General features: G+C 38.6%; 2 protein-coding genes across 13 annotated transcripts; one reads left to right on the top strand and one right to left on the bottom strand.

Annotated features, from left to right (window-relative positions):
• Nucleotides 1-67,309: 67,309 nt before the first annotated feature.
• GPR151 (G protein-coupled receptor 151) lies at nucleotides 67,310-68,581 on the top strand. The gene has a single exon (XM_059063016.1). It carries the CDS (start codon nucleotides 67,310-67,312, stop codon nucleotides 68,579-68,581), a length of 1,272 nt encoding a protein of 423 aa, XP_058918999.1.
• Nucleotides 68,582-71,904: 3,323 nt separating this feature from the next.
• Nucleotides 71,905-131,463, bottom strand: TCERG1 (transcription elongation regulator 1). Of its 12 annotated transcripts, XR_009335572.2 has the most exons (25): nucleotides 131,358-131,460; nucleotides 125,174-125,399; nucleotides 122,813-122,965; nucleotides 121,390-121,765; nucleotides 120,960-121,079; nucleotides 116,819-117,061; nucleotides 112,527-112,589; nucleotides 110,810-111,010; nucleotides 109,979-110,091; nucleotides 108,772-108,860; nucleotides 98,085-98,245; nucleotides 96,979-97,035; nucleotides 96,769-96,835; nucleotides 95,644-95,694; nucleotides 94,143-94,278; nucleotides 93,236-93,325; nucleotides 87,670-87,788; nucleotides 83,560-83,710; nucleotides 79,276-79,440; nucleotides 78,830-79,012; nucleotides 76,640-76,819; nucleotides 75,622-75,705; nucleotides 74,200-74,300; nucleotides 73,272-73,365; nucleotides 71,905-72,976 (listed from the first exon to the last, which is right to left on the bottom strand). XR_009335572.2 is itself a non-coding variant. In XM_059062995.2 (24 exons), exons 1-24 carry the CDS (start codon nucleotides 131,414-131,416, stop codon nucleotides 72,775-72,777), a joined length of 3,390 nt encoding a protein of 1,129 aa, XP_058918978.1. In that variant the 5' UTR covers nucleotides 131,417-131,460; the 3' UTR covers nucleotides 71,905-72,774. The 12 variants fall into 12 exon arrangements, 8 of the variants coding, with proteins under 8 accessions (XP_058918978.1, XP_058918980.1, XP_058918983.1 ...); XR_010840269.1 differs by lacking the exon at nucleotides 95,644-95,694; XM_059062995.2 differs by lacking the exon at nucleotides 73,272-73,365.
• Nucleotides 131,464-144,179: the final 12,716 nt, after the last annotated feature.

The following is a 144,179-nucleotide window of genomic DNA, read 5'->3' as shown; positions in this document are numbered from 1 at the left end:
TTGTCTTTGCCCCTACTCCTCCCCCTAGCCCTTCTTCTAGTTCCTTGGACTCTGGTCCTCACCAACACTGCAGCTACCCCCAACCTAGTAATTCACAAGTCTCATCCTGAAGAGATGGGTTCTCTACTAGTGGGACAGATCTGGTGAAGTTCAGTTCAGAACTGCCAGGATTGTGGATTTCCAGAAGCCTGACCTGACGGACATAAGGAATTCAAGATGAAGGCCAAACAACATTCAGCATGACAGGTAAGCTTGGTTCCTTACAGGACCTCTTTTCCATCCTGGTTATCTTACTGCTATCTCTATTTTGCCTTCATCTTCATCTTAGCAATCCTCTTCAGATGCCAGAGACACCTTTAAGAAGCTCCTTTCTTCTGTTCTTTTCCTCTCCTGCCTGATCAGCCAGTCTGCATGATTCTCTACATTTGTAATTGGCTTCTCCATGAAACTTGGTCTGCGGCCACAGAGCAAATAGCAAGACCAGTGACAGAGAAGGTAGAGAAGAGTGAGGAGTAGAAAGCATCTTATCGGATCTCTAGGCAGGTAATTTCTACTGATCTACCTTGGGTTAAAGTGAGCCCAAGAATGAGCGATCCATGAAAACTCATACACGGGGCACAAGGTCCCTACCCAAGGATATTTGATCTGGTTCCTCCAAGACTCCAATTTTTTCTGTATCCTAGGATTCTAGAACCTTGCCAGGGACTTTCTGCCCTTGAGAAGAGGGAGGGGCCCTCCACTGTGTTCTCATCAAAGATCTAAAGGTTGAGCATCTTTCTCAGTTGGCTGCTTATACCCCAGAATGTGGAAGGTAGCAGACTCTGGAAGACAAGGACAGGTCCAGATCCTACCAAGATGATAGCATCAGATGAACAGATGATATTTTTAAGTGCTTTCCTCAAACTGATATATAGATTCAGTGTAATCTCAATCAAAATCCTAACAGGTATTTTGGGGGAACTTGACAAGTAATTTATATGGAAAGGCAAAGAGCCAATAATAGACAAGACTCTCTTAAGAACAGGTAGGAACAATTTACCTACCAGATATCAGGACTTAAAACAAAAATTATAGTAACTAAGATACTGTAGTACTGGTGCAAGCACAGACAAATAAACAGATGGCATAGAATAGAACCCAGAAACAGATTCGCAGATATGTGGATACTTGATTTTTTTTTTTTTTTTTTTTTTTTTTTGTGGTACGCGGGCCTCTCACTGTTGTGGCCTCTCCCGTTGCGGAGCACAGGCTCTGGACGCGCAGGCTCAGCGGCCACGGCTCACAGGCCCAGCCGCTCCGCGGCATGTGGGATCTTCCCGGAACAGGACACGAACCCGTGTCCCCTGCATCGGCAGGCGGATTCTCAACCACTGTGCCACAGGGGAAGCCCCAGGGGAAGCCCCTGGATACTTGATTTAAGATAAAAGTTTCATAGGAATAGGACTATCTTTTCAAAAAATTCGTTCTGGGTCAATTGGATACTCATACGGAAAAAAAATTAAGCTAGATTACTACCTCACACTACACTCAAAAATCCATTTCAGGTAGAACATAGATCTAAATGTAAAAAAGTAAAAACAATAAATCTTTTAGAACTGCTCTAGTCGTGCTTGGCTATTGAGCACTTGAGTTGTGCTGTTAAGTATAAAATTCACACTAGATTTTAAACACTTAGTATGAAAAAACAATAAAAATCTCAATTTCTATACTGAAATTCAGAAATGAAAATAATCCAAATATATTGGTTAAACATTTTTTTAATTTTAAAAAAAGTACAAATTCAGACCTTTCAACCTCCACCATTCCACTAGATTGTCCAGACATCTATTTACGAAACAGTTATCAACAGCTACTTGGCAGAAATAAAATATTTTTCAAAATCACTCTGGGGCTTCCCTGGTGGTGCAGCGGTTAGGAGTCTGCCTGCCAATGCAGGGGACACGGGTTCAAGCCCTGGTCCGGGAAGATCCCACATGCCACGGAGCAACTAAGCCCGTGCACCACAACTACTGAGCCTGCGCTCTAGAGCCTGAGACCCACAACTACTGAAGCCCACCTGCCACAACTATTGAAGACTGCGCGCCTAGAGCCCGTGCTCCGCAACAAGAGAAGCCACCACAATGAGAAGCCCACGCACCGCGACGAAGAGTAGCCCACGCTCGCCGCAACTAGAGAAAGCCCACGTGAAGCAACAAAGATGCAACAAGCCAAAAATAAAAAATAAATAAATTTATTAAAAAGAAAAATCACTCTGAAATCCACAGCAGACTTGTATTCTCCAAGCTTGAAACAGAAGCAAGGTTTACCTGTGGTTAAAAGGATTTACCAACCATGGAATGTTTTAATCCATCTCACACAATTCACTTATAGAGCCCTGAAGCTCCTCTCAACAGCGATCCCCTAATTTGTCGGTTGTTCCCTTGCCCATGCCACTTTACAGGTCATGTGACCTGGAGCAAATTACTTCACCTGAGACTCACGACCCTCATCTGTCTTGGCTGTAATAATGGAATCTAAATCCTGCAGCTGTTGTGAGGATTAAGTGAGATTGTATACATGAAGAACTTAGAACGTGATAAGAAGTCAATAATTCATAGTTATTGGGCTTCCCTGGTGGCGCAGTGGTTGCGAGTCCGCCTGCCGATGCAGGGGACACGGGTTCGTGCCCCGGTCCGGGAAGATAAAAAAATAATAATAATAATAATAATTCATAGTTATTAATGTGGCTGGTCTCTTTGTAGTCTCCCAATGTGGTGTGTTCTTTCCTAAATCTAAGTCTTCAGTCAAATTGTTCTCTTCTAAAAATTGTGTTCCAATCCCTCATTATTTCATCCATTCTACAAATCCCAGTGCAAACAGGGATCACAATTGTAGACAGGGAAGGTAATGTAACCCTAGTAGATTACTTGATTCTGCCAAAACCTAAAATCTACATTCTCTATGACCCATAAATTTTACTTTTATGATTACATTTCATAAAGATATAGTCATATGCATACATAAAGAAATACATGCTCGAGGATACTTATAGCAGCACTGTTTTCAGTAGCTGGAAACTAGAAACAACCCAAATGTCCATAAAGAGGTAACTGGACAATCATTTATGATACTTGCATGCAGTGACTGTTCTGTGGATGTTAAATTGAGTGGGCTAACTCTTCCTCTATGGAAATGTAACCAGCAGTCAAACATTAACTGGGAAAAAAATAGATGAAGAATAGCAAATGTAGTATAGTAACATTTGTGTTTCAAAAAGAAAAGGAAGAAGAAATCGTTCACATATATGCTTGTGTTAACATAGAATACCTCTGGAAGGGCATATAAAAAACTAGCTACCTCTGGGAAAGAAAATTGGGGTACTGGGGTCCAAGAAAGGAGAGAAATTTATTTTTCACTGAGTATCTGTTTGTAGTATTTAAATTTTTACCATGTGCAAGTACTAAATTTTTTTAATTGTTGAAGGTCATTAAAATTAATTGTTCAGATCAAGTCTCTCCTCCCGGATGAAGCAGTCCCAGTTTGCAGCCCCTGGTGGTCTCTCCTCCGAGCTTTCAGAGCTCTGGATTCTCCCCGGTCTCCTCTCCTGCTGCCTTGACGGACTACCTGTGGATCTCCCAGTCACTCTCACTAGGAGTGACTATGAGACTAGTACAGCTCACAAAAGCATAGCCCAAAACTACAATGTCATATGGAAAAATACTATAACAGAGGCCTGTGAATTGTGAAATGTGGTTTCTGGAAAAATGAGTAGACTTTGGATTTAAATTGTTGAACCCCCAAGCTCAAATATTTGACAGATGCTCTAAGACTTTACAAAGCACAAAATACATGGTGCTTCTCAAGATATCCAGTTCCTCTACCTTCCTTTATGAGCCACTAACCACAAGGGCACTGGGGTGACCCCCTCTCCTGCTTTACCTATTGACTCAGAATACATCCCTGAAATGAGAAGAGAGTTACTAGTTTTACAATAGTAAGATGCACAAGAGTTCAAGCCTGAAATCTGGAAAAGAAAAAACATCCCCCCTTGACAAGGTCTCGGAGGTAATCAGAATGAACAAGAATCCTTTTCCTGGATTATCAACCTCTTTCCCGCTGCCACCATATGACAGACAACCTCCAAAGGGAGCTTTCCTGGACCATGAGAAAGTGACACCCAACCTGACAGATATTTTTTCTACCTAAAGAGCCTATTTATCTCTCAAATTATTCTGAGTTTCTTTTTCTTTTTCTTTTTCTTTTTTTTGGCCATGCAGCTTGCAAGATCTTAGTTCCCCAACCAGGAATCAAACCCAGGGTCCCAGCAGTGAAAGCACCAAGTCCTAACCACCAGACTGCCAGGGAATTCCCTCCTTTATTTTTAAAGGAGAAATTTTCATTATTCAATTTTCATAGCTTTTTACCTTAGTTTTCAGCTCCATCCAAACTTTCTCTCACTACCCAGCCACACACTCTCTGGCTGATTCAGATGACCAAATTCTCCAGGCCCAGGTGTGGGGAGTACAGGAAAGTACAGGATGAAGCCCATTTCATTTAGGTCCTCTTGACTGACATCTACCAATGAACCTACGTGGGCAGATGGTTCCTTCTCCTCTGTAAAAATCCCTGGGGTCCTATGGGTTTTTGTTTTTTGTTTTTTGTTTTTCCTAAAAAGCCCTTGCTGTTTAGAGCATGATGAGAATCTTCATGTCTCAGGTAAGTTGAGGGACTCCAGGTGCTGCTGTGGGGAGAGGGGGATGCAGAGACTGTGGGGAAGGGGCAGTGGGATGAGGAGGAAGGATCCTGTCTAATTGTCTCTCAGCTCAGGTCAGAAGAGGCCTCACAGTTGCTGTGATCTCTGCTTCTGGGAATTGAAACTGAGTCCCCCTAAAAGTGAGTTACCCTGATGAGTTTATGATTAACCTCTCTAAAATTTTATTCCCTGTCTTGTCCCACCCCTGTTTCCCTCAGGATTCAGGAATATCTAAGGAAAGGAGGGGGGAATTGAAACCAAGCAGCACCCTGTGAGGCCGCCCCAGCAGCAAGACCACTCTTTCTTGCAGGGAAAAAGGCTTTAGTCTCCTAGGCCTTTCCTGAGTTCCAAAGAGCAGACTCAAGCATTTACTAATTAGAGGAGTGATGGAAACCAGAAGTGATGGTCTTAAGCAAGATAGCTTGAACAATAGTAGAGTGATAATTAGAGTCCTAGTTCCTCTTCAAGGGATATATATAACAATCTGATACATATTTTTGAGTTGTTCTGCAGAACTTGGGAGGACCCCCAACCCAGATGAAAGATGGTGACAATCCGCTGACCACAAGCACATAGACCCCAGACTGGTTGAAAACAGAAGGTTGATGATTAAGATTACCCAAACACCACCCTGTTACCTCATCACCAGCCCTCAGAAGCAAGTCCAGGAGCTGCAACCCTCACCTCAAATGTTGCCTTTAAAAATCCTCCTGTGAAAGCCTTTGAGGAGTTGAGGTCTTCTGAGCACAAGCTGCCCGTTTGTTATCCTTTCTTGGCACCCCCAAGTAAATGCTGCACTTTCCTTCCACAACCAGCTCTCAGTAGATTGGCTTTGCTGCACGGTGGGTGAGCAGACCCAAGTTTGGTCCAGTAACAGAACTGTCTCAAGAAACCAAGCCTCAGTTTCAAATGTGGGCTCCTAGCTAAAGTAGGATTTCCCAAGGATGTTCCAAAGAACACACATTCTACAGGATGTTAATAAACCTTATAGACAAAAGATTCTCTAGTTAAGGTCAGTGGAAATGGCTATAATAAAAAGAGACTGGCAGAATTCTTTATTATGGGACTCATCAGAGACTTTATTGGGCAAACAGTCTGTACAACTACAAGAAGGAGATCCAATATGCAATATTTCTTGGTTATTGGATGAAGAAGTCTTTGAGCAAATCATTGCATGGTTACTATTCCTCAAAACACCCTCAGAAATGTGCAGCAACAAGAAATCCCTTTAAGGGTCTTCTTTTCAGATGTTTCTGTCCAGGTACATCAAGGGATTGGCAGAAATGTTCCCTAAAGTCCTCCCCATCCCTCTGATTCCACGATGAGCTGAAGACAGCAAAATAGCAGGATCCACCGTTTTGTGTTTCATTTTAACTGAGGCAGGATTTCTTTGTTCAATTCAATACAAACAATAGGAAGAACAAAAGCAGCAACAACCAGCTATTTACTATTGTTCTGAGCGGTATCTGCCAGGTCCCCTACAATGTTTCCTAAAATCTTCCTAAGTGCCCTAGAAAGTGGGTTTCCCATTTCACAGATATGGAAAGTAGACCTTGCAGAAGTTAAGCAGCTTGCTCCAGGTCACACAACCAAAGGGTGGCAGAGCCAAGAGCTCCTGAATGGCACATTATGCAGAGCCATTACTTGATCCGTGGAAGACGAGTCCCTCAAAAAAGTCCTGGGGGCAAAGGGGAGGGGATGCTCTTCATAGAAGTGGCACAAGAGATATTAGCATAATATTGTCTTCCAGAAGTCTGTCCATATTCCATGCAGTGACTAGCACAGGTCTGGGCACTCAGCAGTCTAGCAATAAAAAGCTCTGAATAGAGGATTGGTTCAAGATGGCAGAGTAGAAGGACGTGCTCTCACTCCCTTCTTACAAGAGCACCGGAATCACAACTAACTACTGAACAATCATCGACAGGAAGACACTGGATCTCACCAAAATGATACCCCACATACAAAGGAGAAGCCACAATGAGATGGTAGGAGGGGTGCAATCACAATAAAATCAAATCCCATAACTGCTGGGTGGGTGGCTCACAAACTAGAGAACACTTATACCACACAAGTCCACCCACTGGAGTGAAGGCACTGAGCCCCATGTCAGGCTTCCCAACCTGGGGGTCCGGCAAGGAGAGGAGGAATTCCTAGAGAATCAGACTAAAGGGATTTGATTGCAGGACTTTGACAGGACTGGGGAAAACAGAGACTCCACTCTTGGAGGGCACACACAAAGTAGTGTGTGAATTGGGACCCAGGGGAAAGAGCAATGACCCCATAGGAGACTGAACCAGACCTAACTGCCAGTATTGGAGGGTCTCCTGCAGAGGCGAGGGGTGGCTGTGGCTCATCATGAGGACAAGGACACAGGCAGCAGAAGTTCTGGGAAATACTCCTTGGTGTGAGCACTCCCAGAGTCGGCCATTAGCCCCACCAAAGAGCCCAGGTAGTCTCCAGTGTTGGGTTGCCTCAGGCCAAACAACCAACAGGGAGGGAACCAAGCCCCACCCATCATCAGACAAGCGGATTAAAGTTTTACCGAGCTCTGCCCACCAGAGCAACATCCAGTTCTACACACCACCAGTCCCTCCCATCAGGAAACTTGCACAAGCCTCTTGGATAGCTTCATCCACCAGAGGGCAGACAGCAGAAGCAAGAAGAACTACAGTCCTTCAGCCTGTGGAACAAAAACCACATTCACAGAAAGATAGACAAGATGAAAAGGCAGAGGGCTATGTACCAGATGAAGGAACAAGGTAAAACCCCAGAAAAACAACTAAATGAAGTGGAGATAGGCAAACTTCCAGAAAAAGAATTCAGAATAATGATAGTGAAGATGATCCAGGACCTCGGAAAAAGTATGGAGGCAAAGATCGAGAAGAGGCAAGAAATATTAAATACAGACCTAGAAGAATTAAAGAACAAACAAACAGAGATGAATGGTACAATAACTGAAATGAAAAATACACTGGAAGGAATCAATAGCAGAATAACTGAGGTAGAAGAACGGATAAGTGACCTGGAATACAGAATGGTAGAATTCACTGCTGTGGAAGAGAATAAAGAAAAAGGAATGAAAAGAAATTAAGACAGACTAAGAGACCCCCCTGGGACAACATTAAACGCAACAACATTCACATTATAGGGTTCCCAGAAGGAGAAGAGAGAGAGAAACGACCTGAGAAAATATCTGAAGAGATTAAAGTCAAAAAGTTCCCTAACATGGGTAAGGAAGAGCCACCCAAGTCCAGGAAGCACAGAGAGTCCCATACAGGATAAACCCAAGGAGAAACACTCCGAGACACCTAGTAATCAAATTGGCAAAACTTAAAGACAAAGAAAAATTATTGAAAGCAGCAAGGGAAAAATGACAAATAACATACAAGGGAAATCCCATAATGTTAACAGCTGATTTCTCAGCAGAAACTCTACAAGCCAGAAGGGAGTGGCATGACATATTTAAAGTGATGAAAGGGAAGAACCTACAACCAAGATTACTCTACCCAGCAAGGATCTCATTCAGATTCGATGGAGTAATCAAAAGCTTACAGACAAGCAAAAGCTGAGAATTCAGCACCACCAAACCAGCTCTACAACATAATGCTAAAGGAACTTCTCTAAGTAGGAAACACAAGAGAAGAAAAGGACCTACAAAAACAAACCCAAAACAATTAAGAAAATGGTCATAGGAACATACATATCGAAAATTACCTTAAACAGGAATGGATTAAATGCTCCAACCAAAAGACATAGACTGGCTGAATGGACACAAAAACAAGATCCATATATATGCTATCTACAAGAGACCCACTTCAGAACTAGGGACACATACAGACTGAACGTGAGGAGATGGAAAAAGATATTCCATGCAAATGGAAATCAAAAGAAAGCTGGAGTAGCAATACTCATATCAGATAAAATAGACTGTAAAATAAAGAATGTTACAAGAGACAGGAAGGACACTACATAATGTAGTGATCAAGGGACCAATCCAAGAAGAAGATAAAACAATTATAAATATATATACACCCAACATAGGAGCACCTCAAAACATAAGGCAACTGCTAACAGCTATAAAAGAGGAAATCAACAGAAACACAATAATAGTGGGGGACTTTAACACCTCACTTACGTCAATGGACAGATCATCCAAACAGAAAATTAATGAGGAAACACAAGCTTTAAATGACACAATATACCAGATTGATTTAATTGATATTTGTAGGACATTCCATCCAAAAACAGCAGATTACACTTTCTTCTCAAGTGCACATGGAACATTCTCCAGGATAGATCACATCTTGGGTCAAAAATCAAGCCTCAGTAAATTTAAGAAAATTGAAATTATATCAAGCATGTTTCTGACCACAACGTTATGAGATTAGAAATCAATTACGGGGAAAAAACGTAAAAAACACAAACACATGGAGGCTAAACAATACCTTACTAAATAACCAAGAGATCACTGAAGAAATCAAAGAGGAAATCAAAACATACCTAGTGACAAATGACACTGAAAACACAATGATCCAAACCTATGGGATGCAGCAAAAGCAGTTCTAAGAGGGAAGTTTATAGCAATACAATCCTACTTCAAGAAACAACAAACATCTCAAATAAATGACCTAACCTTACACCTAAAGGAACTAGAGAAAGAAGACCCAACAAAAGCCAAAGTTAGTAGAAGGAAGGAAATCATAAAGATCAGAGCAGAAGTAAATGAAACAGAAACAAAGAAGGCAATAGCAAAAATCAATAAAACTAAAAGCTGGTTCTCTGAGAATATAAACAAAATTGATAAAACATTAGCCAGACTCATCAAGAAAAAGAGGGAGAAGACTCAAATCAATAAAATTAGAAATGAAAAAGGAGAAGTTACAACAGACACCGCAGAAATACAAACCATCCTAAGAGACTACTACAAGCAACTCTATGCCAATAAAATGGACAACCTGGAAGAAATGCACAAATTCTTAGAAAGGTAGAACCTTCCAAGACTGAACCAGGAAGAAAGAGAAAATATGAACAGAACAATCACAAGTAATGAAATTGAAACTGTGATTAAAAATCTTCCAACAGGGCTTCCCTGATGGCGCAGTGGTTGAGAGCCCGCTTGTCGATGCAGGGGACACAGGTTCATGCCCCGGTCCGGGAAGATCCCACATGCCACAGAGTGGCTGGGCCCGTGAGCCATGGCCACTGAGCCTGTGCATCTGGAGCCTGTGCTCCGCAAAGGGAGAGGCCACAACAGTGCGAGGCCTGTGCACCGCAAAAAAAAAAAAAAAAAAAATCTTCCAACAAACAAAAGTCCAGGACCAGATGGCTTCTCAGATGAATTCTATCAAACATTTAGAGAAGAGCTAACACCCATCCTTCTCAAACTCTTCCAAAAAACTGCAGAGGAAGGAACACTCCCAAACTCATTCTATGAGGCCACCATCACCCTGATACCAAAACCAGATAAAGATACTACAAAAATAGAAGATTACAGACCAATATCACTGATGAATATAGATGCAAAAATCCTCAACAAAATACTAGCAAACAGAATCCAACAACACATTAAAAGGATCATACACCATGATCAAGTGAGATTTATCCCAGGGATGCAAGGATTCTTCAATATATGCAAATCAATCAATGTGATACACCATATTAACAAATTGAAGAAGAAAAACCATATGATCATCTCGATAGATACAAAAAAAGCTTTTGACAAAATTCAACACACATTTATGATAAAAACTCTCCAGAAAGTGGGCATAGAGGGAACCTACCTCAAAATAATAAAGGCCATATGTGACAAACCTACAGCAAACGTAGTTCTCAATGGTGAAAAACAGAAAGCATTTCCTCTAAGATCAGGAACAAGACAGGGATGTCCACTCTCACCACTATTATTCAACATAGTTTTGGAAGTCCTAGCCATGGCAATAAGAGAAGAAAAAGAAATAAAAGGAATACAAATTGGAAAAGAAGAATTAAAACTGTCACTGTTTGCAGATGACGTGATACTATACACAGAGAATCCTAAAGATGCCACCAGAAAACTACTAGAGCTAATCAATGAATTTGGTAAAGTTGCAGGATACAAAATTAATGCACAGAAATCTCTTGCATTCCTATACACTAATAATGAAAAATCTGAAAGATAAATTAAGGAAACACTCCCATTTACCACTACAGCAAAAAGAATAAAATGCCTAGGAATAAACCCACCTAGGGAGACAAAAGACCTGTATGCAGAAAACTATAAGACAGCCGCATGGCACAGGGAGATCAGCTAGGTGGTTTGTGACCACCTAGAGTGGTGGGATAGGGAGGGTGGGAGGGAGGGAGACGCAAGAGGGAAGAGATATGGGAACATATGTATATGTATAACTGATTTACTTTGTTGTAAAGCAGAAACTAACACACCATTGTAAAGCAATTATACTCCAATAAAGATGTTAAAAAAAAAGAAAACTATAAGACACTGATAAAAGAAATTAAGGATGATATTAACAGATGGAGAGATATACCATGTTCTTGGATTGGAAGAATCAATACTGTGAAAATGACTATACTACCCAAAGCAAGCTACAGATTCAATGCAATCCTTATCAAATTACCAATGGCATTTTTTTACAGAGCTAGAAGAAAAAATCTTAAAATTTGTATGGAGACACAAAAGACCCCGAATAGCCAAAGCAGTCTTGAGGGAAAAAAATGGAGCTGGAGGAATCAGACTCCCTGACTTCAGACTATACTAGAAACTACAGTAATCAAGACAATATGGTACTGGCACAAAAACAGAAATACAGATCAATGGAACAGGATAGAAAGCCCAGAGATAAACCCATGCACCTATGGTCAACTAATCTATGACAAAGGAGGCAAGGATATACAATGGAGAAAAGACAGTCTCTTCAAAAAGTGGTGCTGGGAAAACTGGACAGCTACATGTAAAAGAATGAAATTAGAACACTCCCTAACACCATACACAAAAATAAACTCAAAATGGTTTAGAGACCTAAATGTAAGACTGGACACTATAAAACTCTTAGAGGAAAACATGGGAAGAACACTCTTTGACATAAATCACAGCAAGATCTTCTTTGATCCACCTCCTAGAGTAATGGAGATAAAAACAAAAATAAACAAATGGGATCTAATGAAACTTAAAAGCTTTTGCAAAGCAAAGGAAACTACAAACACGACAAAAAGACAACCCTCAGAATGGGAGGAAATATTTGCAAATGAATCAACGGACAAAGGATTAATCTCCAAAATATGTAAACAGCTCATGAAGCTCAATATTAAAAAAACAAACAACCCAATCCAAAAATGGGCAGAAGACCTAAATAGACATTTCTCCAAAGAAGACATACAAATGGCCAAGAAGCACATGAAAAGCTGCTCGACATCACAGATTATTAGAGAAATGCAAATCAAAACTACAGTGAGTTATCACCTCACACCAGTTAGAATGGGCATCATCAGAGATTCTACAAACAACAAATGCTGGAGAGGGTGTGGAGAAAAGGGAACCCTCTGGCACTGTTGGTGGGAATGTAAGTTGATACAGCCACTATGGAGAACAATATGGAGGTTCCTTAAAAAACTAAAAATAGAACTACCATATGACCCAGCAATCCCATTACTGGGCATATACCCATAGAAAACCATAATTCAAAAAGACACATGCACCCCAATGTTCACTGCAACACTATTTACAATAGCCAGGTCATGGAAGCAACCTAAATGCCCATCGACAGATGAATGGATAAACAAGATGTAGTACATATATACAATGGAATATTACTCAGCCATAAAAAGGAACGAAACTGAGTCATTTGTAGAGACCCTCATACAGAATGAAGTAAGTCAGAAAGAGGAAAACAAATATCATATATTAACGCATACATGTGGAACCTAGAAAAATGGTACAGATGAACCAGTTTGCAGGGCAGAATTTGAGACACAGATGTAGAGAACAAACGTATGGACACCAAAGGGGGAAAGTGGCAGGGTGGTGGTCATGGTGTGTTGAATTGGAAGATTGGGATTGACATGTATACACTAATATGGATAACTAATAAGAACCTGCTGTTTAAAAAAATAAATTAAATAAAATTAAAAAAAAAAAAAAAAAAAAGCTCTGAATAATGTCACCCTCTGCTTAAAAATATTCAGTCCTCAGAACAGAGCACACACAGAAGAGGAGAAAGCCATGGAAAACAGACAGAGGGGAGAGGAGACCAGAGCCCATGGAGATGCACAGCCAGTAAGAAAATTCCCAGGGCAGGGAAAAACTGATACACTTCGTGAGCCACATTTGCCCTCTTTTTCTACACTTGGGAGTAGCCAAAGCTTACAAAATACCTAGGAGCCATCCTTTCTTTCCCTCCCTCCACCCTCGCCCACATCCAATCCATTGCTAGATTCTCTCAGTACACAGGAATTAGCACCAAATTCCAAAGCTTACAGAACAGCTCCTGAGCCCTGCCATTTATTTACATCTTTCCACTGATACTACCCTAGTCCAAGTCACCATCAGCTTGGACTTGACAACCGCAGAACCTCTAACTGCTCTTCTCACTCCCATCCCTCCCTCCACCACCTATTCTATCCAAGACAGCTAAAGCGACCTCCCCACATGAACCACGAATCAAAATGTGTCATGCATCTGCTGAAAGTCGTCCAGTTGTACAAGAATACAATCCAGATTCCTTATTATGGCGTCTCAAGTTCTGCCTATCCCTCTGATCATATCAGACCACACTTTCCTGTCATGTTGTTCTCCTTTCTGCTACTAAAATGATCTCATCTCCGCCCATATCAGACTCAAACTTGCAGCTCGCTTTGCCTGGAACACTCTTTCCTGAGGTCTTCAGATAACTGGCCCCCTTCTACCCTTCAGGTGATGGCTTCATTGTCATCTCCTGATAATGCTTTCCCTGACCTCACACTCTGCATCGCATGACCCAGTATTATCACCTTCAAAGCACCTGTTACCACCTGAATTGTCTGGTGCACCTGCTGTGGACTCATTTTTGGTCATTCAGACTGGAGTATAGGTTCCTAGAGAGGGGAACCTTTCATCTTGTTAAAAACTGCTGCTCCATAGCACACAGTAGGAGCTCAAGAAGCAGTTACCATATGAATGGATAGATAGATGGTCCCTGTATTGGTGTTTCTTTGACGGAATGAAATGAGTCACATTTAGCTGTGAAAAGGAGTCTGGAGAGGGAGAATAGTGTCTGCAGGACCAGCCGTCCAAGAGAAGATATCACAGCACTGAAGACACCTAAGCTTCACCATGGGAACCTTCAGAGACTCTGAAGAACAACTTGGTGGCCCCCCCACAAAGAGTGGTATAAACTTATAGCAGCTCCATAAGGTTGCGGGACTCAGAATTATGTGATTTAGGTTACCTAATTTAATCCTCACAACCACCCACTGGAATTGGCAGGATCCCTAAACTCACAGGATGAGGAAATGCAGGTTTAGAAAGGTTGAGTCATTGCCTGGTGGCAGAGTTCTTACACTCCCACTCTCTCTGTGTCAACAACTCTGTATGCTGGGTTGAGTTATATTTACATTGTAGCATTTTCCATCTTCTCAGACACTCATTTTTGGTATCATCTAGCCCTGCAGAAAATGCTTCCTTGAGTCAACTGAGAGAAAATTGCAGTTTTTAGACAGCCAACTGGAGGTGATGTCAGAATTCAAAGGCAACTTAGGAGCTTTGTGTTTACAGATTTATCAGCTCTTTTTCACTTCTGGATAGGTTGATTCTCTGCTCGGTGGAAGGCAAGACAGGAGAGAAGACATTTCTAAAAGAAAGTCTGAGGCTCCTGCATTCCAACGAGACCACAAAGGAGCTGGCGCTGAATTCCAGAGCTGCCAGTAACTATGCCGGGGTTAGAATTTATAACCTCTAGTTTTCCTGGCTCCTCTTCATGTGATTTTTTTCCCTGCAATGATATCTCTGAGTGATGAATAATTGACATACTATTCAACACGTATGAAGATCAATATGATCCCAAGGCTATCAATCCACCCATATTAATGCAATGCTCCTTTTGCCCACATCCCTGATGGGCCCAGAGATGAATTGGGGGGGGTGGGGGGTCCTGCAGAGCCTGAGGGTGAAGGTGATAGAACAGCCTCAAATTATAGTGTCCCTGGGATTCTGTGGGCGTGGGGAGAAGAATTTGGACTCAGCAGTACCTTGTTAAGACTCCCTGGGGAGCTACTAGTCAGACTGAGAGGCAGACCCCAGTGATGAATAATCTTCTCATGCCTTTATTTCTCAGTGTCTTTTCTCTTCTCACTCATAAGATGACTAGGAAAGAATATAGATGCAGAAACATGCACATACACAGATACATACATAGAGAGATACACTGATAGATACATACACACATACACACTGGATACATGTACACAGAAATACACACACACACACACACACGCACAACCTGAGTTTGGCAAAAGCCTGCTTAGTTTTCAGATGGCCAGCTAGGATGCTCCCTGCTTAGGTTTAAAAAAAATAAGTAAATAATTGACTGCAGGGTGAGTTTTGTCTTTGGAATTAAAAAAGATAGGGAGAGTTTCCCAAATTTGGGAAACCCGGTATTTTCTTTTTTTTTTTTTTTTTTTTTTTGCGGTACACGGGCCTCTCACTGCTGTGGCCTCTCCCGCTGCGGAGCACAGGCTCCGGACGCGCAGGCTCAGCGGCCACGGCTCACGGGCCCAGCCGCTCCGCGGCATGTGGGATCTTCCCGGACCGGGGCACGAACCCGCGTCCCCTGCATCGGCAGGCGGACTCTCAACCACTGCGCCACCAGGGAAGCCCAAACCTGGTATTTTCAATAAACCTTCTGTGAATATGAATAAATTCCTTCAAACTAGGTTTTGAGAAATATTTGTAAGCCTCCTTTTAATTCTCAAGAATCATAGGACCAATTCAAGGACAAACATATGTTGTAATTTTAAGAAGTTTCTCAGCTTGCTTTTGTGAATGGGATCCCATTTAACCTACTTGTTTAACAGTGATGATAATAAAAGTCTTCCTAGCAGTGAGAAGACCAATATGTATGAATATAAGATGTTGAAGTTACTGTTAAAATAATTATTCTGTTCCATAAACTTTATTTAACATTTCTAGCATCCCTATAAAACCCATTTCTCCAAGTATCCAAAAGTACTCCAACCATATGTTTTAACTACAATTTTGCCACTTGGCAATCCATGGTTTTGAACTTCTCAACTAGTCTCAAGGTGATTACATAACTTAAAATAATGATGAAGATGATATAGATCCATCTGATACAATTCCAAAATATTAAGAATCTCAAACATCAGGGAAGAATGGACAGATATTATTAACTGAATTCTTATTCATGCCAGACACTACAGTAAGTTCCCTACATACGAACGAGTTCCTTTCTGAGAGTGTGTTCATAAGTCCAACAAAGTTAGCCTAGGTACCCAACTAACATCATCTGCTATATAGTATTGTAATACGTTTATAATACTTTTTACACAATAATAAAAAGTAAATAAACACAAAAAATAAAACATTTGTATTCTACAGTACAGTACCTTGAAAAGTACAGTAGTGCATACAGTACAACAGCTGGCATACAGGGGCTGGCATCAAGTGAACAGGCAAGAGGAGTTACTGACTGGAGGAGGGTGAGGAGGTGGGAGATGGTAGAGCTGAAGGATCATCAGCAATAGGAGACGGAGGGCAAGCTGCAATTTCACTCACGCCTGACGCTGACGGCACAGGTTCTGGTTCCTTGCTGGAACCAGATGCACGTTCGCATCTTTGAAAGTTCGCAGCTTGAAGGTTTGCATATAGGGGACTTACTGTATACATGTAGCTTTTCATTCATTATCTCATGTACTCCTCACACCATGCCATACAATTCACTGTTAACCCTACTTTACAGATGATAAAAAGTGAGGCTAAGAAAGATTCAACTGTCCTGTGCTAGGTAAGTGGCAGAACAAAGTTTGGATCTTGCTCCCCGTCCTCAAGATCTGACTTATATAAAGCCCACACTCTTAACAACTACATTATTGTACGTATACTATTTCTAAGTGGCCAAATTCAAACACATTATTTTGGGGGGAAATGGTGGAAGGAAATCATTTGGAAGCTTACACATGGGCCCCTCAAAAAGTTGCAATCATCTTTTTTATTTACTACAGTCCCTGAAATCATAAAAATGATAGGTTCCATGCTAATAATCCCAAGAGACCATCAACCAACAGAACACAAACTACATTTGTTTGTGTACCTATTCCCCAGGCAGATCAGAACTGACTTTTGCTTGAAGGTATTTGCCACCAATGTCTTCAGGTAATCTGTGAACCCCCTAAAGTTAAAGTTAAATTTATCTGTATCTACATGGATTTTTCTGGGATGAAATGTCACAGCTTTGACCAGTTTTTCAAAGGGCTACAGGTCCACTACACTAGAGGCAGACAGTATTTAGATACCCCACGAAGAGAAAAATTCCTAGAAATTTCATCTTCCTCGAAATGATGGAGGTGCCCACCAACAAAATACCAACATTTCAAGGAATTAAAAAATAAATTCTATTAAAGATACACGATTTTTAACTGTACTAATAACTGTATACCCTTACACATATAACAACATAACTCTTTCTTCCTGAGTCCTCTCAAGCAGTATCTGAGACAGCCTTCAGAAAGCAAAGATTCTTCTGAATTGCTTTTGGCCTTGGGCAGTCTTGTTGGCATTGTAGCAATGCTTAGCTTTCCCTAACTCACATTTGTGATCTTGACCTTTATGACACTAATTCAGGAGTAGGAGTAAAATATAGAAGTAAATCAAAGCATATTGTTAAATGAAAAAAGCTGAGTATTGAACAGCATGCTTTGTATGCATCTCTTTGTTTTGTTTGTTTTGCTTTGGGAGTTTTTTGTTTAACTTGGTTTTTTTAAAAAGAGGAAGAGGATGAGGTAGCAACAAGAGAAGATAATAATATTTGCTTATTTTCATATAAATTTCACACAAGAAACTAACACTGCCTGCTTCCAGGGAGGAGAACAGGGTAAGAGGGAGACACTTAGCTGTTTACTTTTATAACACTTGAATTTGCAATCATGTAAAGTTATAATTTTTAAAGTGCTTTCAAGACAACTCAATGTATAACAAGTCTTCACCTTCATTTCCTGTTTGGTTAAACTCATAATTTCTGTTTTCCTTAACTGAAATATGTGCAACTAGAAGTTAAATAGCTTCTTTAAAAAGTCAATCATAGCAAGTTCAAGCACATGAATTGTCATACCAGCCTCTTAGAGCTTAGAAAACTCTATCAACTATTCTAAGACATTTAGAAAACATTACTGCATTTAGTTGCAACTGTGGCAATGTATATTTACAATAATTTTGTTTCTATGTTGCATGACAGTATGATCTTTTTGAAGACACTTTAACCAGCAATGAGATATCCACATTTGATTTTAGATTTACTTTGAAAGGTGCTACCAAAAAAGTCTCTCAGGCAAGGTGATAATCAGTGGACAGAATCCTTCTATGAACTCTAAGTTTGAATTTGAACAGTCAAAGACAACCTCTGACCTGTCACTACTTATTCCTCTGCCTGGTAAATTTCTTTTGATATTAACTCAAAAAACATCTTAACTTCAAAAGTGTTAAAAAAATTTTTTTAATGTTAAAATGAAGAGCAGGGAGGAGAAGAGCACATCCACTAGCATGGTTAAACTTTAAAAGACAATACTAAGTGTGGACAAGGATACAGAGCACTTGGAATAGTCACATACTTCTGATAGAAATGAAAAAGGTACAATCACTTTCAAAAACAGTTTGGCACTTTTCTACCATATGACCCATACATTTCACTCCTATATTCCTAAGAGAAGTGAGTGCATATGTCCACAAAAATGCATCTACATCAATGTCCATAGCATCATTATTTATACTAGCATAAGACAGAAATGACCTAAATGTTCATTATCAGGAGAATGGATGAACTGTGGTATATCCATACCATTAAATATTTCTCAGCAGTTAGAATGGACCACTACAAGCAACAACTTGGATGAATGTCCAAAACATTATGCTGAATGAAAGAAATCAGTCACCAAAAAAAAGAATGAACATCAAATGATTCCATTTACATGAAATTAAAAACTAGCCCCAGTAACCTCCAGTGGTAGAAATTGTAATAGTGATTGCCTCTGGTGGCAAGGAAGGGTTGACTGCAACAGGGAGCAAAGGAAGATTCAGAGGTGGTGGAAAACTTCTGTATCTTAATCTGGGTGATGGCTACACACATGTATGTGTCTGTCAAAACTCATCAAGTTGCATGTTTAAAATCTGTGCATTTTACTCTATGTAAACTATTCCTTAATAAAGTATTGATAGCATTAAAAATGTGAAAAATCTACCTTACAATTGAGGGTATGTATTATACAGTTTTGTTTGTGAATACCTAATTCCCCAAAATGAGACTGAAACAGAAATCTCTGCAATCCTAAAAGCAATGAATAGGAACTCAGTAAATGCAAATCCCATCTCAGTACTGAATTTACTGCCTTCACCCTGGCAATTTGCTCTCTTTTCTGTCTTGTGAAGCAGCTGGACTAGATTAGTGGCTTTGTCTTTAGATTTTAATCTTTGAGAATCTGATTCAAGCAATGAACCAAAACTCCAGAAAAATGACTATAAATACACCATTTTGCATAGGATTCCATGGGGATGAAAATGATCTGCAGACCATCCACAGAAGCCAGGGTAGGTAGCCCTGGAGAGAAGTTTTCTGAGACTCTCTGTTCAAAGCTCAGAGGTTTTTTATTTTCTAAACCAAACCAAAGGCCTGTAAAATGCAAATTGGTCCACTGAAGTATGGAAATATTTATTGTTTTAATCAAAAAATATATACTTTACTAATATTTAACCTATGTTGAATCAATAACAGACATAATTTATAAATAAATATATATATAAGCTAAGATTTCCTGCTCAAAATTTTGTATAAAAAGGGATATATAACCTAAAAAATGTAGAGCCCCCTCTCCTGTTTTAGACCTTCAAATTTCATGAAATTTACCCACCTACCCCCAAAATGGAGACAGACGTTTTGCGGGTTTTGGTTTTTTGCCTTTTTGCCTTAAAAAAAGAAAGGATTCTTCCCTACCTTTACTATAGTATATGAAAGAAATATAAAAGGTAGGAAGAACATAGTCTCAGGATTTTTTTTAATCCTTTAAAACAATAAATTCAGCTTTATGAATAACTCAAGATAGTATCTTGATTTTTTTCAAACATTACTAGAAAAGGAAAAACGTTGCAAAGCAGTTCTAGTGCATGGTCTTAAATTCTGGTCTCCTTGAAATCTCAACCCTATTTTACTTTGCCTCCGCCAAGCTCACATATGAAGAAGAGAAAGAGCGCAGACATTTTTTTTAATGTAAAAGACTGATGGCCCCTTGCAGAAAAAGAAGAGGAGAAGGAGGATAGGATACAGTTCCATTCTCACCTGCATTCCTGGCAGCACCCAGCCTCACAGCATTACAATGAGGGCTCTATGTCAATGCCCATGCATTGGGATGACAGAAGAATTTATAGCCAGGAAAAGGAAGCCCACAGGGAAATAAATACAAAGAATGTATAGCCCTCAGAGGCAAAATAAGTTAAAAAATAAGAAGAAGAGCAATATCAACAACCATCGATTGTCAAACATGTCCTACACTAACTATGTCATATATTGGTGCGATCTTTTGTCTTTTGATAACTAACTAAAACTCCATGTAACAAACAGAGAAATGGACGCTTAGAGAGGATATTTGTCAGATGTCATAAAGGTAGTTAGAGACAGAGGCTTGAAACCAGGTCGGCCCAATAACAACGCCCATCCTTTGACTATTGGAGATCTTCTACCTCAGAAACAGGTCCTGTGAGATAAACCAACTGCCAAGGTCATAAGATAGAGCTCTGGAGTAAAAATTGTGTTCAAGTCCTACTTATTCCTCCCTATGTGACCTTCAGCAATTGACCTTTCTAAATCCCCAATTTCTTCCCCTTTTAAATAGGGTTAATACTGCCTGTACCCCAAAGTTATCTTGAGGATTAAATGATGAAAATAAATAAACAATTAAAGCTCCTAGTATAGTAATTGACACATCTCAGGAGCTTGACAAGTGCTGGTCTGAGGTTCCCCTGCCTTGGCTGGCTCAGCGTGGTTGTGTTTTCCTGGAAGTCTCCACTCAATCCCAGCCCCTTCACGACTACAGCTCTGCAGAATTCATCCCAAAGGTAAATGCACACGCCCAGCTGCTCTTGTGGGACTGGCAGCAGGCACTAAACACTGCAAGTCTCATCCTTCACTGGCTCCTGGTAATGAATTGTGCTTTTAACCAGCCTGATGTAGCCAGGCCTCCTGTTCCCAAGCAGAAGCCCATTAGCATACACAGCCCCATTTACTGATAAATGCATGTAATTTGTTTCCAGCTGTCACTGTTTTATGGCTGCTTCCTGTCTTGGGGCTCAAGTGATAAAGTTTTATGCAGTTGTGGGTTTTTTGTTTTTCTTTTAATTGGAGCTTTAGATTTCAGGAAACAAAAAAATAGTGTTTAATTTAAAATCACTCATGGGTTTGCAATCCTTTGGTGCATTAAAAGGGGGAAAAGAGGGGTGAACAACTTGGTTGGGGGGGGGGGAATTGAAGAGATCAACCGGGTAACGAAAATCAAGGTGGCTCTTATCTTGTTAAAGGGAGGAAATACCCAATCATGTGTCTTTTCTGAAGAATAGGCCATTCTGTTGTTTTTCTCAGATGCTGCAACCCCATCTAACAGACCAGGCAAGCAGAGGTAAGGGTCCCTTTAATCGGTCAATGGAAGGAACGATTCTAGTATCTGATGTCTGTGAGATTGAGTCCCAGCCCTGCAACATTCTCACACACGACCTTGGTCAAGTTATTTAGCTTGTATGAGTTTCAGTCTCCTCTCCCGTAAAGTGGGAAGAATAATAGCACTCGATTCGTAGATGTGACACGGTACTTGGTTGCAAGCAAGAAGAATGTATTAGAATCCACAGAAGTAAAGATGTGCACACGTGCAGGAGCAGCAGCCCTGAACGCTCTGGTCACCGGGCAGGGCATCGTCTAGAACGCTGCTACAGCAGCAGATTCTGCCGTCCTGTCTCTGCCCTCGCGCCTCTTGGCTCAGGCTCACATTCAAAGAATCCAGGGCTTCCCTGATGGCGCAGTGGTTGAGAATCCGCCTGCCGATGGAGGGGACGCGGGTTCATGTCCCTGTCCGGGAAGATCCCACATTGCCGCGGAGCGGCTGGGCCCGTGAGCCATGGCCGCTGAGCCGGCGTGTCTGGAGCCTGGGCTCCGCGGCGGGAGAGGCCACAACAGTGAGAGGCCCGCGTACCGCATTAAAAAAAAAAAAAAAAAGAATCCAACATGAGTGTCTGCTGGCTGACCTGTTGGCTGGCAGCAGGGAGAGGGAAGATGAGGAGGCATCCATGGAGGTAGAGCCCTGCCTGGATTCCCCCACACAAGGGAGAGTCACATAAAGACATGCAGAAGGGCAGCTCTCCCCCAGAAGAAATGCCTATGACAATAGGATGGCTGTGGAGAATAAACAAGATAATGCACGGAAAGCCCTTAACAACTTACTAGAACCTACCAGATGGCCAATAAATGGCAGCTATTATTATTAGTGCTATAATTAGCATTATTATTAGCATTATTTTCAGCAACTACTGCTCTGGCCACTGGGGGTGATCCAGGCAGGTGATAGAAATAGACTCATTTTAGATGAATTCATGATGAGAGTCATGGGGAAAGGGTAGAACTATAGACATTCAACATATAGATAGGCCAGTGCCTCTGACACCTGAGAACATCAAGGCCACTTGTGTACCACCCTTGACATCACTGTCAGCCTGGCCACCCAGGGACCATCGTCTGCTCTGCAGCTAAACTGGCGCTGTGATGCCAGGGCCTCCCTTGCATTTTCCAGATTCCACCATGCCACAGGCGGGCTCCTCAGCTCGGCACATGAGGGTTCTTCCATTTTAATGACTTGCCTCAAGTCCCATGTGTAGGAAAGAGAAATCTGAGGTCCTCGTGGGGCTCACAAGTAGGCTCCAACCTTGCCATTTAAAAAGGACACGGGTATGCTTGCACACTTGGCTGAAGTCTAAAGATTAGCCCAGTGTAACTACACAGAAAATGAAGCCTGATGTGGCAATTAATTCCTTGCATCCCTCTGCTGTCTACAATGGGCATTTTCTTTTTTCTAAGGGCAGAGTTCTCACCAGAGATTCAAGTCCTATTTGTCAGTGGCTTAGAGCTAACATTCAAAGTGAAATGCTACCTTGGAAACCATGGTCCTGAAGTCATTCTGATATTGCAGAAGAAGAGAACTGTTCTCTTAAATATGTGTGGTTTGAGTTGCCTCACAATCTTAAGCTGACCCTGTATTGCTTGGTCCTTCCTCACAGCCAAGGTATATGACGGTATGTACATGATGAATGTGAGGCCTTGAAAGGCTCAGAGGGCCATCACAGTTTTTAAAAAGAAGAAAAAAGAATATGTATATGTATAACTGATTCACTTTGCTGTATACCTGAAACTAACACAACATTGTAAATCAACTATACTTCAATAAGAATTTTTTTAAAAAAGGAAGAGAGGGCTTCCCTGGTGGCGCAGTGGTTGAGAATCCGCCTGCCGATGCAGGGGTCACGGGTTCGTGCCCTGGTCCGGGAAGATCCCACATGCCGCGGAGCAACTAAGCCCGTGAGCCATGGCCGCTAGGCCTGCGCGTCCGGAGCCTGTGCTCCGCAACGGGAGAGGCCACAGCAGTGAGAGGCCCGCATACCGCAAAAAAAAAAAAAAAAAAAAAAAAAAAAGGAAGAGAAAAGAAAAAAAGCAAGAAACCATGTTCAGTACTGGGTAAAACTTAGTGAAGTTAAAAGAAAATTTAGTATTGGGTGTAAGGTTACTGTAATCTAGAGCATGTAATTATTTAGAGAAACCATACTCCACCTCCCCACCATGCCAAATCTTTCACCCGTCCTAATATATTAAAGTTGTAATTCAAGTTGTGATAGTGATAATGCTAAATGATGGTAATTAATCAAAATTCAATTAAAAGTTAATGTACTGGGTAGTCATTCCTTCATCCAAACAATCTCGACACAACATCTGCTATCTTCCAGGAATCATACAGAGTTTGGGGCCACAATGAAGAGCAAGGTAGTCAGGGACCTCAGGGAGTGCCCAGGCTAGTGGACGAAAAAGCTAGTGATTGTATAAAGATGCAGATGTAGAGAATGGACTTGAGGACACGGGCAAGGGGAAGGGTAAGCTGGGACGAAGTGAGAGTGGCATGGACGTATATACACTACCAAATGTAAAATAGATAGCTAGTGGGAAGCAGCCACATAGCACAGGGAGATCAGCTGGGTGCTTTGTGTCCACCTAGAGGGGTGGGATAGGGAGGGTAGGAGGGAGACGCAAGAGGGAGGAGATATGGGGATATGTGTATATGTATAGCTGACTCACTTTGTTATACAGCAGAAACTAACACACAACTGTAAAGCAATTATAATATCCAATAAAGATGTTTTTTTAAAAAAGCTAGTGATTATATAAAGAAACACAAAGTAGTAAAAGTTGCCAGTACTATCAGAGGGATAAGCTACCCAGATAAGATAAGGACTTCTCTGAGGGAGTGTGGCCAGTAAGTTGATACCAAGGTAAAGAGTGGATGGGGGTAGGTGGAGAGGAGGATATTTGGTCAGGCAGTCATCCAGCTTGCCTTATCTTCACCCCTCCCTCGGAAATTCAAAGGTCCCTGAACATCATCATTTACTGGCTGGAAAGTATATGCCCCTAGACCCAGCCGTGGAATGCCAACAACCTAAAGGACAAAATGATCAAATCAAACACTATTGTTTAAGTCTCTATGAACAGGTCAATGAAGATTACACAAATGAGAATAAGGTCTGGTTCATCCCTGCCCTCCATAGTACCCATTCTAGTTTAGAAGCCAATAGAAATTCATAAATAGTTAAGAAAAAACGTGTAGGTTGTTCAATGCAACAACAGAAGGTGTAGTCTTTTATTCATTCAGTAAGTATTTATTCAGCAACCATTATGGACTCAACATTGTGTAGAAAACAAAAATGACTGAGACTCATTATCTGGGTCAAGAAAGATAGGGTTCACCACATACCTATCAAAATAGCCAAAATCCAGAACACTGACAATACCAAATGCTGATGAGGATGTGGAGCAACAGGAACTCTCGTACATTGTTGGAGAGAATGCAAAATGGTACAGCTACTGTGGAAGACAATTTCCAAAGAAAACAGTTTCTTACAAAACTAAACATACTCTTACTATATGACCCAGTTATCATGCACCTTGGTATTTACCCAAAGAAGTTGAAAACTTACATCCACACAAAATCTGCACATGGATATTTACAGCAGCTTTATTCATAATTGTCAACACTTGGAAGCAACCAAGATATCCTTCAGTAGGTAAATGGATAAATAAACTGTGGGTTATCCAGACAATGAAATATTATTTGGCACTAAAAGGAATGAGTCACCAGGCCATGAAAAGATGTGGAGAAATCTTAAATGCCTACTGCTAAATGAAAGAAGCCAATCTGAAAAGGGTACTTCTTTGAAAATCAGACTACATAATTCTAACTACATAAAAAAGGCAAAGCTCTGAAAAAAAAAGCAAAACTATGGAGACAATAAAAATAACAGTGGTTGTGGGGAAGGCGGGGTGTGTAAGTAGGCAGAGCACAGAGGATTTTTAGTGCAGTGAAAATACTCTATATGATATAATGACAGACACATGGCATTATACATTTGTAAACCTAAAACAGCTCTAAAAAACAGTCTTTATGGAAGAAAGAAAATAGGGTTTTCACTGCATCTTCAAAGAGAGGACAAATTGGATTGGTGGGAAAATGAAGAAATATAGCCCAGGGAGAACCCCCTTGCACTGTTGGTGGGAATGTAAATCGATAGAGCCACTATGGAGAACAGTATGGAGGTTCCTCAAAAAACTAAAAATAGAACTACCATATGACCCAGCAATCCCAATACTGGCCATATACCCTGAGAAAACCATAATTCAAAAAGAGTCATGTACCACAATGTTCATTGCAGCTCTATTTACAATAGCCAGGACATGGAAGCAACCTAAGTGTCCATCGACAGATGAATGGATAAAGAAGATGTGGTACATATATACAATGGAATATTACTCAGCCATAAAAAGAAACGAAACTGAGTTATTTTTAGTGAGGTGGATGGACCTAGAGTCTGTCATACAGAGTGAAGTATGTCAGAAAGAGAAAAACAAATACCGTATGCTAACACATATATATGGAATCTTAAAAAAAAGGTTCTGAAGAACCTAGGGGCAGGACAGGAATAAAGATGCAGACACAGAGAATGGACTTAAGGACATGGGGAGGGAGAAGGGTAAGCTGGGATGAAGTGAGAGAGTGGCATGGACATATATACACTACCAAATGTAAAATAGATAGCTAGTGGAAAAAAAATAAATAAATAGATAGCTAGTGGGAAGCAGCCGCATAGCACAGGGAGATCAGCTCTGTGCTTTGTGACCACCTAGAGGGGTGGGATAGGGAGGGTGGGAGGGAGGGAGATGCAAGAGGGAAGAGATATGGGAACATATGTATATGTATAACTGATTCACTTTCTTGTAAAGCAGAAACTAACACACCATTGTAAAGCAATTATACTCCAATAAAGATGTTAAAAAGAAAGAAAGAAAGAAAGAAAGAAATATAGCCCAGGGAGATGTAATGGAGGAAATAAAGTCAGAGAAAAGGGACAAAATGCCCAGTTTAGTTGTAGCTGAGTAGTTGATCAAGTTGCCCAACTCTGCCCACTCTGTACCCAAGGGAGAAAATAATAACTGATGTCCATTCCGTTCATCTTAGATTTCAGGAATCTTTCTTTCCAGGCAGCCACTCCTTATCCAGCAAAATTGTGGCACCATTAACAGAAACAGGGGAGAGAGGAAAGAGAGCTGACCTTGGAGGGAAATGCAAAGGGCTAATTTAATTTGTTGGTAAGGTTGTGTCTAGGAGCAAAGTAGTAAAATTCAGCAAGACCTATTAACCTGGGAATCAGCCTCAGAAAGATGCTTCTTGATCAATATTCACTCTCTTGAGCTCTCTTTGCTAGAGAAAACCACAGTCAGGCTACTTTGGATAGGTATGAATAAGCTCTTCATTTAAGAGGCTACATAATCATGCAAACCATGTAGCGAAATGAGTGAATGCAGAAGTCTGCTAATGGACTGGATCAGGGTTTTTCAAACTTCATTCATTCATATCATTCCTGTTAGTGAGTGTAAAAGAGGTGGTAATAGACATACTAGCAACTAACCAAGAAGTTGTCCTAGAAAGATGAAAGAAGAATTGAAATAGAGGGACTTCCCTGGTGGTCCAGTGGTTGAGATGTTGCCTTCCAATGCAGGGGGTGCGGGTGCAATCCCTGGTCGGGGAGCTAAGATCCCACATGTCCCAAGGCCAAAAAGCCAAAACATAAAACAGGAGCAGTATTGTGACAAATTCAAAAAAGACTTTAAAAATGGTCCACATCAAAAAAGTCTTTAAAAAAGAATTGAAAGAACGTATACCTGTGTGAGTTAAACGTTACCCATGTTAGGTCTGTGTGCCCCCCAAAACCCATCTATCAGACCATGTAAGTCTCAAATCTTTGAAACATTGGACAATGCATAATTGGCTAAATTTTACTGAACCTGGACCAGTCACCATATTAAAAGCTTTATATTCCAAACAACTCCTGTTTATATATGAGGGAAAAAAATGGGATGTGAGGTTAAGAAATTTCCCTGGGTCCTACTACCAGGAAATGGTTGAACTAGGATTCACACCCAGTCAGCCTAGCTCCAGAGGCCATCCTCTAACTAGAATACTATGCTGGCTGGCCAGAGACTGAAGCATCTCTGTAGAGTGATGTGGGAAGGTTGACCTCACAGGTTGCTGAAGGTGTCAGGGACAGAGTGGAGGGTCTCTGGAAATGCAGAGTTTTGATGGATTGCATATACCCTACAATTGTAAGAACACAGAGAAGAGCATTTAACTAATAGAGACAGTTAAGGTAGGGCCTCCATGGGTAAGAACACCATACAAATAGACATTTTCAAAGAACATAATTTAATATAGTGTATTAAATACAAATTCAAGATTGTGTGATTGACTATATATATATCACACATACATACATACACACGGGGTGGGGAAGGAGGGAGAACGTCTAAGGTAATATTTATTTACTGGTCGGAGTTTAGTGCAGGAAGCAAAAACCACTCTAGATATCTTGAGAAGAATGAGATTTAATCAGGGATTAGATGCTTGCAAAATCGGTGGAAGAGTTAGCTGAATGGAATTCAAAAGTTTGCCTCTAGGTTCCTGTAGGAGTATAAGAACTGTTCACCAAGTCTTCCCAGCTTTCCACCTTCTGGGAACACTTCCTAGCCCCTTTGTGGTTAGGTGGAACTTGTGACTAGTTATGACCATTGGATTTTGAGAGTAAGTGACATGTACTGCTTCTAGGTCAGAGCATTTAATTGCCAGCACAATATCCATACACCTTACCACCCACCCCTCTGTCATGGTACCTAGCAAAGATGGAGCTGATGACTGCTGCATCAGTGTGGATCTTAGCATGAGGAGACACGAAGCACAGCCCCTCAGCAATCCACAGCCAGTACATAGCAGCAACAAGAAATAAAGTTTGATTGTAAGAAAAAAAAAAAAAAGCTTAAGATTTCAAGGTTGTTTGTTACCACAGCAGCACTGCACCTACACTGACTAAAATGGGTTCTGACTTCAAAATTATAACTCCCATAGCCATGATCCAGAGGGCAGGGACTATTACTGCCAGTAAGGTGTCAGGCTATTGCTGTTTCCACAGCTATCACCATGCTGAAGCCACAGCTTCTCCAGACGGTGAAGCTAAGTAAACAGTGACTGTGAAGTCCAGCTACTGCCAACATTCACATATATCAGCAGCACAAAATCTCAAGGGGCAGGAAAAAAGAAAGAAAAGGATGGTCTTTGCCTATCTTCTACCTTCAAGATCTCAAGGGCATCTCCTTACCAAAATCTAAACTGCATCCAGAATCCTAGTGGCCAAAGAGTCAGGAGAATGTGTTTCTTAGCCTTCTAGCCCCTCTGATGAGGGTTATGGGGACACAGAAGGTGATGGAAACAGACGCTGAGTGCCAAGACACAATATCTAGCACAAAATCTCAAAGTGTTCTCCAGGGAGCCTCTGCCTCAGAACTGTTGGGGGTGCCTACCACCAGATGCCAAACAAATACAGTCAGAATCTCTGGGCATTTGCATTTTGACAAGGGCCTCAAGAATCCTTCAACACACACTAAAGATTGAGATCCTCTGGATTATAGCAAAAGGAATTTACCTATAAAAGTGATGGGAGAGGTGGGAAGAAAAAGATTCAAAGCAAAATGGCTCCTATGTGAAAACTGTATTAATATTTTAATGCCCCCTATAAGGCTCGTGTTTCTTGTATAGTTTTAAATCACATTAAAGTTGCAAATCATAAAAGTTAGATTTAGACTTCACAGAAAATAAAACCCAACACCATCATTTTAAAAACTAGGAAAATGGGGGCTTCGCTGGTGGCGCAGTGGTTGGGAATCCTCCTGCAGATGCAGGGGACACGGGTTCATGCCCCGGTCCAGGAAGATCCCACATGCCGCGGAGCGGCTGGGCCTGTGAGCCATGGCCGCTGAGCCTGCGCGTCTGGAGCCTGTGCTCCGCAACGGGAGAGGCCACAACAGTGAGAGGCCCACGTACTGCAAAAAAAAACAAAAAAAAAAAAAAAAAATTGAGGGCTTCCCTGGTGGCGCAGTGGTTGAGAGTCCGCCTGCCGATGCAGGGGCATGGGTTCGTGCCCTGGTCCGAGAAGATCCCACATGCCACGGAGCGGCTGGGCCCGTGAGCCATGGCCGCTGAGCCTGTGCGTCTGGAGCCTGTGCTCCGCAACGGAAGAGGCCACACAGTGAGAGGCCTGCGTACCGCAAAAAAAAAAAAAAAAAAAAAAAAAAACTAGGCAAATGAAGCACAGACAGGTTAAGAATTTTCCTTAAAATACTTTTAGTGAGAGAGGATTTTGTGGACCAAAGAAATGATTGAAAACCAAATAAATTAGATTTAACCTCAGAAGGCAAGTCTATTCACCAGCCACCTGAGTATTACCCACAGATCCCAAGAAACCCTTAATGCAGAAGTTACAAATGGGTAGCCCTCAAGCCACAGCTGTATTCTTTTATTGATATTATACACTATGTATTCTTTTAACATTTGAGCTAATATCTAAAATTTGGGATATTTCATGTAAAAATCTATATATCTGGTTTCTTTTGAAAAAGTAGAAGAACTAACCATTTGGGGACCACATCCCCAACTGACAGCTGGCTCCTCTGGGAAGCAGATGCCAACCCCTCTACTTTACTACAATCTCCACCCTTCCTTACTGTCTCCTGGAATTTCAGGCTGAGGGTCAATGGCCCTTATCACCATGCTTGAAACAGTCTTTCTTACCATAAAGAAAGATTTCTTGAGCAGAAACAGACTCACAGACATAGAGAACAGACTTGTGGTTGCCAAAGCGGGAGGAGGCTAGGCGAGGGATGGACTGGGAGTTTGGGCTTAGCAGATGCAAACTATCACATAGAGAATGGATGGACAACAAGGTCCTGCTGTATAGCACAGGGAACTATATTCAGTGTCCTGGGATAAACCATAATGGAAAAGAATATGAAGAAGAATAGAAAGATAGAGAAGAAAAAAGAAAGTTTTCTAGTAACTCTACGTTGATCAAAAGCACAGAAACAAATATAGACCAGTGAGGCTGTGTGAGGTCTTAGACCTTCCCATTTCATCATTTTTATGGCCAACCTTCCCACCGCCCCTCCCCACCCCCCAACAATTTGCTTCTCTGGCCTTAGAGCAGGTGGTAGCATTTAGGCCCTGAGGACAGCACTGCGGCATAAGGTCTGAACTCCAATTGAGGAGAGCCCTCACCTGGCCACCTGAAAAACAACACCCTGGAGAGCTCGCTATTTTTATATTCCGGCACGCAGAGCAGTTCTAGAGCACTCTCCATACAGGATACCACAGCGCTGTGTGTTTGAGGTAATTAGCTCGGCTCTAAAATTAGCAGTTAAATAAAAGTTAATGAACAGCTGTTCCCAATAAACAGGATAAATTGAAATTAATAATTGCTGTATTCATTTAACAAATGAATTACCCACTTTTTAAATACAACGACATCACATGTGTGATCTCCCGCCAAGCCAGCCTAGGAAAATTTATTTAGTGGTGAAATGGGACAGACTGGGAGCTGAGAAGGGCAGATGCTGTGCAGCGCAGTCTGACAATACCAAGAAAACATGTGACTGCTTTGCTTGCTTTGACTTTAAAAGGTAAAAATACCTGACAGACTTAATTGCTTATGGATCTTTAAAGAACCCAACTGTGTTATGTCCAAGGGGAAGAAAAAAAAACTGCTAGCAACATTGAGTTCTTTGGCAGTGAGAAGGGCATGAGCTTTGGAGGGACAGATCTAGATCATGTAAGTCAAGTAGTTAGCACAATGTGTGCCACATACTATTTGCTTATTACATATTCATTTCCCTCTACATGGTAAAGGAAAAGGCAGATTCCAAAAAGGAACCAACTTACAGGTAAACTAAACATTGATCTGCTGGAGCCCCAGCTTTCGTCGTTCATGAAATGGCCATCTATAGTGCCAGATGCTGTTCCAGGCGGGGATGCAGTGTGACAAGGTCTCTGCCTGGTGGAGGTCCCACCCTGGCTCCTCGTGAGGCACGAGAACCTCCCAGGGAGTGCCCTTAGAGACTAGAGGACAGTGGTGGAGGGACTGGGTGGCTCCCACCGGGACCACAGAGCAAGTGAGGGAGCGCTTCCCTGAGAGGACAAATAAGCCAACACCTGCAGGAGAACTGAAGCCTGCCAGGAGAAGATCTCCAGGAAGAGCATTCCAGAGAAAAAAGCAAGTGTCAAGATGTTAAAGTGGGAAAGTGTTCTGGCATATTCCAGCAAGAAGATCAGTGTGGTTAGAGCAGAGTGATACTATCTGATTTTCGTTTCTAAAAGATCACTCTGTGTGCCATGTGGGACAAAGGCAGAAGGAGGGAGATGAGAAAAAAGGTCTGGAAGACAGTGGCTTCAACTAGGGTTTGCCATAGATTGCCCGACCTACCTCTTCCTATGCAAAGGCATCCTCCCCACCCCAGAAACTCACATAGCACATCGTGTTCATCATAAAATACAAGGTCACGACTGACAGAAGGGTTACAGCAACAACAAGTGGAGTCCTACATGCTCTCCCTCTGGCTTGGAGCTGGGTCTTGAAGGTGATGACAGGGCTGTATGTCAGATCTTCCTCAGCTTTCTCCATTCACTCTCCTGTCCCTCTCCCTACTCCTAACATCCACACTGCTTGTTATCAGAGTGCTTTGAATGTGGAGGGACTCAATAACAATCATGTGTTTAAAATATTAATCTACCACGGGCATGTGCAATACTTCAGAATGATTAAAAGATCTTAGCCAGGTCTGAATCCCAACTCTACCACCTTCTGTGTGTACAATCCTGGACAATTTACTTAACCTTCTTTATGTGTCAGGAGAAGATCAATAATGAGAAGATCTCTGGACTTAAGTGTGTCAAGCATATAGTCAGTCAGTGCTCAGTCAATGTCAGCTCTTAGTAATAGGCCCCTAGTACACAAAGGTCTTCTCTCTGATTGACACAAATCCTGTTCTGATGATGGCCAACATGTGGCTGTAAAATAGTTCCATTCAAAATGAGAAACAAAGTTGGTGGTAAAATGACTTACTTAATAGACAGGACATTTGAAATTTTAGATAAAAACTAATTTATGAATCAAATTAGTGGCAAACTCATTAGTCTTAAGCATCTCTTTGGATCCAGTATAATGTGCTCAAACGTTTACAGTAATAGAACGTCAATATAGGCAAAGTTAGGTAAGACAGAACCCTCATCCACAGATGGAAAGGGTATAAAATCATAGAGCCAGTTTAGAGGCAAATTTGGCCGTATCTGATACATTTTGAATGAGCATAAACTTCAACCCACCAGTTTCACTTCTCAAATATCTCTTCTGGAATTTGACACCTGCTATGGTCTGAAGGTGTAAGTACTCCCCAAAAAAATTCACGTCGGAATCCTAACATTCAATGTGATGGTATTAAGTGGTGGGGCCTTTGGGGGTGATTAGGTCATGAGGGTGGAGTCCTCACGAATGGGATTAGTGGTCTTATAATAAAGACCCATGGAGCTCCCTAGCCCCCTTCCAGCCTGTGAGGACACAGCAAGAAGTTATCAGTGTGCAAACCTGGAAGACAGCCCTCACATGGCCATGCTGGCACCCAGATCTTGGACTTCCAGACTCCAGAACTGTGAGAGATACATTTCTGTTGTTTATAAGCCACCCAGTCTGTGGTATTTTATTACAGTAGCCTGAACAGACTAAGATAGCAGCCAAGTGTGCGCAAGAAATAGTGTCAAAGGGTATCCATCATGGTAATGTTTGTAATAGTGAAAAGCTGGAAATAACTTAAATGATTACCCTTGGAGAAATAGCTGAACAAATTACAATATTTTCACAATACGGAATACTATGCAGCAGTGAGTGAAATGCAGTAGATATGTACTAATATGCTAAGATCTCTAAAACATATTATACTGGGAAAAAAACAAGTTGAAATATTGTATGTGGGGAAGATGTAAAAATAAAGCTATGTAATTTTATATACACGTTTGCACGGCAGAGATTGTTAGTTGCCCAGTCTACTTGCTATTTAATAATAGAACCATGATTTTATTGGTTAGCAATTAATTCAGCCAAAAGACTACAGTTCCCAGGATCTCTTGCAGCTAAGCATAGCATTATGACTAAATTCTGGTCAATGAGATGTACTCAGAAGTGAAAGACCTCCTTCCTTCTATGTCTGGCCTGGGATGTGGATAGAATGGTTAGTGCTTTGCCACCATCATGCACCAGGAGGTGACCTTGAGGATGGAGACAATGGAAAGAGGATGGCAGACTGGCGCCTGGATCCCTGACAACATCCTGGAACCACCATGCCAACGCTAGCATGTGAAAAAGAAACTTCTGTTTTATTTCAAGCTATTCTTATTTGAGGTTTCCCTATCATACACAGCCAAATCTAATCCTAAGTAAGAGAGTAGGCAAATCCAATTGTCTGCAAAGATACACACTAAACTAATTTCAGTTATCATCTCTGGGGAGAGGAGGAAAGGATGCAGTTACAGAGAGAAGTCCAAGGAAAATAGAGCTCTTTCATACTTGATTCTTTAGAATTCATTCATGTGTTTGTACATCTAAAAACTGATTTTTAAATAAAGGGGAAACATCCATGTTAAATTAAAAAGAGAAAGAGTCTGAGGAAGCAGCAGCTAGCAGAGCCCAGGGCCTCAGCGGCTCCAGAGCTGCTTTTTACCAGGCTAGCCTGCTGCAGCCCCAGAAGGGCTGGGCCATCATAGCAACTACCCCTCCAGAGGACTCTTACCTGGGCACTTCCATCAGAGACATTTCACCTGTGGAATGACTGCCAAAAACCATCCAGCAGGCAATAAGCCTGGCTTCTTCCCAATAAAAACAAATACCAGATGAGATATTTGTGGGGCTGTGTAGTCACTGAATCATCAGACTCCAGAGGCAAGAATTAGGTTCAATCATTTTCCCTGTCGGAGAATTGTTTTTTCTTTCGAGATCAGTATTTATAAGTTGGGAGGGAGCTGTACGGAAGTGACAGAGATTATGCTGTTACGGCATTCTCCCGTGTGATAAGAGTGATGCCATACAACTCCATCCTGTGTCAGCAAAGAGCCCAGGATAAAAGCTTGACTTACAATTTCTGCTGGTCCCCAAATAACAGAGAGACGGGAAGCTAATTAGCCAGGTGTATGAGGACATGGGGCATGTCACTAAGATTTTAAGTCCATATTCAACTCACATTCACCAGCTTCATATTTTTAACAAGATCAGCGAGAACCCCCAGATGTATCACAATGGGGCACAAATGGAGAGTGACCCTTCCTGATTTCGACAGATCTGTCTTCATTTACCTGCAGACTTGGCCAAAGCACAACCCTGAATAGCCCAACCATCAGCTTCCTCTATGCCCACACCTGTGAAGCCTGGCCTGGGCAGGTGGGTATCATTATAAATAAGCATCCTTAATTTCAAATAAGCCTTTGGCCAGACCCACCAATTCTGCTGTTTCAGAGTAACAGGTCTTAATTTGTCCTAATTCTCAAACCTTCCACACTCTGTCCCCTGCTACTTACTGGCTGCTATCAAGAAAACAGGATTGGCCACCTCCAAACAGCAAATGCTCCCTGTGTCTGCACCCATCTGCCACCTGCCCTCTTCCACAGCAGAGAACTAACTGCCCTCCTCCTATTTAAGGCCAGTCCCCAACATGGGATCTGGATCCCCTGCCTCCCGACTTCCCAAAGCAGTTGCCACTCCTTAGGCTGTTTCAGTGTGTCTGGAGTGATCAGTCTGTCTTTCACCTCTGCATCATTCTCTCCAACACACACGTTGGCTCTAGTGAAGAAGAGGGACCAGTGCTGTTAAAAAGAGACATAAGAAATATCAGAAAGGTTTCCCAGAGGAAGCAGTTGTTGAACCAGATCTAAAGAATGAGAAGGAGTTAACTGAGAAAAAAGGGAAAAAATAATATCCCAGGCAGTGGGACCCTGCTTGTTCATAGATGCTATGAAAAAACAAAGAGTTCACATGGTACTTTGAAATTCAACTGTTAGAATCACCCAGACATTTTTATTTGCAAACATAAATTCTGAAGAAGGATAGTCTTCCAGATACATAACAACCAAGTAATCTATATCTGTTAGCTGTCTTGATCCATTCGGGCTTCTATAACAAAATCCCAGACTGGGTGGCTTATAAAAAACAAAAATATGCTTCTCACAGTTCTGGAGGTTAGAAGTCCAAGATCAGGGTGCCATCATTGTCAGGTGAGAGCCCTCTTCCTGGTCACAAACTTCTCATTCGATCCCCACATGGCAGATGGGGCTAGGGAGCTCCGTGGGGTCTCCTTGAGAAGGGTGCTAATTCCATGAATGAGGGCTCTGCCCTCATGATCTAATCACCTCCCAAATGCTCCATCTCCTAACACCGTCACCTTGGGGGTTAAAATTTCAACATATGAATTTTGGAGGGACACAAACACTCAGACCATAGCAGGTAGCCAATATCCACATGTGGCAATTTTAACCAAAATTAAATAAAATGAACTACCCAGTTCCTCAGTTGCACCAGCCACATTTCATATTGGATAGTACAAACAGATAACATTTCCATCACCATACATAGGGCTATTGGACCTTGCTGATCTAAACCACTGGAAGCAGGAAGGTGAATAGAAGTTTGGGGTTCTGTTTGATTTTATTTGTAAATACATTTTTTGGATTAATTATAGAAGATCAGTAAACTAATGATCTGTGGTTAATATTACAAATTTGGTGAACAATATTCTTCAACAAACATGTTAACAAATGCTGTTTTACTTATAAGCAGCTTCAAAGTTACAGGTCTACAATCCTTGGAAGATAACTATTCAACCCAACCACTGAATATTACCAGAAGGTTCCTTGCCCTTTTTAAGTAAACACTTAGAAATGCAACTTTTTACTGATGAGATAATCAGTACATATTAAACTCAAATTTTATGTTCCCAGTTTGTCAATATTCCCTATCCTTTTCCTTTATGTCTCTAAATAAAAGATAAAGAAAAACCCTAACTCAAAACTCTTATGTTTACACCACCTTTACTCAGTGCTTCTCATCCGGTTCCACAGAACTTGTTGCCTGTGGTTTCAATTATAACTTTAAGCAAAGCTCTCTTGGGAGGTTTAAAATAGTTTTGTTCCAAAGCTGTGAGGTGAAGGAACATGGTAACTGCAAGGCCAGGGTGGCTGGAGTGCAAAGAGGAGGAGATGGTTGAGATAAATCGGGAGAAACAGGCATGGAGAGGTCTATCTTTAACCTAAGGAACACTAAGAGGTCCCTGGAGGATTATAAGAGTACAAGGAAGACCTCCTAGAGAAATGGAAATAAAAACAAAAATAAACAAATGGGACCTAATGAAACTTAAAAGCTTTTGCACAGCAAAGGAAAACAAAAACAAGGTGAAAAGACATCCCTCAGAACGGGAGAAAATATCTGCAAATGAAGCAACTGACAAAGCATTAATCTCCAAAATTTACAAGCAGCTCACGCAGCTCAATATCAAAAAAAAAAAAAAAAAAGCAATCCAAAAATGGGCAGAAGACCTAAATAGACATTTCTCCAAAGAAGATATACAGATTGCCGACACACACATAAAAGGATGCTCAACATCACTAATCATTAGTGATTAATCATTAAGGAAATGCAAATCAAAACTACAGGGAGGTATCACCTCATACCAATCAGAATGGCCATCATCAAAAAATCTACAAATGATAAATGCTGGAGAGGGTGTGGAGAAAAGAGAAACCTCTTGCACTGTTGGTGGGAATGTAAATTGATACAGCTATTATGGAGAACAGTAAGGAGGTTCCTTAAAAAACTAAAAATAGAACTACCATATGACCCAGCAATCCCACTACTGGGCATATACCCTGAGAAAACCATAATTCAAAAACAGTCATGTACCACAAAGTTCACTGAAGCTCTATTTACAATAGCCAGGACATGGAAGCAACCTAAGTGTCCATCAACAGATGAATGGATAAAGAAGAAGTGGTGGCTGCTGGATAGGAACTAATCAGAGAGAAAGAGGAGGAAGACAGAGAAGGAGGGTCTCCAGGGCTTTCCCAATCACAAATCTCACCTCCACTCCAACTCTCTTTATACTTCTCTTACAAAAATAATAATAGAAATGAGGAGGTGGTGGGGTTTCCAAAAACAAAAATAGTAACCTTCAACAATCTGGGGAAGGCAAAAATCCTATCCACTGCAACTCTCAGTTTGAAAGTAAAGATTTCTCAACAGTGGTGTCACAACATTGATCACAAGCCGTGTGGATAATAGGCTCTTGGTGCTCCAGCCAGGCATCAGGGCTGTCCTCTGAGTTGAGAAAGCCAAGTTCAGGACACTGTCCACAAGAGACCTCCCAGCTCCACATAGTATCAAACAGTGAAAATCTCCCAGAGATCTCCATCTCAATGCCAACACCCAGCTTCACTCAATGACCAGCAAGCTACAGTGCTGGATAACCTATTCCAAACAACTAGCAACACAGGAACACAACCTCATGCATTAGCAGAGAGGCTACCTAAAATCATAAGGCCACAGACACCCCAAAACACACCACTAGACGTGGACCTGCCCACGAGAAAGACAAAATACAGCCTCATCCACCAGAACACAGGCACTAGTCCCCTCCACCAGGGAGCCTACACAACCCACTGAACCAACATTAGCCACTGGGGACAGACACCAAAAACAGTGAGAACTATGAACATGCAGCCTGCAAAAAGGAGACCCCAAACACAGTAAGTTAAGCAAAATGAGAAGATAGAGAAACACACAGCAGATGAAGGAACAAGGCAAAAACCCACCAGACCTAACAAATGAAGAGGAAATAGGCAGTCTACCTGAAAAAGATTTCAGAATAATGAGAGTAAAGATGATCCAAAATCTTGGAAATAGAATGGAGAAAATACAAGAAACATTTAACAAGGACCTAGAAGAACGAAAGAGCAAACAAACAGTGATGAACAACACAATAAACGAAATAAAAATTCTCTAGAAGGGATCAACAACAGAATAACTGAGGCAGAAGAATGGATAAGTGACCTGGAAGGTAAAATAATGGAAATAACTACTGCAGAGCAGAATAAACAAAAAACAATGAAAAGAACTGAGGACAGTCTCAGAGACCTCTGGGACAACATTCAATGCACCAACATTCAAATTATAGGGGTACCTGAAGAAGAAGAGAAAAAGAAAAGGACTGAGAAAATATTTGAAGAGATTAGAGTTGAAAACTTCCCTAATATGGGAAAGGAAATAGTTAATCAAGTCCAGGAAGCACAGAAAGTCCCATACAGGATAACTCCAAGGAGAAACATGCCAAGACACATATTAATCAAACTATCAAAAATTAAATACAAAGAAAAATATTAAAAGCAGCAAGGGAAAAATGACAAATAACACACAAGGGAATCCCCATGAGGTTAACAGCTGCTCTTTCAGCAGAACCTCTGCAAGCCAGAAGGAAGTGACAGGACATATTTAAAGTGATGAAGGAGAAAACTCTACAAGCAAGATTACCCTACCCAGCAAGGATCTCATTCAGATTCCATGGAGAAATTAAAACCTTTACAGACAAGTAAAAGCTAAGAGAATTCAGCACCACAAAACCAGTTTTACAACAAATGCTAAAGGAACTTCCCTGGACAGGAAACACAAGAGAAGGAAAAGACATACAATAACAAACCCAAAACAATTAAGAAAATGCTAATAGGACCATACATATCGATAACTACCTTAAATATAAATGGATTAAATGCTCCAACCAAAAGACATAGACTGGCTGAATGGATACAAAAACAAGACCCATATATATGCTGTCTACAAGAGACCAACTTCAGACCTAGGGACACATACAGACTGAAAGTGAAGGGACGGAAAAAATATTCCATGCAGATGGAAATCAAAAGAAAGCTGGAGTAGCTTTCTTTGTCTCATATCAGACAAAACAGACTTTAAAACAAAGACTATTACAAGAGACAAAGAAGGACACTACATAATGATGCAGGGATCAATCCAAGAAGAAGATATAACAATTGTAAATATCTATGCATCCAACATAGGAGCACCTCAATACATAAGGCAAATGCTAACAGCCATAAAAGGGGAAACAGACAGTAACACAATTGTAGTAGGGGATGTTAACACCCCACTTTCACCAATGGACAGATCATCCAAAATGAAAATAAATAAGGAAACACAAGCTTTAAATGACACATTAAACAAGATGGATTTAATTGATATTTAGAGGACATTCCAACCAAAAACAACAGAATACACTTTCTTCTCAAGTGCTCATGGAACATTCTGCAGGATAGATCATATCTTGGGTGACAAATCTAGCCTTGATGCATTTAAGAAAATTGAAATTGTATCAAGTATCTTTTATGAACACAACGTTATGAGACTAGATATCAATTACAGCAAAAAACTGTAAAAAATACACACACATGGAGGCTACACAACACACTATTTAATAACCAAGAGATCACTGAAGAAATCAAAGAGGAAATCAAAAAATACTTAGAAACAAATGACAATGACAACACGATGACCCAAAAGCTATGGGATGCAGCAAAAGCAGTTCTAAGAGGAAAGTTTATAGCAATACAATCCTACCTTAAGAAACAAGAAACATCTCAAATAAACAACCTAACCTTACACCTAAAGCAATTAGGGAAAGAAGAACAAAAAAACCCCAAAGTCAGCAGAAAGAAAGAAATCATAAAGATCAGATCAGAAATAGATGAAAAAGACATGAAGGAAACGATAGCAAAGATTAATAAAACTAAAAGCTGGTTCTTTGAGAAGATAAACAAAATTGATAAACCATTAGCCAGACTCATCAAGGAAAAAAAGGGAGAAGACTCAAATCAATAGAATTAGAAATGAAAAGGGAGAAGTAACAACTGACACTGCAGAAATACAAAGGATCATGAGAGATTACTACAAGCAACTATATGCCAATAAAATGGACAACCTGGAAGAAATGGACAAATTCTTAGAAATGCACAACCTGCCAAGACTGAACCAGGAAGAAATAGAAAATATGAACAGACCAGTCACAAGCACTGAAATTGAAACTGTGATTTAAAATCTTCCAACAAACAAAAGCCCAGGACCAGATGGCTTCACAGGCAAATTCTATCAAACATTTAGAGAAGAGCTAACACCTACCCTTCTCAACCTCTTCCAAAATATAGCAGAGGGAGGAACACTCCCAAACTCATTCTAAGAGGCCACCATCACCCTGATACCAAAACCAGACAAAGATGTCACAAAGAAAGAAAACTACAGGCCAATATCACTGATGAATATAGATACAAAAATCCTCAACAAAATACTAGCAAACAGAATTCAACACACATTTATTATAAAAACCCTCCAGAAAGTAGGCATAGAGGGAAATTTCCTCAATATAATAAAGGCCATATATGAAAAACCCACAGCCAACATCATCCTGAATGGTGAAAAACTGAAACCATTTCCAGTGAGATCAGGAACAAGACAATGTTGCCCACTCTCACCACTATTATTCAACATAGTTTTGGACGTTTTAGCCATAGCAATCAGAGAAGAAAAAGAAATAAAAGGAATCCAAATCAGAAAAGAAGAAGTAAAGCTGTCACTGTTTGCAGATGATGTAATATTATATGTAGAGAATCCTAAAGATGCTACCAGAAAACTACTAGAGCTAATCAATGAATTTTCTAAAGTTGCAGGATACAAAATTAATGCACAGAAATCTCTGGCATTCTTATACACTAATGATGAAAAATCTGAAAATGAAATTTGAAAATACTCCCATTTACCACTGCAACAAAAGTAATAAAATATCTAGGAAAAAACCTACCTAAGGAGATAAAAGACCTGTATGCAAAAAATTATAAGACACTGATGAAAGAAACTAAAGATGATACCAATAGATGGAGAGATATACCATGTTCTTGGATTGGAAGAATCAACATTGTGAAAATGACTCTACTACCCAAAGCAATCTACAGATTGAATGCAATCCCTATCAACCTATCACTGGCATTTTTCACAGAACTAGAACAAAAAAATTGCACAATTTGTTTGGAAACACAAAAGATCCCAAGTAGTCAAAGCAATCTTGAGAAAGAAAAACAGAGCTGGAGGAATCAGGCTCCATGACCCCGACTATACTACAAAGCTACAGTAATCAAGATAGTATGGTACTGGTACAAAAACAGAAATACAGATCAATGGAACAGGACAGAAAGCCCAGAGATAAACCCACACACATATGATCACCTTATCTTTGATAAAGGAAGCAAGAATATACAGTGGAGAAAAGACAGCCTCTTCAATAAGTGGTGCTGGGAAAACTGGACAGGTACATGTAAAAAAAAAAGTATGAAATTAGAACACTCCTTAACACCATACACAAAAATAAACTCAAAATGGGTTAAAGACCTAAATGTAAGGCCATACACTATCAAACTCTTAGAGGAAATCATAGGCAGAACACTCTATGACATAAATCACAGCAAGATCCTTTTTGACCCACCTCCTAGAAAAAAGGAAATAAAAACAAAAATAAACAAATGGGACCTAATGAAATGTAAAAGCTTTTGCACAGCAAAGGATGCTGTAAACAAGACCAAAAGACAACCCTCAGAATGGGAGAAAATATTTGCAATTGAAGCAACTGACAAAGGATTAATCTCCAAAATTTACAAGCAGCTCATGCAGCTCAATATGAAAAAAACAAACAATGCAATCCAAAAATGGGCAGGAGACCTAAATAGACATTTGTCCAAAGAAGATATACAGATTTCCAACAAACAGATGAAAGAATGCTCAACATTATTCATTAGAGAAATGCACCTCAAAACTACAATGAGATATCATCTCACACCAGTCAGAATAGCCATCATCAAAAAATCTACACACAATAAATGCTGGAGAGGGTGTGGAGGAAAGGGAACCCTCTTGCACTGTTGGTGGGAATGTAAATTGATACAGTCACTATGGAGAACAGTTATGGAGGTTCCTTAAAAAACTAAAAATAAAACTACCATATGACCCAGCAATCCCACTACTGGGCATATACTCTGAGAAAACCATAATTCAAAAAGAGTCATGTACCAAAATGTTCATTGCGGCTCTATTTACAATAGCCAAGACACAGAAGCAACCTAAGTGTCCATCGACAGATGAATGAATAAAGAAGATATGGCACATATGTACAATGGTATATTACTCAGCCGTAAAGAGGAATGAAATTGAGTTATTTGCAGTGAGGTGGCTGGACCTAGAGTCTGTCATACAGAGTGAAGTAAGTCAGAAAGAGGAAAACAAATATTGTATGCTAACACATATATATGGAATCTAAAAAAAAAAAAATGGTTCTGAAGAACCTAGGGGTGGGACAGGAATAAAGACGCAGACGTACTAGGGAATGGATTTGAGGATATGGGGATAGGGAAGGGTAAGCTGGGACAAAGTGAGAGAGTGGCATGGACATATATACACTACCAGATGTAAAACCAATAGCTAGTGGGAAGCAGCCACATGGCACAGGGAGATCAGCTCGGTGCTTTGTGACCACTTAGAGGGGTGGGATAGGGAGGGTGGGAGGGAGACGCAAGAGGGAGGAGATATGGGGATATATGCATATGTATAGCTGATTCACTCTGTTATAAAGCAGAAACTAACACACCATTTTAAAGCAATTATACTCCAATAAAGATGTTAAAAAAAAAAGAGTACAAGGAAGAATGCGGAAGCAGGAAAAACTTAATCAAATTGGAGTTTTCAAAAGATGACTCTGGTTGCAGTGCAGAGAAAAATTACAAGAAGAACCTGGATGAAGACCAGAAAAAATGCAGAGAGACCTCTTAGGAGGCTCTCTCTCAGTAGAACTAGAAGGCTAGAAGGCGGGCTGTGGGTCACCAGCCAGAGGGTCACTCCTTCTCCCAAATTAAAAGTAAGACATTATCCTCACAAGTGTGGAAATAGTTATAGGGAAACAAGGCAGAATATTTAGAAGTCCAACAATCCCACAAAACCTGGAGTGTGTGGTCATTACTACAGCAGTAGGCTTAGTGTAAATACTTATTAATAATATTTTTATTATAGATACTCAGAGTAATTTATTACTTGAAGGAGAATTCTTGCCTAACAAGCAGGTCAACTCCTATCAGGAATCCGAAAGAAAAGCTTCTTGTCATCTTGAAATTTTAATCCAGTGGAGACTGCACAACTTCCCCCTGAAATATTAAAGCCACTCTATCTTTGTTGTCTAGACTTCACTCTTCCCCCCTTTAAAGAAATACTATGGAAATGTCCTTTTAGCAAAAGAGACAAATAAGACTGGACCATTTATAATCCTGGGATCCTACAGATTTTTTTTTTTTTTTTGCCCTGAATGATGCTTTAAAAGAAATTAAGCAATCTTTTTAAATCAGAAAATTTCAGAGAGAAATCTGGAATGTTTTCTCTCCTGAAAAATCAGACCTGGCAACACGAGGGCTTTCTTTCACAAGACAACCATCAGAGAACTGAGTGCAAGTCTGTGCTTTCAGACCTGGAACCCCTCTCCAGCTCACTAAAGTCTCCACCACCCGTACCATCTAGGCGTCTGAATTCATACACGCAAACCTCCCTGGTGTTAGCATCGGAAAGGTATGTTAGTCTCTCGCCCTCTGCTGAAGATTCTATGCAACTGCACAAAACTACCAAATTATTCCAGCCTGTTGATTGGAATAATTCGGTAGGTCAGCCACTCAAAAAACAAAATTCTTTACCAAAACCAAAACAAAAATTCCTGACCTCCTCCCAACGTCAGATGATATGTATTCAAAAAATGTAAACTGAATTTGGTTTTTCACAGAGCACCGTTGGAAAGGTGCACAGGAATGCCTGTGCATTCATCAAATACAAATCGCTTATTTCAGTTTAGATGTATTTGTGAAGAGAATTCAGAATTACTTCATTTACATAACAAAGCTTTAATTTTTTCCAAAAATAGTGTATGCAATCATTTTCCACCATATTCCTGAATATGATTAAGGCACATTCATTTCATCCCGAAGTTTCCGTGAGCTACACTGCACTTAATCATCCCAAAGATTGTGATGTTAAACTAATGTCACAACTCAGTGCTCACAGTAGCCTTCACAGGGGTCAAAACAAAACAAGAGGCTCTTTGTCACTGAGCTGCTGCCAAATGCAACCCCCCAAGCAGGGGAAATCACCGCCTCACAGGGCATCCCCGATCTGCGTGCAGAGATTTTCTCGCCCACTGCAACTTGATGTACTTCAACAGCTCTATTTGGAAAGTCATATATTCAATTACAGAGATTCCTACTCTACTTTTTACCACCATTCTCTTCTCTCTAAAAGATAAAATATGACAAGAAAGCAATACTTTGATCATACCCTGTAAGTTAATCACCATTTCCCAACTAGCAGCAGGAATAGCCAAAGAATACAAAATGTTACAATTTTTGCAGCTGAATTGGAAGTCTAGGGGTAACTGCCAAGTGCAACCAATCAAAGACTCCCATGGAAATATGATAAAACCCACAGGTGTGTATGACCAACCCGAATTAGCAAAAATGGAGAATTATCATTCTTACAGAAATTCTGTTTCATGCATTTCAAGTACAGCGTGGGATCCCAGTAGAGCTTTGCCCTATTAAGCAATTAATTAATGTAGAAAATAAATACTTCAACTACATATATTTGCTTGCGATGAATGTACTTTCATCTTTTAAATCCCCAGTTTCCTGGGAGTCCCTGAGACATTTTCAGGGGGTCTACAAGATCAAACCCAATTCTTAGTAATACTAAAATATTATGTGCCTTTTTCACTCTCATTTACTCCTGAGTATACAGTAGACTTTTCTAGAGGCCACATGATGAGTTATATGTCCACAAACTGAATGCAGAAGCAGACCAAGAGAATCCAGCTCTAGTCTATGAAGCCAGGCTTTAAGGAGATTTGCAAAAACGTGGAAAAATACCACTCTTCTCACTAATTTTTTTTTCTCTTTTTGGCCATGCCGCGTGGCTTGCAGAATCTCAGTTCCCGTTGAACCCAGGCCCAGGCAGTGAAAGCCCAGAATCCTAACAACTAGGCCATCAGGGAACTAAACTTTTTTGTTTTAGAAAGTATAGTTATTTCTTATAAAAGTATTGCTTAACATTAACATGTACTGGGTTATTATTTCTTTTAAATGAATTAATATTTTAAAATGTTCGCAGCTTTAGTTTCGAATAAGGTCAATTTCGATAGATATAATCACATAAACAAAAAGCTCTGTGGGGTCCTCAGTAATGGTAAAGGGGTCCTCTCAGACCAAAAAGTTTGAGAACCACTGTTTTAAACAGTTTTCCTGCTGCTTCCTAGATTAAGCAAACTCTCAGAAAACTGGTTTTACCTTAAACAATCCTTTCTGCATCACTGATGAAAAGTGTGGATCAAGTGTTCAGAGTTCAGCGCTCAAGGCTCCAGCCATCCCAGGATCCACGTCCACTCACCAAACCTACAGTCTTCACTTCTTCAGCTGAGGAATTCCATTCCATCCCATTTGCTAAAGGCCATGCTTTAGAGTGATTATGATAATCACAGCCCATCATTTTTTAAGATTTGTTGAGGCTTACCATTTGCCAGGCATGTAGCCTTCCCCATCCCATTCATGAATTCTTAAAAAGTGCTTAGGACAGTGCCTGGAGCGTGGTGAGCCCTCATTAAACACTAGCGATGATGGTGGTGACAGTTGCCTAACAATAATCCTGTGAGGGATGTACCGGTATTATTCCTCATTTACAGATGAAGAAACTGAGGCACAGAAATGTTACCTGCTCAAGCTCCCCCAGGTAGTAAGTGGCAGAATTGGCATTCCAACCCAATTCTACCTAAGTCTTAAGTCCAAGGACCAAACACTTCTGCCATGCTGTACACCAGCGTTTCTCACACTTTACCACACAGATGAATCATCTGCAGTCCTTGTTAAATGCAGATTCCGATTCCAGGGTCTGGAGTGGGACCTGGAATTCTGCATTTCTAACAAGCTCCCAAACAGTACCCACGCTGCTGGTCCTCCTTCCACAGTTTAGAAGAAGACTGTACACCTCCTCTCATGGGCATCTTTAACCATTTCTTATTTCTGTGTTCATTTTCCTCTGTCTATACTCAAACATGCTTATCCTAAAAGTATTTTTCATCCACGTCCCACTCAACAAACGACCCTGACCTTCATTCAACTTTTATTTTGTATGTTAATCACTGATGCCCACAAACTACCTTTTTTGTTGTTGTTGAAGTATAGTTGATTTACAGTGTTGTGTTAGTTTCAGCAAAGTGATTCAGATATATATCTATTCTTTTTCAGATTCTTTTCCCTTATAGGTTATTACAAAATATTGAGTAGAGTTCCCTGTGCTATACAGTAGGTCCTTGTTGCTTATCTGTTTTATATATAGTAATGTGTATATGTTAATCCCAAACTCCTCATTTATCCCTCCCCTCCTTTCCCGTTTGGTAATCATGTTTGTATTCTATGTCTGTGAGTCTATTTCTGTTTTGTAAATGAGTTCATTTGTATCTTTTTTTTTCTTAGATTCCACATATAAGCGATATCGTATGATATCTGTCTTTGGCCTACTTCAGTTAGTATGATAATCTCTAGGTCCATCCATTTTGCTGTAAATGGGAAAAAACAAAACCAAAAAAACCCAAAAAACTACCTTTAGAACAAACACCACAATCATTGCTTTCTCCATCAGTTGAACTAGTGTTTTGAGCTGCCCACAAGGGGCACTGCCTGCCCATCAGTAGTTCAGGTTAGGCAGCAGGCTTGGTAGAGTTGTGGAACTGCATGATTACATGAACATATTATTAAAAATTGATGGGAATTGGAAAAATTAAATTGCAGGTGGTGACCAGAAGCATAAGTCTCAAACAGAGCACAACTGATACAGCAATAGCCATGATTAAGTAGGCCAAAATGAAATAAAAATGAAAACTCTTTGGCCTTAGTAGAGGCTTCATGACAATCAGCTGTGTTTGTTTATGAAAAACAAGAAAATTAAGACTGTCTGATTACAAGAAACAGATTGAATATTAATTCTAAAGCCAAGTTATTATTGGGTAATTTATAATATTTATTAACTGCACCTTGAACAGAGCTCTGTCTCATCGTAGGTCACCTCCACACACACCTCTGGCAAAAAAGTCTCTTAAGCAATGGTATTGCACATAGCACACAGTAACAAAGAGTGAATTCCTGTATGATGGTATCTAGTAGGATGCCATTTTAAATCACATACATGTATATAATTTATTTGTAAATTTGGATAAAGACATACATGGAAGGGTGTTCACCAAACCACTGAGTTATTTTTACAGTAAAGCAGGGCTGCTGTTGAGAGGGGACCCCAAGGAGGAGATACCTAGGTTCTGGTCAATATGATGGGAGAAATAACCACTTCATATGAGAAAGAGAGACAGTTTTTATTACATTTGTCCTATTCACCAGGGGCCTCCCTTTGATAACTCATTACCCACTGTTACCATTATTGGAAAGAAATCCTATTTTGGAGACATGTTAATGAGTTGGGGTTCAAATGCCAAAGCCAGACTGCCTGGGTTCAAATTTTAGGCCTATCACTCACTAGCCATGTAAACTTGAATCCATTACTCCATGCAGTGGAATGCTCAAGATTGGGTGGGACAAGACCTTGAAATAGATGACATGAAGAACTCAAAGCCTCAACCTGATTCAATTATCCATGTAGTTCCTGTGCCCACATAACACAGGTAATGCAAATGATGGTAGCAAGATTTAAAGCCAATTCACTGATCTCTAGTGTCATTTGGCATTTGTGCACAGAAATAGCTCTTTCTAAAAAATAATTGGCTGGTTGTGAGTAAAGAATATACCCAAGGATGTTGGGAAGGGTCTGGCTTAGATCAGTGACATGAGATCCTAAGGATGTCCCTTTCTCCCCAACCTATGCCCTGTCCCATACAAGAATAAAAGAGAACACTCAAGCACCATTTTTTTTTTTTTTTTTTTTTTTTTTTTTTTTTTTTTTTTTTTTTTTTTTTTGCGGTACGCGGGCCTCTCACTGTTGTGGCCTCTCCCATTGCGGAGCGCAGGCTCCGGACGCGCAGGCTCAGCGGCCACGGCTCACGGGCCCAGCCGCTCCGCGGCATGTGGGATCTTCCCGGACCGGGGCACGAACCCGTGTCCCCTGCATCGGCAGGCGGATTCTCAACCACTGCGCCACCAGGGAAGCCCAAGCACCATTTTAAAGATGCAGATCAGGTGATAACAGAGAGTTACTTATGACATAATAGAAAAGAAAAAGCAAATTTACAATGGCATCTAGTGGTATCCTTTCAAAATTATATATGTGTTTAAAATGCATTTGAAAGTATGCATATAGAGATATCTGGGAAGTATCATGTCTCTCCTTCCCATGTAGCCTTCCCTCAGAAACCCAGGAACACTCCTGCCTCGTAGCTTTTAAACTCTTTTCTGGACTTTGTCAGTGACTTATACCCCCTAGAGTTTCAGGGAGGTACCTCAACGGCCACAGTAAAAGAGGGGACCTCAGAAAATAGGACCATGATTCCATCCAACACTTGCTTCACACTGGACAGCTCCCCTTTTATCTGTCACAGTTATTGGACTTCTACCTACGATTTCATCTGAAAAAATGTTTTCCACAGCTAAAGTAAATGTGAACATCATTGGCCGTAACATTAACGTGGTACTTTCTTTACAGCGTTTCCAATGATATAGTCTTATATAACATTACAGATGATCTTTTCACCAAAGTGCATACTGTTTCCCTAGAGTTTCTTCAAAGACCTGACAGGCCCTTCCTACTTCCTTGATTCTCCCACAATTTCTAGACTATCTTCATAACTTTTGTTGAATGATTGAAGAGTTCTTTCACTGGGACATCCATCTTTAGGGGAGACTGTCAACTAACCAACACCCCACAAAGTTTCATCAAAGACTAGGACTCAGTGGTCTACAAATCTCCATTGGCTCTGCCCATGACACCTGAAATCCTGTCTTACTATTATCTTCCACACCAAAGTCACCTCCTTTTCAGAAGCATTTCCTGAAGCTATCAACAACCATTCTTCAAATTACATTTGATACCAAGGAATTACCAAATGCAATATTATGCTCAAAAGGAAAGTAACTATATGGGCCTGGGCTAAACTTAAACATCAGATACAGAAGAATAAAGAACTGGGCTGTCCAATTTGGAAACCATTAGCCACATGTGATTATTTCTACTTAAATAATTTAAATCAAATAAAATTTAAAATTATTTTAAAAATAAAATTTAAAATTTAAAATAAAATTTAAAATTCAAATAAAATTTAAAATTAACCACATTTCAAGTGTTAAATAGCCACATGAGGCTAGTGGCTCCCATATTGGACAATGCAGATACAGAACATTTCCATCATCACACAAAGTTCTATAGGACAACATTGATATAAAGGCCAACAAGTTTAATGTTTCATAAAGTGTTCTGAAGAGCACTAGTCTGGTAAGATGCCATGACTCTGGGTAAATTAATCTGGAAATTTCTGCATCCTAAACCCCCTGCTTTCCATATTACAATATTAATATTATAAAACTCCAAGACTGGGGTGCTCCAGGATTGTGACAAGTTACAGGAGGGATAAGGGAGGATGGGGGCGTTGGCTGCTTCTAGATGCTAGTGAAGGTAGCTGGACCTGGATCCAAAACAGGCTCTCCATATTGACCAGGCCCAGAGGACAACATCCAGCTGGAGGACTGCACAGAGAACAGAAGGCCTGCCATCCTGTGCCGTTAGATTGGAGAATTTAACCCATTTACATGTAAGCCGTGTGGCTGACAGGGTCTTGGTGCTCTGGCCGGCTGTCAGAGCTGAGCCTCTGAGGTGGGAGAGCCAAGTTCAGAACATTGGACCACCAGAGAATTCCCAGCCCCATGTAATATCAACCAGTGAGAGCTCTCCCAGAGATCTCTGTCTCAGCACTAAGACCCAGCTCCACTCAATGACCAGCAAGCTACAGTGCTGGACAACTCATGACAAACAACTAGCAAGACAGGAACACAACCCGACCCATTAGCAGAGAGGCTGCCTAAGATCATAATAAGTTCACAGACAAACCAAAACACACCACCAGACGCAGTCCTACCACCAGAAACACAACATCCAGCCTCATCCACGAGAACACAGGCACTAGTCCCCTCCACCTGGAAGCCTACACAACCCACTGAACCAGCCTTACCCACTAGGGGCAGACACCAAAAACAACGGGAACTACAAACCTGCAGCCTGAGAAAAGGAGACCCCAAAAACAGTAAGTTAAGCAAAATGAGAACACAGAGAAATATGCAGCAGATGAAGGAGCAAAGTAAAAACCCACCAGACCAACCAAATGAAGAGGAAATAGGGACTCTACCTGAAAAAGAATTCAGAGTAATAATAGTAAAGATGATCCAAAATCTTGAAAATAGAATGGAGAAAATGCAAGAAACGTTTAACAAGGACCTAGAAGAACTAAAGAGCAAACAAACAATGATGAACAACACAATAAATGAAATTTAAAATTCTCTAGAAGGAATCAATAGCAGAATAACTGAGGCAGAAGAATGGATAAGTGACCTGGAAGATAAAATAGTGGAAATAACTACTGCAGAGCATGATAAAGAAAAAAGAATGAAAAGAATTGAGGACAGCCTCAGAGACCTCTGGGACAACATTAAACACAGCAACATTCAAATTATAGAGGTCCCAGAAGAAGAGAAAAAGAAAGGAACTGAGAAAATGTTTGAAGAGGTTACAGTTGAAAACTTCCCTAACATGGGAAAGGAAATAGTCAAATCCAGGAAGCACAGAGAGTACCATACAGTATTAAACCAAGGAGAAACACTCCAAAACACGTGTTAATCAAACTATCAAAAATTAGACACAAAGAAAAAAATATTAAAAGCAACAAGGGAAAAGCAACAAATAACATACAAGGAAATCCCCTTAAGGTTAACAGCTGATCTTGCAGCAGAAATTGTGCAAGCCAAAAGGCAGTGGCAGGACTCATTTAAAGTGATGAAAGGGAAAACCTACAACCAAGATTACCCTACCTAGCAAGGATCTCATTCAAATTCGACAGAGAAATTAAAATCTTTAGAGAGAAGCAAAAGCTAAGAGAAGTCAGCACCACCAAACCAGCTTTACAACAATGTTAAAGGAACTTCTCTAGGCAGGAAACACAAGAGAAGGAAAAGACATACAAAAACACACCCAAGGCTTCCCTGGTGGCACAGTGGTTGGGAGACTGCCTGCCGATGCAGGGAACACGGGTTCGTGCCCCAGTCCAGGAGGATCCCACATGCCGCGGAGCGGCTGGGCCCGTGAGCCATGGCTGCTAAGCCTGCGTGTCCAGAGCCTGTGCTCCACAACAGGAGAGGCCACAACAGTGAGAGGCCTGTGTATGGCAAATAACTAACTAAATAAATAAAAATAACACACCCAAAACAAGAAAATGGTAAGAGGAACATACATATCGATCATTACCTTGAATGTAAATGGATTAAATGCTCCAACCAAAAGACATAGACTGGCTGAATGGACACAAAAACAGGACCCATATATATGCCATCTACAAGAGACTGACTTCAGACCTAGGGACACATACAGACTGAAAGTGAAGGGATGGAAAAAGATATTCCATGCAGATGGAAATCAAAAGAAAGCTGGAGTAGCTTTCTTTGTCTCATATCAGACAAAATAGACTTTAAAACAAAGACTATTACAAGAGACAAAGAAGGACACTACATAATGATGCAGGGATCAATCCAAGAAGAAGATATAACAACTGTAAATATCTATGCATCCAACATAGGAGCACCTCAATACATAAGGCAAATGCTAACAGCCATAAAAGGGGAAACAGACAGTAACACAATTGTAGTAGGGGACGTTAACACCCCACTTTCACCAATGGACAGATCATCCAAAATGAAAATAAATAAGGAAACACAAGCTTTAAATGACACATTAAACAAGATGGATTTAATTGATATTTAGAGGACATTCCAACCAAAAACAACAGAATACACTTTCTTCTCAAGTGCTCATGGAACATTCTGCAGGATAGATCATACCTTGGGTGACAAATCTAGCCTTGGTACATTTAAGAAAATTGAAATCGTATCAAGTATCTTTTACGACCACAACGTTATGAGACTAGATATCAATTACAGCAAAAAAATCTGTAAAAAATACACACACATGGAGGCTACACAACACACTACTTAATAACCAAGAGATCACTGAAGAAATCAAAGAGGAAATCAAAAAATACCTAGAAACAAATGACAATGAAAACACAACAATCCAAAACCTATGGGATGCAGCAAAAACAGATCTAAGAGGAAAGTTTATAGCAATACAATCTTACCTTAAGAAACAAGAAATATCTCAAATAAACAACCTAACCTTACACCTAAAACAATTAGGGAAAGAAGAACAAAAAAACTCCAAAGTTAGCAGAAAGAAGGAAATCATAAAGATCAGATCAGAAATAGATGAAAAAGACATGAAGGAAACGATAGCAAAGATCAATAAAACTAAAAGTTGGTTCTTTGAGAAGATAAACAAAGTTGATAAACCATTAGCCAGACTCATCAAGAAAAAAAGGGAGAAGACTCAAATCAATAGAATTAGAAATGAAAAGGGAGAAGTAACAACTGACACTGCAGAAATACAAAGGATCATGAGAGATTACTACAAGCAACTATATGCCAATAAAATGGACAACCTGGAAGAAATGGACAAATTCTTAGAAATGCACAACCTTCCAAGACTGAACCAGGAAGAAATAGAAAATATGAACAGACCAATCACAAGCACTGAAATTGAAACTGTGATTAAAAATCTTCCAACAAACAATGGGGCTTCCCTGTTGGCGCAGTGGTTGGGAGTCCGCCTGCCGATGCAGGGGACGCGGGTTCGTGCCACGATCCGGGAGGATCCCACATGCTGCTGAGCGGCTGGGCTAGTGAGCCATGGCCGCTGAGCCTGCGCGTCCGGAGCCTGTGCCCCGCAGCAGGAGAAGCCACAGCGGTGAGAGGACCGCCTACCGCAAAAAAAAAAAAAAAAAAAAACCAAAATCTTCCAACAAACAAAAGCCCAGGACCAGATGGCTTCACAGGCGAATTCTATCAAACATTTAGAGAAGATCTAACACCTATCCTTCTCAAACTCTTCCAATATATAGCAGAGGGAGGAACACTCCCAAACTCATTCTACGAGGCCACCATCACCTTGATACCAAAACCAGACAAAGATGTCACAAAGAAAGAAAACTACAGACCAATAACACTGATGAACATAGATGCAAAAATCCTCAACAAAATAATAGCAAACAGAATCCAACAGCACAAGAAAAGGATCATACACCATGATCAAGTGGGGTTTATCCCAGGAATGCAAGGATTGTTCAATATATGCAAATCAATCAATGTGATACACCATATTAACAAACAGAGGGAGAAAAATCATATGATCATCTCAATAGATGCAGAAAAATCTTTTGACAAAATTCAACACCCATTTATGATAAAAACCCTCCAGAAAGTAGGCATACAGGGAATTTACCTCAACATAATAAAGGTCATATATGACAAAGCCACAGCCAACATCGTTCTCAATGGTGAAAAACTGAAACCATTTCCACTAAGATCAGGACCAAAACAAGGTTGCCCACTCTCACCACTCTTATTCAACATAGTTTGGGAAGTTTTAGCCACAGCAATCGGCGATGAAAAAGAAATAAAAGGAATCCAAATCAGAAAAGAAGAAGTAAAGCTGTCACTGTTTGCAGATGACATGATACTATACATAGAGAAGTGTAAAGATGCTACCAGAAAATTACTAGAGCTAATCAATGAATTTGGTAAAGTAGCAGGATTAGTAGCAGTACAAAATTAATAGAAAGAAATCTCTTGCATTACTATACACTAATGATGAAAAAATCTGAAAGAAAAATTAAGGACACACTTCCGTTTACCACTGCAATCAAAAGATTAAAATAACTAGGAATAAACCTACCTAAGGAGACAATAGACCTATATGCAGAAAACTATAAGACACTGATGAAAGAAATTAAATATGATACAAATAGATGGAGAGATATACCATGTTCTTGGATTAGAAGAATCAACACTGTGAAAATGACTAAACTACCCAAAGCTATCTCTACAGATTCAGTGCAACCCCTATCAAACTACCAGTGGTGGGCTTCCCTGGTGGCACAGTGGATGAGAATCCTCCTGCATTGCAGGGGACATGGGTTCTTGCCCCGGTCCGGGAAGAACCCACATGCCACAGAGTAGCTGGGCCCGTGAGCCATGGCCACTGAGGCTGTGCATCCGGAGCCTGTGCTCCACAACAGGAGAGGCCACAACAGTGAGAGGCCTGTGTACCACAAATTAAAAACTACCAGTGGAATTTTTCACAGAGCTAGAACAAAAAATTTCTCAGTTTGTGTGGAAACACAACAGACCCTGAATAGCTAAAGCAATCTTGAGAAAGAAAAATGGAGCTGGAGGGATCAGGCCCCCTGACTTCAGACTATACTACAAAGCTACAGTAAGCAAGACAGAATGGTACTGTCACAAAAACAGAAATACAGATCAATGGAACAGGATAGAAAGCCCAGAGATAAACCCACACACATATGGTCACCTTATCTTTGATAAAGTAGGTAAGAATATGCAGTGGAGAAAAGATAACCCCTTCAATAAGTGGTGCTGGGAAAACTGGACAGCTACATGTAAAAGAATGAAATTAGAACACTCCCTAACACCATACACAAAAACAAACTAATAATGGATTAAAGACCTAAATGTAAGGCCAAGCACTATTAAACTCTTAGAGGAAAACATAGGCAGAACACTCTAGGACATAATTCACAGCAAGATCTTTTTTGACCCACCTCCTAAAGAAATGGAAATAAAACCAAAAATAAACAAATGGGACCTAATGAAACTTAAAAGCTTTTGCACAGCAAAGGAAAACATAGACAAGATGAAAAGACAACCTTCAGAATGGGAGAAAATATTTGCAAATGAAGCAACTGACAAAGGATTAATCTACAAAATATAAAAGCAGCTCATGCAGCTCAACATCAAAAAATAAATCCAATCCAAAAAATGGGCAGAAGACCTAAACTGTCATTTTTGCAGAGAATATATGCAGATTGACAACAAACACATGAAAGGATGATCAATATCACTAATCATTAGAGAAATGCACCTCACAACTAAAATGGGGAATCACTTCACACCAGTCAGAATGTCCATCATCAAAATATCTACAAACAATAAATGCTGGAGAGAGTGTAGAGAAAAGGGAACCCTCTGGCACTGTTGGTGGGAATGTAAGTTGATACAGCCACTATGGAAAACAGTATGGAGGTTCCTTAAAAAACTAAAAATAGGGCTTCCCTGGTGGCGCAGTGGTTGAGAATCCGCCTGCCGATGCAGGAGACACGGGTTCGTGCCCTGGTCCGGGAAGATCCCACATGCCGCGGAGCAACTAAGCCCGTGAGCCATGGCCGCTAGGCCTGCGCATCCGGAGCCTGTGCTCCGCAACGGGAGAGGCTACAACAGTGAGAGGCCCGCATACCGCAAAAAAAAAAAAAAAAAAAAAAAAAAAAAAAAAAAAAAACTAAAAATAGAACTACCATACAACCCAGCAATCCCAATACTGGCCATATACCCTGAGAAAACCATAATTCAAAAAGAGTCATGTACCACAATGTTCATTGCAGCTCTATTTACAATAGCCAGGACATGGAAGCAACCTAAGTGTCCATTGACAGATGAATGGATAAAGAAGATGTGGTACATATATACAATGGAATATTACTCAGCCATAAAAAGAAACAAAACTGAGTTATTTTTAGTGAGGTGGATGGACCTAGAGTCTGTCATACAGAGTGAAGTATGTCAGAAAGAGAAAAACAAATACTGTATGCTAACACATATATATGGAATCTTAAAAAAAAAAAAAAAGGTTCTGAAGAAGCTAGGGGCAGGACAGGAATAAAGATGCAGACACAGAGAATGGACTTGAGGACATGCAGAGGGTGAAGGGTAAGCTGCGATGTAGTGAGAGAGTGGCATGGACATATATACACTACCAAATGTAAAATAGATAGCTAGTGGGAAGCAGCCGCATAGCACAGGGTGATCCAGTGCTTTGTGACTACCTAGAGGGGTGGGATAGGGAGGGTGGGAGAGAGACACAAGAGGGAGGAGATATGGGGATATACGTATATGTATAGTTGATTCACTTTGTTATAAAGTAGAAACTAACACACCATTGTAAAGAAATTATATTGCAATAAAGATGTTTTAAAAAAAGCTGGAAACAAATGCTGGAAAGAGTGTGGTGAAAAGGGAACCCTCTTGCACTGTGGGTGGGAATGTAAATTGATACAGCCACTATGGAGAACAGTATAGAGGTTCCTTAAAAAACTAAAAATAGAACTACCATATGACCCAGCAATCCCACTACTGGCCATATACCCTGAGAAAACCATAATTCAAAAAGAGTCATGTACCACAATGTTCATTGCAGCTCTATTTACTATAGCCAGGACATGGAAGCAACCTAAGTGTCCATCGACAGATGAATGGATAAAGAAGATATGGCACATATATACAATGGAATATTACTCAGCCATAAAAAGAAAGTGAACTGAATTATTTGTAGTGAGGTGGATAAGCCTAGAGTCTGTCATACAGAGTAAAGGAAGTCAGAAAGAGAAAAACAAATACTGTATGCTAACATATATATATGGAATCTAAAAAAAAAAAAGTTTCTGAAGATCCTAGGGGTGGGACAGGTATAAAGACACAGATGTAGAGAGTGGACTTGAGAACACGGGGAGGGGGAAATGTAAGCTGGGACAAAGTGAGAGAGTGGCATGGACATATATCCACTACCAAATGCAAAATAGATAGCTAGTGGGAAGTAGCCACATAGCACAGGGAGATCAGCTCGGTGCTTTGTGACCACCTAGAGGGGTGAGATAGGGAGGGTGGGAGGGAGACACAAGAGGGAGGGGATATGGGGATGTATGTATATGTATAGCTGATACACTTTGTTGTAAAGCAGAAACTAACACACCATTGTAAAGCAATTATACTCCAATAAAGAATTTTTTAAAAAAACAAAAAACAAACCTCCAAGACTCATGCTCTAGCATGAAATAGATGAGTTTGAATCCCAGCTCTGCCACTGATTTAGCAATGTGACCTTGAGCAAGTTCCTTCACTTTTTTTGTTTGTTGGTTTGTTTGTTTTATTGGAGTATATCTGCTTTACAATGCTGTGTTAATATCTGCTGTACAACAAAGTGAATCAGCTATATGTATACATATATCTCCTCCCTCCTGGACCTCCCTCCCATCCCCCCATCCCCCCCATCTAGGCCATCACAGAGCACCCAGCTGAGCTCCCTGTGCTGTACAGCAGGTTCCCACTAGCTATCTATTTTGCACAGGGTAGTGTATATATGTCAATCCTAATCTCCCAATTCGTCCCACCCTAGTTTCTTCATTTGATAAATGGGAACAGAACTCCTTAATATTGTCATGAGAATGAAATGAGATAATACATGTAAAAGTTAGCAAAGTGCTTCACAAATAGTAAAGTCTCAACAAATGTAAGCTTTGGTTATTATTTTTTATTTGGTTATATATTTTTTAAAGTGCGAGAAGTCCTATTTAACACAACATATACCAAATTTACTCCCACCAAAATTTTTTAGAATACATGGAGGAGAGAATAATAACTTCCCAAAAGACGTCTGTTCCTAATCGCAGGAACCTGTGAATATTTACCTTACCTGACCAAAGGAACTTTGAAGATATGATTAAAGTAAGGATTTGGAGATGGAGAAATTATCCTGGATTATGCGGTGGGCCCAGTGTAATCACAAAGGTCCTTTATATAAGGAGGAAGTGGTAGGGTCAGAAGCCAGAGTCAGAGAAGGATATGCGATGAAAACAGAAGTTAGAGGAAAGAGAGAGAGAAAGATGCAGATGATATGCTGCTGGCTTTGCAGATGAAGGAAAGGGCCAGGAGCCAAGATCTGTGGGTGACCTCTAGAAGCTGGAAAAGACAAGGAAATGGAGTCTCCCCTAAAGCCTCCAGAAAGAATGCAGCCCAGCTGTGACCTTTATTTTAGGACTCTCAATCTCCAGGACTATTGCCTGTGTTGTTTCAAGCTGGTAAATTCATGGTACTTTCAATAGCAGCAACAAGAAACTAAAACAGAATACCTGAAAACATCTTTCAGTATACTGATGTCCCATTGGGATCCTGATCTGGTTGGAAAAACTGGAACCAGAATCAGGAATCCAGGGTCTCTCTCAGTTCAGTAACTAACAAGTTTTGTAACTACCAAAAAGTCAAAACCTCTGGGGTGCTTCAGTTTCTTCTACAAAATGATGACATTATCACCTCTTTTACCTAATATTAAACGTTTTTATGAAGGTTAACATTATAGACATTACAAGAATAAATCAAACTTCCATATATCAACTTCTCAATTACAACTACTGAATAAGGGTAAAATAGTGCATACAGTGGAAAGTTTTAAACTTTTAGAAGAATTTCCTGAACTTTCAACAAGGATTTGTGAGGGACCGAAAAGTATTAAAAGGTTTTGTTTTAATGCACTCAGCAGAAAAGCTGACTGACAGTGTTTTTTTACCCAGGTTGAAACATTTGAAATCAAATTCAACCCCTCCTTCCCCTCCATCCAAACATCTTTTCTTTCCAGGATTTGGGATATGATATTATTGAGGATTTTTAAAAAATTTTTTTAAACTTTTTTTCCTCCCAAGAGTAAACATGAAGAGCAAGACCTACAGACACAAGAGCTGCCTCTCCCATTTTAAAAAGGAGGGCAAAGTCGGGGACTTGGGGATGGTTGTGTACTCTCCTTTCTAATAGGCCCCCAGGAAACTGCGTTAGCGTGAGATCTCTGAACACAGCGCATTCCCTCCCCAGCCCATCTAGTCCTGGGATGTCTGAGACGTGTGCAACGATGCCACACCACCTGCTGGATTCAGTAGTCATGGAAATAACTCTAGGCAATGCTGAAGAGAGCATCACATCTACACTAGCCACTTAGGATGGGCAAGAATGTGAAAAGAGTAAAATACCAAAAACCACTGAATTATACATTCAATGGGTGAAGGGTATTGTATGTGAATTATATCTCAATAAAGCTCTTTTTAAAAAAAAAAAAGTGAAAAAAATTCACTGCACAAGGTGGATATAGCAATAAATTTTTGATTTTTTTTTTTAACAACTAGATTTTCTTCTAAATGACGGGACATGTCATTCAGTAAGAACCCACAGCAAACGGTACCCTGCAAAAACATGCATCCAAAGCATGATTTTAACCATTCTTGGCCCACATATATGTTAGTCCTTCACTTGCTGTTCTCCTAGGACTATGGCCTCTACAAAAAGCAGACTGTCATCTTCACTGTGGTGAAATCAACCCTGAGACCGTCCTCTCTAGGGTCATTTTAGACAATCAGCACCTCTCATTACAACAAAAATCAGAGCTTCAATTACAATTTGCATTCTAACAATGTAAAAAGCAAACAAACTCTTGCAACGAAAAAAAAACATAAAAGAAAATACATCATCATATTAACCACAGCTGTGTTTTGATAGGACAAGAAATTTGTTTTTTTCAAGAAAAGAAAGTTTAAGTTCTACATAAGCTGGTGCAATGCAGCTACCTTATGTTCTCACCATCCTCTTGTTTCCAAAGAGGCTTCGCTTCTACATCCAAATTTTATCCTCCATAAAGTCAAAACACGAGTTATTAACAAAGGCCAAAAACCCAGCAGGAAAAAGTCGAAAACAGTATGAAGAACAAAAAGCATCCACCTAGCAGCTGAGATTCCTGGATCCCAGCTGCTACCCAGCTACCGAGGAACCAAGTGACCTAGATAGAACAGGTCACTTACACTTTCTGAGCATCTGTCTCCCAATCTGGAAAATGAAGTTGGGACACAGACAATCCAAAAGCGTCCCTTGCAGATCTAACAGTCTCATTTTGTAAGGAAGGGTTCAGACCTCCTGACTCCCAGTCTGTGGAATGTGAAATAGACAGGATGGCCATCCAGTGTGGAAATGTGCGCTAACACGTAATAAATGGTTATTGATGTTAAATAACATGACAAGATAATGATCTATGTTTCCAGACTTGATGCCCGCTTTGTAACTAACAGCACCATCCATCTATTTGCATCATCTTCCCTTCAATGGCCTTAAGAGCTACCTAACCAACAGTGGAAGGAAGAGGGAGAGGGGAGGGGCTGTCTTGTAAGAGCGGCCACTCAGACCCAGCCAGACTTACCCAACACTTTCCTGAGAGATGGAGCGTCACTCAGCTTTGCACCCGCAGCCTGGAACGACACTCCAAGACACCGGACACGAAATACTGGGACAGGTCACTCAGGAAGGCCGCACAGCAAAAGATACTCCACGAAAACAAGGAACTGCGGTCCAAAAAGGAGCACCGTCAGAGGACTGGAGAAAGGAAGCTTCAGCAAAGCAAAACTGCCGTCAAAGAAGGAACCACCAACTGTGTATTACTGACCTTGGGAGTAGGAGTGCAGGGTGAAAGTGCGTGCACATCTGAGAGCTCACTTCTCTACCGCCCACAGAGACGGAACTGAGCATGCTCTACAAGCCAACAAAGTGCAACTGGTCAAGAAGCCCCACCTGACCCACTCTGCTCCTCCCTGAGCTTAGCCTGCAACCTTCAGAACCTGAAAACCCACAGGTGGAAGGAGGTTACTCTCAGAACCTGAAAGCCAGCCATGGTAACTTCTCTGATGAGAAGAAGCTATTTACTGTTGTGTTTGCTCCAGGTGCCCCTCGTGAAGGCATCATCAGCTGGTATCTTGCAGCACAGTCATTGCAACTTCTTGTTTGTTCACCTCTCCAACTACATGATAACTCCTCTAGAAAAGGGACCCTTCTACCACAGTGGGTTCCCAGGGGTTGGCATTGTGTTTGGCCTAGGGGAAGTGGCTCAGCAAATATTCACTGAAAGAAAAATACATGAGACCTGGATTAGTGCCCCAGGAGCCTGGGTGGGTGAGCCAGGCCCATGCCTGCTTGAGGCTTTGGAGACAGGTGCTTCCAAGGGTGGGGTGGCCCGAAAGCGAGAGGAAACCCAGGGATCCCCTTCTTCTCTCTCCACTGACTGATTTAGAGCCCCTACTTCTCTTCCAGGACTCATGGAATATCTCCCCTCCAGAACTCAAGGGTCTAGGGCGTTTGGTTCCCTCCTAGGACCAAGGGATCGCAAACTCTAATTCCACACCCCACACCTGTTTCACATAAGGCCCAAGCTCTGATCCTAGGCCCTCAGCTTCTCTGCTGGACCCAGGCATCATCCAGGCTTCCAATTCCCATTCAGGACTGGGGGACCAAAGGTACCCATTCCCCCTCCAGGACCGAGGGATCCCAGACAGCCAGCTCCCACTCTAGACCCAGGAATCCCACATACCTATATAGCTGGGATCCTCTCTTGGACGCAGGTGTCAGAAGCACTCAGCTCCTCTTAGACCCAGCGTGTTCCAGGTTCCCAACTTACCGCCTAGACCAAGGTATATCAGGTCCCCAGTTCCTGTCCTAGACTCACAATGCCAGATCCCCAGAAAAGAAGAAAAGAAAAAAGAAAGATATGCAGGCTTTATATTCCCAGTGCCAAAGGACTTAATATATGCTTGTTGAAGTGACCAGTTTCGTAATCGCAATGCTTAGAGAACAGTGAGTATCCCACAATGTCCTTAGTGGGGCAGGACAGCACACAGCTTACGAACACCAGCTCTGGAACCCCGACTTGGGGCTCAGACCTATAGGGGTCTCTATACCAACTCTCTCATCTACTACCTGTGTGATCTACATTCCCACGGGTGAGTTATTCACCTATTTATGCCCCAGGTTCATCATCTGTAAGAAGGGGATAGTAATAGTATCTCCAGGAGCTATCGTGAAGACTCAGGGCATAGAAAGCTTAGCACAGAAGTTGGCACTGAGGACTCACTCAATAAATGATTGTTTTCATTATCTCCCTTTCCCTGGAACTGAGCTATAGCATAAACTTTACCTACTTTACTCTAGTTTAAGAGCTCACACCTAGTTCTGCTTTTATCAGAAGCCACTTAACAATCTTGGCCACTAATTTGCTTTGCCTGGGTTCTTTTGAGGATTAAGTTGCCTGAGGTCCCTTGTAACTTAAAACTAAAAAAAAGGGCTGGGCTTCCCTGGTGGCGCAGTGGTTGGGAGTCCGCCTGCCGATGCAGGGGACACGGGTTCGTGCCCCGGTCCGGGAGGATCCCACGTGCCGCTGAGCGGCTGGGCCCGTGAGCCATGGCCGCTGGGCCTGGGCGTCCGGAGCCTGTGCTCCGCAATGGGAGAGGCCACAACAGTGAGAGGCCCGCAAAAAAAAAAAATAAATAAAAAAAATAAAAAAATAAAAATAAAAAAGGGCTTCCCTGGTGGCGCAGTGGTTGAGAATCCGCCTGCCGATGCAGGGGTCATGGGTTCGTGCCCCGGTCCGGGAAGATCCCACGTGCCACGGAGCGGCTGGGCCCGTGAGCCGTGGCCGCTGAGCCAGTGCGTCCGGAGCCTGTGCTTCGCAACGGGAGAGGCCACAACAGTGAGAGGCCCACGTACCGCAAAAAAAAAAAAAAAAAAAAAAAAAAAAAAAAACTAAAAAAAAAAAAAAAGGAGGTTTATGGCTCAGATTTTCCATTGTTTTGTTACTGTTTCTCAGTTTCCAAGGGTTACCTCTTGGCATCATCACTGTGGGTGGCATCCCTGTTAGGGAAAGGAAAAGTAGCCTGGAACCCAGCTGAGGTATTTGGGTGTGACGGCTGCCCTGTTGCTAGTGTCTTAACAGGAGTGGGGAAGCAGAGGGTGAAGGCCATGATGAAAGCCAATTTCCAAGCTGGGGAAGCCAGGCAAGAGGGGCAGCAAGTTCTGAATCCCAGCATTCTGAGTCTCCCTTCTCCCCACTGCCCTTTCCCACCTACTACTGTCCTTTGGCTTGGTCCTTCTAGGTCACAATCCCTCCCTGCCTCCATATATATATTTTAATCACAGTTTCAGAATGGAATATCCCCTCATACTGGAGGCTACTCAGCATCCTAAGAGCAAAAACATCTGCTCTTTATCTTTTCTCCATCCCAAATAACTCTTAAAAAAAAAACCAGTTTTATTGAGGTATGATTTACGTACCATAAAAATCACTCGTTTTCGGTGTACAACTCAAGGTTTTCAGTTCATTTACAGAGTTCTATAACCATCCCCATGATCCCAATTGAGAACATTTTCCTCACCCCAAAATAGGTCCTTTGTGCCCATTTGCAGTCATTCTCATTTCCCACCCCTAGCTCCAGGGAGCCACTATTCTACTTTCCATCTCTATAGATTTGCCTTTTCTGGACATTTCATATAAATGGAATCTCACAGTACATCATCTTTGTGTCTGGCTTCTTTCAACTGGCATAGTATTTGTGAGGTTCCTCCATGTTGTAGTATTTATTCCTTTATATTGTTAAATAGTAGTCCATTGTATGAATACATCCATTTCTTTATCCATTCACCAACTGGTGGACAGTTGAGTTCTTTCCAGCATTTTGGGGTGAGGGTAAGGGATTTCCAGTTTTCATCCCAAACACTCTCAGTCTTTTTTCTGTATTGTACTTCTCCATCCACCTCACCTGTATCATTTTTCCCCAGGATCCCTTCTGTCAAATAAGAAAGGGGCAACTCCCCAAAATAAATAAAAATAAGGAAACCTAACAAATGTCCACCATGCATATAATTTAATCCTTTATTTTAAACGAATATGCTATCAAGAAAGATCAAAATCACTTGAATTCATAATGTAAATAAGAAAAATTCATATGATGTAATTCTTCTTTTAGGTTGGCTAAGTTACACTTATCCTTTAAATGGAAATGATGTTAAAACAAAGAGCAGATACAAGCTACATATTACAGTTGTCAAATACCTAGATGCACAAGTGCTGATATATCAAAAGACAAACAGAAACTTGGATTGGGTAATGAGGGTTGCCAAAGGAGAGAATTCCTTTTTGCTACAAGCACATAGTCTCATTTTGATTTTTATATCTAATGATAATTCAGGAAGAAAACTCAAAAATTCATTTCCAATTCTCAAATGGTTCAGAAAACAATATGTATGTTTATGTGTGTATATATATACAAGTAAATGTATGTATGTGTGTGTGTGTGTAGAGTGTGTGCACAAACTGTTAATAATTAGAAAATCAGAATGAAGTGTATTAGGATAATTCTTTGTACTATTCTTGCTTTTTTTTCCCTATAAGTTTGCAATTATTTCAAAACAAAGAGTTAGAATCAAACTTTCATGCTGTTAAAACCTCCTTGAATCACTTAGCTTTTTGTCTTCTGTATCTTCAGGAGCCTTGAGCATGCCAAGTTTATAAGCCCTTAATGTAAAGTAGTATTTGTTTTCTGGTCCTGAACTCATCTCTTCCACATACATCAGGTAGGACTGGCTCTGCTGTAGTCTATAATTCACAAAACATTCATTTGCTCTAAGTAGTACTCAACGTGTTTCTCTGCATACTGCCCCCCCACCGCCCTTTGCCTTCCTAGAAGATGGTGTGGGTCTCTTCACCCTCAAAAGTGGTTCTGTTGAGGCTTAAGGATATTTCATTGTCCACAGCACCAACTTGGGGTTACTGTGAATTGCTGGGGCAAGACATTGCCCCCGTTTACTGTTTCATAGTTATAGCTACTTCCTACAGGGAAAGGGGAAGAAAACAGAAAAGGTAACCCAGCACCACGGACAGCTTTCCTAATATTCACTACGTTTTTATTGAGTCAATACTTATTTGTTGAGTTCTGGGTCTTTGGGGAGATTTTAAATGTAATCCTTAGTTTCCAGAGAAAAACTGGTGAAAGCAGTTAGAACCTGAGCTCGGACTCTGAGCTCAGCACACTTTTCATTATGACACTAAGAATTTCTGATTCAGCAGAGTAGGGCACAAAATCCTTTCAATTCCACAAACCCTTTTCCCTGAACAATTCCAGCTCCTCTGACCTCCTCCAGAGTATCCTTCCACTGCCCATTATAAAATTTCAAGACTGGTTCTAGAATCATTTTATCCAAGAATTTTTTCTTTTCCCAACTTTAAAATGTCATTTTCTTTAAAATCTCGTAAATGTCTTCTGCATAGAAATTATTTTCCTTTTATTTCACTTGTCAGTAAATCCTTTAGGAATTCTCTCTGAAAAGAAGCCTAATTCATCATTTGGTTGCTTTAGTCACCATAGCTTGTTTAAAAGTCTTATTAGTATGTAAACTCATTCTAATGCAGTGCTCCAAAATACCTCTAAAAAAATCGCAATAGACTAAACTTAGAGTAATCCACAATTAGATTTTTTTTTTAAAGAAGATGTTGGGGGTAGGAGTTTTATTTATTTATTTTTGCTGTGTTGGGTCTTCGTTTCTGTGCGAGGGCTTTCTCCAGTTGTGGCAAGCGGGGGCCACTCTTCATCGCGGTGCGCGGGCCTCTCACTGTAGCGGCCTCTCTTGTTGCGAAGCACAGGCTCCAGACGCACAGGCTCAGTAGTTGCGGCTCACGGTCCCAGTTGCTCCGTGACATGTGGGATCCTCCCGGACCAGGGCTCGAACCCGTGTCCCCTGCATTAGCAGGCAGATTCTCAACCACTGCGCCACCAGGAAAGCCCGATAATTAGATTTTTTTTAAAATAGGAATTCTTACCAGCAGCTTTTTTTCATTATCTAGCTCTGTGTGTTTGACCTCCGCCAGCCATTGGTGGAGCTGAAGTGGTGGTGAGGGTTTGGTAAAAGAAGAGGAAGCTCATCCCTGCAGAGGTGAGGGGGAAAGCAGTGTTGGTTCTTCCTTTAAAACAGTGTGGTTCCCCCAACCCGCATCATCATCATCCCCTGGGAACTTGTTAGAAATGCACATTTTAGGGCCCTACCCCCGACACGCCCGGATCAAGCCATGCAGGTGATTTTAATATGTGCCTAAGTGTAAAGGACTCGGTTATTCAGATGTGGTGTTTGCTGTATTACAGACGGAGGTCTAGCTTTAGAAACAGTTAGTTGAAAATAATTGCCTTGACTGGCTCTAGTGACCCCCCCAGGAACGTAACTCGCTTACCTGTATGTTCTCCTCATTTATCACCGATGGGTATATTGGGGAGTTTTTTACTCCAAAGGCTGACAATCGGATATTAGACTTGCTAATGAGCAGCAACCATGCCCTCCTGCTGCTTGTCACTCAGTGCAGGCAAGAAATAGCACAAGCAGCAGACAAGAGCTTAGCAGTCCAACTTCTTCCACAGTCTGCTCTCAGGAAATAAGCAAGGGGAGGGTCCAGAGGTGTCAGCTGACACTGACGATGACATATTTACTTCCTACACAAAAGAGCCAAGGCAGAAAGACAAATAGAAGCTAACTTCTGCAAGTAGAAGCTGGATGGAAAGGGGGAGGCTGACAGTTGCCTTGGCAGACTCCAACTCCAGCACCATGAACGGGTCCTTTGCTCACCTCCACTTTGCCGGTGGGTACCTGCCCTCTGACTCCAAGGACTGGAGGACCATAGTCCCAGCTCTCTTGGTGGCTGTCTGCCTGGTGGGCTTCGTGGGGAATCTGTGTGTGATTGGCATCCTCCTCCACAGTACTTGGAAAGGAAAGCCATCCATGATCCACTCCCTGATTCTGAATCTCAGCCTGGCTGATCTCTCTCTCCTGATGTTTTCTGCACCTGTCCGAGCTACAGCATACTCCAAAGGTGTTTGGGATCTAGGCTGGTTTGTCTGCAAGTCCTCTGACTGGTTCATCCACACGTGCATGGCAGCCAAGAGCCTGACAATCGTTGCAGTGGCCAAAGTATGCTTCATGTATGCATGTGACCCAGTCAAGCAAGAAAATATCCACAACCGCACCATCTGGTCAGTGCTGGCAGCCATCTGGGCTGTGGCTAGCCTGCTACCCCTGCCAGAATGGTTCTTTAGCACCACCAGGCAACACGCAGGTGTGGAAATGTGCCTCATGGATGTACCCACTATGGCCGAAGAGTTCATGTCAACGTTTGGTAAGCTCTACCCTCTCCTGGTATTTTGCCTTCCATTAATCTTTGCCGGCTTTTATTTCTGGAGAGCTTATGGCCAATGTCAGAAACGAGGAACTAAGACTCAAAATCTTAGAAGCCAGATGCGCTCAAAGCAACTCACAGTGATGTTGCTGAGCATTGCCATCACCTCCGCTATTCTGTGGCTCCCTGAATGGATAGCATGGCTGTGGATGTGGCATCTGAAGGCTGGAGGCCCGGCCCCACCACAAGGTTTTATAGCCCTGTCTCAAGTCCTAATGTTTTCCATCTCTTCAGCAAATCCTCTCATTTTTCTAGTGATGTCAGAGGAGTTCAAGGAAGGCTTAAAAGGCTTATGGAAATGGATGGTAACCAAAAAACATCCAACTGCTTCAGAGTCTCAGGAAACACCCGCTGGTAACTCACAGGTCCTTCGTGACAATGTTCCATCTCCAGAATCCCCATCATCCATACCAGAGAAAGAGAAAACTGGCTCTCCCTCATCCAGCAAAGAGAAAGCTGAGAAGGCAGAGATTCCCATCCTCCCTGATGTAGAGCAGTTTTGGCATGAGAGAGACACAGTCCCTTGTGTACAGGACAATGACCCTATCCCCTGGGAACACGAAGATCAAGAGACAGGAGCTGGTGATAAATAGTTTCAAAGCAAAACAAATTGCGATGACTGTATTTATTTGTAATGCTGCTTATCAACATTGTTGACTTTGCCATATGAAACATAATAAAATTACCATTAGGAATTACAAAAATGCTTTGCAGTCTGCATTTCCAAAATGTGCAATTTGGTAAGTAGGACACCGTATTAGAAGTAATAACTATGTTATAAACTGGTTATCCAAATAATTAACTGTGTTGTTTGAAGATGCATCTGTCACAAGTGATTAGAAAGGCCAGCTGTTTTGTCACTTGTCCACAATGGCTGTTTTACTGGATAGTCCTTAGGACCAGCCGTGTACTGGCTGGCGTGGAGCTTATCTGTCAAAGGTTCAACTTCTTTATGTTTAGTTTTTTCCTGAACCTGCTGACTCTAACTTCACCTATCAAACCTTATTGCACATAAACCAGAGCTCAAAATCTACTTCTACTTGAGATTTTTAACACATAAATTTTAATGAGTTATCTTCATTTGCTTAAGAAATGTTCACTTACTGGATGAAAATCCATACAGAATTTCCATGACTGAAGGTTGAAGAATAAGGAACATCACTTTATTCCAATTCTGGGCTAATTTCAAACCATGGCTTATTTTGGCTAAGTTTAAGTAAATTCAGACTTGCCTTATACTAAAATCTGCTTATTGATCTTTCTGAAGCACCTCTGTGAGTCTTCAGTTTCTAAGTCTGGGGATTTTAGCAGCCTATCATGATATTCTATATTCTGATTTTGAGAAAGAACTTAAAAACCCCCCTTAATTCTCTTCCCAATTAAGTCCTCTTCCAAAGAGTAGCAGGAGACAATCTTCTACAAGCTGAAATCAATGTTTCTCCCCAAATCTTCTTTCTCTCAAGATAAACTATAAGCTATGTTATGGTGAACCATATCATTATGGTTAATGATAAAGGTATTAATTGGTGAATGTAACCCTCAAATATAAAGATGGTGATTTTTTAAAATGAGCATTAAACATAGCCCTAACATTGAACATGAACCCTGCCCAACTTTTAAAATACCTCAGGGTTTTTAAGTTACAAAGACTATCAAGAGTAATCCAAGGGGGGATGGGGGTGGGGGAGTGGGGAAAAAGAGGAAGAAAGGGAGGGAGGAAGAGAGAGACAGCATGGAAAAGAGAAAATTCAATGGACACAAGACAGAGAATCTGACTAATAGAAAACAAGGCAATGCAGAAAAAGCAATAAAATTAAATTCTGTGTTCCAAAATGTATTACCAGTATAATTTAAATAACAAGTAATAACTGTTCAATTTACAGCATGGTAAAGCATACCCAATAAAACAATGATGATGATAACATTTCTTTCCCTATTAAATATAATAGACATTTATCCATGATTCTTGGTTACTCTAATGGAATTCTGGGTTATTTTCACTAAGGGGTTCTCTCTGAAAAAAAAAAAAAAAAACAGAAAAACTGCACTTATGGCAAGCAGTGGAGAAAATATAAAAATATGCTGTGGATGGAATATTTTTAATGTACAGTCTGTGGGTTTTTTGGTTTGTTCTTTATAAATGGTCATGATTTGCTTTTTTAACACAGAAGGTAAGGCTTTTGGCCTTGGTTCATATTTCATTTTAAGGCTTACAAGAGCACAGTTAACTCAAGTACCTAAAATGCTGTCTTGTGAGACAATAGTTATATAATTGGATTACCTTTAAAACTGTGATGAACTATTTCAATTAAAGACTTTTATGTTCATTATCTATAGTAAATGTAGGATGTAAGCTTTCACTGTGTGACATTTTAACTTGTAAACAAATAAAAACAATTATGCTTTACTTCAGATAGTTTTGGAGACTTAAAGCTGTCTTTGTTTTGAATGCCGCTTTTGAAATCATCATTGCACAAAGGGGCTTTACAGGGAGGTCAGACCTTAACACCTGCACAGGTATCAGAGCACAATGAACCATGTATTTTTAAAGAGCTTGCTGATAAGCTCCAGATCAAAATGAAGATACTGAAACACAATGTAATTACAATGACCCTATCATTAAGAACCTAATGGGGGGTAGGAGGGATAAATTAGGAGTTTGGGATTAATATACACACACTACTGTATATAAAACAGATAAACAAGGGCCTACTGTATAGCACAGGAAACTATACTCAATATCTTGTAATAACTTATACGGGAAAAGAACCTGAAAAAGTATATACCAATGTATAACTGAATCACTCTGCTGTAACCTGAAACTAACACGACACTGTAAATCAACTATACTTCAATAAAAAAAAACCTAATATACAAAGTCCTCACTCCCTTTAAGAAATCTGCATAGAAAAGTTTGATTTACACCTTACATGAAACATTAATCCCAAATACTTTACAGCAAAAGTAAGAAATTAAAATAGGTATCACCAAACCATTTTCTTCACACTTTTCTATGGTGAGAAATGGAAAATAGTGAGTAGGCAAACAATACTATGTGGAATTCAGAATAACAAAGCATTCTAGAAACTTCACCTTTGTAGGAAAGTCCTATTCTATAATAGTTGTGTTCCTTTGGGCACGCATTTTGTTTCACTTCTGATGAGCTTCAAAATCACTCAATGGATTTATTTTTTTTAAATCCTGTTAATTACCAATTTTATAGGTTAGACTTTAGTCAGATAACCCACTCCAGGTTCCTACATATAGAACTCACATTATTTCTGTGGCACTTCATATATTTAAGCTAAGCACTAAGTCACAGAGATGTGACTGTATTTTTGTATGTGTGTGATGCATGTCTGGGTCTGTATGCATACAACAAATACAAATACCGTTGTCCCTTTTTTTAGGTTTTGTTGCAATCATAGCAGGTGTGAGGTAGCAGGGAAAATAATTTATCCTGTTAACATATATTTTTCTTAAACATTTTATTTATGTGGTAACTCAAACTAGAAATCTATGAAGGAATGAAATAGAGGGATCTTTTTAAACAGGGGAGGTAAAGCTAGAAAGAGCAATTGGGAATCAAAGGTGTCATGGTATGATGTGCATGACACATTGAAAGGAGTCCAAAAAGGCATTCATCATCAATATGTTAATATAAAAGACAAAAACAAGAAAACAGACAAAAGTCAGCATCTTCTTGCTATGAAGCAAGAAGATACTGTGCACCAAAATGGGTTCTTCACAAATTCCTTCCCCTTTATGATGCAAGTAATTTATATTCCAGCCTTTTAAAATGATGCAACATTCAAAATTTAAACTTTCTTTGTGCCAAATTACATTTGCTACTGCTTTTAAGAACAGGTTTAAAAGAAGTATTTATAAATTATATAACAATCATATACAATCCATGTATATAAAAAGGGTTGGTTTATTGTAGTTCAAATACATAAACTGAACATTCAAACATCTTAAAATTAAACTTTAGAAACAAAAATTTAACATTCAAATGGGAGTACAGTTTACAGGGAACACCCAAGAAAGGTAATTTGTTGTCTAATCCAGAATATTGATAAAGATCACTTAATGGTGAATAAAATGTTTTTAACCAGCAGTCCTAGTCTGGTCAACATGTTAGTTATGACCATGGTTCCATACCTGAGAAGAAATTACTAAATAAATCTTCTCTTAGGCTAAACAACAAGACTTGGCCTATAATTCAAAGGGGATAATCAAAGCACATAAGTGAACAAATAAAACTAAAGTGTTCTTTAGAGACAAAGGTAAAAGTATGTCCATTATAATAATCTTAGCCTCTGGAAGATAAGAATTCAATTTTCAGTGTTTTGTCTTTTACCCGCTTTAAAAAACAAAATCAAAACAAACCCCAACTTAGGTTTTTTGGAGTCTGTGGTATCTGCATCTTGCAAGTTCAAACCACAAATGCTCTTAACGTCTTGCATGTATTGTAACACTGCTAGAAAGAACATCACCAAAAGTCACTGACTTCCACACCTCATAAAAGGATAATTTTTTAGCTTCAAGATTTTAGATTTACTAGAGACAGCCTATATTTGAGTATGCAAGTCAGTCATGCCACACAAAGAAAAGCATAAATATTTCCAAAGTGTTCTCTGTTCAGAAACTGTTCATGGATGCTTCTCCTTCTGTTCATCAGATGGTTTTGCAAGAGTTTGACTAATGCACATACATGTAAAAACCTGAAAATTGGCTCATGCAAGCGTTTTGAATTAACAGACACCCCTGTGGAAGAGTATAAGAATTATTTTGTTGATCGTCTTGTGGGCTCTGATGCTGTGGGAGGTGGGGGTGGACCCCGGCGATCCAGGTCATCCACATATGCCACAATCAGTTTGCGCCTCTCCTCTGGCACACAGTCTAGTACTAGATACCGTTTGTCATTCTGCAAAATTTTTTCTACATCTTTCAGGTGCTGATCAGATTCCTGGATTAGCTTTTTGGATCTGAAATAAGAAAAGAAGTCCAAGAATTACTGACTGCTGTTCATAGGTCTTTCAGAAATGAGCTGGAAATGTCCATCTAGTTCCTAATTGTGTTTCCATTTCTTTTTTTTTTCTTTTTTTTTTTTTTTTTTTTTTTTTAAGAAAAATTCACTGCAGTGGTCACCTTTGTAAGTCGCCTCAGCAAAGACTCCAAGGAGTGAAAGGGCCTCAGAAGCTGAATTACCCTCCCACCCCTACTGGTGGTCCCTCCAGATCAGGGCTGAGGGTGGGTGGGTAAATCTTGCCCGTGCTGTACCTGTTCTGTGGATGAACAGAGGACTTCAGTCTGCGGGGCTGCCAATCCCAGCATCTTTCACAAGCTTTCACTTTCACATCTTTCACTAAATTAACTATAAAAATGTAGAAAGAAGTCTTACTTCACATCTAATTTAAAAGCCCAAGCTGATGCAAAACATTAAGGATCCTGACCAAAAAATCCAATCACAAAATACCTAAAAACCACACCCTCAGCACTATCTATCCTCCCGTGCACATACCCTTCATTAAGATGTTTCAAATTTTTCTCTTAAAAGAAGAAAAGTTGGAGCATGAAACAAAAATGGTTTCCTGCATACTGATTGCTAAGCAATGTAAAATTGTTCTCCCGATGACAACTTGCTGGGGGTGGGGAACTACTGGGTATGTTACAGAGAAAATTTGTTTTAAAGCTCTGATTTTATAATTTAAAATTTTAATTTAAGAGTATCCAGCAAACTGCTTTCCTCTGAGAAAAAATGTTTTTGCTGAGCTCAAATAAAACGATTTCAAGCTTTAGAATGCTTTAGAATGAACACTGAATAGTCTTCAGAGGAGGCAAAGATAATTGACAGTGAAAGATATTTTTTTTTAAGTCTCTTCATGAAATACAATTCTTATATATTTGGAAATACTTCTAAAAAAGCAGTGAAGTGAAAACAAAAGTATGTTTAAAAACTGGATGGGTGGGTAACACAAAATAAGAATTAACATCTGGGCCCTTTCTTTGAAAAAAAAAAAGAGAAAAAAGAAAGAAAAAAGGTAAGGGTAGATATGGGCTATATTCAATCTTTGATAAAGTTGCCTTCTTCTTATTCCTAAAAATTAATAATGTCAACATGTGTGTGAATGCAAAGTATGCTTTGGCCATCAGAGTAAGGACTAGTAAAGACAATGATTGCTGATATGAAACATTTCATTACACACACCTATATGTTATAAATTTGGTCTCTTTCAAAAGCGTCCTGAAGTCAGCTTTGGCTGTGATGTATTTGTCTCTGATGTATTCTTCAAACTCTCTTTGTTTTTTCTGAAAAAAGACAGTAAGATTAGGGGGGGAAATTCTACTAATTCCAAAATTAGTATCAATTATTTATTAAACAAGTAACCTGTAAGTCATGACATAAAATAATTCAAAAGAAAAAGGCAATAAGGTATGTTTTAACCATATAACATTCATTGAAAAAGAAAATCTTCAGTGTACATTTTTAAGGGAAACAGCAAGAATGAGAAACCATATATTAGTAGTAGTAGCTAAAACTTCAGGGCTTGCTATGTGCTACATACACTGTGCTGAGGGTTTTATAAGATATCTCCTTTACCCTTCATAACAACCTCAAGGGGTAGACATTCTTAAAAACAAGGAAATTCAGGGTTAAATGTGCATTCCTAAAGACTGTATTTATATCTTCAAGCATAAAAATAACGTGGCATAATTTATAAGATAATGCTCAGAACTTTAAAGTTCAACTGAGCATTTAGCTCAGTAAGGGAGCTTGGTAAGGGAATAGCAAAGATTAAGTATTAACTCTGAGCTTTAAAAAAAAAAAAAAAAAAAAGACCTTATTATCAATTCTAAAAATCAGAAAAGTTAGAGACTGAGACTGTATCTCTCAGCTATCCATCTACCACTCTTTTCCAACCACGTATATTTTACAGTCCACACATCTAAAATTCCACCTAATGGAGAAGGAGGAGAAGAATATTAGATCATGGGCTTTTTGGACTCAGACCTAGAGAAACCAACCAGGACAGAATGAGGGGAAAAAGGAGCATATGAAGGCTGAGGGACAGAAGGGAATGGAATAAGCTACACTTTCTGTGACATCATTCACTATTTCAGACCCTTGGTGAGTTCTTCTGCTACACAGGAGCCAGAGTGCACCAGAAGAGAGCTCAGCTTCTACAAACCTCACACATCTGAGGTTCCCCTACTCCAAAGTCTCTGGAGCATATAAGAACTAGAGATCATGTTATGTTTTTCTGCTAGCATGGCTGTAAGAGTCAAGCACTTTGATAGCCTGGTACCAATTGCCAGGCTGAATATATCTATCTAGTAGGACCTGACTATACAATAAATAAAAACTATAGCTTCATTAGTCTCTTAGAAGATCCCAAAACACAGGCTTAACCCCAAGGATTAAACTTTTAAAGTTCCTCTTGTGCTGTCTGGTTAATATACTGTACAAGAAAGAAAATATAAACTTGAAATTCAGATTTATTTCTCATACACTTAAAAGTTATTCACTTAAAACCATCAACTTCATTTCAGTCAAGATACTAGTGCTGCTGATTAAGCACCCAATTAATATTTATAAACTGAAAGTAAATCTCAGACAAAATTTTCTTACCCTGTCACTGGAGGAGAACTTAATGCACCGAGGATCTTCCTTAATGATTTTTTTAACTTCTTTCCACGTGGATGTTAAGGTAATCTTTGAAAGACAAGTGAATAAAAAAACATAAATAGAACTCACTTTTATTGAGGGGATCAAACTGCAGCACATATGGTACATAATATTACACTGACCTGCAATCTCTTGTAATGCCCAAGCATAACTGGACTAAGTTAGAGACAGGGAAGCAGCTTTAATGCAATTTCTTTTTGTTGGCTTGCCACAAGAGTTATGTTCATGGCCATACTTTCAAGGTGACCTAAGACAATCACCTGCAAACCCATGGGCAACATCGTAACTTCTGAAGAAACCATCACCAAAGAGAGATCAGATAAATAGGAGCAAAACCTGAACAGAGGGTACAAACTGCCAAACAAGAGGGCCATGGTACCAAATTGAAAATGGAGCAAAAGAAGGAATCTATTAACTCTATCATCAGGAAGCATCAATAATCACACACAGCTAAGGACATATGGAATTACTAAGGGAGCAGATATGAATTTAAAAACTGCAAAAGGAAGTAACTTCTAAACAGTGAAAGTACCATCAACATTTTACTTAAGCAAACAAACAAAAAAATCAGAGAACAAAGTGTATAAAACCCATGAACTCCAGTAATGGGTCTAAAGAGAATGACATTAAAAGTCATCTCAATGTTTTACTTTGGGAATTATTAACAGAGATTCATCTAGATTTAAGTAGAAAACTAAGAGCCGCGGGCTTCCCTGGGGGCACAGTGGTTGAGAATCCGCCTGCCGATGCAGGGGACACGGGTTTGTTCCCCGGTCCGGGAAGATCCCACATGCTGCGGAGCGGCTGGGCCCGTGAGCCATGGCCACTGAGCCTGCGCATCCACAGCCTGTGCTCCTCAACGGGAGAGGCCACAACAGTGAGAGGCCCGCGTACCGCAAAAAAAAAAAAAAAAAAAAAAAGAAAAAAGAAAAAAGAAAAAAGAAAAGTAAGAGCCGCTTACTGCAGAAGTTTCATCCAAAAGTTGCCTAAAGTGCTCCCTCTTCTTTTTGGTAAGTGCTTCAATGTGTTCATTAAAAAGCTTCTCTTTCTCCTCTCTTTCCAACAAGGATCCAGATTCCCAGCGGTGATCTTTCCGAAGAGTCCTCCGAGTATCAGACCAGGACACATCTGAAGAACGTACCTAAAAATAGAGAATGGTATCTATCACCAAACAGACTTACCTTTTCATATTTCATCAATAAAAGACTCATTTATTTGGTTTAGGAACAATACACTTAATAAAAGAAGTTTCTGATGACTCCATCTTAGTCAAGCAGTCACTGAAAATCTACTTCTTTAAGCCAGAAATCTCACCTCCCAGTGCTCACCTAAATTATGTAGTATGGGTTTAGAGGTGGCAAGGATGAAGAGAAGATATCTCCCATCGACCATGGTCCCTAAGAACTTTAAGTACCTAGGTACTCTACTGAACATCTTACCAACTTCTGGTAGTAGTAGAAATGGATATAAATGAAAAGAGGAAATATACCATCTCACAGCACAAGCAGCTCACCAGATAAAAAATTTTTTTCTTGAGCTCAATTTGGGACTTAACTACATATTGGAAGTGACACGTCCACACACAAGCAGGAATTAATAACTTCATTAACAAGATAACAGGTCTGGCTGGTTCAGCAACCAGCAGAAAGGTATGCTACATGGATGGTAATGGCATTACAAGTTAAGTCACACTGCTGCCAATGCTAAGAAATATGGGATGCTGAAAAGACAGAAAAGTAAGAAAGAAGAAAAATATAAAAACATTTATTTAACCAACACTTATCAAGCACCTAAAAACATGGCAGGTGAACACTGAACTTGGCACTGGGAATACTAAATAAAATAACACAGTTATGTCTTCCTTCAAAGGGCTTACTTTATGTAGGGAAGATAGGCATATAAGCAAAGAACTGCACTAACATGTAGTAAGTGCTGCAAAGGTATATGCTGAGCACAAGTTTGGTAAACGGCAACTGTGAGATCAAATCTGCCCAGATGGGTCAGGATCAGTCTTACAGAGAGACACTTGAGTGTGCTCCTCAAGAATGACAAAGTTTGCCACTGTGGTGGGAAATTTAAAAGCATTATAGGTGGAGGGATTGGTATGTGTAATAGTAGCATTCATTAAACTAAGTATGGTTCATTAAAGGTAAGTTCAACAACACAAAAAAAAAAAAAAAAAAAAAAAAAGATAAGTTCAGCAAGGCTACAGCTTAGGGGGCAAGAGAGGAAACCAAAGAGGATAAGGTAATATGAAGGTAGGCAGTCAAGGAATGAATAGTTTTTTATATTATGCTAAGGAGACTGAATATGAAATGTAGGGAACTTCCAGAAGTAGGGAGGACCTTTACCTTCTTCAAGTAACAAGGAGAGTGACAAAACCATCAGATTTGCTTTTTACAAAGACTTCTGTGATTGCAATAAGGAGGATGAATTTGGGGGAAACAGAGGCAGAGAGAAAACAAGAAACAACTGTATTTGTCCAGAGAACAGAAAAAAGTCATTGAAAACAGATCAGCAGAATCAAGGGAAGAAATCAGAAGAAGCAACAGGAGTGATGACAAGAGCCTTGTTGAAAGAAAGAAATGAAACAGTAGGAGAGACAGTGACAAAGAGAAGAGGAAAAAACAAATAGAACAGCAAGAGTGGTCTGGGGGCATTCGGTGCAGGGACAAAAAACCCTACCTACCTCAACAACCCTGGATAATACAGGAAGATTTTCAAAAAAAATCCCAGGGGTCAGTACACCTCCAGTCCTACATTCCATACCGTCTACATGTACAATAACTGATCATCACAATGATGACCCAAATCATCAAAGATGAACTTATGTTCAGCACACTTTATTACTATGACATGCAAGTGTGTGATGATTTAAGATGACTTCATCAAGGATAATTTTTTAAAAAGCTTTGATACTAAAAGATCATGCATTTTTATACAATACATCAAACTTCTGAAAATTTTAAATAACTAAGGTTTTCCTATTCTAATGGTGTTAATACCAATTACTCAATTTTAAAATACTTTATAGGTAACTTACTAAATTATATTTGAGTCAATTTCAACAACATCAAAATGTCCACTAATGAGGTAATATAATAGATTTCTAATATCCAGTACTTCAGAGAAAAAAGCAAAAGTGTAATACCATATCAGACAGAAGAGCCTTGAAATTCTGGATAGCTTCTTCTCGTTTGTGCTGTTCTCTCTCTCGATCTATTTCTTTTGTTTGTTCTGAACGAGCCTTCTGCACCTCTCTTTCTCGTTCTCGAAGGCTTGCCTCAATGCGGGCTTGCCTTTCAAGCTCCTTTTCTTTTTCTGAGTCTAAATTCTGTAAAAGTGAAATTACATTAACCTTCTTACTAACTCCATCATAATATGCCTCCACAGAATAACTAGTTTGACAAATACAAAATTTCAAACCTAGTTTTTAACCAATATACCTAAACACTCATTTCAAAGTCAACTACTAGAGAGTCTATTAGGAATACCAACAAGAAAAATTCTAAACCCAAAACAGTAGCAAATGCCTTTATACTGCAATTAAGAATTTTACTATTCCATGGTTACTATAAGAGTAAACATAATGGTTACCTTGGCTATTTTTTCAATGTACTGTTTGAAAAGGTCTTCTCTCATTGATGAACTATCCACTGCTTTGTAACGTGGATCACTTTCTACTTTGTCTTTTACTTTGCTCCATCGAGACTGACTGTCCAAGTGATGATTAGATAATAGTTCAAAGAAATCTGATTTTATCTGTATTTCAAAACAGGTGTGAGGTGGGAGGAAAACAATATGCTATAAGAAATTCCTCATATATAAATGTTTACAACTAGAAAAAAAGTTCACTTACCTTAAAGATAAGAATAACTTTTTAAATGCAGTTAGAGCAGAATTTTAGTAAAAAAGAATATCAGAATTGCTCTTTTACAAGAAATATAAAAATCAATACACATATAGGCTCTCATTTAAAATCTACCAAATTCAAAATAAATCATATTCTTCAATGAAAGTATTCAAATATAGAAACAACTTTTTTAGGTCGTTTATAACTTTTGATCTCAGAACTGCCATGTTTTTATGAAGCATATGAATTTGCCATTTGCCATAAGATTCAGGCTTATGAACTAATGGCAAAAATACTTCAACATCAAGATAGCAAGAATATTTTAAAAAGCAGATGAATAAAACTGTTAAAATAATAGGGGAATTTAGAAACAGTTGAGCACAAAGAGCAAGTCTTATTCATTACAAATCTGAAACTATACTGTCAAGTGTGTAAAAATAAACAAAAAATAAACTTTTATATTTTGGTTTTAAAAAAGAGCAATGTTTTTACCTTTATATATAAGAAAATTATAGAATTTCTATGGTTATAATTAGTCATTTCTAAAAAAGACACTACATTCAGATTTCCTGTGCTCTTTAGCCATTAAACATGTATGCCTTCACCAGAATATGTGTCAATGAAATTAACATTCTTAACAAATCAAGTACCAACTTAGTAACATTATACTAAAGGTACTAAATAATATTAACCTTTTAGTGTCAACGTATACAATACTTAGAACGTCTCTTCCAAATTGTTAAAACTGGAAAAATTTGTTAGAATTGTTAAAAATTTTACCTTTTTAATAAGAGAAGAAAAGAATAAACAAGGCATTTGTTTTTATGCACTTTGAGGACCTCTTCTAAAATTCAGTCTCATTTAAATTATTATGTACTGCTACCAGGGAAGATATCCGAGGTAGCTAAAGTCATTTCAACAGAGGATTCTGACCAGGTCAAGAACCTGTCCTCCCCATAGGAATTAAACATGCTGCCTTCCTACCTGACCAAGGGAATGAGAAATTAGAAATGGAATCAGAATTTTTGTGTGGGCACAAAATAAATGAATCATTCCTTCTGCCTATTCCAACCCTCTCACTTCTCGCTGTAACCTCATTTCTCCTAATAGAGGATTAAAAGGGAGGAAGATGTCCTTTCTAGAAAACACTTGTAAGGTTACAAAAAAACAGAGCTTCTGCATTAAAGAACTTTTAAAAAGATGAATTCTTCAGCTGTAGATTTCTCCACTCACCTAACTTGGCTCTTGACTGTAAGGATTAATGAGAAATAACTCATAAGCCCAATATTTCTAGATGGCAATAAAGAAACTACTTGAGGTAGCGATGTAACATAACTTTTCTGTTCATCTAACTTTGTATCTGACACAATGAACACCAAATTCCCAGATGCATGGGATAACTAGAAGGCAAAATTTACGTTAAATAAAACATGTAAGCTGCAACAAATAGGAATCTTTCTAAGCCATAAGAATTTACATTAACTTAAAAATATTTCAAACATTAGACATGAAGCCTATAAAGAATTATCATATAGTTTTAAAAATATATGATGTATAAACAGAGTGAACTTTAAATAAAATTTAACTTCTTTCACTGTGGATATTACCATGACAGGCTACAAATGGCTTACAGAAGCTGCTTTTTATATGAGAAGAATTATTTAACAAATGCATAAATGTCAATTTCCATTAGCAACAATTCAAGCTCCTACTGTCCCTATTTTCTTCTCTCCAAAAATGGAAGTACCTTACCAACTAAGCTGTCTAGTTAAAAGGGGAGAAACAGTTTCCTCAGCCAAATGTACTGAAACAAAAATTGCTCAGCAGCTAATTCAAAAGAGAGGGAAGAGAGAAAAATGCCAACTTCATAAGAGGATTAACTCCATTATATGCACCTTCAAATCTGCTGTTCCAAAATATAAATTATTTGAAACACAATTTAATAAAAATTGGTTATAATAAAAATAATAAATTATAATCAAATAAACAAAAACTGGAGGGTAGCTACTTTGGTAAACAAAACAGTCCAGTAAAACAGCTTTGGGGGCATTTTTTTAAATAAAACTACCAGTGAAAAGCTACATGAAAATGATGATTGCACCCTTTAGCTTGAAAATGCCTACTAATTGGAAAAAAAGGATTTCACCAAAAGTCAATGCCCTTCACAGGTTTTTGATTCAGCAAGTAATTACCTTTAAATTTTTACTATTCAGCTATTGATTCAATTGTCTCAATGTTACAAAGACCAGTTAGGAATCTTAAGAACAAAGAAACTCCAATATACCAGTTTACTATTCAATTACACACAGCTAAAATGCCATTTTTAAAAAACGTACTGCCAATATACTTCATAAGAATAAATACACAGTGAAAGTCATGAAGTGGTAAAACTTCATTAACCAGATTCTTCTCAAAATGTGAGTATAAAAAGTACATTTAAACCTTTATAAAGATTTCTGCTTTCATAACCTAGTTAGTAATTGATTTTGCATTCTTTAAATTGGCTGAGAAAGTTTTACTTCGGTAATTTCCTTTTTTTTCAATGTTAATAGTACAAAGATAAACCTTCAATTTAGAGAATTCAAATTTTACAATCAAAAGAAAGCAAAGCTGAATATATTAAGTTCATTTAGATGTAATGTCTATTTAATTTCTTATTTTAATGAACACATCCTGGGCACAACTCTCATTACTTCATAAGGAAAAAGACTAAAAAAAAAGTAATATACCGGAACTGTGGGAGGCTAAAGTGACCACACAGAGAGATATCAATTCTTTCCTTACTAGAGAATCTCATAATACTTTGCATAGCAGTGACTGACAGCTGTCAGACCAAACTGATTGACAGGCCACATAGCACAAAACTGTAAAGTCTATCCACTTGTTATAAAACAGAATACATAAAATAATTACCAAAAAAGTGTTTAGAAAAAGAACATTAGTTACAAATGCAAAGAGAAAAACATTCAATTTGTTTAAAAGCAATCATACGGTATCAATCATTTATTTACTTGGTTTTCTTTAAAAAAATAGGTTCTTACTAAAAGTCAAAAGTAGCAAACAATTCATTGACATGATTCTAATTCAACAGTCAAAATGTTTATGCAGAACTCAACCTTGCACATTTCCTGAGAAGCATAATCATTTACCAAAGACAGTCAACAGTGAAATAATTCTGGAAAAATCTACCTTGAAGCATAATAAATCAGATAATCAGGAAATTTCAGTTATTTCTGACAAAAGTTATTTCACCTAATACTGTTGCTATTTTCAGTGAAAGAGGCTTCCTCCCAATAAGAGTGGTGTTACTTCTGTAACAACATTTCTTAATAGAATCTGTAATATCTTAACTTTGTAGAATAAGAGGCAATTTTAAATGTCAAGAATGATAAAGCTTCAGAGGTTTTTTCTCTATTCACAAAGCACAGAGGGTCACTAAGGAGAGTGGCTACGTGTTTTGATGGTTTATGCACCTCTGGTGCCACCTCCCTACCAGTCTGCCTCCTCAGTGGTGAGCTCCTCTCCACTCCTGACACCACTGCCAAATGACATTTGGAATTCATTAATCTTTAATAGCTAACCTTTAATTCTGATAAGCAATAATTCATATGTAAGCTATGTTTACTAAAAGATTAGAAAGTCACTAAAATGCTATCTTTCAGAAGGCAAAAAATATAAAAAATCTTTTTGAAAAACTTAAATGTTACTACCTATAAAGAACCTTGAAATCTTAGCAGGCAGCCACCAGTGAATAAATAGGCCTAATAACCAGTTCTCGGTTTACTGGGCAACCTAGTATTAATAAAACTTAAAGAAAATCTATGCAGCTTAGTGACACTACTAAAATGTATGCATTATAGAAGTAAAGTGATGATATAAACAACTGTAAAAGTTAACTTAAAAAGCTAAACAATAAATGTGGGTCCTGTTATTTATGCCCATGAATGAGATTAGAAACACAGCACCAGTTCAGTCCCTTCCCATTCACACTCCCATCAATCACACCACTGGAACTAAAACCATCTTACCTTCTCACCTCTGGTCTTCGAATCTTCTTTCTCTTTCTTCCTTGCAGCGGCCACAAATTCATTAAACAAGGCTTCTCGATCTTTCATCTTTTCAATTGCTTTGAATCTTGAATCTTTAGCATGCTTGGCTGCAAATTCACTAAAAGTAGCTCTGTAACAAAATGGTAAGTGTGCTAACTTTGGTAAAGCTATTTCTATTTGTAGAAAGGTATAGCAGACAATACCATCTTCCCAGTAAGAATGTGCCAACAAGACAATGAGTCCCAACATCTGCATACAGAAAGGAGTGAAAGGGCTAAAGAGTGAAAATGTAGTTAGAGATCTGTATACTATCAGCATGATGTTAGGGGGATTAGACATCTGAGAGCAAAGAATTTGTGTGCTTCAAGAGACTTAAAGAGTCCATCTATTTCCACCCTAAGATGAGGCTGAATTCTTGCTTCCAGCCATGGTGGAGTAACTCTTACTGAATTAGCTCTCCTTCCATAAGCAACTATAAATCTGGACAAAATATATGAGGCAATTGATTTCAAGCAGTGGACAACAGGTACAGTAACACTGAGGTAAGAAGCCCCCATGGCATTGTGCTCAGGACAATTTCCCAAAATGCAAAGAGGTAGAGTCCAAGCAAAGTACAGTGGTCCCAACGAGCTAGAAGCAGCAGAGGTCAGAGTTTCGGTGCTAAAATGGCAGAGGAATAAGCTATAGAAAGAGGGTACTACCCCAGAAGAATACCATTTCGAAATCCCTCATGAATAAGTAGACAGCCAAGGCCAAGCTATAAAACAGCAAAAGGACCACTCCCGGTACCAAACTGCTACAGGCTTAAGAGCAAAAAAGAGATACCAGACACTGAGTAGTGCTGGAAAAAGAACAACATTAAGACAACAAAGCCCACAAAAGATCCACAAGGGAGACAAAGTCAGAAGTTTGACAAAAACACCTTCTACTTTCTGAGATCCATACTAACGAAGCATAAAATCAAACCTAAAATTAAAGTGACTGGCCTGTAACTGGCCTGCTAAAATAAGAATACACACTCTTGAGAAAGATAACAGATTTGAGTCTCTACCTATTATCCACAATTTCCAATATTCAATTAAAAATCACTAAACATACAAAGAAACATGGGATCCATATGAAAAAAAATTTTTAAGCCAACAGAAATTATCCCAGGATGACCAGATGTTGTTTTAGGTACAGACAAATCCTTTAAAACTATTACAATTATAATGGAATTAAAAAATATGTTCGAAGAATTTAAAACATGATCTTAATGGATGAACAATTAGGGAGTTCCAGCAGAGATATGGAAAATTAAGGTCTATGAGGGCTAATGAAACTAAGTATTAAAAAAGTTTCTTCATGAATAAAAGGCATTTATAATGCTTTCATATATTTGAATATATTTCACCTTACATAATAAGAATTCACTCTTATAATAAACACTCCCATATTTAGCATGTTTTTAGAGGTGAAAAATAAAGCTTACTTTCCCCTATAAAACTACTTATCTCAATTCAAAAATAAAACACCTCCTCTTAGGTATTAAAACAAAGATTAAATTACTACTTTAATTATCAAGAAAAAACTGGCTGGTTAACTTTAGAATTTAGTTTAAAACATCAACTGAAGAATAGGCGTACTACTCACTGCTAACATTTGCTATTTTTAAGCTTTGCTAACCAAAGCCAGATTCTAACAATCTTTTTATATGCAACTGGTATTACTCACATATCTAACTTCATTAATTCAACATTTTAAACAAAAGGATACATTGCAAAACTGGGTATGTAACCATACATATACATACAATGGATATGTAACCATAATAAAATTATATGGTAAAATTAAAATGCATACCCCAGAAAAGGGATCATATGTAGTCCATTAAATCTATTTTCTTTTCATGATAAATTAAGTATACCTTGCTTTATAATTTTAAGACAAAAAAAGCATTACTATGTTTAAATAAACTTTTTAAAATGTAAAATCAATGTATAAAAGTGAGAATTCAATTATTTTATATTTATATTTTTAGAACAGGTTAAAAAATACGTAAGATATATCTATTTTTTACCAGAAGAGACTAAAATGAAGTTTTAGCATTAGATTCCCATACAGATGTTTTCATATGACTCATTTTTTAATTCCAAAAATGCTACTTTATAACAGACAAGGTGTAAGAATCCTTTGCAGGAAAAAAGTGAGGTGGATAGTTGGTTGGTGGTAGGGGATGGGAAAGAGTATAGTGACTCGGAGTTGACCATAGGAGGTATACCTGAAATTACCATTAAAAAAGAAAAAAGACATAGAAGAAACAGGCACTAAAGTTAGGTAATTCTCCCCAGCCATTCTTTCCCTTGGCATAAACTCCAGTGTTTTATATCTATGAACTCTACTAAAGAACTTTGTGCTAGTGGTCTTCTCCCAATTCAAAGTAGGTCTATGGACGGTATTTTCTCAACTTTAAGTTTTTCCTCTTTGTTTTTTACTACTTACTAAAATCGGTCCTAATCTCTATGCTAGTATTACAATGCATCAATTTAGCAATACAGCACAAATGCCCCAAGTGCTAAGGCTTCCAGTTATGTGCCTGATGGCTTTACTTTCTGAAGTAACCTGCATAGTAAAGATCACTTCAACAATTCTATCTGCCCCGGAAGAATATCAGTAGGGTACTGTAATACAGCAAGACTTAATTTGTCAAATCCACAAAAGAGAAATCTTACTGGAGTCTCAATTATTCCCAGACCCATAAAGGGTTTTTATAGATATATTTTGCTGAATCATTTGAAAATAACCTGTAGACATCATGAGACTCCATCTACAAACATTTCAGCATACATCTCCTGAGACTAAATCCCTTTTCTTCCATAACCACAATATCCAAGAAAATTACTAATCTCTAATATTATATAATACCAATTCATGTTCCAATTTCCTCAACTGCCTTCCAAAACGTCTTTTATAACCCAGTCGCAATTACACTGACCCATGAACTTACCCTTTTGATTAAGAAAAAGCCCAAGACCCCCTGGAAAGTCTGAAACTGTTAACCTCTGAAGAATATTACATTCTTTATGGTCACAAATACTCATTTTGCTTTTATGAAATCTGTATTAATAACACCGTTAAGTTTCTCTTCATTTTTCAAATATACACTTTTGAAAGAGTGTACCAAATACACTTTTCCAAACAAAAATACTCTTCCCTGTCTCCACTGACAAAAGTAACTGTTTAAACAAGATAAACTTTTATAAAAAGTGCCATTTAACCCAGAGACTCCATGATTCTACCCCATAGTTTTAGATTCTCCATATTCTGGTATATTCAAAGCAACTTAATATCTCTAGAAGAAAGTGATTCTCCCTGTCTTGACTATTCTGTGTAATACTGGAACCTAGTTGAAATCCCACATTCACTCAGGGAAGTTACCTAATTTGCATATATCTTACTTTTCTTATCTGTAAAATAGGTAGGATATGAGCACCTAAATCACATTGGTTGTTTTCAAGACTGAATGAGATGATATACATACGCATATGCATGTACTTTAACTGCATATATGTGCATATACATCTATCTAAAATATCCAATAACTGATGCTATTATTGTTATTATAACGGTAAGCACATAAGTTTAAACTGTCTCCTTTACATATATTCAATATATATTAACAATTACATGAAAATGTCAGACAAGACAATAATCTAGACACTTAGAAATTTTTGAAATGAAAGGTCCTTCACCACTTCAATTCAATCAAAATAATGTTCCCACTCTGCAATTCATTTTGTGTGAAACTTTAAGACAGGGACAGATTTTTAATCATTTACCAGTTTCCAGAGAAAGAAACTTATTCTGAGGGAAGCTTTTAACACAAGGGTACCCTTTCTTGAAAACCAATGCCTCACAGAGCACCAGGGATTCCCTCCAAAGAACGAAGATTCTAAGAAAGGCAAAAATCAATAATGAAACAAGAAGTTTTTCATGTCCAGTCCAAAAGATGTGTGTGTGTGTATACACACACACACATATATATATTCAACTGATCTAGGAGAAAATATATACATACTTTGATATTTGATAGTAATAAACCATATATACCTTGGATTAAATTTTGCTTCTTCCATCATTTTTTTGAAATCTTCCTTGGCTTGCATTATTTTGTTTTTCTTTTCCCTGCGTTCTTCCTCTGCCCTGGTCTTTACATACTGATCAAATACCTATTACAAAAATAAACCAATTTGACAAGTTAGTCTTTCATAGAGGTAATCTAAATACCAAAGTGTAGAATCTTCGCTTCTCTTTAAGACATAATTATTTTCACCCAAAATGTAATACTGCTTTACACATATTCTATATATTTTCTCCCACTTAATAATGTATAGTCAAGACGATGAACTTTTTAAGTCACAAACCAGTAAGAACAGAGAAATGTGGAAAAAAGAAACAGCAACTCTGGAAGCTGAAAAGCACATGGAGAGGTGATAAAGGATTTGGCAGACACAAGAAAGCTGACCCTAAACCAGCAGTCAAGAAAACAAAGTAACCAATTTTTTAAATTAGAGAATCCTCAAACAGCTCCAGAATTGATAGCACCAGATACCCATGAAGCAAGGATAGGGTAATGCTACAATAAAGCTTTTTAAGAAGCAGTTTAATCACTAGATCCTCCTTGCCAACTTTATGTATCTGGGGCACTCCACTCCTGAAACTCAGTAAGGCAAGGGGTTATTCTCTAGAGCAAGGGTTAGCAAATCGTGATCTGCTGGCCAAATCTGGCCTGTTGCCTCTTTCTTTACAGTGCAAGAATAGTTTTGATATTTTTATATGGTTGGGGAAAGTAACAGAAAACTTCATGATACACGAAAATTAAATGAAATTTAAATTTCAGTGTCCATAAAGCTTTATTTGAACACAGTCATGCTCATTCCTTTACATAAATCTGCGGGTCTCCTCACACTACAACAGTAGAGTTACACAATTATGACAGAGACCACATGACCCACAAAACCTAAAATATTTATTATCTAACCCTTTATGTTAAAAATTTGCTGACCCTTTCTCTAAAAGGCAAAACACTGTCTCTGGTCTAGGGGAACATAAATTAAGAATGAGGCGTACCAGATTGAGAAAACAGGGAATTAAGCAGTTACATACCACATATCAAGACACAGTTCTTTCAGAACCAATGAAGCAAGAGCAAGGAGACTAAAAGTCCTTATCCAGGGTCTAACCAGCCGAAAAATTACTTGCTCTGCAGGATCTCAACAAACCAGCCTAAATCACCTTACAGCGGCAGGGGGTGGGGGGTTCAACCTCAGCACTTTTGACATTTTGGACCAGATCATGTTCAGCAGCATCGCTGGCCAAAAGATACCAGCAGCACATCCTCAGCTGTGACAAACAAAAATGTCCCCTAGAGCAAAAATGCCCTGGTTGAGAACCACTATTCTACAGTAAAGCCAACAATCATGAGAGCCCACCCAGATGCTTAGAGTGCCCAAACAGCATCTTAGTGCCTTGTTCTTAATCATTAGCAGTTAGGGTCCACAAAGACATCTAAGGATACTCTCCAACATGAAAAAAAGAGACCAAGACAGAAAAAACTTGGAGGAAAGAGAGACTATACAGGAAAATGAAAAATAAGAAAAAATCCTAAACAATCTCATAAAACTAAGACATCGCAACCATGAAACAAGAAAACTCAAAGAACAAAAAAAGAACTCCTAAAACGTGACAAAGAAAATAAAAAATCTAACTGAAGGGTTATTAGACAATAAAGTTGAGAAAATCATCCAGAAAGTTTTTTTAAAAGAAAGAGATAGAAAACAAGAGAGAAAAGATAAGAAACTCTGAGGACCAGCCCAGAGCACAAATGCTCTGGCCCAGAATGGAAAAATAAAGCAGCTGGAAGCAAATCAAAAAAGCAAAGCGAGAAAATCTAACAAAATTGAAAGATAAAAGTTTCTACATTGAAAGGGCCACCAAATGCCTAGCACAAAGGGCCCTTCCACCAGCCATACATAATCACCATGAAATTTCAGAACACTGAAGACTAAGAGAAGATCCTACATGTTACAGAAAAAATAAGAAGGTCCACATACAAGGGAACAGGTAATAAACAGAAGTTTCAAAAATAACACTGAAAACTATATGCAGAGCAATGCCTTCAAAATCCTGAAGGAACAAGATTTCCAACTTCAAATTCCTTAACAAGCCAAACAATTCCAAAAAGAGTACAATAAAAGTGTTTTCAAATATATAAGGCCTCAAAAATTTATTTCCCATGTACGTTCTCTCAGGAAGCTACTACAAAGATGGAATGCATTAAAAGAGAGTAAACCAAGAAAGAAATGACATACAATGCAGGAGACAGGTAAACTCCCCCCTCCACAGTAAAAGAGAGATGAAGGAAATCCCCAGGATGATGATCAAGAGCTGTCATCCTCAAAACTGACAGCTCTACATCAGGTGTAGAGGGCAACCAGTCCAGACTGAAGAAAGTTAGAAGGCTCTGAAAGAAATGTCTTCTGGAAGATAAAACACTCTAATATTTTTCCAAACATATCTTAAAAGAATTCTGTGGCTCCTTAAAAACGTGCATGCACATCTTGGAAAACGGTGAAACAGAAAAAGTTTTTATTTTTTAATACTTAAGACCTCGGGTTTGACCCCTGATCAGGGAACTAGATCCCACACACATGCCACAACTAAGGAGCCTCCCTGCCACAACAAAGATCCAGCACAACCAAATAAATAAATACTTAAATACTTAAGACCTCTTCCCAGGTAAGTTCATATATATCCACAAATCTTTAAAAGCTATATAGAAATATATACAATTATCTCACCAGTCCCCTACTAGGCATGTAGGTCATTTTCAAAACCTTCTAAATATAGCACTGTAGTAGCTCATGGAAGTATGTGCAGGCTAAAAGAAGTGGAGAAGAGTGTTGTTTCCAACCCCTCTCCCATCTCAGTATATACTTTCTTACTTGTAACAGTACTAAATTACAAATAAAAGCCAAGTGAATTTATATTGTTTCCTTTCAGAAGCTGGAAAAAAATTTGTATCCTCTCCTCTAGGCTATCCCACATCAAGGTTAGGATTCACTCTCTGAGATGAACATCTCATAGAAAATTAGAAATTCTGGTATGCTTCCAAGTTCCTCCTAATTATTTGTGCCATGCCTCCCAATACAATTGGCTTTATGTTCCCTCATTCCTTACACTCCAGTTTTAAAAAAAGACTTCTACTCAAAAAGTATGAGAACCTTTGAGTTTTTATTTAAAACAGAATAACGCTTGATACGTTTTCTATTTTTAACTGTAACTCTATTAAGGAGTTAATAATAAATACCACCAGCTTATAAAATGCCTTCAAAATTAAAAAAGAAAAAAAAAATTAAAAAAGAATTTTAGTTCTCAATATGCACTTGTAATTTAACTCAGAAACTGCAACACTCAGTGCCATGAAGAGTAAAAGTCATAAAAGTTTTAAAGTTAAGTCTTCAGAGATATTCAGGTTAAAGAACTGTTCCAGGCACCACATACAGAGCAATGAACAAAACACAAAGTTCCTGCCCTCTGTGGTAGGAAACGACAGATGGTTAAGATAATTTTAGATAGAATTCTGAGTGCTACAAAGAAAGTAAAGAAGGCAAGAGACAGGTTAATCAGAAGGCACCTGGTCAAGTATCTGAATGTAATGATTTAGTCAGCTATGCAAACACCTAGGGGAAGAACATTCCAGGAAAAGTGACTAGTAAGTACCAGAATATGCCTGTATTGGCCAAGGCATATCAAGGCCAGAGTGGCTAGAATAAATGAACATAAGAGGCTTGAGAAGTATGCAGACATGAATGTATGTAGAATCTTACAGGCCATGAAAAAGAGTTTCAATTTTATCCTAAATGAAATAGTATGCAATGCACATTTTTTAAGCAAGGGAACACTGCCTTAATTTGTCAGTCAAACTTTAGTCTGGCTGCTGTATGGAAAAAGAACTTGACTACAGAGGAGAGCAAGACTGGAAGGAGGCAAGGAGATCAATTAGGGGCCACACAGATGACCATGGTACCTTGAATTAGGGTATAGCGAGGGAAATGGTAAATAAGAGGTAAATAAATGGTAAATAATTTAGAAAAGGTTTTGGAGGTAGATTCTGCTGATAAGACTTGAAATGCACAGTGGGGAAAAGTAAAGAATCAAGATAATTTATAGGTTTTGATAGGGCCATCAACTGAGGTGAAAATGAGACCATCACACACAAATAGTTTAAAATAAAAAAAGACTACAGCGCATGAAACACAGATGCAAATACATATGGAAAGTATGTCTTCCTATTATGAGTCTAAAATACATGTCTGGCACACTGTAAATTTCAAATCTTCATAAAATGTCTATGATTAGACCTACATGCATAATGGTACGAACTGTGCAGAGAATTATTACAACCATTAAATTATAAATATGGAAGATGGACACTACTTCTACCAAATGAAATCGTGTAGCTCAACAGCACTATAGCAAGTGGTTCGACATACTCACCATTTTACAGAAATGAGTGTCAGGGTGGTCGAGGTAATTCAGGAATTATATAAGTTGGAAGTGTGCAATGCTTTACAGGAAGCAGCAATCACTATGAAATGGTATGTGTCACTGAATCATCATGGAAATAAATGGCAGCTCAGTAACAAGTTAACTCTAGTTCTTATAATTCTTATTAGTTCAGTAGAGACCTTGAAGTGTCCATTATTACTCTAAGTTTACGATGAAAAGACATTTTAACAGTTGCCACTTAATAGATGTGGACTTTGTGTGGGTAGCGTGTGTGAGATAAAAACATGATGAGTCTTGTCTATCTATAATACAGACACACATATATATATTTATATATATATATATGTATATTAGCACATAACAGTTGGGAAGGGGTCAAGTGTTCAACAATGGGTCTATCAGTTGGGAAGGACTGGAGGTAGGTTTTATTCCTTTTTACTCATCTGTATTTTGCTATTTTTCTACTCTAAATTTGCATCATTTGACCAGTAAAAACTAAGTTAAATGCATGTAAAATGACCCTGAAACCTTGGTATAACATCAGTAGGTATGAAGCATAAGGACAAAATGTGCATGAGGCAAAGCCATGTCCACAATGGCAAAAAAATTCAAGTATATCTGAGGCAGAAATGTCCACACAAAGGATCACTACGTTCTAAGTATGAAACTGTTCTTAAAGTACTATGTTAGAAAAAAAAAGGATCGTACTTTATTCCTTACAATTTAAAAATTATACTGGGGACTTCCCTGGTGGCACAGTGGTTAAGAATCCGCCTGCCAATGCAGAGGACACAGGTTTGAGCCCTGGTCCGGGAAGATCCCACATGCCGCAGAGCAACGAGGCCCGTGCGCCACAACTACAGAGCCTGTGCTCTAGAGCTCATGCGCCACAACTACTGAGCCTGTGTGCCACAACTAGTGAAGCCTGTGTGCCTAGAGCCCATGCTCCACAACAAGAGAAGCCACCACAATGAGAAGCTGGCGCACTGCAACAAAGACCCAACACAGCCATAAATAAATAAATAAATTTATATTAATTAATTAATTAATTTTAAAATTTGTGCTGGCAAGGGATATACATTAAATACTGTTATTTTCCTTTTACCTGTTTTCTCTCTTTTGGATTAAGCAATAAGTACCGAGGATCAAAAACTATCTTGTGTAACTCCTTCTCCCATGTTGAAAAAGCAGACACCTTTAAAATAAAAAAATGTATTGCCTCATAATTAAGTTGGCTCTAAAAACAGAAAGGTCATATAATTTTGCTTGAAATCTACAGGACATCTGCTTAAAAAGGACACATAATAAAAACCACATTGCCTTTTCCATCACTAATAACTGACAAGCAGTGGGAGGCCAGCAAGAGCACACTTCCACACTAATTGGCTCTGAACATTTCTATATTATATAGAAATAACACACACTTAATTACTCATTAAAATAACGACTACTGTGTGACATTTTAAAAATCAGTACATCAGAAAAAGCCTTGAAGATTTGCATTTTGATTTCCCAAGCTTGCTCCAACCTTGTGAACAATGTTGGGATTTAAAGTTGAACAATTTTACTTACTCAAATGAATCTGTGAACATAATCAAAAGGTTGAAATCCCTTCTCAATTAAGCTTCATTAACAGTAATATCATAAAGCACGAGTTCTCCTTTAACCAAAAGCCATTCTGTAGATATTAAAAGAATCACATATACCTTACCTATTTCGCGTAGTCCACCATTCTGTAATGTTAATATTCGTCTTATACTACTCACCAAAATTTAATGACCCAATAAATGTTAAATGTTATTTGTATTTAAAAGGACAGTAAAATGGCATCTAGTTAAACATGATATCATTAGCCAGGAAAAAGGCTGTTTGAAAGAGTACAGTGATTTGACAGGCTTCCCTTATCCGCCCCCCACAACATGAGCACTAACCTTAGATTTGACCTTTTAGCAAGACATATTTATATTACTTATACAAAACAGAAATATCTCCCCCAAAGATTGTTTTCTGACCCCTCTCTCTAGCAGCATGTCCTTGAACTGCTTCATTCGGGCCTCCAGAGGGACAATGGCCCTTTCTCGGGCAGCTTTAATTTCAGCTTCCATGGCAGCTTCTTTCTCTGAATCAATGTCTTTATTATCGTCTCTCCTATAAAAAAGAAAATATAGGCATCAACTGATAAAATATTAATAAGGAATCTTATTAAAATCTTAAAGTCACTGGAATATTCAAGACTCACTACTGAGCAGCATATTTTTGGCAAAGAAGAATTATATTGAAGGTTTCAAATAAACTCTAAGGGATAAGCAACTTTCACTATAATAATAATAATAATAAAGTTACAATGAGCTTCTAATGATGTTACAGTGGCTGCATTGTTAGGAATGAAAAATACCTTTAATGTGCTGTCTCTCCCTGACACTAGCTGATACACAAAATGAACTACCTTACTTAAAAACAAAAACAAAAAACTTATCTAATATTCACTAAAACTCTATGTTAGAATCAAACAGCACAGAATATAATTTTTAGTTCTTGAAATTATATAGGAAAAACAATATTTTCCAAAATGTTTTACATTATAAATGCATACAATTTTTAATCTAATAAAAATTGGTATAAGTCTTAGTAATCTCAAATATTTATTTTGAAAATAAAATGAAAATATCCGCAAACCTGGCCAAGTGGATATGTGAGATATATACCTTACCTACCTGACATTTTTTTTACTCACTTTCTGGGTGATAAGTTGAGATTTAAGTTGAAGGACAGGTCCCAGAGAGCAACATAGGCCCCGGAGTAGTTAGGTGGAATTAGAACTGTTCATCAATGACTAATCTACTTCTTGTTTCTCCAAAAATGCACCTCAGGGCTAAGGGCAACCCTGCTGCTGTACGGTACTCAAGTGAGATTGTAAACATGAAATTGAGTCACCTCTCAAACCTCTGCCCTATGAAGAAGGACCATTCATGTGAATAATCAAAAAAAGTAATTCAGTAACATTCAGGTGTGCTTAAGCAGATCTTCCTTCTTAAATTCGATCTGCTAAGTATAAAAATTAACTGGTTCATATCTCCTGCATAAACTTAAGAGAATTAGGAAAACAGAACAACAGGAAATTCAAAAGCATGCTATACAGGAAAATGAAGGCTAGCCCAGGAGGCCAGCCCACAAATATAGTGAGAGGTAATTGGCAATTTAGGGAATGAATCAAAAATAGAAGATATAGTCCGTGACCTGCAGGAACTTAGCGAGATAGTCTGTGACCTAAGATATGCACAAAACAAACAGGTAAAAGCAATTTGCCAAACAATATACCCTCTTATAATAATTCATTTAAGAACTATTTAAATAAAGAGTTAAAAGACATCCAAGAAATACAACTAATGAAAACAAATAACCTTTATAGAATTATACTAAATGAAAATGTCACAATACAAACTATCACTATCTATCTCAATAAAAGAAATAAAGAAAAACTAAGCCAGGAAAAATAGGCTTTTAGCTTTGTACCTAAATAGAGAAGCTCGGGCAATCCACATAAGGGACTTCTTTGACATTCTCCTGATAAAAGCAGTTAAAAACCTTACAGAGTTGTCTATAAGAACAAACAATTAGAAACAACCTAAAAGTTTAACATTGTAGGAACATCCAAACTTATGGTACATAAACAGAATGAATACAGTCATTTATAATAGTTAAGAAAACAAATGTCTTATTCTACATTTTTTTTAAAAAAACCCACAAATTCAGTTGATTACAACCAATAAAAATACTTATACATTTGGTCAAGAACTAAAAAAGTCAACTGTAAAAATTCAAACAGCTGTTGTTACTGTGGTCAATTATGAGTGACTCTTTAATATCTTACTTTCTATAACATTGTTGCCAATAAAGAATTTTTTTTTTTAAAACACCCTTGACAGGGGTTGTCTTACTGATTTCTTTGCCATAACTTGGCTGCATTCAATCTGTCCTTTTCAGATAAGAACTATGATAAACCAGTCCATAGTAACATCTTCAAACTTTCCTTTTTGCTGCTAAATAATGGTCCCATGCCTCCCCGGCCCATACACAAACACCCTCTACCCCACCCTTTCACCCCCCATAGTTAGTTACATTCATATTTTACCAAGCACTGGTCAAGATAATACTTCCACTTATACCACTCTCTTTCTCTCAGAGCACTTTCTAATAAGCTGATGGGTTCCCTCCAAGTAACGACCATGGACACAAGGACTAGGGAAGTGACCAGTATATAAAAAGAGAGAAATCTGGGTCTACATTTATCAGATTTTTTAAATGGTGTCTGTTGGGGTCTACATTAGGGAGGTAACATTTTTATAAAATTCAGGCATAATGAATGTCTGAAAATAATTTATCAACTAACTCCTAAAATATCATTTGACTTCATAATACATATTTAAATAACCAAATCTTTCGCACATCTAGCAACAGAAGGGACACCATTTCTACATCCTGAAGCAAAGCTTTTTAATAACAGGCCTAAAGAGAGCAATCATGACTTCTGTCTCCTAACACACACACATTACCTGTCCCAATCATGAACTGACTGAGCCTAATCACAGCTTTTAAAAGGTAAAAATCTATCTCAATTACATAAACTGTATTACTTACTTCCGTTTTTTGGCTTTAACAGGTTCATCTTCATTCATTTCTTCCATTAATTCTTGTTCTTCTTTAACTATAAGAAAATTTAATTAAACTATCAGAATAAAAATAAGCAAGCAAAAATTTAAATATTTAGGTATGAATCCTTCCACTAACCACTACTGGAACACTGGTGTTAGCAGCATTTTTTAAAGCTGCAACTTATAGTTCACTCACTTGCGCTCATAGAGAACTGCCACTTTTGGATGGACAGCATTGTCGGGGTTGGGTGCCCTGGCAAAAAAAACATTTCAAATATTATGAATAGTTATATGCACATGGTACACAATATTTTCTTTAAAAAAAATTACTGTTTACATATCTATCTCATAACACTTCTTTACAAAACATTAAACAAAGTATGATAATTCTACACCTCCTCTATTCATCTTTCCTTTACGTTAAATCTTTGATTCATCTTGAAATGTTTATTAACACATGTATTCATCAAATAAATGAATCAAATCCTTGTATCTTCTGCACCGGGCAGATGAAGTTTCACTAATATGGAAATCACTAGTATGCAAAAAATGTTAGTACCACGTATACACAATCTACGAAGATTTCTCAATTATTATAAATGACATACCAGGATTTGTTTCAATTGAAGTATTAAATGATCATTTATCATGCTTCTATACTACACAAGGGGGTTCTTTAAAAACACAATCATATCAATACAATGGCAAATAACCAATAAAACACATGCAATAAAAGTATGTACAAATATTTATTATATATCATATATACTGAAATGCTATCTGAGCATAAAGTAGATTAAAAGATTATCTCTTAATAAGGTGCAGGAGTCTCCCTAGTCTCAGGAATAAGGCTTACCTTCCCTAAACTTCATCAAGTTTAAAATACCTTTGCATTTTTATTTTACAAAACTTTAGTAAACTTTATTTTAAAAATACTCTGTACAGTTTGATTATTTCAAAATATATATTACTAATCACAAAAGGTGCTAAAAGGCTCACTGAGGAGCATTTTAATAAGCATGGGGCAAGCATGAGCAGTACCTACATATCTTGGACTGACAACCCTGAAAAGGACAAGAAATTTAAAAAATATATATAATATTTTACAAAACATAATTCTACTCAAATTCTCTATTTTTTAAATTACTGAACTCAACCTAGAAGAGCAGTCTTTCCATTTCTCAAATATTCCTTTTCTTATATTCCTTGAAAACAGAGAGGATTTCTAAATTGCCTCACATTTTCCATAAAAATATTAAAAGAATATTAAAATTAGAGGGTAACTCCTAATTTAAAACTTACTTAGTTTCTTCACTTCTTCCATTCCTTTTTTATGAGGGGGCTCCTGAATAATTTTGTCAACATCTGCCCTTCCAATCAGATCATCAGGTCGGTCCCACATAGAAAGACGGGTAGTAGGATTATAAAAGAAGACCCTCTCATCACCAGTCCAAACAACACACCTATGAATTGATTCAAACATTATTTTCTTATGTTACGAAACAATATTTTATAGTTAGGTCTTTTACTACCATGCAACCAAAAGGGGATGTGGTGGCGGGGAAGGACACACTCGTATTATTATTAGTTACTTATAGAGAGCAAAATATGATTTTTAGAACAGAACAGAGCTGACTGGCTAAGGGTAAAATAGCAGCTCAACATACTTATGGAGAAAACCAGGAAAAGCAAAGCAATTTGTGGTCAGAATTTAGAGTGCTCAGGAACTTAAGTCTGGCACACTCAATTTTAACCTATCACAAAAGATGAATTTACTAGCAAAAAATAATGCTATTAAGCCGTTCTGAAGCTAAAGAACAAACCACGGCACCCTACGTGTTACATAATACTTCTCAATGTTTCTTACCAAACCAGATTACAAACTCAAATGCAATCATTTATGAAGGCTTTAATATTTGACTATATCAAATATTGAAAAATAAAGAGAAGTCTCTACTGTGCTATGGCACTGTAGCCCACTACAGCCCACTGTTCCTATTACAACTAGAAACTCAGAAACAATATAGAAAAAAACAAGTACATGAGAACTCTGTAAGGTTTTTTTTAAAAAATAAACAAACGTATGGAGTAAAAATTTAGAGAAGCAAGGGTATAAATTTCCCCTCCTCCCTCAAACCTCTGCCCTGAGGTGGCCCCTAGTTGCACAGGGACAGTAGCACAGGCAGCTAAAATTCTAACAGAAACCAGATCTTTATGACCAGATAATCAGAAGTTAATCCACAGCAGCCATCAAGGTGACCTAGATGTTGAAATTATCAAACAAAGCCTCTATTGTTGAAATAATCAAAGACTTTACAGCAGCAGTTATAATTACGTCTCATGAGATAAGAAAAACAAAAACAAAGATAAGCAAAAACTTGAAATGAACGAAGACAGAAGTTTTCAGCAGAGAAACTGTGAAAAAAAAGAATGAATAGTGTCTTAGAAACCTATGGGACTATATAAAAATGCCTAACAGAGGGCTTCCCTGGTGGCGCAGTGGTTGAGAATCCGCCTGCCGATGCAGGAGACGCGGGTTCGTGCCCTGGTCCGGGAAGATCCCACATGCCGCGGAGCGACTAAGCCCGTGAGCCATGGCCGCTGGGCCTGCGCGTCCGGAGCCTGTGCTCCGCAACGGGAGAGGCCACCAACAGTGAGAGGCCCGCATACCGCAAAAAAAAAAAAAAAAAAAAAAAAAAAAAAAAAAAAAATGCCTAACAGACACATCATTGGGATCCCAGAAGGAGAAGAGAATATTGGGGCAGAAAAAATTTGAAGACAAAATGGCTCCCCAAAATCTCCAAATTTGGTAAAAGACATAAATACTAAGGAAGCTCAGTGAACCCCTAAACAGGATAAACTTCCAGAAAATCATTTTTAGACACACATAATCAAACAGGTGAAAATCAAATATAAAGAAAAATCCTTGATAGCAGCTAAGAAGAATATGGCACAAAACAAACAGGGAAACAAGTCCAATGATCGTGAATTAATTACCAGAAATCAGAGGCAAAAATACAGTAAAACAACATCCTTAAAGTTCTGGAAAAAGGAAATGCTAACCTAGAACTCCATATACAGCAAAAATATCCTTCAGGAACAAGGGAAAAGACGACATTCCCCAATGAAGGGAAACTAACAGATTTCATCTCCATCCTAATTGCCCTATAAGAAAGTTTTTCTGAAAGGAAATGGTTCTTCAAAAACAAACAAACAAAACAAAACCCTGGATCTTTAGTAATGAAGGGAAAACAACAGAAATGGTAAGTATCAAAGATATTTCTTCCTCTTAAGTTCTTCAAAATATGTATAAAAAATTATTCAAAATGAACCTATATGGTAGCAAGGTTTCCAGATTTTATGTGAAGTGGTACAATAATAACTCTAAGTAGGCTATAATGGTTAGGTATGTATACTGTAATCCCTAGAACAACGAAAATTAATGCAAAGAGATATCACCAGAAAGCCAACAGATAAATTGTTAAATGGAATGTTAGAAAACGTTCAAATAATTCAAATGCAAGTAGTAAAGGGGGAACAGAGGAACAAAAATAGAGAAGACAGAAAAAATAACAGATCTAAAGCCAACCAAAAGTTACATTCATGTGGTTGGTTCTGTTTATTTTTCTCAGCTTTCTCAAATGTTTCTTCTTGTTCTTGACTATGTACCAAGCAGAGTCTGTTCACCTTTTTACTATTTCCAATGTGGCTTTAATTTGTTATTATATTCTGTTATTTCTGATTTCCTATTTCTCTTCTATTTATTTCATGAATTGCATCAGAATTGACAGAGTGAATAAAAACACAAAACACTACTATAAGCTGTCTTAAGACACAGACTTTAAACATAAAGTCATAGAAAGGATGAAAGTAAATGGACGGAAAAAGATATACCATGCACACAACATTAGGGCAGGCATGGTTATTTTAATAACAGATGAAGACAAAGGGTATTATGAGATAAATAGGGTCATTTCATAATGATAAAAAAAGACAATCAGAAACACATAACAACTGTAAAATGTATATAAGCCTATTTACAGAGCTTAAAAATAGATGAAGACTGGACCAATTAGAGAGGAATACACAATCCCACTATTATAAAAGATTAATAGAACTCTCTCTCAACAACTGACAGACCAACCAAACCCCAAAACTAACAGTACTAAAGGCCATCTGCTGAACAATTAAAAAAAAAAGACAGTGAATTTTAAAGTATCAAAACCAAAGAAAGTGCGTTCTTTGACCACAATTATCAGTAACAGTGAAATACCTAGAAAAACCCCAAATTAAGGAAATGAAAGGACAGACTTCTAATTCTAAATACATGAGGTCAAAGACAAAATCAAAAAGTAAATTTCAGGGGCTTCCCTGGTGGCACAGTGGTTGAGAGTCCGCCTGCCGATGCAGGGGACACGGGTCCATGCCCTGGTCCAGGAGGATCCCACATGCTGCGAAGCAGCTAGGCCCATGAGCCATGGCCGCTGAGCCTGCACTCCGCAACGGGAGAGGTCACAACAGTGAGAGGCCCGCGTACCGCACAAAAAAAAAAAAAAAAAAAAAGTAAATTTCATAATAGTAAGAACTGAATGGTAATGAAAATACAACATATCAAAATCTGTAGGTTGGTGCTAAAGTAGTGCTTAAAAGGAAACTATGTTAAGCTTTAAATGATTATATTAGAAAAGAACTAATACTAATGACCTAAGAGGACATCATAAGAAGCTAGAAAAAGCATAAAGTAAACCCAAAGTAATTAGAAAAAAGGAAATAAGAGAAGGAAAAGGGAGGAGGGGCTCAACCACCCCAAAGCTGTGGTCTTTACGAAAGACCACAAAATTGGCAAACCTCTGGTGACTGATCCAAAAAAAAAAAAAGAACACATCACCACTACGTGGAAAGAAAAAGGGGTTATCACCACAGATCAGACATTAAAGGATATTAAGAAAATAATTAAGAACAAAGACATTTAAAGGATATTAAGAGGGGACTTCCCTGATGGTCCAGTGGTAAAGAATGTGCCTTCCAATGCAGGGGACACAAGTTGGATCCCTGGTTGGGGAACTAAGATCCCACATGCCATGGGGCAACTGAGCCCGCACGGTGCAACTAGAGAGAGAAAACCTGCTAGCCACAACTAGAGAGAAGCCCATGCGCCGCAAGGAAGACCCAGTGCAGCCAAAAGAAAAAATAAAGAAAATATTTTTTAAAATATATATAAAAAATAAAGGATATTAAGAGAATAATTAGAACAAATTCAACCTAGATAAAATAAGCAAATTTCTTGAAAAACTTACCAAAGCTGACAGAAGAAACAACAAAAATAACTGAATAGTCCTATAACTGTTAAAAAGAAGTTTAATTTGCTATCAAAAACATTCCCAAAAAGAAAACTGATCCCAGATGGTTTACTTGTTAATTCTATAAAACCTTAAGGAAAAAGTACTATCATCTTACAAACTTTAAGTAAACAGAGGAATGGAAATCACCAATCACCACATGAAACCAGCATAAGCCTAACACCAAAACCTAACAAAAACATTACAAAAGAAACTTACAGATCCATATCCCACAGGAGTATAGACGCAAAAATACTTAATCAAACATTAGCAAATCAAATCCAACAATATATTTAAAAGATTAATCTACCATGACAAGGTTTATTCCAGAAATGCAAAGCTAGTTTAACATTCAAAACTCAGTGTAATTCACCATATTAAAAGGATGGAGAAAAACCCATTTCGAAAGATGCAGGTTTATGATAAAAACACTATCAAATTTAAAAAAAAACCCTATAGCTAGTATTGTAACTGATGTAAAAGACTGAATTTTCGGAATTCCCTGGTGGTGCAGTGGTTAAGCATCTGCCTGCCAACATGCAGGGGACACGGGTTTGAACTCTGGTCCGGGAAGATCCCACATGCCACGGAGCAACTAAGCCCGTGTGCCGCAACTACTGAGCCCGCGCTCTGGAGCCCACGAGCCACAACTACTGAGCCTGTGTGCCACAACTACTGAAGCCTGCGAGCCCAGAGCCCATGCTCTGCAGCAAGAGAAGCCACCGCAATGAGAAGCATGTGCACCACAACGAAGAGTAGCCCCCGCTCACCACAACTAGAGAAAGCTCACGCGCAGCAACAAAGACCCAACACAGTCAAAAATAAATAAATTTATATTAAAATAAAATTTTTTAAAAAGATTGAATTTTCTCATTCTACATGGCGAATAAGGCAGGGATGTTCACCTCTTCTATTTAGCATTGCTCTGATATGATAGTCCTAGCAATAAGAAAAGAAAAATAAGTGGTATTAAAGATCAGAGAATAAGAAATAAATGTGCTCCCATTTGCAGGTGATACGATTATTTATGTAGAAAATCCCAGAGAATCTACAAAACAGTAATAAATGCATTTAGCAAGAGTCTAATCTACAAAATTAATATATGAAACCTTACCACATATAAACTTTATATTTTTATGAGGTCAAATTTATTTACTTTTTTTTACAGTTTCTAGGTTTTGTGTCTTTCTTAGGAAGCACCCCATTCCTTCTCCAAAAATGCAACTATATGGTTCCTAGTGTTTTTACAGTCCATCTGAATACATGAAAGATAACCACTTGTCCAAATTATCTTCCAAGTTCTGTCGATGAAGGAATGTACTATCAGTGTAACCTTAATTCCCTAATTTATTATTTTCTATTTCTTATAAGTGCTAATTCTAAGTTAAACAAATTGTTCAGCTAAGCAAGTATACTACTTCATTTGGATAATCACATTTTATTAGTTTATTTTTTTGATATCTTTAGATGTTGCTCTTCAAATTATTATTTCTTTAGAGATAAGAAGCTAAATGTAAAACATGAAGTTCCATGTTTTCCTTAACTATACTAGAATTCTTTTCCTGGTATTTCAGAGCATCAATGTGACATTTTTCTGTTGTTTTCAGAATAAAGAGAGGTCAAAATTAGAAGCATTTTATATTTCCTAGATCAGCAAGCTTTAGTTTCTGGTTCTAAGAGAGTTTTTAATGTTTTGACAAAAATTTTTAAGGTCATTGAGAACTGTAACTTTTTCCATTGCTTAATAAGATTGCATCACAAAGATTTAGCCTGCCATAAATTTTTTACAGTCCCATACAAAGTGCAAATTGAGGGCTGCCTGTATTTGCCATGTTTTATTTGTCTGTAATCTGTGTTGGGTTTTAATTTATGAAAAATTTACCTTTGAACTTATAGTATTTAAACTTTTGTATTTACCTATAGTGGCACAGGGACTTTATTTATATTTATATCAATCGCCTGCTGCTTTTCTAGGGTTCCTTTTGTTTCCATCGTTTTTTACCCCTAATATTATGAAAAAATTGAAACATACAGAAATATCGAAAGAATGTTTCTAGAACAATGAACACTATATACTGACCATCTATATTTTACATTTAACATTTTATCATATATGCTTTATCACTTATCTATACTTCCATCAATGCATCTGCCAGTCTTATTTTTCTTGATACATTAAAAAATGCCAGGCTTCCCTGGTGGCGCAGTGGTTGAGAGTCCTCCTGCCGATGCAGGGGATGCGGGTTCGTGCCCCGGTCTGGGAGGATCCCACATGCCGCGGAGCGGCTGGGCCCGTGAGCCATGGCTGCTGAGCCTGTGCATCCGGAGCCTGTGCTCCGCAAGGGGAGAGGCCACAACAGTGAGAGGCCCGCGTACCGCAAAAAAAAAAAAAAAAAAAAAAAACACACACAAAAAATGCAGATTATCAGTACACTTCACCCCTAATCACTTTATCATGCATATTATTAGCACAGGGTAGTTTTGTGACACAAGAATTCTTTGTCCATAGTTTTTCTATTAATGCTGAAATGTCCTGACAGCTTCTCACTCCACATTTACTGCTAATACCATTGGAGCTGTATTAGCACACCTAGGTATTTTGAAGCCAACCCAAGTTAGTGAAATAGCACCTCCATCCCAAAGTAGTTATTGCTATTAATATGGATCAGTGTTTCAGAAATTGGTATCAAAAGTTTAGGCTCAGTTTTTTCCCAATAAAGTTAAACATCTAACAAGATCGCTTAAGTGTGTCAGGATGGTTCTAATGGAAATTCTTGAAAAGGACTCTGCATTGAATAATAAGATGAAAATGTATTACACTCAACCACCACCAACTCCTGCCTTTAAATTAAGTATAAAGAGATCAAAAATAGAAGTATTTTGTATTCCCTAGGATCAGTAAGCCCTGGTTTTTGGCTGGATTCCATGACAAAAAAGATTTCCATGAAAGATTCCACCTAGCAGTAATGACTTTGAGATTCATCTATGTTGTTGAATGTATCTATACTTTGTTCCTTTTTATTGCTGAGTAGCATGCCACAATTTGTTTATCCATACACCTGTTGATGCACATTTGCGGTGTTTCTAGTTTTCTATTTTTCCACTCCTAGATACCTGCTTATTTGTAATATCCAAAAACTGGAAACTGCTCAAATAAATTACAAATAAAACTGTTACGAACGTTCTTGTAAAAGTACAGACATATATTTTTGTTTCTCTCGAATAAATAGAAGTGGAATGGCTGAATTATTTATTATATATTCTTCCTAGGAAACTGCCCAACTGCTTTGCAAAGTGGTCGTACCATTTTGAAATTCCCATCAGCAGTGCATGAGAGTTTCAGCTGCTCACCATCCTCTAAAACATTTGGCATGCCCAGTTTTCAAAACTTTTAGCCATTCTAACAGGTGTGGTTTTAATTTACATTTCTCTGAGTACTAATGACAAGGAGCTTCCTTCACATGTGCCGCTTATAAAGTACATGTTCATGTCTTTTGACTACTTTTTTGTTGGATTGTTTTCCATATTATTGAGGTGTGTGAGTTCTTTATGTCAGAGTTAAAAGCAGAATACATAAAAAGCTCCCACACACCAATAAGAAAAAGACAAGTCCATAAAAAGATGAGCAAAAACTGTAAAGAGGCAATGCACAGCCAATAGACATAAAATAGGTTCAATTATACCAACATTCTGGAAACATAAAAGATTTCTTTTCTTATCAGGATACTAAAGATTTAAAAGGAATATCCCTACACTGGTGAGAGTGAGAGAAAACTCGTATGCTCAGGCTGTTGCTGGGAATATTAACTGGTACACCCCCTTCTTCCCACAAAAAAAAACCCTTTCTGAGGTCTATTTAGCAATATTAACCAAAATTTTAAATAGCTTTATCACTTGATTCAACAATTTCACTTCTAGAAATAAATCCAACAGAAATACTTGCATGTGTTCACAAAGAAATATGTATGTATAAAGGATGCCCTAAACAGCAACTTTCATAATGCCAGGGCAAAAAACAAAACAAAACAAAAAAACAAACAATACAAAAACAGAAGACCACCTAATCACCCATGTGTAGGCAAATTACCTATTTTCATACAACAGAAAACTACACTATCACAGATTTACATGTACTAAAATTGAAAAAAGTCTAGGACATATTTACTAAAAAATTCAGAAATAATATACTTTCTAAAGACACTGTAACGTGCATGTATAACACACACACATCTCTACACATACATGCATAAAACACAATATAGCAAAAGGTACAGAAAGCATATGTTCCAAACTTTTACTAACGAGGAAGGGCTTGGTGATGGTGGAATTCTGTAATTTTTTACTTCATGTAATTCCTTTATATTGTATGTTTTTTGGTATGCATTCATCTAATATCATATCAGATCAATGAGAAAATAACAAAGCAAAGTACAGGAATTATAGATATAATTCCTGTAAGAGAGTTATATCTATAGTAAGAGGAAAAGAAAAAAAGTAAGAGATTTAGCATAAATACAAGATACTCAACAAGCAAGTTACAAATGTTCCAGAAAGGGGAAAAGAAACAGATGAAGAAAAGCATTAATTAAACAAATTCCAAAAGAAAATTTTAATAATCTGAGAAAAGACCCAAGTCTGAAAACTGATAACAGCCACAAAACTCCAGACTGGTAGGCTTTGGAGTTGGTTACCGGCTTTTCATGTACAATACTCAGCGAAACCACAATCTAGAAATACATTCTTTTAAACAAATTGTTTTCATAACTTTGATTCTGGAACTGAGTAAATATTTTGCAAAATTATTTTTGAAAGGGAGCCTGTGTACCAAGTTGGTAGAATAACTACATAAAAAACAACTATTCCAAAATGCTTTTAAAACACAATGATTTGACTATACATCCCTAGAGTAATATACCCTAAACATAAAAATAACTGGAAAAAAAAAGCTTAAACTGTCTTCAGTAATCACACTGTTGGTGACAGTACTGGTCTTGCCTGTGAGAAAAGCAAATGAGTAATTATGTTGCTATCACTCAAAGATGGTTTTCAGAAGAAAAGGAGATACTGAATTAAGATAGATGATGAGTCAGTAAAAATCTTGTAGTAGACTTGAACTGCAAGTAATGGTGTGAACTTAAGATGTATCTTTAAATGTATGTATTTTCCATCTCTGTCTACCAAAGAGGTCTAAAAATAGTGACTAGTTCAGTAGTAACAACTATCCCTAGATCCCACATGGCCTATAAATGCCACTTCTCACAAAAAGAAACCAGGGCTCCTTGGAAAATGGCTGAATCTAGGTCTGAAATAGGAAATATATGAGATAAAGATCAAACATGAATCCGATCACATCTCTGTAACTGCCTGCTCACTTGCAGGAAATTCAGGAATGGAGGATTCTATTAAAGAGCACCATGAGAATGCAATAATAAAATCCAGACTATGGGACTCTATAGAACAAACACATTTATTTTTTCAATATAAAAACAAGGAGGAAGGGCTTCCCTGGTGGCGCAGTGGTTGAGAATCCGCCTGCCAATGCAGGGGACACGGGTTCGTGCCCCGGTCTGGGAAGATCCCACATGCCGCAGAGCGGCTGGGCCCATGAGCCATGGTCGCTGAGCCTGCACGTCCGGAGACTGTGCTCCGCAATGGGAGAGGTCACAACAGTGAGAGGCCCACGTACCACCAAAAAAAAAAAAAAAAAAAAAAAAAAAAAAAAAAAAAAAAAAAAATCGAGGAAAAAGCAAGGAAAACAAGTTGGAGGGGAATCTGTAGGTTATAAGGCTTAAGAAACAAGCCAACTCATTGCCATGTGTAGACTGTACACGGATTAAATAAGTTAGAATAGGAACAGGAGAGAAAGCCTGATGTGCGGAGAGGAAGAAAAGGAAAAACCAAACATAAGAAGGAAAGAAAAAATAGACTATTCAATGCTAAGATAAAAAAACATAATTTTACAAAGTTTATAAACATAATCATATATGAGGAAATATACACAAAAGCAATTTTAAAACATTTTAAACAATAAAAAAGTAGATTCATGATCTTAGTGGTTCAAATCTATAATTTTAAATAATAAATATTAATGGAGAGTTCCATGAAAGGAGGAAGACACTGCAGCAGTTGAATTTTGAGCACCCAAAATACAACAAACAAGAACCAAAAAATATTCAGTAGATAAAAACAGGTATTTGAGGACTTCCCTGGTGGCGCAGTGGTTGAGAATCCGCCTGCCAATGCAGAGGACACGGGTTCGTGCCCCGGTCCGGGAAGATCCCACATGCCGTGGAGCAACTAAGCCCATGCATCACAACTACTGAGCCTGCGCTCTAGAGCCCGCAAGTCACAACTGCTGAGCCCACGTATCACAACTACTGAAGCCTGCACGCCTAGAGCCTGTGCTCAGCAACAAGAGAAACCACTGCAATGAGAGGCCCACGCACCGCAGTGAAGAGTGGCCCCCACTCACCACAACTAGAGAGAAAGCCCATGCACAGCAAAGAGGATCCAACGCAGTCAAAATAAATAAATAAGCAAACAGGTATTTGACACATGCTTTTTTAAAGTACTTTTTCTTCCTATTGGATAATAATGTAATAATCAAGCATGGAAATCAATTAATCAAACAGCTTAAGTCAAGTACATACCATGGAGTACCAGGAATAGGAGTAGTAGCCACTGGTTTTGCCTTCTGGGCAGCCTTTTCTTCTTCGGTCATCTCCTCTTCTTTGGGCTCCTATGGGAAATGTTACTCCCATTAAATTAATATTACAAAACGATACCTGAATATCCCACAAATACAAGAAACATTGCAAATACCTTAAAGTACAACCAACATAAGGTTTGTTGCTAGCATACAGAGGAGAGACTCTGAGTCAGAATTTCTAAATAAGTTCTAAATCCTTGCCCCCTAGACAGAGCCGAATTGCACAACAGTAGACCCCATCAGCAGCAGGTCCTATCTTACAGACTCACTAACCATCTGTTTAAGAGTAGAAATAAGGAAAAGGGTATAGAAGATTAGAGGAGAACTCTTCATTTAAGGTTGTTTTTTTTCTGCTAAATTCCTTACTGATAATACTACCATTTGTCCCTCATTGAATAAAAAAAGCTTCCAAAAAGCAGAGCTCTTTTAGTGCTGTAGAGATTATTCCATGCCACGAGAGGACAAATAAAATACAACGATCATTCCCCAATATGAAGTTGTACTTCTAATTATAACATGTACCAGTCTGTAAGTCAGGAGGGGACATCAGCTCTGGTCCAAGGTCCTTTCTTTCTAGGGGGATCTTGGTTTAGTATAAGAAGTAATTTAATGAAACTTTCAAAGGAAAAACTGAATTAGAAATTTCAAAGAACCCTAAAATTTCAGAGGTCAGGATTTACAGCAATTATCTAAAACTACAGCAAATGGGTTTCCCTGGTGGCACAGTGGTTAAGAATCCGCCTGCCACTGCAGGGAACTCAGGTTCGAGCCCTGGTCCGGGAAGATCTCACATGCCACGGAGCAACTAAGCCCGTGCACCACAACTACTGAGCCTGCGCTCTAGAGCCCACGAGCCACAACTACTGATCATGCATGCTGCAACTACTGAATCCCGCGTGCCTAGGGCCCGTGCTCTGCAACAACAGAAGCCACTGCAATGAGAAGCCCACGTACCGCAACAAAGAGTAGCCGCCGCTCGCCTCACCTAGAGAAAGCCTGCACACAGCAACGAAGACTCAATGCAGCCAAAAATAAAATAAATTTATAAAAAATAAAAATAAAACTACAGCAAATGGATTTTCAGTTACAAGTAAACTGTACCCAACAATCAATGCTGGCTCCCAGGTAAACAGGTAATGGCCCTTTACCTCTTTTATCTCCTTTATTGGCTCTTCTTTAGGATCCTCCTCCTCCGTCTCCATTGGCAGAGGTTCTTCAGAAGGTTCTTTAATTGGCTCTTTGATCTTCTCCTCTAATTTTTCTATTAAAAATTGAGATAACATCACACAGTGGTTCTGATGTAACTTCTGATGAACTTTCAGAGACTAGGCAGTTAAGATATTCCCTTTCTAGTTATTAACCACAAAAGTAAAATGTTCTCCCTTGTAATATCATTGATCTAATGTAATGGTCAACTTCAAATACCTTGCTATACCGATCAGGAAACTGTCAGTAGAAAAGAACTACTGATTTCAGAGGGACATAAAGTCTTTCAGGTCATTCATATATCATTTGTAGCAATCATTCATTTTGCTGAAAGGGATAACATACTAAAAAACAGAAACAGGGACTTGTGAAATAGAAAATTAAGAGTCTTCTTCCTCCAAGATTCCAACAGCCTAAAGTTTTTCTTCAGAACATATGCAATAAACACATTCCTTCCTGATCATTACTATCAATCTCAACAAGGATAATGATAATTATTCAGTAGAATAATTATGCAATTTCTGACAACAGTAAAAAATATGTATTAGTGTGTACATATAATTTAACTTCTCCAGATGGTAAAGTGATGGACAAACATGTAAGTAGAAGAACTGGCTTTTTAAATAAATACATATTTATCAATTCAGAGAAAATAAATAATCCAACACTATGTAACTAGAAAATCCCTCAAACGTTTTAAAAAAGGAATTAACTCAGAAATTCAAATAGCATTTCTATTTATACTATGTCCCACCAAGTCATTAAAACTATACCTTTTTCCTTTAGCTCTTGGGGTTTTTCCCAGGTTGATTCTAATGTTCTATTATTATAATAATATGTCTTCCCATCTGCTGTTTTATATTCAGTCCACTCAGAAACTGTTGTTGCTCCAGCTAAGGTAGCAGGTGAAGCTGCAATAGCAACCTGGGGGTGTATCATGGGTACAATAGGAGGGGCCATTCCTGGCAATACACCTAGAAGAAGAAGAATAAAAAAATTAGATCCAAGTATCAAATTGTGATACAAAATAAAACTTTAAAATATGAGCTAAATCTTTCTACTAAACATTAATAATGAATGAGCCAGTTGAAACAAAAAAAATCATATAAATTATGATTTAATTACTTAAATCTATATCCCTGGTTTACTTCTAATGCCTAAATTCAATTAGATTCAGAAACTGAACCCAAGAAGTACCTTAAGAACAGTCAGAAATTTGGGTCACACCTATAAGTGAAATCTTAATAAAATATAACATAGTAAATTATAAAAATAATGGTACATTCTCTACTTATTAATAGAAATATATTTTTATAAAGAATTTCCTGGGCTTCCCTGGTGGTGCAGTGGTTAGGAATCTGCCTGCCAATGCAGGGGACATGGGTTCGATCCCTGGTCTGGGAAGACCCCACATGCCGCGGAGCAGCTGGGCCCATGCGCTGCAACTACTGAGCCCGCGTGCCTCAACTGCTGAGGCCCATGTGCCTGGAGCCCATGCTCCGCAAGGGGAGGACCCGCCATGGTGAGAAGCCCATGCACCGCAGCGAAAGAGGGGCCCCAGCTCGTGCAACCAGAGAAAGCCTGTGCACAGCAACAAAGACCCAGCGCAGCCAAAAATAAATAAATAAAATTTATTTTTAAAAAAATTTTTAAAGAAGAATTTCCTCAAATTCTAATGAAATCAAGGCAACAAGCACGTTTACTAAGCATACTTCTTGAGGCAAAATTGTTTTCTTGTTCTAAGGTACCTAAAAAGGATATGAATAAAATTCTATTTTAAAGTAAATGACTGAAAAAATAAATGACTGAAATTATTATCAACTTTAATATACTAAGCGATTAAGTGAGATATCCCTGTAAACTCTTTGACAGTTTATACTTTTCTGGAAAGAGAGCAATTTTTTTTTCTTTTTTAAAACTAAGCCAAGCTCTATATTTTTCACCAGACAGCTAAACAAGCTGGTATTATAAATAATCAAAAACGTGAATCAAAATTGAAAAAAAAAATAAAACCCTCAAATCCTATACTAGAATTTAAGTTTCAGGTAGTTAACTTCAGTAGCTTTAAAATGCAAATTTATACTATACACACAAATATTCACACACATATACTCACTAGCATGCAAGCATAATCACATCACTTTACACATGGAAATGATTTTTTTATATTTAACTTAAAAACACGCGTCAAAAAATAAAATTAAATGTTATGAATATGAGAATGAAGTTGTTTACACTTATTACAAAAATTAAGATATAAAGTGATTTGACCTTATTTACTTTTGTGAACCAACGAGGCTAATACTACAGGCAATTGGGAAAATTAAGTGTTGGCCAAATATGACAACTGCATTTATACTGCTCATTAAAAAGAAAAATATAAAAAAATCCACTCACTTGGGCAAAATAAATAAATAAAAGGATAAACAACAACATTCACTACCATGCCAACTTACAGACAAAACAAACTAAGATGGTTTTAAAAATTACCGGTCTTGGTGGTAGCGACTGTCTTTACATACGGGCAGCTGACTATTTGCATCATTGCTACACCTGTAAAATGGATAAGCAAGCATACGTTGGAAAGCTGCCATTGTATGTCGGCTACCACTGGGATTCAGGGAAATAATTTACCACTACAATTTAGAATGTTATTTCCAATGAAAAAGACCAAGGATGGAGTAGAATTTCTTTTTGTTTGACATTTTGTGGGAAGTGGTGCCAAATCCAATGATAACTAATTCTAAATTATAGCATCAATTACCTTTTTATCAAACCAGCTGATAATATTTGAAGGAGTCTCAAGAGTTTAAATTCAACAAAGGAAAGCCCCTTCATTACTATGTATGCATAACAAGTTTTCGTGTTTTCATGTGGGACATTTTCCCACAGGACATCAAACCCACGCTGCTTAAGACACCAGTGAAAGGCAGTCGCAGCATGACACTAACAAGACACTTTCTCTGTGCTGCTGCTAAGTGGGAACTACATGCAAAAGCAGAGGCATGGAGCATAACCATGCAGAAGTAGAAAAAGAATAAGATAGGACAAAGAGGGGTGGGAGGAAAAGGAAGAAAATAAAGTATGAGACAGATCCAAAATACCACTGCAAATAATACTTTAAATAAAAGGGCAAAGATGAAGAGGAGGGTAACATTCAACTAGTGACAAAATATCCATGTGTAGTGCCTGCTGTATGGAATGCCACAGGCTTGGAACACTGTGGGGGCAGGCTAACAAATTAAGAAGAAGACAGCCCCTTTAGTATCATTAATGACTACATGGGCTGATTACTTTAGAAACCTCAATCGTTTAAGCCAGCTAAAGGAGTAGCACTTCTATTAAAGAATGGAAATTACGTACAGTTCTTAGAAGAATGAAGACTCATCATGATGCATTACAATGGTGATAAAAAGTGAATGAAAGGAAAAGCTGGAAAACTAAGACTGATTAATTGAGGAAAATCAAAATTAAGAGTGAATTTTTTAAAACTTTTAAAGGAACAGGCTGAAGGTAAAGGGTTGGGAAGTTAAATTTTATTTTCTATTTGTTTTGGGTAAAAAAAACTAAACCTATTTTGGTACCAATAAAAATTAAAAGTAATAAATTCTTTTCACCATTAAAGTACATAAAAATAAATTTTTCCTAATTCAGAGACAAAAATTAAATTAAACCCCTGCATTTGTAAATAACATACCTATGTTCACGCGCACACACACACAAAATACTGCCAATATTTGAAAAGCGCCTTTATTTCTTAATTACTATTTTAAATAAAAATATTAAAGCTGAACTTTCTATTAACAATGAAACTAAAACAAACACACTGGATCAAAAATGTATGCTGAGTAAAGTTTATGTATAGTTTTATTTTCCATAATGTTTAAAGAAAGCAATGGAAAAATTCGTTTGATTAAGGAAGTTACAGCATATATTAGGTTTAAATTAGTATAAACACTGCTATCTGCAGGATCACTGAGCCTACTAAGTCAGCACTAGAAATTCAATTCTTAGACTATATGAACTTTACTCTCAAAGACTGTTTTCCAAAACCATCCCCTAATAAGTAATTTCAACTACACAATTTAAACAGAAGAAAGTCAAATATATTCATATTTAGACCAAACTGCCATTGTTAAATATCAGCTGGGCCAACACAGAACTCTTGTATTTGACTATCAACATTACAGGCCATAATAAAAGGACATGTTTGTTTCTTCTCATGTTAAAAAGACCAACTTAAGGTTTTCTAAGGGTGACTATATACATATCATGAAGACTCACAAAATAACCAAACATCTAAATTGTTAACCTTCTTTTAAAAAGGAGCATTTGTTCAATTTTCCTACAACTCTACCCTCAAATTATATTCTACCAGGAAATTAGAAAATTCCATTTAGTATTCTGGATAATCCTGATGTCACTGACCATAAGCTTCTTAAAATTCCAAATAAGATTTTACAGACTTAGAAGTAGAAATCCTGTAATCCTAATCCAATTCACTATCCCCAACTCCACCTCTTACTCCTATATTTTACCTAACTCTTCCACTCCTTTTCTTCATCTTGACTATCCCTTCTTTAATCATACTCATTAGCACCATACATTGCTATTTCAAATAGAATATAAGGCTCCAAGATAAATTACATCCAAATTCCTCCTGTTTACCTTACTGTTGAATTGATATAAAAAAGGAAAAACAGAGATAGATGGCATTATACATAAAACCAAAGATTTGGCGAGGAGAAAAACAAGTCTTCTTTTCCATTCTTTTTTTTACTAAAGTACCTTAGATGACTGAATTAAAGGGGGAAATGAGAAAATAAACGAATTCTAATATCTAAGATGCCTTACTATATAAAACAAATATTACTTTCTATAAAACATTAGTTCCCTCTCCAAAGAATCTCTGGTATCTTGCATAAAATTTTACAGATTATCTAACTCAGGTTCTCTTCCAACTGACCTACAAAATATCATTAGTGGCTGCCATTTATTAAATGCCTTTTACTGCCAAACTTCATAGGTACTACCTCATCTGGTAACACAAACGGTTACCATCTGTTCTAAAATTTAACAGTGGGGTGAGGACCAGAGAAGACCAAGACATCCAAAGACAGCTATAACTGAAGGGATTTTACTGTGACAAAATTCCACTTTCTACAGAAATCAATTTTGCTACCCTTTCACCCACTGGTCCTATTAAGAACCTCTAAAGCAAAACCAAAGTCCTTTTAGACAACAGCCTTTCCAATACCTCATATGTTATTATGCTACCTCTCAATCTTCTCTCTACAGAATTAACAATCTTAGCTCCTTATGATCACTCAGAATCCAGGATGTGGTCTTAACACTGTCCCTGACCCTAAAGCAGACCAAGATTGCAAGAGGTTATGACGAATGCCAAGCTTTTATCTATTCATCACTTAATTTTCTACAAAGAGTATATCCAAAAGGAAAGTATCAGCTACTTAATCTTAAATTTAATTTTGAAAAAGGGTAATCCCTAGTATTAGAGACAACATTTTTTATCTTCTTCTTACTTTTAAATGATTTTGGTTTCTTAAACATCACATACTGGTCATTTAATTATCTAACACTACATCGACAACATGTAAAAAGGTTTTCCAAAAAACCCACTAATTCTCTTAAATTTTTGGTTTCTTTCTTGCTAAGGTGTGATATATGAAAGTGTTCTTTTCAAAGTATTTACAAGGAAATAGACAGTGTGATAATTAAAATGTGTGCAAATCTAAGAAATAGCTGTATCACAACCCTATTCTTACACAAAAACTAGTACAATAAAGCAGCAACCACAGTGAAAGGAGTGTGAAATTAGGAGACAAGAGGCCTAGGTTCTATTCATCTTTGCTACAAACTAGCCTTGTGAGCTTGACCTCTCTAAGGTGTCAACATTTTCAACTATAATTCTAGGAGAACGGACCATGGATTAAGGAGTAAATATGTTTGACAACAGCAAACACACTCAAATTACGATGCCAAACACTACCACTGTTTAATCCCTACGCGAAAAATTCTACTCCACAATCTTTTAATTCCTTCTCTAGTTGAAATGATTTCCCCTAAAAAAATAAAACACATGAACTCACCATACATTATTTAAACGTTAAAATGGTGCCTGTTATACTTCACAATTGTTACAAGGGAAACATGCTTTCTATTTTAGATGAATTTTTTTTAAGTTAAGTGACTCACATTTTCTTATCAGTATAACGTAATTATCACGAGCGTGATTTTTGGATCGGGAGTGCCCAGATTCAAACCCCAACACCATCACTTATTAGCTATGTGACCACAGCAAGTAACTTAACATGTGTATCTACCTCATAAGATGGTTGTGAAAACTAAACGAATTGTTCCATGTAAAGTGCTTAGACCAATGCATGACACAGAAATCACTTAACTTGTGTTACCTACTGTGACCTGTGATTTCTTAACTTCATACACTCAATCCCTTAAAATATTGCATTTAGAACATATTTACACAAAAAGATGATCATTTTTAATTCATTGGGGCCATTATCCAAAATGAGTGTAGCTTTAAATGTGGCTCTAATTTTAAGACATGTAAACAACAACAACAGAAAAGGACATTTACCAAAACTGAAGAGAAAAATATTGCAGTTAGCCATGAATCTTTTCAAAAATGTTCCAAACAAGTGAGATTCAAGGCAAATTTCAAATGCAACAGACACATGAGAACAAACTAACTGACAATATGAAAACATAGCTGGAAAAACTATTATAATCTATTGGTTTACCTGGAAGTGGAATTGGCATGCCAGGAAGGGGAACACGAAATGGAGGTACCATTACTGGTGGAAAAGCAGGTATTGCTGCTGCTGGCTGAGGTACTGAATGAGGAACGGCAGGAGGTAACGCCTGGGGATGCGGCTGAGGAACGGTTTGCACAGGTGTGGCTGTAGGAGCAGGAGTTGAAACACTAACTGTAGGCGTGGCAACTGAAACAGCAGAACTTGGGGTCTGATCTTGTGTTGTGGGTGCTGATAAAAGATAAAACAGAAATATGTATCACTCCTTCATAAACCATTTTACTATATTCATTCATCATTCACTCATTCAGTATGTAAGTATTTAGGGCCCATTCCATGCACTGCAAGGAATTTATAACAAGGTCTCTGTCTTCAAGAAGCTTGAAAATAGTTAAATGAAACATAAACAATAACTAAAACACAAAGTGAAATGGGATAAATGTATAGGAGTGTAACTCAAGACCCAAAGACCATTTCTTATTGTGAGACGGTACAGAAAATTTTATACTGTGGTGATAGGCCTTGAAAATTAGGATTTCAACAAGGAAAATGACAAAGTGAAAGGATAAAATAAGCAAGTGGTGAGAAAAGTGAGTAAAAGCAAAGAGTAGGGGACAACAAGGTATTGTTTAGAAAACAGAAGCAGTCAACTAGTAAAACACTAGGCATACCAACAGAACCAGTGAGTTACAGCTGGAAAGGCAGGCCAGAGGCATAAAGTGGGAGGCCTTAAACAGACGACTAAGGAGTCTGCACTTGACTGGGTAGGGAAAGGGAAGAACTTATGTAAACGTAGAGAAATGATCTAAAAGAATGAACACCAAAACGTATCTGTGTACACCTTTTACTTTTTACTACACATGCTTCGTTAGTTTGATTTTTTTTTTATAAGAATGCACTCATGTGTTATTTATGTGACTTCATGAATGTAAAAGGGATGTGGGGGAGGTAGAATGAAGGTTTCTGTATGGAAGAGTAACAATCACTGTTCATTTGATGAATTAACCTGGCGGATGCACAGGAAGAAAAGGAAGAACAGAGGTGGGAAAATCAATTTCAACATATCTGGAGTTGTCCAAGCAAGGAAGAACAGAGAGAAAAAGGTATGCAATAACTAATGACTGACTGGATATGAACAAATGGAGTCAAAAACGACTTGGGTTTCTCTATAATTATTTCAAAATAAAAAGGTAAAAAAAGAAAAAAAAAACAACTCAGGTTTCCAGTGTGAGAGACCAGCAAAACGTGAAATTCAGGATAATTTGGTTCTGCTAATACGTTATTTTTAAATATCAAAAATAAAACATTTCATCCCTAGTAATCATACTTTGTGACCCCCAAAATATGTAAAATTCCTTTTTCTTAAGTTTCAGTTCTCAAATATTATAAAACATTTTTTGTTATTTATTCACAACCCATCTAGTTCCAAAACAAAATTCATTTTCATAAAATTCACTGGTAACTAATACTTCATCTTTATCTTGATATAAAGAAAAATGCCAAACTTTACCTATACTGGAGTAAGAATGAATTTATCAAATTAAATAAAACAGTGCTTTCCCAATCTTTATGCCAATTTTATTCTAAGGGAAAGCACACTGTTTAATGCAAACCACCCAATAATCCAACTGAAAAAATTTCTCACTGTCTTTCCTTCAGCTCCTAACAATGAAAAACTCACTTAGGCTGGGAAGATGTCAGCAATTTCATACTTGTTAATGAGGGACTCACCTTGGCTAAATAGACAGCAGGGCCAAACAAGTATCTTCAGGGGCCCAGGAATGAATTGGTGGTCTAGCATAGACCTAGCCTTAGGGTACAGTATCATATTAATATAATTTTATAACAGTATGAAAAATACAAATTACATGCAACATTTGCCCAGTCCCATACATATACCATTTAGCATTTGTAATCTACTGCAATGGCTGAAAATATATCAAGTTATTCTTCCCAACTTCCCTGAGGAGGAGGATTTCATCAGAATTTTTCACAAACTTGCATAGGATAAAATGAGTTTATGCTCAACTGAGGTTAAAATATAAATTCCTTAATTTTTAGTTCAATTTACCCACAGGTTTATACTGAAGTTCATAGAATTACATTTTTTTTTAAATCATGGTAATAGTATTTAGTAATATTTGCTAAACTCACAATACAAAGTACTGAATCAGGAAAATAAAATGAGTTACAAAGGCATCAAATTTCAGGGGGAAAGGAACACCAAATGGAGATGGCAAAAAGTATTCACTCAACCTATTCCTCTTGCTGACACAGGATTTTCTGAATCCGATTAGTTGCCATGAGTCATGAGAGAAAAGGGACAAAGGCAACAAAAGAATTAACTGGGAAGCTGGGAGAATGGTAGCTAGGACTTTATAGTAGGTAAATTCCTACTAACTCCATTTGCTAAAATGACTAGTGTAACACTAGACTTCAAAATATACTACTAATCCAGCCTCAGATCTTAACCAAAAAAGACAAGTGACCATCTCTAACAGATGAAGAAATATTAGGACTGATAATACTTCTTGACACTGAATCAAGTGAAATAAAAACAGCTATCAGGAATACTCAGAAAGACAACATCAAAATTGATGTTTAAAGGCAGTAAAAAGAACAAGATTTTGCTATTCTGTTCTTAGAATAAAGGCCTCCCTATCACTGAAGGGTAGTACAAAAAATGAAAAACAGGAATTCTGAATAGAATGGTTGGTAATGGACAAGATACCTATGGGCCTACTGAAAGACCACTCTGATATGGAAATGGAATACAAAGAGAACAGTTAAAAGTTTTTGGCTACCCACCTCCCTTAAAACAAAGTACTGCTATTTTTCCTTCCGAAGAGGCAGGGAACAAAACAGAAGCAACAAAGAGCCTCCACATAGAACCACACTGCTTTTAATTAATCTCCTTCTCCCATCACCACCACAAGTACCCCATAAAAACTGTTTCCTGACTTGCCCCACAGGTTTTAGAAGCATTTGCCTATAAAAAGGCAAAGACCCTCAACCAACTAGCTAGTATCACTGTTAATCTGTATTTTCAGAATTCAACTTAGCTACAAGAGACCTGTAAAGCATTATTTACATCTTATTAAGTACATTTTCTCCCAAGCCCTCTAAAAAATATCAAATAGGGCCTTTAAAAACACTGTCTCCATATCACAAGTACCTTTCTTCTTCTGTTACTATGCACGTCAATAAAATAAAATCAAATTTGATTTAAATTTAGTAGTATGATAATTTCTCTCATGTACATATTTCTTACAAAGAAATGTATATATAATATATATACATTAATATACACTAATAATTCCCTAGTCCCTGAAGCTACTAGGGGAGGGAAGAGAGACAGCTTTTTTTTTTTTTAATTCTCACCCATTATCCAGGTAGTAAAATAAACTAAATTATAATCACCTTGTAGGGATAATTATGTATCTTCATTCCAGTATCATAGTAAATAATCAAACCAATAAAATTACTTAAATATTTGGGGGCTCAATCTCACCCTGTAGAAAAAGTAGCAGCATACTTATATCAAAAAAAAAAAAAAAAGAAAGAAAACCCAGAACTAGTAGCATAAATATTAATGACAATCTTTCAAGCAAATTAATATTCTTCTCTCCTCATCCCTGAAATCTATTAATTTTCTCTCATCTTTATAAAAAAGATGTAACCTTTGGGCCTCTGCGTCTTCACACCTGAAAATTCTCTTACCTTTCGAACTGCTTGTAACACAACTCAACATTTCATCTGCCTGCATCCCATTCTGGGACCCATCTACCTCTAAACAAGATTACTGAAAAGTTCCTAAGTTTCCCTGATTTCAACACTACCCAAAAAACGAGTGCCATAAAAATCTTCCAGAATACTGCATTCATATAGACTGCCTAGTGCCTGCCTGCCTCACCCATTTGCCTGGTTCTTAAAACTCTTCATAACCTGGTCTCTTATTCAATATATTAACCAATATAAATCCTCCCACCTAACAGTTCATAAACTATATTTATTCTCATTTCCTGACCTATGTTTCCCACTACCTGAAACCTCTCTGAAACTTTGAACCTATTCAAATCCTATCACACATCCTTTATGATAAATCTCAATACCCACGTAGTCCACTCACTTGTCTCTCCGTTTTCTTGAATTCTTATATCTTCTATTTTCGCTGCATAACTTTGCACGCTATTCTCTAATTGTTTCACATGCATTATTCTTGCCTCCTCAATTAGAAAAACTGGAAACTCTGCAAGATAGGGGCAGGGGCCAAGACTTACACTTATTCTGCAAACCCCACATCACCCAGCATTACTGTTGGCCAAGTTGAATAGCTAACTCTACACTTCCCCAATTTAGCTTCATGAATTTCAACTGGGCAAATAATTTCTTCTACTAATGTAAATTTCTGTTCTTTTTAGCCAAAAGTCTTAATGTCAAAAACATATTTTAAATAACATCAAGGATAATATCTAAAACATTATAATCATTTTGGAATGCATTCCCACTTGTCCATTTCTCTAGCCCCTAAATGAAAACACATGCTGACTAGTACTCACTTGATACTGTCTGCGAAACTGAAGAGGCAGTTGTTGTGGTAGAAGTGGTAGAGGACGGGGTTGATGACGATGTTGAAGTGGATACCACAGGTGCTGGGCTACTGGTCGTAGGGGTGGAAGCTCCCACTGCTTGTGCTTGCACTTGCGCCTGCACCTGGGCCTGGGCCTGGGCCTGGGCCTGAGCCTGTGCCTGCGCCTGCGCCTGGGCCTGCGCTTGCGCTTGAGCTTGTGCCTGTGCCTGTGCCTGCGCCTGGGCTTGGGCCTGAACCTGGGCCTGGGCTGCAAGCATAGGTGTCAGTTCTGACTGCTGAATAACCTTAACTCCATCTGGCTTGGTCCATGCAGATTCACGTGTCCGAGCATTGTAATAATAAACCTGCAGAGAAAGCAAAATCATCAGTAGCAAAGAATCTGTCAACTATCATTTATAAACAATACAACTATATTTTGTCTTAAAGCAGTATTAAAAAAAACCTTACAAAACAGAAAGTACATCAAAATTGGCTGTTTGTATATGATGAGACTAAAGGTACTTTTTCACTCCTTTCTTCCTTCCCCCCAGTTTTCTATAACGAGCACACTATATTTTTAACACACACCAAAAAAGAACCAAGGTTGTATTTTGTGCACAAAGTTAACACAGCAGGCCTGAGACTGCTATCCTTAGAAAGTCCTGTCCACAATGTTGGTCCTTGGCTGGCATCTGGAAACTTAGATTTCAGGAGGGTTCCCATCATTTCCTAACTGATAAGAATGGCTCATTATGTTTAAACTGTTTATGCAAACAATGCAGTTTATGCTGAATACATGCCTTCCTTCTGGGAGTCTGGAATGTGGTATGTGCTGGGCAGATGGTGCCAGATATGGGACCAGTCCCCAATGAAAACCCTCGACTCCTCAGCTCAGGAGAGCTTTCCCAGCAGACAACACTTCACCTGTGTGTTCACAATGCCATGTCGCAGGAATTAAACACATTCTATATGATTCAACTGAAAGGACTCCGGAAAGCTTGTTTGTGCTTGGTTGCTCCAGACTGCAGCCCATGAATCTCTTTCTCTTTGCTGGTTTTGCTTTGCATCTTTTCTCTGTAATTAGTCTTAGTTGCAAATACAACTACATGCTGAGTCCCATGAGTTCTCCTAGCAAACACTAAACCTGAGGGCTGTTTTGGGGACCCAAGGCACATATTTAAAATACAGGCTTCCAGAATCATAGGCAAACCTATGTAAGTGCTCTAGGCCACCTTATGTCTGTGCATAAGTCCAATCTAGTGAGCCTTTCCAGAAGTCCTGCCCCACCCTGGCTTACCCAAGGCTCATTCCTAATTGGCAAAGATACAGTCACTGATCTCAATCTGCCAGAACTCCTGTTTCACTCTTCTGTTACTAAGAAGCCAACAACCTAAATACATTTTATAATTTACCTTCCCATCTGGAGTTTTATTTTCAACCCATATCTCCTCAGTAGGAGGCAGTGCTGGAGTACCAGGAGCAGTCACAGGAGGCATTCCTGGTGGAAACATCATACCCGGTGGAGGAGGCATGGTTCCCATGGGTGGAGGCATGAAAGGTGGTCTCTGTTAATTCACAAGAAGTAATGTCACTTGTGTTTATCTTTTTTCCTTCAAATTATTACTAAATTCTACCCAAAAGTAAAGGACTGTAAGAGAAACTAATTTTATAATCAATTCAGATACATTTATCTAGGTTGTATAAGAGCAGTTTCTCTGTAATAAAAATGATTACTAAATAGACTAGAAAGAAGTACATCAAAATACTAACAATAGTCATTCTCTGGGTTATAGCATTATGGGTGAGTTTTGCTTTGTTCTTTATACCTTAACTGCCTATTTCATACATTGGGCACTAGATTACTTTCAAAAGAAAAAAACTGATTCTTATTTACAAATAACATAGCAATAACTAAAAAGGAAAAACCAGATATACCTAACCCTTTGTTCTCTTTTCCTACAAGAAAAAAAAGAATATTAGCTAGGAAAACATTCATCATTTCCTATTTTTCAAATAATGATAATGTAGCTCACCAAAGATGTTAATTAACATCAGTAAGTTTAAAAGATACAATAAAAAAAATTATCCCTTTTACTTTTCGGAAAAATGAGAATTTAAATGGTATATATTATAGTTAAAAAAAAAAAAAAACTCCTGGAACCATTCATTACTGATTCAACACTATCTCTGGTAATTCCTTCAACAACTGCTGACCCAAGCCAAGATCCTGAACCAAACAATTTAACTGTTAACTGCTATATCTTACTCACTAAAGCAGAAAAGAGGTCTGCCGTTTTGAAAACAGATTTTGAACAGGGATTAAAAGACTTCCTCTATAATCTACAAGTAACATTAGAATTCAATTATCCAAAGCATCTTAATCTGGATAATGGAATTGATATTATGCTAATAATGTGCAACTGTATTTCATTTTCCTAAAAATGTTTTCTTTTCCATACTCCGGTCTTTCTGGATTCAGCTTGCTGTCTTTCAAGAATCAGCACACAGGCCCATGTTCTATAAAATATCCACCCCAAATATATCTCAGGCACCAGGAGCTGGAAATCAGTTGGATTTACTGTAAAACCACACAATCATCCATCAAGACCAAGAAAAGCATCACAACATTAGAAAGTATCCCATTATAACATCTGATACACTTCCATTAGTGGGTTACATTAATCCATTACATTTTATAATATTCTGCAAGGAGTTTAACTATTAAAGACACAAAGTAGAATAAATTCACATGTAACAAGTTATACCACAGTCAGCAGGTCAAAGTTACTTCCTATTCTAATCCTGAAGAAAACATAAAACCATTTAACCATTTGTTTAAGGGGGGTGGGGGAAGGGGGGACTGCTCATTACTAGGAAGGCAACAAAATTACTAAGCAACGTATTAAAACCGGGTGTTTCTTCCATAAATATAACCCTATTAAAACAGAGTTAACATCACTTAAACAGTAGCTCATTATCTTTCTATTTTTAGTAAGTTCATTCTTGATTATCCAAGCTAACAGAAGGGAGATGATACTACTGTATTTACTTCATTTCAGAATGGTACAGGCTGAATAAACTAAGAAAACATAGAAACATACTCAGTCAAAAAGAATATAATCTCAAAAGTAGGTATTTTTGAGAGTTGACACCTTCATAACCTCATTTCAGACAATAACTGGGTCTATTTACAGTAAAGATGGATATATGCCTCAGGTTAAAACACATTTAAAGAAATCCCACAACAATTCTATTTCTAAAATTTTAAGATAACCATATTTTTTTCTGGGGAAGGAAAAAAAATCCAAATATTGTGCTCACAAAATGTGTTTGTTGTCACTTCCTAGATTCTATACTAGGCATCATTTCTGGGGAGAACTGCTCAGGAATATACATACATATATATTTAAATTTACTTGCAATATGTATCACTGAAAACAAATTTCCCCTACTCTATACATAAGATTTCAAACTTCATTTCCCATAAAGAAGATGAATTACTAAAGACAATTCTCAGAGACAAAGGCAGGTTAGAACTACCCTATTCAATCCTAACTTAACACATACATTTTTCTATCACCATACACATTTCCAGTCTGAATTTCCATACTAATTATTGTTACCAGTGCTTTTAGAGCAACACATTAATATAAGGATGTTCTCTTTAGTTTCCATTTTCCTATAAAACCAAGAACACAGGTTTTAAAGGCAAAACTCACATATAATATTGACACTAAGGCCAACAAAGAAACAGCTACCTCTATATTCTTTACCTGGAGGTGTGGAGGGCCCATAGGTGGAGGAATCCCTCCTGGAGGAGGCATTGGTGGCATATTAGGATCAAAAGGAGGACGTCCAAATGGGGGCCGAGGTGGTGGAGGAGGGCCTCGCATCATACCAAAAGGTGGAGGAGGTCGCATGAGAGGTGGTGGGCCTCGCATCACTGCATTTGGTGGGGGAGCTGGGCCTCGGAACCTCAAGGCCTGCTGTTGAGCCATCCTGTGTGGGAAAGCCATGAATAAATTTTTCTTTCGGAACGTAACAAAAATGTAGCTACTAACCTCTAATTACATCAAATTTTAAAAGCCCTTAAGAGCAAGTAGAGTTGGAAAGTCATATTGTACCGCTGCAGTAGAGTGCATCAGTAAGAATGATCAATGGACACCAAAATCTAGGAGGAAATTTAGATGAGGGAGGTTATTTGGATGGTCTTAAAGTATCTTCCAACATGTTTCTTACAGTTGCAAAGAAGGATGAACAAAATACCTATGCAATAGAGAAACTGACCTAATGTGGCTGAGAAGGACACAACATCACCTATTCCAGGCAAGAATGCATAACCTCAATCTAATAAGGAGCTATTTGACAAACACAAAATGAGGAATGTTCTAGTAGAAAGGGGGAAGCAGGGAGTATATTCTTCAGAAATGTTGATGTTATACAAAAAAGACAAAGGAAGGCTGTGGAAATGTTCTAGATTAAAGAGGCCAAAGAGACATAACAACACAATAACAACTCTAGACAGGATACTAGTTTAGGATCTCTAGTTTAGAGAGAAGAAATGCTATAAAGGACATACTGGATTAATAGACAACACTGGAATACGGACAACAAGTTAAAGTATTTTATCAATGCAAAATTTACATTGATACCTGTACCTGTGCTGTAGTTAGGGCAATGTGGTGTGTGTGTGTGGGGGGGGGGGTGTCTTAGTGTCTTACCCTCAAATGGTGGCAATGGTGTGTGTGTCTTGTGGTGTGTGTGTGTCTTAGTGTCTTACCCTCAAATGGTGGCAATGGTGTGTGTGTGTGTGTGTGTGTGTGTGTGTGTGTGTCTTGTGGTGTGTGTGTGTGTGTGTGTCTTACCCTCAAATGGCTCCAAGTAATAAAGCACAACAGGTAAAATATTAACACTAAGCGTACTATTTTTGTTTTTGCAACTTTTTGGAAGTTTGAAATTACTTCCAAATATAAGGTTTTTATAGCAGGGGAGGGTAGCAGCTTAAGAGATCATAAGTATTCTCTAACTAAAGGGAAAGTCCTCTGTATGCTGCACCCCACCCCACCCTTCAATCTCTAGCTAAACACCCTGCTGTATTTTCTCCATGGCATTCAAGCAGATAAGCAATATCACATAAGATGGCATTATCTATCTCCTCATAAGTGCTTTTTAAAAAAAATTATTAACTCTAACAAGTGCTTACTATGTGCTAGGCAGTAATCATAAGCTCTTTTTAAGTTATTTAATCACCACAGCAACGCTGATAGATTTTATCAACCTCATTTTACAGATTAAGGCACACAAAAGTAAAATAACTTGCCCAAGGCCACACAGCTGGTTCAGTGGTAAAGCCAGCATTCAAACACAGGTGAATGGCTCTTAAACGCTATACCATGCTTTCTATCTAAGCCCCTTTTGAGCAAGAATTGTCTGTCCTGTTCACCTTTATATCCCCAGCACATAGTTATGTCTGCGCATAGTTAAGTCTCAATAAGTATTTGCTGAATGTACCATTGAAAACCTAGGTAATACTGTATCTTACAAATAGGGTATATAGAATCTTAAAAAAATCTTTACTATAATTTGCCAGTCAATTTACTGAGCACCTATCACAGTCTTCCCAGTAGCTACAATAAACCTCTCCATTATACATGAAATTTACATGCTCAAGAGAAGTGCTCAAGAGAAGATTAACAATTATATTCCTCATGTACATTTGATGGTAATCATTCTTATACTCTCTCCTCACCAGGTTCTTCCAACTTTCCTACATTTTTCAATCCTGTGCTTAAGACCACCCCCCTTTCAACGTTCTCTAAATTTTCTACATCGTAATTCAATTCTGACACAAAAAAATCCTAATAAAGAACCACTTTGCCTTCTAGGAGAGCACTAGGATTGTAAACACATCCAGAACTACTATATCAAATATATTTCACCAAATCTGCAAATGAACCTACACTCAATGTTAGAAAGTATGAGTTTTAAAGCGATCGCAAAAAAAAAATAATCAGTCTTTTTCAAATTATATGCACTCCCAAAAGACAGATGGTCACTGTTATTGAAGCAATGTTTTAACCTTTAGGGCAGGAAAAAACTTAACCACCAAGAAAAGATATTCCATTTCAGCCTTCAGTTAATAATGTATCTTAATCTTAGATTTCCTGAATCTGCCTCTTCCTTTTCAAAAAATCTACACTATTTCTCTCTTTAGAATTTCACACTTCCTAGTTATAACGTGAAGTTAAGCATTTTAGGTTCTAAAACCATGAAGAGTCAAATCAGGGCTCTGCCTTTCGTTGTCAGGCTGCTCACATGTTTTCTGAGCCTGAATATACTCAGATGTAAATGAGTGGGGGGGGGGAAGAAATAAAATATCTCTCTGTTCAATGAGATAATCCCCATGAAACATTTAGGATAGTACCTGGTACACAGTTAACTATTTTAACTATCATTACTTTCATTCCCCCACAAAACCTAGCATAGTGCTCTACCTGAAAAGCACTTGGTGGTCAATTTGACTAGATGGCTTTCAAAGTCTGCCATGAAAATGGCGGCAAAATTCACATAATTTCCTCTATCGACAGCCTCAAGTTTCCATTTTCTGATGTCAGATATGTATAGCACATGTGCTGAGCTCTTTATATACACTGCTTCATCCCAACAACCTCACCAGACCTGCAGTGAGGATTAAATGAGCTAATATAGAACTTGGAACAGCACCCAGCACGTAAGTATTAGCTATTATTGCTGTTGCTGTAACATCAATATAGTAAGAGTATTAGTAAAATACTAATAATTTAGTAAAATACTAAAATTACTGTTAAACGGTATTAGTAGTGTTAATACTATAATTATTATAATATATTATAATTATATTTATAATTAGTTATATAATTATAATACTAATAATTAATATTAGTGTTAACTATTACTATAATTATTATTAGCAGGCTCTATATAACCTGGCCCTTGCTGACCTCTCTACAGACTCTAGTCTTTCTGATCAACTACTTGATTACCCTGAAGCCTCTGCAGTTGTTCCCTCTGCCTGGCATGCTTTTCCCCAGATCTTTATATAACTGACTCACTCTTCAGTCTCAGCTCAAAGTTCACCTTAAACTCCTTTCTCACCCTAGTCTCTCCCAGCCCCTCTCTATTTCATTACCCAATTTGAGTTTACAATTATGATAAATGCTATGAAAAAAATCTCACTTGTTTACTTTTGTATTATCTCTACCCATAGTACATAGTTTCTCCTTATTATAGTGATGCATCCCAGTGTCCACGATGGTAGTGTTCAATAATTGTTTTAATAATGATAGTGAACCCTGGGTACTTCCTATATACCTGGTACGGTTATAGGGACATTATTTGTACTAAGTCTTTCAATCCTAACAACAACCCAATGAGATAAGTTTGGCACCATTTTTACAGAGGAAACTATGGCACAGAAAAAGAACTTGTTTATGGTAGGTAGTCAGTGGTAACACCAACATATTCTTATTCCCATTATACAGCTGAGGAAATTTAGACTGCAAGTACCTCATCATAAGTAATAAAGTATTAATAAGTAAATAAAGGCCTTGGGTAAAGGATCTATACAAATCTAACTCTAAATCTTAATGGCCCTCAACCACAAAGGAATAGAAAGGCATTTGGAACTCCAAATAAATTCTGTCTATTGTAGGTTATTTGCATTCTTACCACTTTCAATCTTTAGGAAAACAGAAGCCTACTTGCATGAACAGAAACACAAAAAAATTTTTTTACAAGAACAAATGTATTTCCCTAGAAGTACTAAACCCAGATATGTAATCTTCCCAATGGTGAAGACAAGTCTGCAAATACTTTAATATAACAGGAAGAGCAAAAAATTTTTAAATGCTGATATATGCCAGGCAAATTAAAAGGAAGACTAAGTGAGGAGACCTAGGTTTTAATCCAGACCCTGCCAATACCTCGGTGACCCTGTGTAAGTCTCTTCACACTTGCAGGCTGATTTCCTCATTTGATGTGGTTAGTTTGGAATTTAGATCAATCTTAAGTAGCATGGAAGGTCCCTGAGGAAAAAGGTTTTCAGTCTAGTTCAAGACTCTACTGCCAGCACCTAGGTCAGTGACTCTCACACTGCACACACTTAATAAATGTGGGTCCACTAAACGGACCACCTCTAAATCTCATTTCATTTATTTACAATATATATACACTTAACACCTTATTCTTCAGGCACTATGATAGTGACACACCATGACATGTATTCAGAATACAAATACAAAAATTAAGCCCCAATTTCTGCCATCAGAAGCCACAAAAACAACTAATTTCTCTTAAACTATGAAAAATGTTAAAATAAAAGTCTACAATATGCTCTGGAAGGAACTGCCAACCCAACAGGCTAAGGTATAAAACATTTCCAACAGAACACCTAATTTAAAGCCCTATTCAAATCAGTTTTGCAACAATGTCTAGACTACTATTAAAGTCTAAAAGGCTACTCATTGTAAAACTGAAGAAAAATACTCTCTAAAATGCAAAGTAACGTTCCCAGATAAACCTGTAAGACTAGTAACCTTCTCTTAAGGTCAGAATCAGGAATGAACCTTTCATCACTAAAACTGAACGACCCTGGCAATGCACTTTGATCACTCATTACTGAAGTGTACACGTGGGGTTTAAAGGATTTGAGATACATCCCTGAAATAAGACTTTATTCCTGCCAAAGTAAGAATTTTTGTGACCATTCAGAATCTAAAAGACATAACTTTTTCTTTTTCCCTGAAAACTTGAGTAACAATACCCGTTTTCCTTATACAATTTCATCTGGTGCTCTAGACAATAGTAGAGTCCTCATAACTTATTCTGCGCTTTTTCATTCTCAAAGACTGACAGTGGTACAATTCAGAATGGAAGCTGAACATCTGACATGACATTTTTCCCACCCAGAAACATTAAAAAAAAAAAAGTATCAAATACACGTAAAGCTCAGTACCTCGTTTTCCTTAAAAACCAATGACTAAAGATTTCTCTCTCCAAGACGCTTAATTACAAATTCCAGAGGCAGGGAAAAACCAGGGCAAGAAAGGTCACTGCTATCCTTAGGGCGATAGCGTGAGCAGACAAACAGAAGGGAGAGGAATGGAAGAGTGCACCGAGCCTGGCTGCCTGGGTTCAAGCCACTTCCTGGAGCCACGATTCCACCAAACCGAGCCGGTGCTACTTCCCCAACCTCTACGAGACTCAGTTTCCTCACCTGTAAGATGGGCAAGTCACTTAACTGAAGATGGCTCTTGCACTGGGGCCTGCAAAATAAGAACAGCAACTACTCCAAAGGATGGGTGTGAGGATCACAAGAGACAAGTCTAAGGAAAGGGTCCTCTGGCTCCTGGAAACACCTAACAAACGGCTACTGCTATTGTTACTACTCACAAATACGGGGTAAGAAACCAAAGAATAAGAGAAAGGAAGGCCGCACGAAGTTAATGAAAAGCAAGCAACGTGGGGAAGAAGGAACAAGGCAGACGTGGGGACCCCAAAGGGCGGCGGAGGGCGTGGAGAAGGCCGAGCCGGGGAGTTGCCTGCGGCGTGGAAGGCTTCCGGGAGGAAAACTGGGCCCGCGCCGGCGTCGCGCCGGGAGCAAAGCTGAGGCGGCCCGCGCCTGAGGCGGGGCCCCAAAGCGGGAACGCCGGGTCCGGCCCAAGGGCCGGAGGCCGCGAAGGGCGCCGGGGACCCGCGAAAACCGCAGGAAGCGCCCCAAGAACGTGCAGGAGGCCGCGACCCAGCCCCGGCCCGGCTCCCTCATTCAAGCCGCCTTCCCTTCCCCCTTCTTCAATCCCATGCGGTCCTGGCCCCCAGCTGCCGCGTCTTCGGCCCACCCTCTACCCCGGCTCTCCGCGAACCGGGCCGAGCCCCTGGGACGCCGGAGCGCCAAGACGTAAGGCAGAGCAGCGCCCTTACCTGAGCTCCCCCGGGTTGAATCGCTCACCGTCCCCCCCGTCCCCGCCACGCTCCGCCATTACAGAGGGCCGCGTTCTTCCACCCGCCGACTCAGCGTCCCCTATTGGCCGGGCGGATCGTCAATCTCGCGCGAGAGAGGCGGAGATACCAGAGATCTGTGAAATGAATGGTCAGACTTTCCATCAATCCTCGAGCTGAGGATGGTATCTGCCTTGTTATTGGTGAAAGGGCCCGCCGACTTTGAAAGCGGTATGGAGACAGCCAGTTGATTGGTCGCTCGGAGGCTTTATGGGAAACGAGACTTCAGCAACGGGGAACTGCCGGCGCCCTCTCGCGGTAAGTGAAACTGGGTCCTCCCACGTACTGCTCGGCCTGCAGTAGCCACGTGTCTGCCGGCTTCCAGAAAAGTCAGTTGTGGAGCCATATTGGCCTCATACTAGACTTATTGACTGGGGCCGAGACCATTTCCATTGCGTGAGCCAATCAAAAATCGACCTGGGTAGCCGGTAAGCCAATCACAGAGTTGCTGTGGAAATGAGCCATTTCCCAGCTTTTCAGAATCAGGAGTCTTAAGGCACCACTAGATTATACCCGTGTTATTAACTAATATATTACTAACTACAAGACTACCTCAAATTGTATTAAATAATTAGTCGCAGGCTAAGAAGTGTTGTAAGTTGCTGTATTAAGTAAGTTGCGGCAGGCAAGCCTCAGTCAATTTACAGTTTAAACCATCTGTCCTTCAATTTCAAAATACAGTTGTCTGAAATTAGCATACCCTGATACCCAGAAGGAATTCTGAATATTCATTTATCTTTTATTTTTAAAAAAACACAAAACTTTAGGCACTGGAGTTTCAAAGTTATGATAGAGATGAATTCTACCATTAAGGAACTCAGAATATTAAACTAATAATAGATATATTTTACTCAGACCTAAGCATATATACCAAGCACTGTCCTAATTACTTTCCATGTATTATCTGTTTTAGGCCTCATAAAAAGGCCTTATAAGAGGTGAGTACTATGAATAGCCACAGTTTATAGATGAGACTGAGGTAGAGAGAAGTTAAGTAACTTGTCCAAGTTTACACAGCTAATAAATGGCAGAGCTTGGCCTTAAACCTGAGACAGTATGTCAGCAAAGCCCCATTGCTAAACACCGTGATCCAAGAAAAACTGAAAACATACATGTACACAAAAACTTGTACAAAAATATTCATAGCCGCATTATTCATAATAGCCAAAATGTCCAAACAACTGGTGAATCAATTTAAAAATATGGTATATTTATACAAAGGGATTTTATTCAGCCATAAAAAATAAGTAAGTACTGATACATGCTACAACATGGATGAACCTTGAAAACGTTATGCTAGGTGAAAGAAGCCAGACACCAAAGGCTACATATCATACTGAGGCAAGAGATAGGTGGGCCCCCCCCCCCTCAGGGTAAGCAATTGGAGTTTCTGTCCACAGGGAACAAACTCCAGTTGCTTACCCTGGGCAGCATGGGTGGCCAACTATGTCCTGCCTCAATCTTGGCTGATAGAGTCATGCCCTCGTGGTAGTTTACAATCACTTATGTGGGGTATTTCTTCCGGGTTTTCTTTGGCCAATCATTTTGATGTGCCTGGTTCAGAGTCCGTATTTGGTATATCTCAGGATCCTCCCGTGTGTGTGCGCATCTCTCAGTTAAGATGGATTCCAGCAAAGAGGCCTATGGGTAGACTTGACATCATTCCCCTTTTGACCTCCAAGGAGCTTTCTAGTCGGGAAGGTCTCCTTGACTTCAAGAATGAGAAATATGTGGTCTCTTATCTTTTATCTGGGCAGGGCCCAGCCTCCTCTCTCAATTGTCCTGCTGTTGATATTTTGGAGTTTCTGTTTGGGGGCGGGGGGGGGGGGGGGGGGGGGGCATCTACCTCCTGCCTCAATATGATTCCATTTAATGAAGTATCCAGAATAGGCAAATCCATAGAGATGGAAAGTAGATTTCCAGGATGGGGGTGGGGAGTGACTGCTAATGGGTATGGGATTTCTTTTTGGATGATAAAAATATTCTAAAATTAGATAGTGGTGATGACTGCACAATTTGGTGAATATACTAAAACCTGTTGAATTGTACACTTTAAAGAGTGAATTTTACTGTATGTGAATTACAGTATTTCAATAAGTACCATGCTATACTGAATGCCAGTTAAATATTCAAAATCAATTAAGTATGATAAAATGTGATAAAGGCTGAACACAGTTCTGACCATGACGTTTGGAAAAAGGAAAGTATGGTTAAAATTTCACTAAATACGTAACATTTGAACACTGGAACTTGAATGAGAGTGAATGGTTAGATCCCTTTTTCAATATCAGCATGCATCTCCAAGTCCTGGCAAACTATTCCAAAAATAATACTTATATAGATGGCTCAAGACAGACTAATCCCCACTTCTGGAAAACAAAACAAAACAAAAAACAAAAAAAACCCACCTCAAAATGGATACCTTACAGAAAGATAGTCACTGGCATATAATAAAAGATGACAACAAACTTTCAGTTTGAATGGATGGAAGAATGCCTTGTGGGGCAGACATATATATATATGTAGACGTATCACACATATTAGATATAGATATAGAGATAGATAGACATAAAATCATTTCATTGCTTCACTATTATAGTTTACTCACATAAACATGTCCTTGAAATTCAGGTATTTTGCACTTAATAGTTATTAAAAACATAATGCAAATATGAGCTGTGTCTTCACTGAACCATTTTATTAAATCAATGTAAAAAAAGAATTAAAGAAATTTAGTGAATCTTTTAAGAAACCAAATAGACTTCCTGTAGTCAAAGCTTGATGACTCTTAAGATACTACAGATGGGCATAGCTGTACAGAACAGAAAAACAAATACCATCTTTGCCCAATTGGCAGCAACTGAGTTATAGATCCTAACATTTAGTATATCAAAGTGAACTGAAGAGGCAGTGTTGGCTCAAAACTGATTAATATCATCAGGGCTCTAAGTCTTTGTTATGAAGTCACTCTTCAGAAGTGACTCTTGAGAAGTGTTTCCAATGCTGAGTCAGTTTTTTTTTCTTAATAACTACCACTTTTGAACACTTATCTTAAGCCCAGGGTAGGTACTTTGCATACACTATTTTTAATCCCCTGCAGGGCAGGCATATTGTCCTCATTTTACATATGGGGACACTGAGGCTCAGGGGTAAGACTCACCCAAGGTTGTATTGATAGAATCTGCTTCTGAGTTCACTCACATGATTGTTGGCATGTGTCACTTCCTCGTGGTTTGTTAGACTGAAGACATAGCACATGGGTCTTTTCATGGGGCTGATGACAACATGGCAGTTTGCTTCTCCCAGCATGCGCAATCTAAGAAAGAGAGGAAGAGAGAGAGACAGAGAGAGAATACCCAAGATGGAAGCCACAGACATTTTGTAACCTAATATTAGCAGTGAAATTCCATCACTTCTGCCCATACTCTATTCATTAAAGCAAGTCAATACATCCAGCCCACACTCAAGGGGAGCAGATTGCACAAGAGCTGAATACCAGGAGGTGGGATCACTGGGGGCCATCTCACCTACCACACTTCCTTTCAGGTCTCAACTTAGACAAGTACTTCCTCCAGGAAGCATTCTTCAGAGAAAAAATCTGACCGCTAGCCACCCCCATCTAGGTAATATCCCCTATCATATTCTCCTATAGCACACAAGATGCCTTTGTAACATTCCAAGCACTTGTTACTACCTATTGTAACATTGAGCATTATGTGTATAATGTGTTTTACATATTTTACCTTATTTCTTTTCCTGTCAACTCACTGTATTGTTTTTAATTCTGAAATATTTTAAAGTAAATTATAAACATCATGACATTCCATCCCTCAATACATCAGTATTTATCTATTTTAAAATTCCACAGTTTTCTACATATCAAAAATAACATTTTCACTTCTAACAAAATTAGCAGTAATACCAAATCCATATTCAAATTTCCCCAACTGTCCCTAAAATGTCCTTTTCAACTGGTTTGTTCTGATCAAATCAGGATCCAATTCAGAACCATGCAATGCATCTGGTTGCTATGTCACTTAAGACCCTTTTAACCTAGAACAGTCCTTTTTTTCATGACACTGACTTGCTGAAGATCCCAGGCCAGTTCTACCTTTTGGATCTGTCTGATTGATTCCTCTAATCCTTGTATTTTTTATAAGTTGGAAGTTAGATCTGAAGACTTGACCAGATATAAATTGAACATTTTTATCAAGAGGACTTCATAAGTAGTACTGTGTATTTCAGTCACATCATACCAGGAGACACATGAATATCTAAATTTCCCACCCTTAATCACTGACATTGGGTTAAGGTTATGACAGCTCAATCCTTACATTGTAATCAGAATGTTATCTGCACTATTAATAATTACTTTTAGACAACAGTCATAAACCAAGACCATCTCCAGCAAAATTGAACAAATGGTCACCCTACCTATCCACCATGACCTAATGGTTTAATGATTTTATCTTTTCCTGAATCAATACTTTCCTTAGGGCTAGCAAAATAATGATTTTCTAATTACATGTTACTTTCTACATTTACTAGCTAACAATTCTTCTGTAAATTAGAGATTTCCTTCAACAACAGAGGCTATTGCCCCCAAATACAGTTTCTATGCTAAAAGTGGATAAATGCTTAGATCTTTCCCTTTATTTATCAACTTTCAAAATAAAATGATGGTTTGATAGTCATCTCAACTGGGGACAGATTCTTTTTTCTGACTTCTTTAAGTATTATTACAGACTCATGGGTTTTCAGTTATTCAATCCGTTTCAATTAGCTACAATCAATAATCATTTTTGATGCTAGAATTTTCATACATTATCCATTTTCTTTTCACAACAATCATCTAAGTAAGGTAACATCACTGTCACTTTTACATATCAAGAAACTGAGACAGGACTTCCCTGGTGGCACAGTGGTTAAGAATCCACCTGCCAATGCAGGGGACACAGGTTTGAGCCCTGGTCCAGGAAGATCCCACATGCCACGGAGCAACTAAGCCCATGTGCCACAACTACTGAGCCCGCACTCTAGAGCCCGCAAGCCACAACTACTGAGCGCACATGCCACAACTACTGAAGCCCACGCGCTCTAGGTCCCATGCTCCGCAACAAGAGAAGCCACCACAGTGAGAAGTCCACACACGAAGAATAGCCCCCGCTCACCACAACTAGAGAAAGCCCGTGTGTGTGCAGCAACAAAGACCCAACGCAGCCAAAGATAGATAAATAAATAAATAAATAAATAAAGTGCTTGGTGTACAGGCCTTTAAAAAAAAGAAACTGAGACAAAGAGAAGTTAGATAACTAAGAAATTTACTAAGGTGGCTCAGATAGTAACTTCAATGTGCAGTTGAATACAGACTCCTAGAGAGTAGGAATGCATTCATGTTTTTGAATCAGGTTCTCCTGAATATAGCTCAGTGCCAGTTAATAAATAAGTCAATGAGCAAATTAGTTAATGATTATCATTTCTAGTTGACAGCAAAAAAAAAAAATTCTAATACCTACTGAAGACTTTCGGATAAAATAATATCTGGGATTAGCTTCAAAATAAGCAAGAATGGGGAGCAGCAAAGCCAGGGAGAGAATGTGAGGGGAGGGCAGCAGGTTATAGATGAAATAAGGTTGACTATACCTTGATAACTGTTGAAGCTGGATGATGGGGAGGTGAGGGTTTATGATACTATCCTCTATACTTTTTTAATATTGAAATCATCCATTCATAGAGAAAATATTCTAAGCCCTTGAAACATTCAACTATAGGAAGCTGCCTCAAAGTCTTTAAACTGATACACAGCAAAATATGTCTGCTTACATTGTTAGTTTTTAGTTGGACAGTCGATGAGAAAGTAAAGGAGATGATATGAGGTACCCCAACACATGTAAAGAGTAAAAACATCTTCATAAGGGAGATTAAGTTAACAAAAATCTCATGTTTGACTTCTTTTTTTTTTTTTTTTTTTTTTTTTGCAGTATGCGGGCCTCTCACTGCTGTGGCCTCTCCCGTAGCGGAGCACAGGCTCCGGAGGCGCAGGCTCAGCGGCCATGGCTCACGGGCCTAGCCGCTCCGCAGCATGTGGGATCTTCCCGGACCGGGGCACGAACCTGCGTCCCCTGCATCAGCAGGCGGACTCTCAACCACTGCACCACCAGGGAAGCCCTTGACTTCTTAAAAATTGAGATATAATTAACTCATGTTTCACCTTTTGTTGGAAAGCCAACAATGCTGTATGCTTTTTTTTTAATGCCAAAACTTATAGAAAATCTGATGACTACAAAAGGAAGGGGAAAAGAAACTTGTGAATCTGTCTTCTAGAAGAAAAGATATCCTCAAGAGAAGGACTTATCCAAGTTGATCAAATTGAGGAGCCAGATAAAAAGACACCAGGTCACAAAACACACTGGGATACAAATAGATATCCATTTAAAACCTGGTTTTTAAATAAACCTGAAAGGAATGAGGAAAACAGAAAATTACCATTAGAACACCACAGTAATCATTGCTGCAGGCAAGATCTACTGATGAGTGCTAAAATTAGTGGGTGAAACTTTAAGGAAAAACAAGATATTGCATTACTCAAAGTACCTCCACCCCAAATTTATAAAACACCGTGGCGGTTTTAACATATGTCCACAAGTTCTTTGATAGTCCTCCCTTCAGAAGGTGGAGTTAAGTCCCCTCTCCTTGAATGTAAGTTAGACTTAGTGACCACCAGATACAGCTTACATTTGCAGTGGAGAAACCCAACAGACATCATCTTAACCAAGTGATGGAGATTAACATCTTCAGTGACAGCATGCACCCCTAATATGACATGATGAGAAGGGCTCTTCACCTCTGTGCTATTCTTCCGCAAAATCTGTAACCTCCATCTAAACTCGAGGAAACATTAAACAAACTCAAATTGAAGAACATTTTACAAAACACCTGATCACTATCCTTCAAAACTGTCTAAGTCATGAAAGACAGGTAAAGACAGAGAAACTGTTTAAGGCAACAAAGGAAACATGACAACTAACTGCAATGTGGGATCTTGGCTTACATCCTGGAACCAAAAAAGGACACTAGCGGGAAAAGCCATGGAAATCTGAATACAGTGTGTAGTTTAGTTAGTATTGTACCTCTTAGGTTTGTTGGTTTGTTTTATTTTTGGCTACGTTGGGTCTTCATTGCTGCGTGTGGGCTTTCTGTAGTTGCTGCAAGCAGGGGTTACTCTTCATTGAGGTGTGCAGGCTTCTCATTGCGGTGGCTTCTCTTGTTGCGGAGCACAGGCTCTAGGAGCACAGGCTTCAGTAGTTGTGGCATGTGGGCTCAGTAGTTGTGGCACGTGGGCTCAGTAGTTGTGGCTCACGGGCTCTAGAGCACAGGCTCAGTAGTTGTAGCGCATGGGCTGAGCTGCTCCACAGCTTGTGGGATCTTTGCGGACTAGGGCTCAAACCTGAGTCCCCTGCACTGGCAGGCAGATTCTTAACCACTGTGACACCAGGGAAGTCCCCTGTACCTCTTAGTTTTGATAAGTGTACCATGGTTATGTTGACACTAAGGGAAGCTGGGTGCAGGGGGTTTCAGTATTAACTTTGCAACTCTTCTGTAAATCCAAAATTATTTCAAAATAAAAAGTTTTTAAAATACGTTTTCAGCTTCCAGATAGCTAACTCGCAATGATGCCAAGTGCAGAGGGTGGAAACCACAGCCATATTGTGATGTATGCCTTATTATCCACCTATAAAATGAGAGGGTTGGACAAGATGCCCATCCAATGATCAGGGCAAGCAGTGCACAGAAATGTCCCTAGAAAAGGCTCAGTTACCTGAGTGCCAAGAGAGCACCCAAGGTACCCTTGACCTTGGGAAATACATGTGGTTAAGGATTGTACTCCTAGCTTTACAGTTCTCCAAATATATTTTCTTGGCAAAATAAGACTAGAACTAGGGACTTCCCTGGTGGCACAGTGGTTAAGAATCCACCTGCCAATGCAGGGGACACAGGTTCAATCCCTCATCCAGGAAGATCCCACATGCTGCGAAGCAACTAAGCCCATGCACCACAACTACTGAGCCTGTGCTCTACAGCCCACAAGCCATAACTACTGAGCCCATGTGCCACAACTACTGAAGCCTGCGCACCTAGAGCCCGTGCTCTGCAACAAGAGAAGCCACCACAATGAGAAGCCCGCACTCTGCAACAAAGAGTAGCCTGTGCTCGCCACAACTAGAGAAAGCCCGCATGCAGCGACGAAGACCCAACACAGCCAATAATAAATAAATAAATATATTTATTTTTTTTAAAAAAAAACTAGAACCAAAGATCCATTTTGATAAACCAGAATGCCAATTTATTTACAGAGAATTATACCTGTCAGGCGAGCCAGACATTCCTATCCTCTCTGTGGGCAGATTTACAGAGCAAGCAAAATTATCAGAAAGCAGCTCAATGTGACTGGAAGCAGAACAAAGGCAGTAAGTTATTTGATTTGAATCTTTAATGAGATTGGGTCATGATAGTCTGAAAATTCACTATTCCAAATAGAGATATACTTTCCACTTAGAGCATCTTGGCCTACCTTGCATTGGGGAATACTCTGTCCCACCCAAGAACCTCTTCCTTGCATATATAGCTAAGCCTACTTCTCTAGGTAATAGGAAATTTTAAAAGAGGTGTGTTCTTTTCTGTTCCGCTCCATAGGAAGCAAACAGAAAGGAAGTCATTTTTATTATTAACATTATTGGCTGATTCAGTCAACAAACAATAAATAATTAGTGAGCTCATGAATTTGCAGTCCTTTAAGATAATTTCATGGACCTCCTGGGATCTGCAAGCCACAGGGTAGAGTACAGTACTCTGGGATGACCATCTATGTTTCGTTTCCACCATTTTTTCCCAATAGAATACCATATAATTATTTAGGCTTCCACTTATTAAATGATAATCACATTCCCTAGGATTACCCTCATTTGGATTTGTCCTAGAATAATCAACCACTCATTTGCAATCTCGGTTTATTAACATAAATGACTATACCTAGGTCCATTGTATTATATATGCATTTTACTAGTTTAACTCCAAGAAACTCTGGATTTGTTCCAAAATACTCAATGACACATTTATAATCTCTTGGTTCATTAATATAAACTATTAATCAAATGCATTGTTTAAAGTAACTGCTATTTATCTTACTAAATTGGTGAGGCATTTCTCTTTCCTTCTTTTAGCAACAATTATGTCTTTTGGGGTTCATTCCAGCTCTAAAATCATACTGTTAAAATTTTTCTGTTTTTCAAAATTAAAACAACATCACCTCAGGAATCCTCATATAATGGTTATTTTTTTAATTAGGAAGTTAAGGATTTTGTTTATTTTAAGAGGCGTTATGATTGAAAGCTATGAAAGGACAGCTCTAAAAGATAACATTATTTTTAAAAGACTTTAATTAGCTAGCTAAAACAACAAATACTTTCCCTACACATAGTAAAATGAATGGGTGTACTGTGTAAGGAAGAGGTGTGTCCCTAAAGCAATCCTGGGACCCAAGGGAAAGGGTTCAAGCTGGCTAAAGAGCATTCTTAATCTTTTTTTTCATAAAAGTAATATTTAAGACTTTATTATAATGCAATTGTTTTAAATACTGTCATACACAATTTCCCCAAATTGCCACCTTGAGAAGTTACAAAAGCAGTTAATTGGAAAGCTAAAAAGAATCTTTGAGGACATCTAGTCCAACATTCTTTGCACAAATTTGATGAGGAAACAGAGACCCTGAGAGTTTGATTATTAACTTTCTCACAGTCACATATTCAGTTAGTGGCAAAAACAGGACTAGGACCCAAGTCTTCACAACATTGTGCTTCCTCAGTTCAATTTGAAAGCTCTGTCTCTTAATATTTACAAAACTCAACATCTGTAGTGTATCATTAAGCACCACACCAGTCTCAGGACAAAGTAAAGTAATAATTTGTTATTGCTGTAGCAATAACTCCATCTTAGAAGTTACATGAACTCCTCTCCATTACAAAAACGTATCAGACCAAGTGTTCTAATTTTGAATTCAGAAGATAATTCATTTGTCCATTTGGCAAACATTTGATGAACACTTACTGTGTGCCAGGAACTATCACAGTTGCTAAAGAAACAAGAGTCACTGTCCATGGAGTACACAGCCTAGAAGAGGAAGCAGATAAACCAAATCATAGCCATGGCAAATGACTAGTGTTGACTAAGTGATTACCACATGCAAGCATTTTACATGGAACTTCCCAGTTAAGTGCTCATGACAATCATATGTGGCAACAATTTATCCCCACTTCACGGATGAGGTAACTGAGAATTAGAAAGGTTCATCGAGTTGCCCAAACTCATACAGTTTAAGTGGTGTAGTCAGGCAATTCCACCCTATTGCATTTGCCCTGAATCTTTATGCCATACTGCTGGGAATTCAAGCAGAAACACAGAAGCAGGGGCTCTGATTGGAGGGAAAGTCCACTGTGGAGATGGAAACTGAGGAAGCAAACAAGGACCAGGAAAGGATGCATTAAGGGATAGCATTTTGGAAGCAATTTTAGGAACTAAAGCACTGATGTACAGGCGAGTGGCAGGAGATGAACTAGAAAGGTGGCCGAGGTTATATTTATTCCATAGGTAATAAGAAGTTTTTATTCAGGGGTTTCAAGTAGGGAAGTGACAGGATCAGATTTGCTGACTACAGTCAGTATGATGAGTTAGAAAAGAGTAAGTTTGCAGTCCGGGAGACAGTAGAAATTGTTGTGATTGACCATAATGAGACTTTGAGCTAAGACAATGACAGCAAGACTGGAGAAGAGGGAACAGGTTCAGGAGCTTTTTTTTTTTTTTTTCTGATTAGAAGCTATTTGATTTGAGTTGGTCAAAGACCAGAGATATGAAATGTTGCAAATACATCATCAAAGATAAGCTCTAGGGGCTTTCCTGGTGGCTCAGTGGTTGAGAGTCCGCCTGCCGATGCGGGGGACACGGGTTCGAGCCCCAGTCCGGGATGATCCCACATGCCGCGGAGCGGCTGGGCCCGTGAGCCAAGGCTGCTGAGCCTGCGCGTCCGGAGCCTGTGCTCCGCAACGGGAGAGGCCACAACAGTGAGAGGCCCCCGTACCGCAAAAAAAAAAAAAAAAAAAAAAAAAAAAAGATAAGCTCTAAACAAATGGTTAGGTGTAACTGTGAATTTGTAATCTTTTATAGATTCGTCCTTATTACATGTAAGTGTGTATATGTATATATATATGTATATAACTTTTCAGAAATATATTTTGTAAAACAGGATGGAATCACCTGTAATTAAACAAGGAGGTTGCAGGTGTAATATCAAAAAAGAAGGCTTCAGAAACTTTTAGCTATTTTTCCACTTTTCTGCAAACTTTTTTGTGGGTAGCCCCTGCTTGAAATATTGGCGTATTCCATTTGGAACATACTTCTAGTCTCTTTCTTCCACTCAGGTGCAAACAAAGTGAGGGGGTTTTTTTGTTTTTTCCTTTTTCTTTTTTTTTTCTTTTTTTTTTGCCGCACCCGTGCGTCTTGAGGGAATCTCAGTTCCCGGACCAGGGATTGAACCTTGGCCACCGCAGTGAAAGTGCCAAATCCTAACCACTAGACCACCAGGGAACTCCCGGGCGTTCTTAAATCTCAATGAGATTATGATGCTTGTTGAAACGCAAAATGGTCAGTTATACAAGCCTCAGCCCCCGAAGATCCGTGTTGCTGAAGCTAATGGCTAAGAGAAGACAATTTAAGAGAAGGGAAAGCAGCAAAGTGACACATGTTGAAGGGAAATGACTAGCTTTCATACCTAATCTGTTACTTCACCCCTTATGTCAAAGGCCATGCCAACAGTCTCCCTTCGCCGGCATTGTTTTCCACCAGCCCTCTTTCATGCCTGACCTCGCGAGATGCTCATGTGCTCTACCTCCTCTGGGGCACCTCACCTGACATATTGCTGGTTTCCGCACTGCCCCAGAGCAGGAGCTATTTAAAAGGTAGAATCAACAAAACTAGGTGAGTGACTGGATTTGAGTGTGGGACAGGTGGGGAATTTTAGGCCACATTAAGATTTCTAACTGGGGCAGCCTGGGTTACATAGGGATAACTTCTCCAACCTTAAAGATCAAGTATATAGTTATAGTCACAGACATAAATTCTAAATAGACTTGCTGGGTTTGGACTCTGTATCATATTCAAATTTCCTTGTTAACCAGATACTGTAGGATTTTTAGAACAAAACAGAAACTGAGGAATGTGGAAATTAAATGGTTTACCCACAGCCCAGTCACTTGCATCAGAGCATCAAAACTTCATGAGATTTGAATTAGGAAGTTTCCAGAACTAACATGAAAGGTCACAGGTGCCTTTATGCAGAAGAACTTGTTAGGCCAAAGTAATCATACTAAAAAGTAAATAATAAAGCAAATCACTTTTAGTGGAATTCACTATTAGTGAAATGACACATTCATTCATAGCCTTTCTAACTTGTACAGTTCTACACTTGTAAATGAAAACAGTATAATGAGACCCAGCTCCTGCCCTCAAGGAGCTTATGGTCTAGTTGAGGAAGACTAAGAAGCAAAAACTGCAGCACAGATGATAAAATTTCCAACAGGGATTAGCTCAGATGCTGGGAAGCCCAGCAGAGGGTAAGGAGACCCAGTCCCGCAGGCAGTGGCCCCTCCTCCCTGAGGTCAGGCTGCCTCCCCTGTAGGAAGCATGTGATTGTAT

This window comes from Kogia breviceps, chromosome 4 (assembly GCF_026419965.1).
Source record: "Kogia breviceps isolate mKogBre1 chromosome 4, mKogBre1 haplotype 1, whole genome shotgun sequence".
NCBI classification, from domain to species: Eukaryota; Metazoa; Chordata; class Mammalia; order Artiodactyla; family Physeteridae; genus Kogia; species Kogia breviceps.
Note: the sequence above shows the minus strand (reverse complement) of the source record. Positions and strands in the feature narration are given on the sequence as shown.

Excerpts from the sequence above, each read along its gene's own strand:
- TCERG1 (XM_059062995.2), bottom strand. The coding sequence starts at position 131,416 with ATGGCGGAGCGTGGCGGGGACGGGGGGGACGGTGAGCGATTCAACCCG. Across the intron at positions 122,966-125,173 it reads TGGGCCCTCCACACCTCCAG|AGACCACCTTTCATGCCTCC; the intron begins GTAAAGAATATA and ends GTGAATTAACAG. Across the intron at positions 75,706-76,639 it reads TTTTGGATGAAACTTCTGCA|ATTACCTTAACATCCACGTG; the intron begins GTAAGCGGCTCT and ends TGTCTTTCAAAG.
- GPR151 (XM_059063016.1), top strand. The coding sequence starts at position 67,310 with ATGGAAAGGGGGAGGCTGACAGTTGCCTTGGCAGACTCCAACTCCAGC.